This window comes from Chanos chanos, chromosome 1 (genome assembly GCF_902362185.1).
Source record: "Chanos chanos chromosome 1, fChaCha1.1, whole genome shotgun sequence".
NCBI classification, from domain to species: domain Eukaryota; kingdom Metazoa; phylum Chordata; class Actinopteri; order Gonorynchiformes; family Chanidae; genus Chanos; species Chanos chanos.
The window spans coordinates 49752884-49897062 of NC_044495.1; the positions used below are offsets into that span (position 1 = coordinate 49752884).

A 144179-nucleotide genomic window follows, 5' to 3' on the forward strand; every position below is an offset into this window, starting at 1 on the left:
CTGAGCTGGAGGCATCAGACCAAACTCCTGAACACAAAAGGTCAGGAAAGCCCCAACACACACAAACACACAAACAGAGGGAAAAAAACCCCCCAACATTTCCTCTGAATTTCACTGGTACACATATGCTCTTTTCAAAAACAAATTTAAAATGGATTTCTATGTGTTTGTAGCAGCAAATATTTAGAGAATTAGGACAGAGAAAGTTAAGAAGAGTTGATGTATGACATGGTTCCTCTGATGGGCAGCCAAACACCTGTGTCATCTGAGCCACTGTTTAGGGAACTGGATTCTTGGTAAGCAATCAGTTCTTATAGCAGCTGCTTTCTGTTTGTATTACCAAGGCCTCTGCCTTGAAGTGGGGCCACACAAGGAAAGCTCATTCAAATGAGATCACTTGGATTCAGTTTAATGAGACAGGACATTTTGCTTTCAAAGTCCCTTCTCTGGTGTTATTATTGATGTTATAAAAACTTGCAGTGGACACAAAAAGAAATGGTGTAATTCTACTCCCCCATCAGTCAGATCAGAATGCATGTCATATACGCTATCGAGTGGGATCGTTTTCATTGTGAGTTTAAGCATTGGATACACTTTAATTTGATAGAAAAATGGCCTTCAATCAAATATTAGGAGATCTGGATGTGAGTGGAAGTTACACTGACATTTTAACCTTCAAATAAATCATGGTAAGTTCTCAAACTCTCATATTCCTTGTTTTGGTATATATGCACAAAAACTTAAATGCATTTTTCTGCTGATTATTTTTGCGAGAATGAAACAACACATCCTCAGAAATGTTCTTAAAGAATCTGTTGAGACTTGTTAAAGATTAATCTCCCTCAATCTTGAATATAATTTAGGCTAATCCTTTTCTTGTACAGCACTCATGCTAAGAGGTCCCAGAACAGCGTACTGGGTGGGCACTTCAGTTACCCTAGTCTGTTTATTTTGGACTAGTCCCGGACTGTTTACTTTAACAATAAACAAGTGGACATGAGACCATCACGGTCCCACAGCGTGCATCTTAAAGAGAAAAGAAGTTCTGTTGCGTGTCCACTGGCTTTGGCCACCCATTCTGCAAATCTCAAGCCTGACCCGACCGCAGAGCGCGAGAGAAAAAAATAGCGAGGAAATTGACCCAACTTCAACAAAATGACTTAAAACAGATACCCTCTAGGGATTTAAACTGAAAAGGCGAAGTGGTCAGTGATAGCGAATATCAATCATTATTGTGAATTTATCTGGTAGTGTATACCTTCTGATATGAGGTTGAATTAAGCCGTTCTAAAGCCTTAAACCATATTTCATTGCAAGGATATGTTATGACAAGATTATTTCAAGAAGAATTAAGTACCGAAGCTTAATTTCCTGCAAATGACTTGGTGGAAAATAAATGGTGAATAATTCGTTGGCAGTACTAACAGCGTTATAAATGATCTGTGGAAAATACCTGTAGTTAAACCCCTCTAATTTTGTTGAGACCGATATTTATCTTGTCGGCTAATAATATAGAGACAGAGCATTCAAAGTTGAACGACTCTGTCAGTGTAGACTGGTGTTCTGGAAATCCCCACCATCATTTTACACCCGTCTGGGTCTTCTGTCGTCTCGATATCATTATGACGGCTTTGATGTCTCACTGCACTTCAAGCAAGATTAATTTCAGGTGCAGTAGTTTCCCCATGATGCAGAAGCATCTCCGACAGTTTGAAAAAGCATAAACGCGCCCTCTAGTGGTCGCAAAGAGAATTCAAATTCAGTCCAAGGGGTTAGACTCACCATGGAGATATGGAGAGTTATTTTTCTGAACTACAGCTAAGGAACTTGTGCTGACTAATCACTGAAGGGCCTATGGTACTACTGCTGCTGCTGGTTTCAGAGTGGCACTTAATCCTTGAATGGTATAGCATAACAGATTTATTTTCCTCAGACAAAAAGAAGAAGAGGAGTAAGAAGAAGAAGAAAGATTAAGATTACATCCCCGTGATCGCGCCCGCACACACACACACACACACACACACACACACACACTGTGAGCAGTGAATCTGACCTCTGCATTTAACCCATTCTTACACACCAGTAGAGAGCACAGACAACCACTGGGCAGCACACATGCTTTTCTGCCGGTCCTGGGAATCGAACCAGCGTCAGAAGCCCGCTTCTCTAACCCTTAGGTCACGGGCTTCCCCCAGAGGAAGAAGAAGAAGAAGAGGAGGAAGAAGAAGAAAACAAAATGCCCTATCGTGGTGAAAGAGGCATTTAAAATATGCACCGTTTAGTCATCAAAGTACAACATATGCTTTACGCTTAAAAATGTTATAGTTATTCTTTTAATCGCCTATCCAGGTTTATTTTGCTGTTAAATCAAGATAATCCGTATAGTTGGCAGTGGCAAATATAAAACACGTTACAGATCTTTTACCAGTTCATTCAGTAGCTAATTCATCGTTAAGCTGTTATAATACAACCCTTTTGAAATCCATGCTGACTTTACTCTCGGAGCACTATGCAGTATACCGGTAGATTACCTGTATTTTTTCAATTAATTTGGGATGCCACTAGGAGGAGCTACAGCATCATGGTCTTAAACTTTTAGTAACCAGTAACCAATAGCCTGTAGCCTACTCTCAACGTTACTTTGCGAGCAAAAAACGATCGTTGAAAAGCTCAGCGGAAAAAATTATTTACCTCCTGGTATATAGTCAACTGCCACTGAATTACTGTTTCCCATTTGCAATTTTTAAATGTTTTGTCATCCATGAGCTGAGTGATGACGGTTGACTTATTGACTTGAGATACACACTGTCTCTCACTCTCTCTTTCGTTTTCTTTCTTTCCCCTTCTTCCTCCCTTTCTTCAGAGGACAGAGTTAGAGCGTTTTGGGTACTGTCTGTCTCACCCCTCCTCCTCAGCTGTTCCTTCTCACTAGGGAAATGATGTTTATGAGTGACCGCTGTAAGAGAACACGGTGGACATCGTCTGCTCTCGGTCAGTCTGACCTTCATTCCCTCCCACTGAGGAAACAACCGTCTACATCTCCACCCAGTGCTAAATGGTCAGTGCTGGCATTAATTTATTCACGAGAGAATACAAAAAATAGAGAGAGAAAAACAAAACAAAAGACAAACAGAAGCAGACCTGCTGATAGTAGTGCCGTAATAGTAATCCTTACCGTTAAAGCTTCAAAACGTTTCCCTTCTTTTGTGGAATTAGCATGAGATCCGTTTAATTCATTTTAACCTATTTTCATCCCTTTAATGAGAGAGGCTCCCCCTTGGTCTTAAAGTCCTAAGCAGACGTGCTCTTCCCATAGGGATGAAAGAGAGAGAGAGAGCAGAGTCCAAGCCGCATTATTAAACTGCGTCTTCATTTGCCAATAGGCTAACTGTATGTTAAAACATTAGATACTACCCATAGAGAGACATGACTGGTGAATAAGACTGGTTATGCATGAAAAGCACAGTAGGCTACATTGTTTGAGCAGCCTCAGGGGTCAACTTTTTGTTTCACGAACTCCATAAAGTTACACTGGAAAGCTTCCGTTTGAAGAACCCAGGTTGGGATGGCTTGTACAATCCAACCCTGCAGAACAGAGGAGAGGCTGTTAATCACACAAAAATAGGTCATAGGAGACATAGTACGTTCATATCCAGCATTTAAAAGTGTTAATTTGGCTACTTTCACTTTTACCCTCACAATTTGGAATGTCCAGTTATTCACGATCTCCCAAATCTCTCGATCGCACGACAGTCAGTTCACTTGATGTGAGTGAGACAAACGCAACCTTCCATCGACATGTGTGAAGTCAGTTAATCAATTTTTGCCACTACTGGTTGCGTAGTATTTTCCAGCGACATTGAGCGCTTGGAGGAGAGTGTTATTTTCTTGATTTAGATTAACATCTCGCTGCAGGTGGTGCATCAGCAGTGAACACCAGTTCCGAATGAACGACATACCTGAATAAGCACTGAGCTGTTCCTGATTCATTTCGATTACATTTATGACTTTGCTATGCGGACTTCACATTAAAATAATATGAAACCTTATCGGTGGCTCTTGCAGACAACAACATTTATTCGCTACAATAAAAAGTTGCTATTTATAATTTTACCAGGATTGTATGGGAAATGGTCCCGTGCGATAGGTCTCCAGCCTTGACATACATTAAAGACGTTCTCACAAACTCCTTTGGTGACAGAGTGACCATGTCTGGTTTCTGGTAGCCCGTCATAGCTGTAGATACGCCAAAGGGAGCCACTGACTTCGGGAACAGAAATTAACAGAGAAACTTCTGATTGGGGGCGTAGAAAGCTGTGAGCTACTGGAACATTCCAATTAAAGCTTAATTCTTTTGGGTTTCCTTGCCTTTGCAAATCAGCAACCAGCTATTTAATGATTAAAGCTCTTGGGTACAGATAGTATTGTACAGATAGATTTATTCAGATGTGCCCACCTCCAGCCCCAACATTATATGAGCATTTCTCTGATAGGCCTACTAATATGTTTGGTTTTAGAGAGTCATGAATTATCACCAATTTCATATTTCATACATATATTCCACTATGAAAATATGTACGTTATATCGATGATATCTCGTCCTCTGATTTACCAAAAGTAACATATTTTGACTGTTGCCTTTAAATGGCTGAAATAATCAATCGTCATATGCCTCACACTGATACATGGGAACCTTATCTGAAAAGCAGAAAGTGTTTTGGTGGCAGAAAATAACACTGACAACATGTGTGTTTCAGACTGTACCTGGACAATAATGCCTTTTGATCTGTACTCAGCTTGAAGACCTTGTGAGAGCATCTCTACAAACACCTAGATGTGATAAAGTCAGAGAACTCTATTTCAGAACAAGTAAAAAAAACAAAAACAAAAAAATTCACTATACATTTTGAATTAGAATTCTCGTGTTTGACCGTAGGTTTCATATTTCTATCTCCACGGTTCATGTACTTGTTGGATCTGATGCAAATCACCTATGTCTCATGAAAAAGTAAATATTCTTTTTTTTTTTATAAATGAGAGATAGAGAAGATGATTAGGTCAACTTTCTGAAAAAATGAAAAATGGGGGAAAAAACAGATGACTGGATACTGGCCTTTGATGCTGCATACAGGGTGTAAGTGGGACATGGTATTTTTGCAATGCCAGAAGAAATATTCAGGATGCAACCACGCCCCCTAAAGAAACATACAGTTATTTATCGCCAATAGTGATAAAATAATCTGTTTTTCCCTAGGATTCGAGGGAAATCTGTATTTGTTTATTCGCTAAGACAGAACACTGTACAGTAGGCTCTACCTTTTCTCCATCCCAGGAAGGACGATACTACACATCTGGACATGGGAAATCAGAAGTAATCAATTAGTATAAGCAACAGGTCCTTGAGATATTACAGCAACAGAGGTTTCAAGGCGTTTAATGTTAATTTATCCTCTGACATACATGCTATAGCAAGTGCATGATTATAATATGATTATTGATAGTTACCTTCACCATGGCTTTTACATTGCAGTTTATCACTTGTTGGATTCTCTGTGGGGGAAATGCCCAAGAATGGCAGTACTATATCAGTCATTATCATTAACTGGCTTCATATCATTAATATAAAACAGAGTGGCTACACATTATGTGAATTGAGAGAAAAAAAATTTGATCTCACCTGCTCTAGATGAGTTGTCTCCAGTAGCTTACAGGGTGTAGGAGTAGGTAGAATACCAACATTGTTAACTGTATTATAGAGACATTTGATAACATCACTCGTGGTTTTCAATGAAAACATATTATTTACAATGAAACAGATTATTTCCGTCAGCTGACCTAAAATGCCTATGTCCAAGCTTGAGAGAGTCTTTTCTATACGCTGATAAATGTCATCTTCTGTGAAGTCCGCAACTACGACCTTGACCTTTCTCCCGTGAGTAATCTCTGCAGAGACAAAACCGAAAAGAGCAGGTCATGCCTGTGGAACTCAAAGATACAGTGGTTAGTTGTGTGTGCCAAACTCCTCTGTACTTTATTGTACCTATATCCTTTGCTGCTCTGTCCAGTTTCTCCTGATTTCTGCTAATGATGACCACATTCATCCCTTTCTTTGATAACTACAGAAAAAAGAAAAAGAAAAGTTTGGGATTAATGAATTAGGACTATGTTTTTTTGTTGTTGTTTTTATTATGTTACTTTGATTTGTTGTTGTATAGCTGTTTGCATTGTTAGCAATTGCTCTGTCTTTTTCAAACTATAAAAAATATGACAAGCACGAACATGAATTTAAAGCGAAAGTTTTGAATAATAATTCACAATGTACTTGGTATATTCAAGAATATTTAGTTTCACAGTTTAGATTTATAAAACAAAGACAAAGACTGTCTCTCTAGATTACCTGATACATCCCTCCATATTTGAAACACATGGTAATTTCAGGCACCATTCACCCTGCAGCCGTTTTTGTTTTGACTGCATTCATCACTGAGTCCATGCTCCACTAAGCCAACCAGAAAGAGTGAGGCTCTGAACTGACTAAACAAAAAGCCTCACGCACAGCAAATTGTTTTGTGTTACCTCCAATGCAAAGGCTCTTCCTATTCCGTCCGAACCTCCCGTGATCACTGAAAGAGGGGACACATTCGATACCTCAGTCATCTGTGTTACATCGAACTCTTTGGTCAACGTTTGATTCACTAAAACGAGAATGAAATAGGCTCATTTAATGCTTTACTGCACTGAATTGGATCCTTTGCCATTGGAAAAGAGCCTAACTTCCACATCATCCAGTGATAATGAAAGTCGGGTGTTACCGCACACAGTTTTTAGCTCCACAGAATATGACAAATCACTGGACTGAACAAGTTTGTCATACTGTTTTGAGGACTTGTTGTGCTGTTTTGGTAGAACCGCTCTGAAGTGCACAGCATGTAGTGTGGAGCTTATAATTCAGAGAAAGAAGAAGAATATTTTAAATTCTTGTTTTAGGCTGTTGGCTTAAGCAATGTTATTAAAATGAAGACAGCAGAAAATAAGATCACATTAAGTCAAATGTGGCTTAAATTTGTGTGCCACCCCTGCAGTTTCAGTCAAAAAGAACATTTTGTTTGTTGTTCAGTTTTTGATTACTTTTTGTTCAACAAAGACCAAACCCTTCATTTTGTTATGTGTGAGCTATGCTATGCCTCGATACACAACATCATCATTACTAGCCCATATTAATTATGGAATAATACTCTTCATGATGCATTTTAATTCTAATCATTTTATGATATTTAAACTGTAAGTGAAATGTAAGAATGAATGAATGAATGAATGAATGAATGAAACTGCAATTATTCAAATGATTCACACATTTAGCAATTGGCCTTTTTCTACTTGCTTGTTGCTTGAAAATAATTGACCACGGTGGCCAAGAGATTTAAATCTACATCTGACTGCACAACATGAAGTGAATGGAGAGTTCATTCACTCACTGTGTTGTTTTGACCCCGTGTCCTCAAACTGGCTATAAGTATCCAACTGAGTAATAAAGGAACAGTGTGCACTGTGAAAAGGAGCAATTTGTTTCTGAGACCAAAATGCCCCCCCTCCTTAAAAGGGTGTCAGAACCTTCTGGAACTAAATCTCTCCAGTGAGTGTAATGTCGCATTGAGATCTATAAACACAAACCCTCAAGCCCCACACCCAGGCGCACGCACACATACACACACACACACACACACACACACACACACACACACACAAACACACACACACACACACACACACACAAACACACACACACAGAAAAAAATACTCTCAGGAGTTGGAATGTTCCTAACATCTTATTCTCAAACGATTAGAGATTGCTAACTCTTATTTAGCTGTTAAAGAAATGAACTGGAATTAAAACTGCCTCTAAGGCTTGGTGCAGAATAACAGTCCAAGCCTGTGTTTACCTGATTCAGCTGTGAATACTCTGATAGTTGGCAATGACTGTCCGGGGAATTGTATACAAAAAATTCTTACAAAAAAAATGACAATGCCAAAATGTCAGCAGCACATCTCTCTCTAAATCTCAAAAGTGTCATCATTTTCTGTTTTTCTTGACTTTCCTCTCTTTCTCTCTCTCTCTTTCTCTCTCTCTCTCTCTCTCTCTCTCTCTCTCTGCCTGTTGGTGTTGTATAGTAGGGTGGAAGTAAAAACAGATGTGTGCAATCAGTTGGAGACAAGGAAGAAAAAAATAGACTCGTAAAAGACAGTCAAATGGTTTGAGGCTTGCAAACAGAAAACAGAACACCCTCTTCCTCTCTCTCTTTCAGATCATCTCTGTCTCTCTTTCTCTTTCTTTTACACACAAACACACACACACACGCACACACACACACGCATTTACCCATAATCTCTCACTCTCTCTTTATCCATCAGTCTCTCACTCTCTGTCTCCCTCTCTTTCTCATACAGACACACACGCACACAGGCGCACGCACGCGCGCACACATACACACACCAAACACTTTCTAAACGCTTGTGAAGTGAAAGGAAACATTGAAAGGAAACATTCAGATTAAGAGGGACAAAGTCATGTTAATTTTATTTCAAATGAGCTTGAAAAACCATTGAGAATGAAGGCAAAGGCAAGCAATAATGTGTCCTAGAACATACTGTTCTAATTGCTTCCCCTTCCACCCCACCCCAATGCTGGAATGAGATGGTAGCAAAGCTTGGGAAAAAGGAGGCCAGCATTGTTTGTTCCGACTACAGAAACCCAATACACCAGTTTTAGCGTTGTGGGAGACCAGCAGGTGGGGTAAAGGGAGGTATCTGAGATGGAAATGGAACACTGTGAATGCATAGTTTTAATTTCATTAATTCTGGAATGTACGAGTTGTGCTGTTAAAAGTGTGTCACGTGAATATTGGTGTCGCGACGTAAAGTTTCAAGTGAAATTTTTGCTAACTAACATGACAGTGGCATCACCTCTCGTATGTCACAAATTCGAAAACGCTCCAATAAAAATGATTCATGAAGGCTTTAAACTTCTGAACCAGTTAAAGGACTTTTCAATGAAAAAGTCATTTCCAAGGTGTTATTGGTATCATTTTCTAATCCCACTGAAGAGATTCTCATGTCTTGTGACTTTTTTTTTTTTTAACCATTGTGACTCATGCTCCATGTGATTTATATCCTGTCATTGACTTAATTTGGAGTATGATCTCCATTCTTCCAAATAGATGCCAAAATTGGTCACATGTTATTATGAAGTATCTGCTCATTTTTAAAGCAATACTAAAACATGGAGACATGGCCACAGTGAAGTTTATGGTTCTCCTCTCTAACCTGTATAGTTTTCACTCACATGATTTACAGAAGAGCTGCTTTTATCGCTCGCTACAAAACCATAACATGAAGACAAAAACAAAGTTTTACTGTTCACTTTTTCTTTTAATGGCATGACAAGAATTTCTAAAACATTTGTAAGGCATTCTGCTCACCTGCCCATTGCCCCACGGAGGTGAAAAAGGACCCAGGCAGAGGGTACCAAATGCTTGGCCAAAGCATCATCACCAAGCCCACTATTTTCCCTCCATAGAACAGGACTGCAAACAGCCCAGCTGAGACGAAGAGCAGTTCCAAAAACTCCATTCTCAGATCTGGTGTCTGACAGCTGAACTCTCAGTGTGTCCAATCAGCTCGGCCAGTCCTCTCTCTCTCTCTCTCTCTCTCTCTCTCTCTCTCTCTGTCTCTCTCTGTCTCTCTCTCTCTGCTGAGGCTTATGCTGTCTGCAGACCAACACTCTGTTATGCAATGACACCCTGGGGAATAACTGCAGCCAGAACCAATCAGATGTCTCCATGCTTGCCCTGTCTGACTAAACTGGTTTACCTCTGCTCATGCCTGCCCTGTCTGGTGAAACAAATTAATTTCCCTACCTCAATTTTTTTAAATCTTATTTATTTATTTTTAATGTGGTACTTTCTGTATTAATGAGTTGCTCTATTGTACTAACTTAGGTTAAGTACCTACTCCCCTACTATGGGATGCAAATTTAGAGATTTTGCAAGTGCATGAAGTCAAAACGAGCATCCTTTACTGGACTGTAACCATAACTTTTAACCATAACAACATGCAAAACTGTTCACTAAATAAAGCTTGGGGCAGGACTTTTTTTCATTACACTGCACTGGAAATGGTTGTCTTGATCCTTAGCTTTCTACAAAATGAATCATTTATCTCTGTGACAAATTACCTCAGTTGAGATGAATTTTTGAAATAGTCTTGTTCAGTCTGAAACAGAACACAAAGTCATCACAATTTCTTTGATGCTGGTGTGGGAGTGAGGTAAGCTACAGGTTTTTTTTTCAACTTTAACAATTTAAAAGTCTTATAATTGCATTTGTGAACTGAGAAGTGCTTTGGAAAATGATAAGAGATTTATAACTGGCTACATTTACCAGAACTACCAATTTGATGGGAACTTACACTTCTTGACTAGATATGGAATCTATAGTCAGTGAGAGCAAGTTATTGAGTGTGTGTATGCCCACAGTAAAAGCATACATAACCTTACACAAAGTACTACCACTGAGACTATATCAGTAACTGTTACTGCAATTAAGACATATGGAAAGAGGGACAAAGGGGAAGCCCCCAACCTGGGAAAATATCAATAGCTTGGTGTACATCAGTAATGGTTCTTAAAAGAAGAGACAGGACACCCTCAGTTGCATCTTAAAGGACAATGGCAACATTGAACTTCTGGTAAATATATAATAATGACCCCTCCAGCAATCTATAAATTCTCTGTGTTAATGTTGTTCTGTCACTCTCATGAAGACAAGACATTAATATCACACTTGTACTGGCTCCCTCCCTGTGTTCTCAGTCACCTGTCTGTTATTCACTGTTTGCCAATCACAACTGTACTTGGAGCATACACAAAGCTCCCAGACAAGACAATATCCCAGGACGTGTTCTCAAGGTGTGTGCAGACCAGCTGGCGGGTGTGTTCACTGACATCTTTAACCTTACCCTGCTACAGTCTCTTGTCCCCACATATTTTAAGAAGACCATCAGTGTACCAGTACCAGAGAAACCCAGAGTTCTCTACCCAAATGGCTGTTGCACTTACATCTCTCATCATGAAGTGCTTTGAGCAGTTAGTCAAATCACACATCACTGCCTCTCTGCCAGCCGCACTAGACCTGCTCCGGTTCGCCTACAGACCAAACGGGTCTACTAAGGACACTATTGCCCTCATCCTCCACACTGCCCTCTCCCACCTGCTTCACACATACATGAAAAAAACTGCTTTTCATCAGTTACAGCTCGGCGTTCAACACCATTGTGCCCTCTAAGTTCGTTGCCAAGCTGAGGAACCTGGGACTCAGTTCCGCCCTGTGCAGCTGGATCCTGGACTTCTTGATGGGCAGAGCCCAGGTGGTGAGGCTGGGAAACATCACCTCCTCAACACTGACTCTCAGCACTGGGGTCCCCCAGGGCCGCGTGTTCGACTGCGTGGCCTCGCACGGCTCCAACACCATCGTCAAGTTTGCTGACGACACCACCGTCATCGGCCTGATGTGCAACAGTTATAAGAGGGCCTACAGAGAAGAAGAGAGAATCCTGACATCATGGTGTCAGGACAATGACCTCCAGCTCAACGTCAGCAAAACGAAGGAGCTGATCGTTGACTTCAGGAGACAGCAGAGGAGAGGCCACACACCCATCCACATACCCAGCGCAGAGAGGGAGCAGCCTCAGGTTCCTCGGAGTAAACATCACTGAGGGCCTGTCATGGTCATGGCACACCAGCAGCATCGTCAAGGCAGCAACACAACGCCTCTTCTTCCTCCGCTGGCTAAGAAGGTTTGGCATGGACAACAGGATACTTGTTAACTTCTACAGATGTACCATTGAAAGTATCCTGACTGGCTGGATCACAGCCTGGTTTGGCAGCTGCAATGCCTCAGACCGCAAAGCTCTACAGAGAGTGGTCAAGACAGCATAGCACATCACAAGGACTGATCTGCCAGACCTGCAGGACTTTTACACCCAGCGGTGTAAGAGGAAGGCCCACAACATCTTAAAGGACCACAGTCACCCCAGTCACAATTTTTTCTCTCCGCTCCCGTCCGGAAGACGCTTCAGAGGCAACCAAATGAGAACAAGCAGACTCTGAAACATTCAATCACTCTATTGGAAGTGCACTGGCCACTTTTTTACTTTACAGAGTATTTATCTCACTTGTTTTTATTATCTCACTGGTTATATTGTTTAATTTAATTCCTTGTATTTTTTTTTTTATTGCATATTTATTATTATTACCTACTTATAGTTATATATTTTTACTTTTTCCCTTACTATTTTTTTAGCTGAGGATGCCTGGACCCAATGCATTTCGTTGTCATAATACTGCTCTGCTGCTATTATTGCTCATATAACAAATAATCTTGAAAAATAAACTTGAAACTTGAAACTTGAATAGGGGTGCCAGTACAGGTGTGGGATGGGCAGTGGGCAAGTCATAGGGGTAGACGGTTAACTGTCTTTATTAGTTTTTTCCCTCTCTCTATTCTGGGTATTGACAGTTACTGTCCTGTTTCATTTATTCCTCACCAATTTAAGGGTTCACAACTGTTTTCTTCTTTCAGGGGCTTCGGCCGAGCAGTGGTGTGACGTGAGAGAACTACAGACTACAGCACACGTCTAAACTTCTCTCGCTCGTTTGAGTGATGTCATATCCAAGCGACATTACCTCATGTGGATGGCGCCATCCTTGCAGCGCGTGTGTTGTGTTAGGAGCGAACAACCACAGTTTTGATATATCAGGGTGTTACCATATTTACTAAAGGTAAGGGTACGGGAATATTGTTTTTGTATGGTAGGGGACTGGTCGGAGCTTCGACTCTCAGAAAGATCAGCACAGAGAGTTAAATGATAGATTTAGGCCAGAAGCAGTGTTGAGGCAGGCGCTGGCTAATCACTAGTTTTAGCTTTGTTAGCAAAGTAGCAAACACGTTCCTGACGAGTTGACAGTACCATATAACTGAATGCATTCTACGTAAAATGTCAACATGACATATGTGTTGCAGATGACTTAGTAGACATCTGATGGCGCTACTTTCGAAATGTCTAATTATTATTATATAACTGCCTAACATTGGTCTGCAGACGTTATCGCTCTAAATTTCGCTACTTTGTTGGCCAAACAGAAGTTAGCTAACTAGTTAGTTCATTGCTGTATCCGCGCTGATCGGTTTCCATTGTGTAACTTAGCGAAGTTCTAAGGAGTTAGAATTCTATATCACGCCGTCATGCATTATTGACATTTTATTGTGCCCCATTCTGTCCATCGTGAGTTAGGTTTGCTAGCATATACCTATCGAGCAAGCTCGTGTAATTTATCTTAGCAAAACTTCTCTCTGCAGTTTAGAGTTATTGACTATGTGTAGCTTATATTTAGGTGGCGCATTTGCTCGGTGACGTTGTGAGCTAGTAGGTCATTTATTTATTTGTCTTTGTGTGTTTGGCCCCTTGAACGATATACTGTAACACTGGATGACGTTGTGATACTGTTTACATCGTTAGGAGCACTTAGTTAATCTTTTCCAACTGAACCCCGGTGAACTCCGCTTGCTGTGGGATAAACGCAGCTTAGTGATGTGTCGTGTGGTTATCATTTAAATTCCCACTTCTCATTTCTTGTGTAGAAAGTAACTCCCTCAGCTGTTGACTTCCTAACCGGTATCATCTTAGGTCCTTGGCACAGCAGAATGAATCGAAATAACTTGTATTTTATTGCAAATATGAGACTAGGAGATGATATGTTTCTCCACGTGACATCTGTAACTGTAACCAACACAAAACGAAAGAAATATTAACGTGAAGTGCGCAGCTATATAGCTACTGGCCTACATGCATCTTTATTACTGTACAGAGTCAAACTCAGTTAAGTCTGTGCTTAATGAGAATCTTGGCCATGGGTCTTCACTGCTCAAGGACTTACTGGAACTTTTTAATGGATAAAACCAGGAGCTTCGATAGGATCTGAGACACTTTCACCCCCCCCCCCCCCCCCCCACCCATCCACCCAAACGTACTTATTGTGAAGAAACCAAAACTCAGACTTCCACATGGATGAGTCAGCACAATTATCCACCTCAGAAGGCATCTGAACAATTTTCATTTGTTGATGTGTTTTGTCTTATGCTTAGGGGGGTATTCCAGAAAGCGGGTTTAGTGAGAACTCGGAGTTAGTTAACTCAGAGTAAGTGGTAAAGGTCTTAATAGAAGAGCCCCATGGCTTAGTTTTGTTAGGAGAATGAAGCCATAGGACTCTGCTATTAGGAGGTTTACTACTTACTCTGAGTTAACTAACTCCGAGTTTTCACTAAACCCGCTTTCTGGAATACCCCCCAGGTCACAGATTGTGTCTCAAACTTGGTTTAAGTTTATTTAAAGTGAGGAATTTCGAGCTTGATGAACAGTGACTGACAGATGAATAGGAGTCTTATATCCTTCAGAGCAAAATCTAACTGTAGCAGTACTTCCTTTTGGACCCTATGTCACATTGCTTTTAGACTACAACTAGTTGCTACATCTGTCAGCTGTTCGTCGAGAACTTCTCAACAGTTACAGAAATTAAAATATAACAGAACTGTAACAAATGGATGAGTCATTGAGCTTCACACTTCAGATAGAATAAAAATGCCAATAAATGACCCATTTTGCTTGTTTGTTTCAGTGCTGTTTGTTTTTTGCCCACGATATTTATATGTAATATTACATTTCTGTGGTTGGCCACTAGACGGCAGAATTACACCCATTTTCTCTCTGTCTGTTCTCATTCACATCAGTACCTACACCCATCTACCTTTGTGTTTCAGAACTTAGATACTGTGATTTAGGATTTGACAGTGTGCATGTTTAGTCATATTTGCATCCTGGCCTAAAAAAACCCACCCAAAACAGTGCACTTGGATTTAGGATCAGTTTTGCAAAACAGTCTTCTAAAGGGAGATGTACTAAAATATATATATATATATATATATATATATATATATTTTTTTTTTTGCAGTAGTTTTACATGCAAGTGAAGAGAGATGGCAGGAGATTTTTGCTCCTTTACCTTAACTTATGATCACCGGAGACATAGTGTATTAAGTGCTCTGCATATTTTGATTGCCTGTGACCGACTTAATCTGTTTTAATTTGCTTTGAGTTTTACCTTGAATCCAGCCTGACTCTTGAGGCTGGATATGAAATATATGTACTGTGTGCACTGTATTCTTTGTACTTGAAAAAAAAAAAGACAAACTTTGTCCTCCAAACTTCTGTTGTTTGTCTGTCCTTTTCTCTGCCATGTCAAAGAAAAGTGCAAGACTGATTCAGACACATTCTGGTCTCTAAGGGAGTTCATGTCGTCATTGCAGCGAATTTCAAAATCGCATTCAGTCTCTTGTCGTTTTTTGAGGAATAAAAAGAAGGACAGGCATGGACGGAAGATTTTTTTTTTTCCCCTTTATTTTTCACAAACATCAAACCTACATCAAATTCAAGTAGTTTTTCAAAAGTCACTCCCAGATAATCGTAATTGCTTCCTTTGAGTGTTTCTTTGAAGATTAAATTTGCTTTAATTTGTGTTCTCAACAGTTAAAAAGCATAATTCCCCTTCATGATCTTTCATATTCATAAAAATATTGCCTGGATGTTTGTGTTCTGGGGTGCCCAAAGACACTAACCAAATTAATTTCATATCAGTGTTTAGTCATAATATATAAATATAAAGATATATATATATATATATATATATAATCACTGTCTGTTAAGCGATGTGGATGAGTGACATGTTTTGTTTTGTTTTGTTTTGTTTTTTTAAATCCAGGCTCACCCATGGACATTCAGAGTGCCAGCTCGGTGGTCCTGCAGGCCCTGACCCAAGCTACCAGCCAGGACACAGCCCTGCTGAAGCCGGCTGAAGAACAGCTGAGACAGTGGGAGACACAGCCTGGCTTTTACTCCGTGCTTCTGGTAAGAGTCGCATTAGCAAGCTGGCCGGCCAGCGAGCAAACAAGCAAGCAGTGCGAGGCATGAGGGGGTTTAACTTTCCTTATTGTCGTCTTTCTCACACCAGCCAGATAACCTGTGCTTCCTCTGAGAGCTGAATGTACTTTCCAGTTTCAGATACTGGCCCTCTGCTGAAAGCAATTAAAGTGCTCAGCGACTTGGAGAAACTTGTTGTTTTGGTACTCTTTGGAACTGCCCTGAGTAACCTTGGTTACCTGCACACCAACTGAAGCATACTGATCCGGCTTACAAAACTATTAAGTTTGACATTTCCCCCCCCCCTAAAAATAATAACCTGGCCTTGATGGCACATCCCCTCACATCCGTACCCACTCTCCCACTACTTCTTCATATTCTTTTATTTAACAACAGCACAGCTGAACACTCTTCTTCTAGAAAGTTTATAGTGGATACCCATTGAAAAGGGGGAAAAAAAAGTGTTTTATGTATTCCACAACTTTGAGGTGTTTGGGAGCTGTAGTGAGTAGAGCACCACCTGAGTTGAGTGCTGATTGGATACCAGATGGCTGAAGCTATTACCCATCATCACAGGCTTTGCATTTCCTGCCCGCCTCACGAATTATTCATGAGCGGAACAGCTTCGGCGCCCAAGAACACGGCCCGGATAAAAAATGGGGGTATGTTCCATTTTTCCAGTGAGAAAGTTCTAGCATCTGTACGAATAAAGCGCTCCAGTCGGGCTTTATTAGCGTTCTGTTTCTGTATGATTTTGATGAATAGATCATGTATTTTTTTCCATGTACACTCACAGTCTAACCTGTTTCTTCTAGCGTTTGAATATGTGTGACTCCCAGTATACATAGTTGCATGCACCTCACATGAATAATTAATTAAGAACCAGAAGCTTTCAGATATTGTATGTATGAACAATTAATCATTAATACAGTGGTTTTAGATGTCCTCTGAGTGGTAGTTATCTTTACATAACAAAACTCTTCATTTTCATTCTTTTCTTTTTTTTTCCCCTTCAGAACTGAAAAAAATGAAGCCCAAACCGTGTTTTGCGATTCTAAATAATCTGGATTTATGCAAACCCGGGGTGATTTGGTTGTCAGACAAATGTCAGCTAAAGGCAGACGAACACTTGTTTGGATCAGTTTGTGTTTGTGTACACTGGGGATGGAGGGGGGGTGGGGAGGGCCCTCTTTGGTCCTGTCTCTGGATTAAACCAAACTGGGACCAGTGACGAGGACAAGTCACTCACTGCCATAAGTCACTGTTTGCATGCAGAGAGAAAACAGTCGTCTGTAGAGAAATGTCGGCCTGCAGCTCATCCCCCTGTTACTGATATGGAGGTGACAGACTCACAGTCCACCCCCCGCCCCGCCCCCCCAGCCCCTGCATGGCAGACAGAGGCTTATACCACAGCCTGGCCGTTATGGTCCTCACATTAATTACTGAATACATAATACATGTTATGACAACACAGCCACTTATTGGCAGAGTGTGTATGACAGCTATCCCTCTTTTCATACACAAGCCTGCGCGCTTACACCCCCCCCCCCCCCCCCCCCCCCCCCCCATATTTCTTACTGATGTTATTTCAGAAAACGGCAGGTGTGTGGCACTGTTCCTAACCTTGATGTTAATACTGTTTGATGCACTAAGAGATGGGCCTTTGACAATCTTATCGACCGGTCTGTTTAAGTAGCACACACTCCATAAAGGTTTGGAGTCGGAGACTCAGTCAGTTTGTTTGTTTCCAAGCAGCGCATAGGTTGTCACCGTGCGCGAGCTTTTAAAATCCCTTAAATCCCCAGAAGAGGTAGAGTTTGTACCATTTTAAAGGTTTTTCCATAAAAATAGGATTTTCAACTGACTCATCTCAGCGCTTCGTGCCAGCAGGGCAGGAGTTCATTTCTGAAAGCATCACCACCTCACTTTAAAAAAAAAAAAAAAAAGAAAAAGAAAGAAAAAACCTAGCGTGGCATTGAACGGGCACATTGAATATATCTCTCCCACTCCGTTAATCCTCCTTTTTTTCTGTCATTCAGACGCTCACTAGTTCTCTGCCAGCCACACTGAACACATTTCAGATCGGGCCAATTTAACTTAATGCCGATTGAAAGCACTGAGTATAAATTCAAGATGAGTGGGCACAGTTATTCATGCAGGTTTGTTTTTTTTTTTGGTGACAAAGTTGTGTTTCCCATAAAGTTGGAGAAATAAAGAGCTGTCATGTTTGCTGGAAACTTTAAGCCTGTGGGAAGGCTGAGCGGAAGGACCGGCGATTTTAAGGAGCGCTCTCCATGTTTGGCATTCATTACACGCATCCTCGTTTTGTGGGAGAATTAGAATTTCACTCCAATACGAGGAGGCCATCAGCGTTGTCGCCCCCCCCCCCCCCCCCCCCCCCAGTGATGTGACTATGACTGCTCCTGCTCCTGCTCCTGCTCCTGCTGTGGGGTATTGGCACAGCTTCAGGCTCCTGGTGCCAGTGGGGCTCCCGCACTACTCCCCACGCTCCCTTCCCGTCTCTATCTCCTCTACCATCTCCTCTCTCTGTGTGCCAGCACCGCCTCTGAATCCATCTCAGACAGCTGCTATTCCATATTTATTAATGAACCTCAGCCCCCCCCCCTCTCGCTCAGCCGCGCCCCCCCCCGCCCCCGCCTCGCAGTTTCACCCACTCAGATCATCAGTGTGCTAATAGCTTAATTAAATATTACGCAATTCTTATCAAAGCAGTTCCGCCGTCTTTTAACGTTTAAATTGTGCGTGTGTTTGTTTGTTTTTATGTGTACGTGTTTAATGTTTTCTCTTCCTTCTTTCTTTCTTTCTTTCTTTCTTTCTTTCTTTCTTTCTTTCTTTCTTTCTCTCTTTCTTTCTCTCTTTTTCTCTTCAACAGAATATCTTCAACAATCATATGTTGGATGTTAATGTGAGATGGCTGGCTGTTTTGTATTTCAAAAACGGCATCGACCGATACTGGAGGAGAGTGGCACCACAGTGAGTCTAAGATCTCTCGGCAGTCCCCCACCAGGCCTGTCCACTCTCATTTCTGGAAGAGCCGGTGTATGCAGGGGCTGCTGTTACAGTTCAGTGGTTTAATGAGTCATTAAAGGAAATGATTGGTTAAAAAAAAAAAGAGAAAAGAAAAAAAAAAAAAAAAAAAAACTCTCTCCTGGATTTCCGGGCCGTAATTAGTCGCCTATTGAAAGGTTAACCCAAATACCCACTGGCCTTTCAGTAATAAGATTGGATTGCCCTGTTCTAAATGTTTCTGTCCTTACTCACACTATCCTCATAAAGATATTCGTTTGTGACTTTTTCCATAATATTTTCCTTTGACTGTTAAGCATCTCTTACGTCACTGTAGATTTTGTTTTTATTATTTTACCTGAACGTGGCAAGTTAAAGACTAACAGACAAACCTTAGACTTAAATTGTGCTGTACTGTGACCTGGTGGTTTTGGGAGGCTTTGAAATAAAGGACAATTGATAGTTACAAACAGAGATGTAACAGTTCACCCTTATTCATGGTTTGATATGTACCAAGGTTGTTGGGCCATGGTTCAGTTTGTCTTGAAAGATTATCAAAACAGCTCAGAAGTGAAGTTTTCATTTTTGTTTGATTTAAACATACAGATTTACCACACGAAGTACACATTAAATGCAAAGCAGCTCTTCAGGAAATGAGAATGAAAGAGAACTGATCTTCAGTGCCATTTACTGCCTTGGGACGGTCACTGTCAGTGTCATTTCAGTAGAAAAAGAAACACACGAAGACTGCAAAACAGTGACTGACTGCATTGACCTTTCTCAGATCAGTGTGCTGCAACTTTGATACAAGAAAAATGAAGTCCTGCTCAGAGAAGCCTAGCGATTAGATTTTTCTTTATTTATTTATGTGGATTTACATATTCCAAACATAATGTGCATTATTTATGGTCTGAGGAATGATGCAATGGCTTTTGTTGTTATTTAAAATCGTTGCGTAGTCAAAACTGTCATTAAAGCTGTCATGAGTGTCTTTAAGCTGTTTTACTAACATTAAAGTTGTTAGTAGTGTCTGTTGAGTCAAAGCGCACGTGCACTGCATGATAAGCAAGGTGCATATACGCTCTTGCAAGAAAAAGAAAAGGTGTACTGTCCTCAAATAATGACTAAAGTTTTTCTTTATGATCAAAGCACAAACACTGTGGAATGTACTCTTCTACTAGGAATATGAATTTGCATCTGGCTTCACTTTCTGGAAGAAAAATATATATACGAAAAAAACCCAAAACAAGACAAAACAAAATTTCTTTCACAAGTGCTGAGGTGAAAAAAAAAATCTGCAGTTCACCATGTACTGACTTTCAGTGAGAAATTACTAGAAAAAGAAAGGGCACACTGGCCTCAAATTATGATTAACGTTATTTCCAGTGATCAAAAGCACAAACAGTCTGGAGTCTCTGATGATGAATATACATATTCTGTGTGATTTAAGTTAAAAAAAAAAAAAAAAACTACTTTATGGTGACTACTTTATGAGACCCCCCCCCCCGCCATTTGTGAAAGGGGGATCATGCCGATAGACATTGAGTCATGTTGGTGGGGCCTGCCACATAAAGCAGGCAGACAGACATTGAGAGGTCTAATTATTGCTTGTCTGAACATTCAGATGGGCCAGACAAACAAGTGACTTCAGCATTTTTTTTTTTTTACTGTGGTTTGACCTTCTGTACCAGGCATCCTGATTTCTTAGAAAAAATTGCTTTCCAGGGCTTTTCACTGACCACATGATGTAGAGTTTTCAGAGAATGGTGCAACAAAACAACAACATCTTGTTAGTGGAAGTCCCGTTGATTAAGACAGCTCTTTGACGACTTGAGGTCAAAGGAGAATGTCAGGAACTGTGCAAGCTGTACTCGTCTCGCTATAGCAGTAGGTGACCACACCCAATTTCGCTGCTCTCTCCTAAAAAGTGATTTAATCAGCGAGTCATTTCAGAGGGTGTGCGATCACCAATGCTGGGCAGTTATTTATGGGACGGACATTACCTGGACGGATGCATCCAGGTTCCCGTTGTGCTGTTCTGATGTCAGATTCTGGATTTAGTGTTAGCAGCATAGATCCATTAACCTGTCATGCCTGGTTTTAACTGTAGAGGCTGGTGGCAGTGATGTAATGGTGTGGGGAAAGCTTACCTGACACATATTAGGTCCCTTGATACCAACGGAGCAGGGTTCGAAAACCACAGTGTATCCGAACATTGCTGTTGACCAGGTGTGCCCCTTCATTGTTAAAGTTCACCCTTTATTATTGCATTAATCTGTTATGTCATGAAGCATGTAAGCTCTCAGAGTAATCCCAGGAACACGACAGTGAGTTTACTTTACTTAAGTGACCCGGGCAGTCCCAAGACTAAACGGGGCTGTTCACAGCACAAGTCTACCGCCGTCCAGCCTGTAGCAAAATGTGATGATATTGTGTGAACATGGACCAACCTTCATGTGCAGTGTTTCAGACATAATCTGTTCCCTGAATAATACAGGCCACTCCGGAGCCATAGAGGGGTCAGACCAGATGCTAGATGAGTATATCTAATAAACCGACCATATGAGGTATGCCGTTGGCCTACGAGTGAGTCGTATGAGGTTAATTCGGGTCACGTTTTTAGTCATTCTGAGGAGAACAATAGCTACCATTTAAAAATATGCCTAATTTCTTTGCTGAAAGTGTTTCTTGACGTTCCCATTATGTGTGGCCATTTTGCTCGCGCCGTTGACACTTCCCTTCACATTTAAACTATTCATTCCATTTAGTTCAGCTCCAAATGAGTTTGGTGACTAATTTCTGGCCTGTAGCCTGCAGTAAGCACAAAGCGTTTCATTAAATGGCCACAGTGTATCTGCTTGTGTTCTGCCTGCCTATCGCTCTTGGACTGTTCTGTTTCCTGTTTCATTCTTAACTCTCTCTCTCCCTCCTGCACTTTTTCCCTCCCGCTGTGATTACTGCCCTTCTGACAGAATTAGAGCGACCTCGCAATTAGGCCCCTTTTGTCAGTCTTGAGACGCCTGCGCCGGTTGCTTTTAATTTCCATTCAGAGGTCGTTCCATTTGCAGACCTATTCGACTTGGATGGAAATGTGTCTGGGACTTGGGATGGTCGGAGTTGACCTAGGATTCGTTATTTGCTCCATTTGCTGTTGCCTTGAATCGGAGGGTCTCCTCCTGGTTAGACATTCACACTTACAAACTTTTCACAGATTTACCACAGCCGAGAACAAACAGATCCCGCCACATTCAGATGTAGCAACCAGAAATCCAATATTATCTCTGTATCATGTCAGCGGAAAGTGCTCTTTCATGCTATTTGCGTTCAGACACGGACTCACAAGAAAAGCATGAAGTGAGTGGTTGGATGGCCGAGGTGTAAAAAAGGTAGAGGGAAAAACTCATCGCGCCTTATGACTAAGAAAACACAGTGTCCTAAAGTGGGCTTCATAGAATAGATACAATTAAAATAGAATAGATTCCTTTTATTGTTCTAAAGTTCAGTCGCCTTAGACAAAAGATTATTTCTCCCCTGGGTTGGGCGAGGTGAAAGTGGAAGTTGATGTCATGCTGTGCTTATAATATTAGTTTTGACATATCTTGGACACTGTGACACAGCAAATTTCACAATATTTTCACAGTTTGATGTCAGTTACATTAACTACATGACCCCGTTTACTTGAAAAACTCGTAGGGATCTAGAGATAGTTGAGAAGTAAAAAATGGGGGAAAATAGGAACTTCCATGATGCAGATGTGACACATAAATGTGTAAATGTGTATCACTTTTACACAAGCTAGCTTCGGTGGCTATTTTAGCCGTGTTTACATCTGAAGGTAAACCTCAGATAGGAAGAGAGAGAACTGTGTAATCGGCAGAGCAAAAAATATGGAAGTGAGAGTGCAGCTGGAACTGAAGAGGAGTTTGTTCATAGTTATCCGGACCTGTCATTTAGAACCGGTTTGTTTTGCCAGCTCTGTTGGCAAAATATGGCTGTTATGGGAGGAATTAGAGAAAATTGTTCAGCGGTTGAAATGAGCCCACCAGTATGGTCCTCCTGCACATTTTAAACCCTTTCCAAAGCTCTTTTGGTCTAACTGATAATTCTTTTCACCACATTTTTTTTTCCTGGCTGTCAGCCTGGTTCAGAAACATATATAAAGATCGTGATGCTATGCCGTTATCATCCCATAGATTCTTTTACCGTAAGCAGCTAGAAGTTGGTTACATTTACATTTGTTCATTTAGCAGATGCGACTTTCAAGAGAGGCAGAATACAAAGCGAGTCTGGAGCCATTTAGGAGCTATCTGTAGCATAAGTACCTCTGCTAAGTTCAGTGTTAGACCATATATAAGTGCAGATACAAGTTTGATTCAGTGCGGTGCCTGTGTCTTTCTGCCTGCAGCGCTCTCTCTGAAGAGGAGAAGACATCTCTCCGAGCCGGACTCATCACTAACTTCAACGAACCGGTCAACCAGGTTAGTGACTTGACGGGGCTTAACCGCAAGACCGCCTTTGATAAAAGCGTGCCGCTCTCCATCCCAAATGAAGAGAAATGGCACCCATTCACTCGCCATATGTTCCGCATGTCCTTCTTTTGTATAATTACCCTCTATAGAATTAAATAGGATCCATCATCTATCATCAGGCAGATTTGAGCTTTATTAGTCCCAGCAATTTGTAGGCGATGTGACCGATATGGTGGATGGGGGCACCAGCAGAAGATCTAATCATTAAGAGTGGGTTTGGAGGGGAGGCTGAGTGGTATAATGTAATTTTGATCAGTGGAACGGAGATTGATTTAATAGAATCTGATCCTTCTGTTTTACCCTTGGGAGGCTTAATGAATCCACCCCCTTCATCAAAGTAAAACGAAAGGGTTAAAGCTCAGGGGAAAAAAAAAAAAGACGACAGACGTTTGCTCAGGAACATGCCCGACCAGATGTTTCAATAGTTTTAGCTCTCAGTCAATAGATTCTACATTACAGTTATGTAACTGGTGATTGATATCTGTTTGTACTGATTAGTATTGATTTTTGATGGATGCCGTCGTCTCTAAGATGCATTGCCTTGGATCTGACTGTGTTATAGCCAGAGGCAATAAGCATGGGGGAGAGTCCGGGATCTGGCCTCGAGAGCTCAAGTGAATACTAAAGCTGAAGGGATTGTTATGGTGGTCATGCGTATGAGTAAAACTCCTCTGCTGTACTGCCCTCTTGCTCGTTTTGACTGCTGACTGATATGTGTTGCAGATAGCCACACAGATAGCGGTGCTGATCGCCAAGGTCGCGCGGCTGGACTGCCCTCGGCAGTGGCCCGAACTCATACCCATCCTGCTGGAGTCGGTCAAGGTACAAGATGGGCTTCAGCAGCACCGGGCCCTGCTCACCTTTTACCACGTCACCAAGACCCTGGCCTCCAAACGCCTGGCGCCCGACAAGAAGCTTTTTCAGGATGTGAGTACAGCTGTCAGGCCACTCACAAGTCAATCTCTCTCTCTCTCTCTCTCTCTCGTAGTCTAAATGACAGCAGCATTTTAAATCTCAAGAACGAAAGTCGTGGCGAAAAATTGCTTCTCAAATTGACTGTTGCTTTTTTCCTCGTTTTCTGGTTTTCTTCGTGTTTCCCTGCTGTTGTTTGTTTTGTTTTCAGTGCAATATTACACTCTCTTTGTCTGATTTCATTTCCTTTTTTCCTTTTTTTTTTTGTTTGCAGCGTTTTCTCACTGTGGGGTCTAATTTGAGGAACGATATCAAGGGTTAGATTTGAATCACAAGAGGGGGTGGAGTGGAAGTTGGATGGATGTGTGAATACGGTAGAGCAACCGATAAGAATTCGATTATACCGAATGAAACATCACAAATAGTTGCAGATTTTCAAGTGGCCATCACAGGACTATTGTATTCGCAAAGTTAAACCTCTGTTCCCCAAGAAATGACGGAGGAAAAAGAACAGTCTCTCCACTTCTGTTAAATTTAATAAATAGTGAAAGACGCTTTTTTTTCCTCTACAGCCAGCTTTAGCACAAACAGTCGACTTATTAATCCGTGACTTTTAAAATGAACAATGAACAAATGCTGCATCATATGGATTTCCATATAAATCTACTCGAGTAACATTAACAATGATAACTAATTAATAATAGTAACTAGTGAAGCGGAGGTGTATCAGTCGTGATTGGTATGGGTTTTATTCAGCAGGCTTTTATCAGTGCGCAGTTGCCTTTGCTATTGACCGGTGGCATCGGCCACGGTGAGGTGTTCAGAGCAGTGCGTCTGCCGGGGCGAGTCGATGGCAAATCGGTTGTTTTGTCTGAAACTCCACATCCACACGTTTTCAGTAGCCTCTAGCGTCACGTCTCGTGCCTGCCGCCGTTTTTAGACGTGCCGCTTGCGAAGTGCAAAGCATTGGCTGAGAGACGCTACAAGTCAGTATCACCTCTGAGTCACCCAGCCAGTCGAATTGAGGATGAGTCCGGCTTCACCACGTCCCTGCCTCTGGACTTTGGTAGTACAGTTTGAGTTGTTCCAGGCAGCAGTGGGGCACGTGCTACACGAGCGCGTCAGTAACCCACGGCATGTAGTGTGATCACATCCCTAGGCTTTCTCAAATCGGATAACTGCGTTGTCTTTGCGTCACGTTTGGACCAGTCCCTGGGTCAGCTTGCAACATTCTTCCCCGTGTCTGCTGGTTAGAAAAGAACCGTTTCACGTTCAATGACCTGCACACGTATGACTGGCTGAAGTCGAACAAAGCAGTCCTTTCATTTTTAATGTCACACGTTCGATTCAAAGAAATATTCAAATACACGATAATTGACTGAATTAATATCACCCCTCTAGCCTACCCTTTCCCGTCCGTTGATTGAAAAGTGACAAAAAGAACAATGCTGACTTTCAGCTGTCCTCCTGAAAAGAGTTCACTTTTTCCACTTTCCCCTCTTCTGTTGTGTAGCACCACTCTTAGTCTCTAGGGGGTACTGTGTGGCTGCAGACATCTGCCCCGTGTACACGTTTAGAGATGTGTGTGCACGCCCGTGTGAAATACCAAACAGATGTTTTGACACTGAGTATCAAATCATTTTTCTTCTATATTTCAGTGACACTCTGTGCTGGTGTTAAAAAAAAAAAAAAAAAAGAATGATAAGCCCGCTCCCTGTCACTCTCCATTTTCTGAAGAAGTGACAGATAAGGAGAGGGAAGCATGGATACGCGTGGTATACATATATATTCACCAGTGATTTATAATTAGGATTTAAATTGCAGCAATTCCAAATCTTTTTGTCCAACCATGTATTGAGTCGGTGAAATGACAAGGAAATGCAGTAATGTTTCTTTGTGGTCTGCTATAAATGTGTTTGTTTTTTTTGTGGCTCGTTGCGAAATTATAAAAATCCGTCCGATAAAAAGCAATTTACGCTATTCGTCTCCCCATGTTACTTTTGAATTCACTAACAGTTAGCATCCAGATTCTCCTCTGGATGCCAGATCGATAAATAATTAAGCTTACCGCATTTCCATGATCATGCTTTTAATGCGGAATCTCGCGGGGACTACAATTACTTCTGAATAATTTGAAAGTTTCAGGTAAACATGGATTATGTCTCGGAGAAGATAAGTGCTTATTTATGCCATTCCAACGTCCTCTTTTGACCCTTTTGTCGCTGGATTTTTGAGTTTGCACTGACAAGACTGTCATTTTTTTTTAACTGCCGCAGAGACGGCGTGTGGATGTGTTGTAAGAAAAGATGATTGACGTGATGTTATTATGCAGAGGGGCTCTCTCTTTTCACATATGTTACATTTTTCACGTAGAGTTCACCTAAGACTCACTGATATAGGATTCGTACAGTTTTCTAGCATTGTCGTGTGCGTGCTTGCATGTTTGAGTGTGTGTGTGTGTGTGCAAGAGAGAGAGAGAAAAAAGAGAGAATGAAAATGAGAAAGGAGGGAGATGTGTATGTATATGTGTGTGCGGAGACACAGAGTAAACGATCTTTTACCTGAGGGCACCTTTGAGTTGCTAATCATTGGACGGGGGGAAAAAATAATACTTTGTGTTTCCCAGATGCCAGTGTGCCTCGTTCCAATTTTCCTTGAATGGCCCATTACAGTGAAGTTAGCCCAAAGTGCACATCAGCCATTACTTAGATTGGAGAAGTGAGTAACTGAACTGTTCTACTGATTTATATGAGTTTAATATAGTTTGACCTCCTGCCCGAGGCTCTTTCCTCCGTCTCTATTTGGGTAATGTTGTGTCGAGTAACTTCTATTACACATAGAGTGTATAGCCAAAGTACCCTTTTCAAAGAGACCCCATATGTTCTAGTATTTGCGGTTGAATATATTTTCTGGTTGTCCTCCTTCTTCTTGGTCGTGTTTAATTTCACAAAACCTTCGATTGATAACCTTTCCGGACTGTTCCGTTCCAGTCTGAGCGCTGCTGGAGTGAAACAGGGTGTCTCTAGAGGTGCTGTCGTAATAAGACACACCAGGTGCGGTGCTGTCGATAAGTCTCTAGCCCCGAAGCTCCAGAGCGGAGAAGCCTTCATTCTGTCACCCGGTTTCCACACAGAAGTGTCTAAGAATGTATTTTATTCAGGCTGAGATTTTACATTATTTAAAGAGCAAGGATCAAGGGTAGAATGTACCTTTATAGAATGTACCCTTATAGACGCTTATATAACGCAAAGTGGGGAAAACACAGCGTCCTTATGCGTTCCCATGAAGCTGGCGGCCTTGCGCAACGCAAGGAACTGACAGTTACTTTTCTTAATGGTTCTATACAAACACCTACCGCGGGCTCCCTCTCTCAGTGTCTGGTAGGAAGACGATGTAATGCAAGTCTCTCCTGTTGTTTTCTCTGAAGAGATGAATGTCCTGCTGCCTTGTAGGTTCGGTGCTGTAAAAGAAATGCATAGTTGTTGTTTCTAGGATAAGAGGGAAAAAAAGAGAGAGTTATGTCATATCTCAAGACATATCTCATATCTCATATCTCAAGAGTCTCTGATTCGGTTGGGTGGACTGTGCCATTGTCCTGCTATCCCCACGGTAACCCACAGTCACTTTGTTTATGTGCCGTCGATTGTAATGGACAGCCTTGCGGAGTCTGCCTGATGAAGATGATGTATTTCTGTCTCTTTCCTGTAATTTGTGTATCCTCGTTGGAAAAGATTTGAAATGCTAAGCGTTGTATGTGGCCGTTGCGTTGGATCCTGAAAGTGAGGTGCCTGAATGCGTGAAGTGAAGCAGTTAGCTTCGAAAAACACGTCAAAAACAAAATACGGCGGCGTTAAAAAAATGTTAATTGCCGTTTTTGTGTTCATCTCAGAATGAATAATGAAACACCAAAACAGAGGGTTTTTTCTCTTTTTTTTTTGACAGTTTAGCAGGTTGTTGTTGTTACAAATCATACAATTACTAGACCATAGCCAAATGCTGCCAAAGTGATATTTTTTTTTTTTTCGCAGGGTTAATGAAAGAAGGAAAATGCGGCGACTTAATGACGTCTTCAGAAGTTTTTCTTCGGCTTCTCTCTCCCTCTCTTAAAGAACAGACTGCTTATTATCACACGCTTTGCAATCAGTCAGAGGCTTGTGGCTGTTTTCCCATCGTTATGTTGTAATTACATTGTCATGCAAAAGATGTTTGATGACTAGGGTTAGCACTAATGACTCTGTGTAGGAATGTTTTCACCAACACCATGGTTCTGCTCCACCACACTTTTTTTCACTTTTTTTCCCCACTTTTTTCTATCTTTCGTTCGTTCTTTCTTTCTTTCTTTCTTTCTTTGCTTATTATTATTTTGTTTAAGCTCTGGATGGTTGGAGCGCTAGATTTCGAGGTAGTGCTGAAACTAGGGGAGTTGAATTGTTTGGAGGAGGGGGCTGGTCTGTGGGGCAGGGATACTTGGTTGTGGTGGTAGAGGAGGGGTTACATTGATTCTTTAACCGTTTTAAAGTCATCTCCGTGTTTTTCAAGTTTAGCTTGTTGTTTTCCTTTACGTTGCTGAAGACAGGGAATGTGAGTCAGTTTTGTCTCTAGTTCATTTTTCCTGCACCTTAAGAGCATTTTGTCCTTGTCTGGTATTGTGTTGAAACCATACCCTCTACATACAAACATACATACATACATATATACATAAGTACTCTACATGCCACTATGTACAGTGCAATTATACTATATAAATTGTACATAATGTAACAATAGTATAATTATAGCGTGGTCATTTATTTATGGCTGTCCAGACTGTAGATATACCCATTGCATAGTGTTTTTATAAATGTATGCTTGAGGAAAAACTACTTAATCTTTAGTCAAGTGACTGGAAAACAGTAAGATATTACTGTTCCACCAGATCGCTCTGAGCTGTTCAGCTATGTGTTGTGTTCTTTGACAATCTCGGAAAGAAAAATGAAGAAAATCCAAGCTGGATTTGATAGAATAAGGACGCTTTGATAACTAAGCCACAGATCTGCTGTTTTAGTTTGTTTTGTCATAATGTTTTTCAAAGCAAAGTATATTAAAGCAGAGAGACATTTTTCTGAAACAGTTTGAAAACAGCCAGGGAAAAAAAAAACCCCAAAAAAACAAATCCCAACCTTGGCACGCCGGCATCAGCTCTCAAGTGTTTATTGGTGTTTTCATCACTGGAGTTTTAAATGCTTCTTACCATATTGTCAGGTTGCATTTTTGGTCAAGATATTTCTGTAATTCGACTGTTTTTTTTTCCTTTTTTTTTGCTGCTGTCTAGGTCGCTGCCATATTGATAAAATCTAGTCCAGTTTGGTAATGATGGGAACGGTTTCTCTTTTGCCCATCGATTGACAGCTGTGTTTTTTGTTTCTCTTTCCTTGCTTAAGGATGATAGGTGTGGGAGTCCTCAGGCGTGTGAATGCCACCTCACACACAAGGCACTCACACACACCTATAGGATTTGAACGAGGTCGGCAAATGCTTTTTGGAGCGATTTATCTCCCCTGGGCAGTCTACCTAGTTGTTTAATTAATTGCAAGGGAAACTGATTACTCCAAATTGCACTCATCAAGCAGCAAGTGCAAAAAACAAAAACAAACAAACAAACAACAAAGAAAAAGCATTTGATTCCAATTAGCACAAGACTAGAAGACTTAAGAATGTTGTTTCTTCAGGGCTTGTGCCCTGAACATCTCAACAGTTTGTCATTATAACTTTGGCTAAGACGATCAAGCCATGTGATTTTAACTTTTAAATGACATCTTTCAGAGAAGGGCGGAAAGAAAGAAACTTGTATATATATATATGTATATGCATATATACACATATATGTGTGTGTGTGTATATACACACACACACACACACACATATATATATATATATATATACACACACACACACATACATTTGTATGTATATTTATGTGTGTGTATAAATGTTACGTGCTTTTGAAGCCATAGCATTTCCGGTTTATTTTGAATCGTCTCCTTTCAGGAATTGAGCATCCTGTTAATAGAAGGCTGCCATGCACAGAGTGAGTGTCATCCTTCCTCTCAACAAGGGCGGCTCTGACATTGTTTGTGTGCGCTACCTTGTGAGGGAACGTGTGGATATTTATTCTGCTATTGCTGTAAGGGCCTTATAAAGTATTTAAATGGTTCTTTCATCTGGGTCTGAGTCATTTGAATAATGGTGGCGGTGGAAGACTTCTTACCTTCACAGCAGTGGAGAGAGAGAGAGAGCTCTCTCAGATCAGCCTCATTTCTGTTTAACTGATTTAGAATTCATTAGAATTTTGGTGATACAGAAAACAGAACACCCCCCCCCCCACACACACACACCACTACCACCCCGGTTCCTCTTCATCACTTGCATGTCTCTATCTTTCTCTCTTCCACTTCTTCTTATCCTGCCTCTCTTTTGAGACTGTAATTTTTGTGAGAGCCAAAGCGGTATAGATTCTGACTAGAATGAGAGGAGGTATGGATTAAGTTTTTTTTTTTTTTTTTTCCTTCAGGTGGATCCCTTTCATGGCTGTGGATAGCTTCAAGCTTTTATGAGTACCATAAGATGAAATGATGACTGGTTCAAAGATAGCTTTTTTTAAAGTAATAACAAGAATACTGACTGCTTTATGTTTGATGCCCTGTATGTTTTATGTTTTGATCTTAAGAATGTCCTGAAGATGAATTGACGGGTTTCATCAAACAAACATGCATGCAGTTACGTAACAGCAAAATCAAGTGCTACAACCAAGAGCTTACTCAATTTAATGTTCCCTTTTTGTTTATTTATTTATTTTTTTTTAAAGCAGCAGTCTAGAACATACGGACTCTTCACATGTCAGTGTTTTTCTCTCGAGAACCGAGCGTCCCTCTGTGTCACCTCAGGTCCGGTGTGGTAATTTTACACACTTGAGATGACATATGCTTCCTGCTTTTCAGAGACCACTTCCATTTTCATGTCTCATTTTTCTTATTTTTTTCTTTTTGTAAGTCCAACACCACTGAGTTGGTACTGTAGCCATGGTGACAAAGAGGGCAAGCATCAGCTTGTGGAGCGATGTGTGGCCAAGCTTTTTTAGGGACCTGTGAAAATTACATTCCCTCACTGTTTTGCAGAGAGACGATAAGGTCGCCCCACCCCCACCCCCACCCCCACCCTCACCCCCACCACTTCCAAATATATGACTGACTCTTCCATGAACACTGATGTACATTTCCTATGTATGCATTGGAATTCTGTATTCAAACACGTCACCAGTATATATTTATTCGCTTGGGTCTTCTACTCTCATTGGCATAATTGAAACATTAGACTTAAATATTCAGAATTAGCCGGCGTTTGTAAGACAGGAAAATGTATTGGATTCACCAATTTCACTGTCAATATTGCATTGTGTTTATTCTCCGTATCCCAGTGGCAACGTGAGGAATGGGTTTGTGTCATCTTTTCTGATGATTTGTCGTGTCGGGGAAAAAGGGAAGCGTTTACGGCAGACAAGGGAGAGAAAAAATGGCCGCATCCAACCCACACTTTTGCTTCGGGGATCATTTGCTTGGCACTGCATTTGTCTCTACCGCCGGCTTCGTTCAGCTCCATCATTTAGAGTTCATTACGCACTCCCCTTTGTTCCTCTTGAAAGAGATTTATATATATATATATATATTTGTATATATATTTGCACCATGACTAGAGGAATCATTTGGGGCACAGAAATGGTTACCTCCGGGGATGGTTAAAAAAGGACGCCCTACCCACGGTGATTTAAGTGCTCAGCAAAAAATCGAATTAAAAAATAAATATGTAAACAAATAAAGAACTGTTGGTGATAACACACAAATCTATTAAAGTTCATTTTTCACCAAAGTTTATTTTCGGAGAAAACTAAGCACAAAACTTTAGTACCTGTTCATTTCTCTTACCCTTGTGTTGCTTGTGGCGTCGGATGAAGTTATAAATATTCCTGACAATCAGCTGGGGGTTTTCTGAATTTCGTTTTTTTTTTTTGTGTGTCAAGAGCTTTAGAGAAGCCAGGGTCTGCATACCTTACTCTCACTATTGTTTCTCAGCATTAATCAACCTAAGGCCAAACATTTGATATTCACGCTCCCTCACTGTTCGCTTTCCTTTTTGTTTTTTTTTTCCTTCTCAGCTGGCGTCCAGCATCTACAGTTTTGCGTGTTCTCTGTGGAACCACCACACAGACACGTTCCTGCAGCAGGTGTACGCCCGGGATGAAGAGGCCGCTCTTAGCTCGCTAGAACGCACGCTGCTGTCTCTGAAAGGTACCTTCCACGAACACCTATAAGTTTCACAAATATCTGTCTTAGCTTGTATATACATATGTGGTTTCCTAAGATCAGTATCTGCTGGGGGGGGGGAAAGGTTTCTGTATATGTGCAAGCTACAGTTTGGTTCACCTAGTGCTGTATGTCCTCCCAGAGATAGTTGGCACAACCTGTAGTGCATCAAAGGTGCCATAGAACGGAAATCATGACTTTCCTTGCCCTTTCGAATTCGCTGAGATGAATGTGCAATGGAAACATTGTCAGAGTATGAAAACATGCATTCTCATCATACAGCCATACGATCTATGTGATGAAAACAAGCCTTTCTACTGCCCGTTCTGAATTCCATGTGTTTGTGACGTCACAACAGTGCGTGGCCGCCTACAGCAGCGCGCAGCCAATCGCGGGCTGTTGACAGCCAGCATTGCCATCTATTATTCATGCAGTTTACCTCTTACTACAATGTACCGGTAAACAAGGACATAAGGTCCTTGAAAACTTATGTTGTCATATGTTTGCGCCACAATCAGATCCCAAATCTTAGAGAGAAGAGAACAAACCAACTATGACAGAGTGAAATGAAAGACTCGCGCTTGTGAAATTTGGTTCCGCATTACGTTCACACGCACTGTATTGTATGTACTCTCTGTACAACTGCACATCTGTACCGTGACGGTTCAGGACGAATACACAAACTATTACATCCCCAATACATGTATATACACACACAGACACACACACATATACATATATATTACTTCTTTTGTTGTTACATGGCAACAGGTTGCAAGTGAAAGGAATCTGGTATTGAAAAAAATAAGAATGATTCAATCTGTGGAGAGGATTTAGACAAGCACACAGAGCCTAGAACAAACACATTCCTGTTCCAACACACACACACACAAACAATTCAGGTCCGTACAACATGATCACCAGCCTTAGAAGGACATGCAGTACAGTTCTTATGTACACACAGCCGTCAATAAACTGGGTCAGGAAAGCTTGCTCTAATTTATTGAGCCGAGCACCAAGTGTACATGGATGCTTTCCCTTACCCAAAAGCAGAGGGAGGCACCTCATAGATTTTCAGTGACCTCTTGCAGGATAATACTGCGGGTGAACATAGAGATCGATGTGATGAAGATTGAGAAAGTGCCTGGTTGAATTAGAGCTCAGTAGTAACAGATGAAAGCTTTTCTAGGGATGAAATCAACTCAACTTTTTTTTTTTTTTGGCATTCGATAACGAGAACTGTATTTTCCTGAGCTTCCGGAAACCTACATGTTGTGCGATAGCAGTCATAATCATTTCCTTATAATGCAAATAAATTATTCTGTTAGTCTGTTTTTTTAATTTATATAGTAAAAGACAGAGGCTTATAAGAAACTGTACTACTGATAAGTCGTTTCTTTCTGCAGTTCTTCGCAAGCTGACGGTCCATGGATTTATTGAACCACATAAAAATATGGAGGTCATGGTAAGTATGAACTTGTTTTTTTTTTATGGAGCTTTTCAGAAGCAAGAAGGACCAGTTGGCTGTATCCTTAACGTTGGAAGGTTCAATGTGGTAAAAGTTGATGTAATTAAATGTCTGATGTCCGTTGGCAGCCTCTCAATTCGATTTGCCAAGAAAGTTCTCTCTCGTCATTTCTAAATGACCATTTCGGCTTGGCCTGATGGCGCAGTTGGCCTTCGGACTGGTACGCTGACAGCCGCTCTGCAGTCATTGTGTAGTGATACCTCAGCACTCTCGTTTCAGCTGAAACCAATGGGCGCTCGAGACAAAACGTGGAAATTTGCGCTAGTTCGAGTCTTTTTATCTGAAGAATGCTCCGTTTACTCTCTCGTTGCTCTCTGGGTAACAGAATCATTTTGGTCATTTAGCTGATGCTCTTATAGCTACTTACTTACAATTACTAGAGACCTCAGTAGCTGCCCCTCTGAGGTTAACTGCATTGGCCATGGGCATATTGGCAATGAGGTCAATGATGTTACCACGGTGCCATTACCATGACGACGGGACCATACTGCTTCACCGCCGTGATCTTAACTGTTCGGGTGAAAAGCTTTTAATCGGATGTTTCATAAAAATTTCAGTGTCGGCAGACTCTGTGAGGGTTGACATATTCTGTAGACGTTGAAGATGCTAACCAAATGGCTAATTAACTACCAAGATAGAAGAAGAGGTACTGTCAGTCATTGAAGAAATCACCTATTAGGGTGATGGATTATCAGTCTGAGGTTTAACAAGCTGCTTTTGGACAGGGTCTTAAGTTGACGTTTTTTTTTTGTTGCCGTTGTTGTTGTTTTTTTCTTTTTTTCGCCAACAGTTGTAATCTTGGAGAGCGTGCTTCCACTCAATTTCACTACTTGATGTTATTTATCGCTCAGCAGTGTGAGGACTGCAACACTTAGATGTAGTGGCAAATGAAATCTTGGCTGCTTGGATCTCTCTTGGTCACGTGAAACTCTACACAAATGTGTCTCTCACACAGTTACTGATATATCCATTAACGATCTTGCCGGCTTGTTGACCAATTCGGTTGCGTTTCATAGAAAAGAATGTAATGCTTTGAACTAATCAAACCCTATTAGACCAATATGTAGCTTTAAATATAAAAACAATGAAAATACCAAAGTACAGTTGCTGGACCATACGATTTTTTTTTTTTGTAGGTTTAATATTTTTTGACGATACACCTGTCCTTCACCTGCCGTAAATTATGATTAGATAACATTTTAAAATTTGTAACCAAAATCCGTTTTTGTCCACACCGTTCTAATTTTGAATTCATGATTCTGTTTTTTTTTTTTTTTTGGCCGTGGGGAAACTTCTGCCTCTAAGTATGTAGGTTATGATTTTGGCATGGAGACATTAAAAAGTCATTAGCAGTAAATGAGATGCTTATTTGAGCTGTGAGGTAGAGATGAGTGAGAGGGAAAGACGGGGGGAAAAAAAATAGGTCACTGAATATTTAATGCACCGTACATATGTACAATCAGTTATACATGGTACACTCCCGTCTGTATTTCTCAGAATGGAACCCTAGTGTGACCTGAAAGAAGTCAATCTGATTGGATGTGGGATTTGATTGCATTTAAATTGGTCAAATGAGACTCATTTCATTAGCGTTAATGATTCAGTTAGGGATTCAGGACCTGTAAGGATCAGGCTTGTGGAGGGTTTTTTTTTTTCTTTTTTTGAAGCCACAGATATACTGAAAGCAGCTTGACTCTTTCCCTACCTCAGCAAGATACCTCACCGACATTCCCCTTTACTGACAGTGCTGGAGGCGAAGACATATCAGAGTTTAGATTCATATTATCTCCTCTGTAAATCTTCTCTGGTCTTTGTGAGCTTTCAAACCTCAAAACGCTCATGAGGCAGCAATGGGGGAAAAATGTCTGTTTCACGCGCGTCGCGCATCGTCACAATTTTAATATGTACAAAAAAAAAAGATTGTAAAAAGGCGATCTCGATTCAGTCAGTTTTTTTGCCATGTTTTGTTTTCTGTGATTGTATTTATTTGAAATTAATTTACTGTGACAGTTATATGTACATACATACATACATACATACATACATATATATATATATGTATATATATATATATATATATATATATATATATATATATGCATTGCTAGAAATATTTCAGCTTACGCTGAATGCAGCACAACTGATGAAAGGAGAATGGGGTAATATTCAAGCCGTGTGTCTGGGATTGTTGGATAATTTATACAAATGGCGGAGGGTAGACAGCACAGGAGCCCAGACTCTGCATGGAATGACAGATAAAGCTTTTAACTGCCTGGATGGCCCTCTTATCAGGAAATTTTGACTTATATTTTTGCAGATGCCTTTGTCTCTAGCATAAAAGAGTACATTCATTTGATTTAAATGAAGATAAAAACCAAAGAATCTAACCAGTCAAAGAATCGGCTTTGGGATGTTAAATCATCACTTGGAACGATGAATGTCATGTACCAGCACTCAATCCCAACGTGTTACGCACACGACATAAAATATTCAAATTCTGCTCTTGTATGGGGGGGCTCCACACTCATAGCTGTGGTTCTGTATTGATTCCCATGGATAACGTTCCATTTGGCTATAGTTACCTAAAAATAGATAAATGAAAAGAAAGATAATCACCTTCAAAATTAATACCTCAGTTTGCATTGTCCTCTTGTCACATTCATTACTGTTGTTGTTATCCAAAAACAAAACAAAACAAAACAAAAAAAACCCCACCCCGTAAAACTGTAACAGAATATGCACAATAACATAACCTCAGCACAACGGATGAAATTCTTTCTATAGTGTCAGTGGTTTGGAAGCCTTGTCTTAGTTAGTGTAGATGGTGACATATTAGCCTGCAGACAGCACCATGTCTGGACGTGCGATTCACTTAAGCTGGTTTAGGCTGTACATTAATAACCAGACACAGTAACAGACACTAATCCCCTGAGCCCATAGCATTCATGTTCAACTGGAGAGTCAGGAGCCATTAAAGCAGCTGCTTATCTGGTGTCCAGGCACGGACCCGACGGGAGAATACACCAGCCGAGACCCCCCCCCACCCCCCACTCTTCATCCTCAACCCCTTGTTATGGCCGCCCTTATCAAACAAAGCTTGTCCTCACAAGCTACAGCGGTTTGCCTTTGATTTAACAGTTTCGCTCCCTCTGTCGTATATCTCCGACCGGACGATTCTTTTTCCTCCCCTCATCAGTCAGAGAGTGGTTATACCACTGAAGCATGCAAAGATGGGCGACGCTAAAGTCTGCCCCTGGCCTAAAGCGTGCCATGATTTCTGAAATAACATTGTGTCGTCTTATTAATCCTGTCTCAGGCAGAACAGCATAATGGGTTATTTGTGCCAAGTCATGATAGTCATTTACAATTTTGCATTAAAGAACGCTCAGCTAAACTTCCCGTTGCATTCTCTCCCTTAGGGCTTCTTGAATTCAGTGTTTGAGAGACTAAAGCAGTTTTTGGAGTGCTGTAAGTATATATTTTGTTCTTTGACTGGAAAAAAAAATATTTTAAAAGGCTTGTCATCTCTTTGATTCAGTAAAATGTTTTCTTAGTATTTTGGAAAAATGTGTTAGAGACCCAAAAGTACGCGAATGCCTTAAATTCTTTTCAAACAACTGTAATAATATTGACCAGTATTTTCTCGTTGTCTTGATTACTTTGCACATGAGATGTTCAGTGAGCGGGAAATTATGTAATCAAAAGAATGTTTCTTGTTCCCTTGTTACACACAACTAATTAAAAGTTTTAGACATGTCTTTCCCATGTTTCATACTTTGTACTTACTGTGTAAAAACATGAGTGCTCATCTCGTATTGAAGGTAATGTCACCCTGAGTCACATAGCCAAATCTAATCTTAAAATTATGTAGTTATACAACTGTGAAATTACCAAAGACACGTGTTGCCAAATACTCTTCTTTGGATGCTGTGTTTTGCCTCTGAGCTGATTCCTTGATCATCTACGTCTAATCCATCACGGAAACTTTAGTAAAAAGTGTTATGTCAATTTCTTATGACTTTTCTTGCAAGTCAAAAGCTACAAACCCTTCCCGACCGAAACTGACATAAGTAACGTCATATTTTCATCATATTTCCCCAAGCAGGTCTCCCTCATACTCATCCAAATGCCATTTCACAGTAATGTGGTGGCTGTGTCAGCGAAGGGAAAGAGAGTGAGATATAGTTATCTAGACCTGACATCAACAGACAGTAGGTTCTTCCGCTCAGGGCGGGTCAGGTTTTTATACAACCCGGTGGTATTTCGGTCAGGACGCGAAGCAGAGAGCTTATGAGCAGATGGCGTGTGGAAATATCAGCTCTCTGCCAGATAACACCCCCTCCCTCTGCCCCCACCCACGTCCAAATAAGCCTCAGCTCTTAGACTCTGCTCATCTCTTTATTTCTCTCCAAGCCGAGAGATGTTTAATCCCCCCGGAAAGGTTACCTGTCTGTGGCACATATCATCACTCACCGGTTTCAGGTGACAGGAGCAACAGTCTTTGTTGCCGTCGAGATGAGCCATCGTGTATTTACACCTTGTCCTATCACCTTTTTTTTTTTTTTTTTTCATTAATTCTGTTTTTTTCTGGAAAAATACGTGTGTTTGTGTAGAAAAATGACGCCGGCAATCTTGTCAGTGTCTCATCCTGTTTCTTTTTTAAAGAAAGTTATCAGCACATGTGTCTTTATGAAAGAATGGTGAAAACTTAGCTTCTTTGGGTTGTCTTTTTTTTTTTTTTGATCTGCCTCCCCTGTAATCCTTGGTTGTGTGCTGATGTGTTTTGAAGGTCGTCATGTTGGCCAGGGAAGCGTCTGTAGGGAAAAGTTGGAGAAGACCATCATTCTGTACACTAAAGTCGTAAGTCAAAATGTCAAAAAGTCAAAAAAAAAAATGAAAATAGAATGGCTTGGAGGAGCCCTCTGCCTTATTACTTAAGTAATGGAAGTTTCTGGAACCAAGTCTGATGGCTAAATTGCACTCCACGAGTTTATCACCCTGATGGCTTTCACTACACATTTCATCGACAACTTAAATGGTAATTGACTGTTGGTGAGTGGTGCAGCAGAGCGATGTGATTTCTAGACTTTTCTCTCCTCTCTCAGTTACTGGACTTCCTAGAGTACCACCCGTTCCCGTTCATTCCCCTCATTCAACGCTCTCTGGAATTTGCCGTGAGCTACGTATTTACCGAGGTGGGAGAGGGAGTGGTGTTTGAGCGTTTCATCGTACAGTGCATGAACCTCATAAAGAAGATCGTCAAAAACGATTCCTACAAACCTGCCAAAAATATTGAAGGTGAGTGGTTCAGCCACCTCGGCAAAATGCTTTAGGTTGTAGGTACTGATGAAAAGTTTGAATGCTCTATTTTTTTTTTATTTTTAAAGACCGGAGCAAATTACTGTTTCTATTGGCTTTTTCTGTTTGGGTTGGCTAAATTTGTCTTCCCACTCCACTGTAAATACTGAGAAGTCAAACAGTCGATGAGGTTAATGTTCCGCCGACTCTTACACTTTTCACCAGTTTCTTGCTTGATTGGCATGTTCGGCTCTGTCTTGTGTTTTTGTACCTAACGGATGCTGTTTTTGGACATTGTAGACAAATTGAAATTTGTCTACCTGCTGAAGACAAAAAAGCCTAGGCAAAGTAACGCTAAAAGAGAGTTCCTCTGAAACCTGAAAAGACAAAATCACAGTTAAACCCAGTGACTAGTTTACTGGAGACATTTGTCCATGTGTGTCTGGGTTTCTGTATGTGTAGTGTGGGGCGAAACATATAACTTCGTGAATTTCTTCATACTCATTGTGTCAAGAATGCTTGCAGTTTATTGAGTTCCTCAGAAACTACTGCAGGCAGTTAGTTTCTGTTAGGTTGCCATGACTGACCTAACCAATGAAAACACCCAACAATGGGAACTGGCGTTAAGAACTTAATGCTTGCCATATTGGTGAAGTTTGAACCATGTTTCAGGCCGTTTGGGGTCAAGTTCTAGGCGATACTCTGAAAATGCCTGCCAGGCCATGGACCAGTTAAAAGACAGTGCTAGCAGAGTCAAGGCTGTAGACATGGATGTGTCAGATGACAACTCTACTGCAGCAATACTGGATATGTATTTAAATATCCTGTTTATATCCCCTGATATACTTCAGATAGATCGAGCTCTCGGCGGATTTCCCGCTCACGCGACAGCCGTTTGGCATAATTCACCTTCAATCATACCAGACAAAACGACCGTCGAACTCTTCTTTCTGTTACAGTTTTACACTAGCAAGACCGTTGACTTCATATTGCGGAGATGGAACAACACATTCCCAGTCCCAGCTATGCACACCCCTCGTAGAAAGATCTCATAGAGAGATATTATTGGCGTGGTTGATTATGCATAAGTGGTTTATAATGCGATTGAGGACTTTGATATGTTGTGTTTTTCAGACAGCAAACCGGAGAGCCTGGAGGCACATAAGATTAAGACTGCCTTCTTCACCCACCCGACCCTGGCCGAGATCGGGAGGAGGCTCGTCTCACACTATTTCCTGCTGACGGAGGAAGAGCTGGCTATGTGGGAGGAGGATCCAGAAAGTTTTGGTAAAAAAATATCTGAAATTACAGTTTTCAGACAGAACATAAAAATAAAACCTTGAACTTTTTTTTTTTTTTTTTTTTATGGTGCAAGTGGTGCGAATGTTGACGGTATAAGGTGTTCTTTAGGTTTCAAATTCTTTTATTTTTTTTTTTTCAAAACTATGCAAAATTTGAAGTCTCTCAGGTAATGTAAATGTTAATTTTGTGAAAAGTTCTGTTGAGGATGGAAAAAAAATGTCAGTCACGACTAAAATGTTCCCAAAAATACCACTTTATGACTCTTGATACTTAATTGGGTCTTTCAGTAAGACAGTTCCTGTCAAGGGAATGAGAAGAATTTCTTTTTTCAGAGGTAGCAAATGACTTCATCCTTAAGCATATGGTGTCTGTGCTAATTCAGTAAAACACATCATCAGGAGAAACATATGATGCTAACAACTGAGTTATGTCCCTGTATTTATGACACTTCTTCTAAAAAGAATATTTATTTTAACCTGTGTTTTTAACTTTAAAAAGTGAGGTTCTTTTCTCATTGACACAACCTTGCCTTCTCTGTTAGCCACTAGCTATCTTCTCGTTATTTTCAACCAGAAAGCCAGCTTGCAACTAAACCAGCAGTTTAGTGAGAAAACTACTGGTTAGCTAAATTTGTAGTGCATTGTGGTTTGTTATGTAGGTAGAGGTCTGCATTGTCACCGTCAACACACATCATTATTGTCTTTTTTCTCCCAACGTTAGAATCCACATATACGCATCAGCCCTCTGTACATTAATCTGGTCACATGACAGTGATTCACAACATGACAGGCTAGGTGAGAGAGAGAGAGAATTAGCACACTCCTCTTCTCGTATGTCTGACTGATCTTTTCCCTTTCCCATGCTACTTAGCATTGTTTAACCCGGTATTGTTGACCCAGCACGCTCCATTTAGGAGACTGTTTCTGAAGATACTTGCAACTACTTAGGTGCCTGCTTTTCAGTGAACAATGACAGGCACCAAAAATAAGAGCGCTAATGCTCTCGCCCAAGGGAGCCTTACACGCCATGTTCTCCTTACTCCCCTCAGGGCACAGTCTCACTGGGATTTGAGCCGCAAATCAGTGAGTTTAGGTTAGTCATGTAAGTTTTATAAACGCATGAAAATGACACTCGGTACATCGCATTGTTACTCACTACTCAGATACATAAGCGTACGCGAGGGAAGCACGCCGTGTTATGAGCGATGGAAATGTATGCTTATAGCCGACAAAAAGAAGGCTTTTGCTCAGCTTGCCTTGTGGTTTTAGACCCCTTAATGATGACTAACAGTTGTGTACATGGAGCCTCTGCAAACCTGCAGACATTTGCCTGTCCCATGCCACCTGTTGACGTTCAGGGCCAGCGTGCCCCTGTGCCCAGCACCAGCTGCGAGGATGTGCCGCATTTGTGTGTTTTGCGTCTGGCGAAGCGCAAGGCGGCACGGTCAACAGATGGACCGGTCATAAACAGGAAGCTGACCCAACCTGTCAATTAATTTCCCTCTTCCCTCTCTCCCTGTCCTGGGATCTGAGTGTCCCGACCTTTATTTATCACCGTAATTTAACAGCGGTTGAGGCTGCTGATGTTTTTTCTTTTCTTTTCTTTTTTTTTCTTTCTCTCATTTGTTTTCTCTCTTTAGGGAGACCTATATGAAAACTCATCAAAGACAGACTGCAAGTGCATAAAGCTACGTTTGTTTTCATTGTTGTCGTCTGTGACGTAACTTCGCCTTTGGTACTTAGGACAAGTAATTTATTCGAAGAACAAGAGGGTGTCGACCTTCTAAACGTCTCTCGATGGCGGTGTCAGAGCAGAATAATTGCAGTGTACATATACAGTGAGTCAGCGTCAGGTAGTTTTTCACAGGCCTATTCATCTCCAGTTCTCTGCTGGATAATAACTTCAATGGGAAAGGGTGCAGTAGGAGACATTACCACATTTAGGGTTGTCTCTAATTGGTTTATTAGTACAGATGGTGCTGGAAAAAAATCCACAGGTAATTTGTCTTTGGGGCTTTTAGGACCACTGTGCTAAGACCTTAATTGGGGAAGGAAAAAAAAAACCTGTCTCGAGGACGGGTTGTGGGGTTGATTGCAGAAAAGGACTTTTAGGGACACTGCGGTTTTTGTCACGTCTGTTTCTGTTGAAATGTTTGACTTTGGTATCGAAGATACCCAGAGCTCTATGACTCTCTGTTAATTATCTAGTAATAATGTGTGCGCTCTCTCATTCTCTCTCTCTCTCTCTTTCTCTCCCTCTTGCTCTCACTCCTTCTCTGTCTCTCTCATGTAGCTGTTGAAGAAACAGGGGGTGATTCATGGAAGTACAGTTTACGGGTGAGTAGAGTCAGACTTCTCCTATCGCAAGCTTTCACACGTACGCACGCACCGTTGGGTGGGCGAGCCTTAAATGAAAAAGAAGGGATGGTTAATGAGCCATTGTAAAATGATTCTGTTCTTTTTCCTCCCACCCCCCCAGCTCTGATTTCGCTACGGGACGGCATACGTGGAGCACGGTTAGCGGTAGCAATTATCGGCGTTCTCCCGAAATAACAGCCATACTCTAGCACAGTATGTTTATTCCGTGGTTAATGAGCTCCTTAATGACTACATTAATGACACTGTCCAGCTTATATTTTGTCATAGTCATTTAGGTTATAATCGCCCCGCTTTTTTTTTTTTCCCTCTTCTTTCCATAAATAATACAACAAACTTGTACCATGTTTGAGTAAATGTTTCTAATGGTACACTTTGAAGGTGGTGTTAGAACGCTCTGAACAGTTTAGCTGATTGCTGTTTTTCAGCGGGGGCAAACCGGAGCATAATTTGCTTGAGACAGTTTTGGGTTATTTTCTCTGACAGAGATAGAGTATTATGCTGAAAAGGTGTTTTTTTTTTTTCCAGTATTCCGTCTTATCACGGCATCTCCAGTAAGCACTTCAATTTCCCTGTCTGTCAGTAAACATCCTAAAAGAGAATCACATTTTGTTTTGTGTCTTGGGGAATTCTGGAATCTAAAGATGCACATTGAATTGACTAAGGTCCTTGTTACACAACGCGCAGTATTTGATTTTTTTTTAACTGGCGACCATTAAAAACGGCTTTTGAACTCTTTGGATAGAAGACTAACTTTGCCCCTCCTAGTTGACGTTTCCGGTCAGTTGTCAGTAGCTTTTCCCTCGCGTACAAATCGATACGCGGCCTCACTAATTATCCTGCTCCTGCTGGTATCGATTATGTTGGTATTCCAAAGGGATGGGGGATTGACATGTTATTTGACGTGTCATGAGTCATCATACACGTGGGCAGCTGCTGTAAAGGTAACAGCTGACTTGTTCTCATTGTCGCCGATGGTTCACGTCCCTTTGACCTGTGCAACCTCCCCAAGGCTTTAACGGTCCACCTGGATCATGGTGTTACCGCGGCTCCTCTGTCAATACAGTATTGATTATTCCAATAGAGGTGACAAGGGCCTGACCGGTGTCTCTGGCAGTTCTCCTTTCGTTTTAAACGGTGTCACGCGTTTGAATGTCTATTATTCCGTATTTGACTGGTCTCTTGACTTTTTTCCTTATTTCTCTCACTCTGTCTACAGCCGTGCACAGAGGTGTTATTTTTGGATATTTTCCACAACTACAGCCAAACTCTGACGCCTGTACTTCTAGAAATGGTGCAGAACTTGCAGGGTGAGTCAAGGTTTTTTTGTCTTGTGCCGGTGCGGCCTCAAAAGCACCGCGTTCTCCACCGAAGGCCGGGCCTCCTGACTTTCAGATTCTGTTGCATTAAAGCTGATTGTGTCAACCCAACAGCACGTATCGAGCTCCTGAAATGCTTTCTTGCTTTTATTGTCTTTGAAAAAAGGTCTACAAAAGTAAAAAAAAAAAAAGAAAAAAAAAAAGAAATTTCAGTCGAAGTAATTAATTGCACCTTGAGAGAAGCCTCACGCTGTAACTGAGGACTGAGTTGGCTGATAAGGGAAGTTGCGTCTTTTAACGTGCTGATTTAAATCTCTCTTCCCCTGTGAAAGCTAATGTTGACATAAAACATTTGTGGCTGGGAAGAAAGAGATGTCACATCACAAATGGAAAAGGCTGAGCTTAAGATGGTTGTGACAGAAGCTTCAAATCCAATTTACCCACATGAATGGAGCCTATTTGAATCCATCAGTATATATTCAAAAAGAAAAAAAAATAGAGGGGAGTCATATTAATAATGGTTTTCTTAAGGTTCTGCCTCAGAGGCTTGCAGAGTCAAACGGTAGCGAGATTCAACCCCAATTTGGCTTTGTTTGCTTTACGAAATACTACGCTCAATCTGTGATTTATTGCCAATTTAAAACTCTGAACTGAACTTTCTTTCTCTTTAACACAGAGCCTCCCACTAACTTTGGCCTACGCCAACTGAGTTAGATCTAAATTTGCCGCCTTTCCCAACATTATTTAATTATGTCGTCACTTGGGTAAAACCTGCGACAGGTGTACAAAGTGTGTGTTGGGTAGCCTGAAACTGACTTTCTTTTTTACTGCCGGTTTGGCAGTAAAGTGTTTTCTTTTCTGCCCAGAAGGGGCTGAAATTGTTGGTCTCAGAGGCGAAATATTCTTTGAGACCCTGACCACAAAGAACAGATGTCATCTTTTTTCGCCGGACGACCCACAGAGAGTATAAAGGGAGAACAAGGGACACCATGGAGAGCAGCATGCGGCGATTAACCAGCCGGCAAGGGGATACAAACTTGCCTCTCGTTTTATCTCTTTGATGCATTGCAAACGAGTTCCTTAATTACAACATGGTATTGATCAAATGAGATTTTCAGGGTTATAAATTAGTTAATTAACGCGGAAAGAAAAATCGTATCTGCGCGTCTTTCCAGGAAGCGTGAATGCATTGAGGAACCTCACGTGACAGACAGTTGTTATTGTAACTTGTAGCTTGCTCTGGAATTAAGAGGAATAAACAGGCAGGGTAATTCAGAGTTGGTGAAGGTATTTTCATCATTAATGCAGGGTGTTCTCTCCCAAGAGTACAAGGGAGCTTTGGTCTTTGTTATGCTCATGCGTGCTCATGGTCAGGCTAATGATGATAATTCTCCAAATGCCTGTTTTATGTTGTTTGTTTACATGCTACCCGATTCCGCAAATTATTATTCATAAATGATTTTGTATTCATGCTGTCACTTAGGTGGGCTAGCTTAATTATTGTTGCCTGTGGGGAAATACGCAAATGCTCGCCACACACCCCCCTCCCCACCTTTTTTGTATTTTTTTTTTAATGCTGACAGCCTTTGTCGGCAACCTGCGTGTAAAAGAAATGACAGCAATTACGGAATTCCTAGATTATGCTCTTTGTTCAGTTAGTAATTACTGTGTACTGTGTATGTGTCTGTGTGTGGGGTTTTTTTTTTGTGTTTGTTTCACTTTTGTCAAATTGTGTTTGACTATCAATGAAATGCTAAAAAACACAGATTTCTATAGAATCTCTTGTGTTTGGTTTTGAAAAATAATGACCTGAATCTTTTTACGTGCTTGTGCGTGTACGCGTGTACCTGTATAAAAATCTTTCCTTATTCTCTAGGTCCCACTAATGTAGAGGAACCAGTGCAGCTGCTGATGAAGGATGCAGGTAAAGTGCCCACCTCACTTTCCAGCTGAGAGCTTTCCCCTCTTATATTCTCTGTTTCCTTCCTCTTCCTGACATGTACAGACTCCATATCAGGCAACAGGTGTCCACTTCTGTGTCTCTGTGATGGGTCTCAAGCACAACTTCTCTCATGTTGTCATGAAAACGTACAAACTCCAGTGCCTACAGAACAGTGTGTTGTAGAGCTACGTCTTTTTATTCCCGTTTCCTTCTTTTTAAACACCTGTCTTTTTTTTATTGTTTACTTTTACCTACCTACCTCGAGAAAACCAGACTCTTCAAAAACAAGAATTGGATTCCATACAGAAAATGTAGCTATCGCTCACTAGACAGTGGCCCTTGAAGATGCATTTCAGTTTGGGTCTATTGATGAATCATTAATGAAGCATCTTTTCTTCTGGCAGTTTACAATGCGGTGGGACTGGCCGCCTACGAGCTTTTTGATAACGTCGACTTTGACCAGTGGTTCAAGAACCAACTCCTGGCCGAGCTACAAGTCAGTCACAACAGGTACCATTCATTTAGACAACTTTCTCAGCTTTATTCGCCAAACACACAATCACAGCACTTTAGTACCTGTCAGTGCATCAGCAAAGAGCGTTTGCAGTTAGTCATTAAGTTAGTTTATGCGGCAGTGTAGGAAAATGTCTCCAGTGATGGTTTTAGTTAATGGCATGAGACTTGTTCCTTTAGATACAGAGAAGGAGCTTTTACAAGCGCATCAGAGACGAGGCCGTAGAGAGAAATATTTTAATGATGCGAATTTTCATTACTTTTGAGATCAATGTATTTGGCAAAGTGCCTCAAAAATACAGCCTAATACAGTTTTTGTAAATAATAATACCAGCAGCAAACCGATTAATAAAAATGGTCGTGCAGCATTTCAAAACTACGAGTTAAAAAATAACACATACATCACGCATCGAAAAACTTGAGGTGTGCTTGGAACCTGAAATGTAACTGTTTCATCTCAGACAGTGGCAGGAAGTGATGTCACATCACAGGTGTGCTGAGAGTAGTGTCTGTGTTCTGAGGTCGCTGCCTGGTGGGTCTCGCTCTCGTGTAGATGAAAGCGCAGGCCCTACCTTTGAGAAGTGTTTTTATTTTCATCACCTTCGTTCAAACGTGGGCGGTCTCCTTTAATCAAAGGGAATTTTGTATGAACTTGTGCACCCAAGAAACTTATTTTTCCCTTTGTTATAGAGTTATAGAGGAGTAGGAAATCTAGATTGGTTCCATGAAATTCTGATAAACCTTTTCAACTTTTTTTTTTTTTTTTCCCTCTCCTCTGTGTGGGATTTTTGAAGTGATGACTACGTATTTTGTATCCGGACAGACGAGAGAGAGAGAGAGAGAGAGAGAGAGCAGATAAATGGTTTTTTTTTTCCTGTCTTGCAAAAGAGTCGAGCACAAGAGATATCATGATACAGATAGACTTGTCTGCCGGGGACCAGGAATAATCTTTACAGTGTGTTTCGGTGACATTTGGACCGTGACAATATCAGTGTAATATCTCTCATGTTTCAGATAAGCTTTAGGCTGATGCTCCTCTCACAGAAATATCACACATTGTCTGGAAAGTGTTTCCCAGATCCTTTTGGTCTATTGAGATATTAAATATACCACACAGTGGTACTTGTGTTTTGTCATAATTTAATCCTGTCATAGGAATCAAAGAATATACAGTAAAATTTGAATTTAAAGGAGTCGTGTATTTGTACTGCTAAAATCAACAAAATTCAATGGCGTTTGCTAAAAATATGTGATATAAAGAGTCCTTTTCTCATGAAGTTAAGAGGAAAATAATCATTTTAATTCATACAAAAGTCACACAAGTGGATGATGCTAAAGCCCTGTATTTGAGGTACTTTGAGGTGATCCATGATATGGATTAGTCAAACTAAAAGTCATAGATCGTATTTTATCTGAGGTCAAGGGGTTTTTACATTCTTTTTCAGCAGAATGTGGGAGGTTACATCAGTGCCTTAATGATAACCATGGCTCTTCCCTGTTTTGTGCCTCCATGTTTTCCCCCCTATAGCTTCCGTGAGCCTTTTGTTTATGGCACGTATCCACCCTATGTCCTTTCATCCCTCTTCGGTATGTTGGTATGCTGCTCTGATTGCCTCCCTTGCCTCTAATTCTGAATGTGGGAGGAGAACAGGATTTAAATCTCTATCCTTGTTTTATATAACCCCCCCCACAAAAAACCCAGGCTTTTCAGTATGCAGGCATGTTTAGGAGGAAACCAGTCCATTTCATTTGGAGTCCAAAGGGACGTGGGATAGAGCTGCCAAACCCGTTGGCCTGTGCATGATGGAGATGGGAATATAAAGGCAGAGGAGGTGACGGGAGGGGATCTGTGGGCAGGGCTGCCGGCACGTCGAGCCACCCGGCGCGCGGCTGCTTTCTAAATCAGCCCCGGCACCTTCAATGTCAGACTCAATTGTCGCGGAATGGCTCAGAGGAATTTGGGAGAGGGGCAGGTAACCTTGAGGTTGTTCTCTGCGCGGGCTGCCGCGGGCCACGCCCACAAGCCAAATGTCCTGGGCTTTCGAAGCACCGGCGTTCTGAACGATGAGAGTTACGCAGCAATGCGTCCGGCAAAAAGGGGGGCCACCGTGTGTGCTTTGCGTGTGCAAAGCGTAAAACCTTCCTCCCAGTGAAAAAAAAAAAAAAAAAAATAGGAGAACGGAGGGGTTTGGTTTGGAGTGTCAGTCTTGAAGCAAGACAGCTTTCCGAAATGTCAACCTGTCTCTCTGTATTTGACCTGCGTTGACAGGTCATGGCACTAACTCAAGGCAAACGATGTTAGTTATCCGTTTCTCTGTCCTAACTTTGACTCAGACTTTTTTTTTTTTGGTTTTTTTTTTTTTTTTTTAGAGGATAAAGACAAGAACTGGACCAAGGCCGGTGCCTAGGAACAACTTCTGTCTACATTAATTAGGATTCCTCTGTTAAAGACTGCACAAATAGGTGCAGTCCAAGCCCTCTAGTACTTCAGTGCTTCTCTCTAAGGCCGACTTTTTGGCAGGGGATGGATAATAAACAGGAGATATCGATGAGGCTTTTGGGGGCCATCTGTAACGGACCCCTCGTGACAGTAACCTTGTTTTGCGTCCTCTCTCTCTCGCCATTTCTCCTTTCGTGGTCTCTGAGCTGCCAGATCAGGACTGACGTCCTCGGAGATCAGTGTCCTTGCTTCATCCTACCCAGACCCATCCTGCTGTGTCCTATCCCTGTTGGGACTCGGGTCAGCGCTCACCAGATCTGACTCTACGTGCCGGAAGGATTCGTTGCTTTTCAAACGTTGTGCCCTAAGGCTGGCTGCGAAGTGCTTTTTGTTCGCTATGACTGAGCTTTTAATGCATCCCAGCTCTAAATGACCTTTTAAGGCCGCGAGTGGCAGCCGCGGTGTTATTTCAGCTGAAGGGAAAAACAGAAGCCAGCGATTCAGGGGGACGAAACGCTCGGGCCACATTATCTTGTTTTTCCCCCTGAGCAAACCATTTTCATTGCTGTTTCCTCAGCTGTCAAACTCATGTTTAAGCAATGAATTTATTTGCATGCAAATGAGACAAGTTAACGTTAGGTGCCCTCCAAGATGACGACCCCGGAGCAGAAGTTGCTCTGTTGTTGACAAAGGTACTCCAGTCTCAAACCGACGTCGTTTATTTATTTATGAACTTGTTTGCTTGGATTTTCCTGTTGCTCTGAGATTTTGTTTGCCTGCGATTATTAAAATGAACATATTTCAAAAGACACCTCATGATTAATTTCCCAATTGGATTGATGTGGATTTTGGGTTTCAACTTATTAGTTACAGCTAATTAATTATGGTGAATGGAGTGCTGGTAGTCTGCGTCAGCTCCAGGTGACTCTTTGAGAAGCTGCCAAGGTGCTGCAGTTGAACTGCTCGTCCCTTTATGTAATCGCCTTCCCCATGTGATTTGCACCTACCGTAAATCATACACCAGGAGTCCCTTGCAAATCTTCATTGCAAATACAGTAATTAATAAATATAATGAGTGAAAATATAGAAGCTGTTTCACTTCGTCCACCCACGTTTCAGGAGCTTGCCTGTCACGGCAGTAGCGCAGCAAGCAGCTTTGTGTCGACCGGACGACAGGTTGTCACGCTTTGAAATGTCACCCGACTTTGTCCTCCAGCGTTTCACGTGTTGGACTGTGCGTTCCACGTCCATTGAACAGATGTGTCCTTAGCGTGCATCCATCATGTTCTCATACCGCTTTCTTGGAGAGCTGAAGACAGGGGAGCTTTTCTGTTCAACCTGCAATCCATCAGGTTTTTTTTTTTTTTTTTTTCTGACTTTCTTTCTTTCTTTCTTTTCCTCTGCCACCGGCAAGCTCAAGGCTCTCAGGGTTGACTGAGTGACATTGTCTGTCAAGGCTTCATGTTTGACATCCTGAAAGTTCCCTGTTGACTGGTCTCTCGCTCATCTTTTTTCTTTTTTTTTTTTTTTTTCCCTCTCTTGAATTAAAGCCATGATTCATACGAGGCTGGAGCCCATCTCTGAACCAGCTATTATGATCAGTGACGGCGAGGGAGTCCTATGAATTTTTCATGTGGTCCAAACAATAAAGGCAACCCATCAACTTTATCCTTAAATTTGAAAAAGGGTATGATGATTTTTTAAATTGGGTACGCTTTTTCTTTTTCCCCCATTTTTAGCACTGTTTCCCAAGCTATTTTGGATCTGGGCAGACACAGCTGCTTTGGTGGATAAACTGCATATCATCTGAAACAGGAAATCACTCATGAGTGGTGACGAACAGAATTTTAGGGAGAAAATTAGCTTCAAGTGGTTTTTAAAATTGGTAGTGAAATTGGTTGAAATGGTAGGCGTATGATTAAAAAAAAAAAAAGTCATATTAACACAAACTTTGAGTCTTAATTACCTGCTGTTAAAACAAATGTGTGAAGTAACGCAAATAATTAAAATCTCTTTTACTATTTAATTTTGAATCAACAGGAACCTATTGGCAGACTGTAGTAGTCAATTCAGCTAAGCAGTGTGTGCAGTCAGTTTTGACCTTCTTTGTCTCCCTCTCTTAATTACCTTAAAGCCTACCGAATTATGTTTAATTAAAAACGATGAATTGAGAAAAGCAAATCTGTAAAGCAGTGACAATAATGAGAATGATTTTTATATTGCTCTCCTCTCAGGAGGAGAACGAGGGACCCAACAGGTGAGGAGAAGTGAACTGGAATGGGGCCCTTGTTTGATTGCCGGCTCAGTTTAATTCACTCAAGCACTCACAAACTCTTTTAAATAATGACTTCGTTGCCTTCTAACTGTTTTCCCTCAAAAGTTATATTCAGTAATTGTGTAATTAACACATCACATTGTGGTGTTATCTCCTTTCTCACTGAAGGGCGGAATCATTATGACTTTCAGTTTTATATTTGCCGTCCGGGTCTTGTGACCTTTTTATTTTATGTAATTAGGTGTCTGGAATGTTTTGGTAATAGAAGCAGGGGTTGTACTGACAGAGTTGTTATCTTCCCAAACCTTAATTATCCTGTCAGTCACTGGAAAGTGACCGAGAACAGCGGGCTTAAACCTTGACTTGGACGTTAGCAGTTTGCCTCGGATGAAGACCAGGTGGTTTCTCTCTTGGCCTCTCTTGACTTCCCTCCTCAAAATTTGCCACTCAGAGTCCTCCGGGTCGCTAACATTTTGTAGTGATCGAGTTTGCGCTTGAACCACATTTATCACGCCACATGATTTGAAACTCCCATTTGGTACCGATTCTCTACCCCCAACCCCCATCTCCTGTTCCAGCTTGGATAAGGAAAACAAAAAAAAAAAAAACCCTCTACTGTGTTCTGTAGAGGATACCCCATGATATATACTGCCTTGTGGTTGATTTCCTCTCTAGAGAGAGCATGACTAACACACCGAAAAGACTTTGTCTTTAACTCAGCAATGACCGATAAGGTTCAGGTAGGGGACAAAAAAAAAAAAAGAAAGTGAGTGTTGGAGAGAGAGCTCAGAGATAACTGACTACTTTGACAATCCACGTCTCACGACCCCATCTGGACGGTCATGCTGCTGTGAAGATCGTCAGTCATTGTGCTAAGTCAGTGAAAACACGTGCTGCTAAAGTGATGAAGAGCACGTGTTAGTCTTTTGAACAAAGTTTTAAGAAGTCAGAAGTTCAGACCGTCGCTCTATATGTTACACTGTATGTAATACTGGGCTTTTTTCTTTTTTGATCAGAATAGTGCATTCCTCTTGAGTTTCCTGAAATGTAATCTGAAGTACTGTTAATGTTAGATTTGTCTGATCCCTTTCAGTGTGAGAAAGTGGGTTTTTTTTTTCAGTGCCTGAAGCTGCATGAGTAGCTGATCAAAGACAGATGCACTTCATTACCTTATTGTAACCTGGAACAATTTGACACTCAGTTGTATGGTCTCTGCCAGTTTTTGCAGCTAATGAAATAGTATGTCTTCTCGAAATGCTGGAGCGCATTTCTAGTGCATGAATAATTGTCGTTGAATTGAAGTGATCTTTGGCAGCAAGTCCTCTGGTTTATCTGTTGGTAATCTGACACTTCTTTGCAGGTATAAGCTGATCAGAAGAAGGGTGATCTGGCTGATCGGACAGTGGATATCCGTGAAATTCAAATCTGACCTTCGACCTTTGCTCTACGAGGTCATCCTCAGCCTCATGCAGGATCCAGATCTTGTGGTAAGTGTGTATATTAGTGTGATCTATTAAGAAAAAGATAGAGAGATTTAAACGCACATTCATTGTATTTATTGCTTATGTGAAGCTTGTCATAATTAACGTGACTTCTTGTGTGTGTGTGTTTTTTTTTTGGTCTAGTCATGCGCATGCATTTAACTCATTAGCATATAAAGACTAATCACTTATTTGCATTCAGTGTCGTGTTATGTGTTAATTAAACTGATCAGTGAAAGTGTAATTAAATCATTCTTAGCTACAATTGTTCCTTTAGTCCTTGTACGTGATTATAATTTCCTCTCCAGAGTGTTGTGATAATCTATGAGGAAAGATAACATTCATGAATTATCAAGAGAAATACAGCTTATCGATCAGGTGTCCTATTGATGAACGACTTGACAAATGTTTCATTGGCTCAGATCAATACTGTCTCCTCCAATTAGGGAACCCTGAGGGACATATCTGGTCACATGGAGGTCTTTGTTTATGTAACAAAAGATGGCCGGTCTCTATCGTATAACATGCGCCTTTTGTTTATCGGTCAAACCTGGGTATGGTTTTTTTTGTGAGTTTGATCAAAGTGATGCATAGATTTGTTTTTCTGTAGCGGTTGGAAGAGCATTTTCAAATGTTGTCTAGAATACAAGTTACATGGAACATGGAGCAGTTTTAGTTCTTAACAAATAACATAAGATTAAAATGGACTGGACAGGCTTGAAATTAGTCATGGTGATCAAGAGGGCTAATTAACATTTGTGCAAGTCCTTGCCCAATAAAAAGTTTCTCGTTCGCTTATACAAGGCATCCACAATTCAACGCGGTCTTATGAACTAATCTAATGAAGTACGGATGAAAGCAAAACAAATCATTAAAACTGAAGTTACCCCGCAGTTTGATGCACACAGTTATTATTACATGAAAATTACAGAGAGCAAGATCTGTAAATTTTGTCTTATGCATCAGTCAGACAGAAATGTTTAGCGCAGGTCTAAATGGAGGACAGGTCGGCGATTACAGGCCTAATCAATTGAGTGAGAAGTTGTACTTGAAATGAGAAAACTCAAGGAAGATAATAAAGGCCCGTGTAATCTCTGAGACAAAGGTTAGCAGTGAAGCACAATGATTTTGAATTTTTTTTCCCTCTTTTTTTTTTTGAGCAGAGAGGAGTGGAAAATGCTTAATATGTCCTTCTCTTACACGTCCGCACTGATTGAAGCCTTGATTACACTTGCCTTGCCTTCTGGGTGGGTGTTTGTACAATAATGAAATCTTTCACGCTGTCAGGGCAACTGTATCAGGTTTGTTTTGTTTTTAGGGGTTTTGGATTTTTCCTTGCAGTTTTTTTTTATTTTTTTTTATTTTGCATGTCCTTGCAGCAATCAGCTCTCTTGATTACAGTTGAAAACCATCCATTTGTTGCTGATGTTACTGGACATAAGGATTGTTTGTACTGCCACCGTAACAGGAAAACTCACCTTACAGAGGCAAGGGCTCCAGCTCTTCATTACGGCTTCCCGTTTAAAGTATTAAGGAGTAAGGGAAGAAGGTAGGCTTTTAACCCGTTGTTGAGAAATTTGAGGCAGACAGTTTGTTGTGGGTTGAGCCCCTGTTGAGGGAACCGGAACCGTCTGGGAGACGGACAATTCGGACCTGGCTCCAAACACCATTATCCCTCTCTCCAAGCCTGCAGCTGCTTTCTGCTAGAAGAAGAAAATAAAGTTTGCATGTTCAGTATTAACTTAGTGCAGCAGATCCAAAGCAGGCCTCCCATTTATTTGCAGGCTGTGCAGACTACTATACAGAGAGCACCAGATGTTCCTAAAGCCCTGGAAATTGAAGTAGACTGTAAACTCGAATAAGGCATTTGCGCATTACATTTCAACACTTAGAAGATGATGCAGCGGCACATGGAAGATTGGGTGACATGAATGTCTAAACAGTCATTTGCACACATTTTTTGTGTTGTGTGTGTGTGTGTGTGTGTGTGTGTGTGTGTGTGTGTGTGTGTGTGTGTGTGTGTGTATGTGCTTACGTGTGTGTTTACGTGTGTTTGTGTCTGTGTTGCGTTTGCGTTTGTGTGTGTGTGTGTGTGTTTGTGTGTGCGCCTGCGCATGTGCATGTGTGTGCGTTTGTGTGTGTGTGTTTGCATGTGTTTGTGTGTGTGCGTGTGTGTGTGTGTGTACGTTTGTCCTCGTGAACACAACGAGGCCAGAGCAGGAGAGGTGCTGTCATGTCGATTGGGGTACGTGTGTGTGTGTGTGTGTGTGTGTTGACAGAATAGACTTTGAGTTGACCTGGCAGGCACAGCAGGGTAAGAGTCCTCTGAAGAGAAAGATGGATTTCCTCAAACACCCCACCAGCTGTTTATTCACTACAAATACCACCTCCACCCTGCGTGTCACACTCCAGCATTCAGAGAACAGAGTGCAGATGGATGGAGAGAGAGGACGGATACAGATTCCTCTTGGCTGTTGAGACCTGGTTATTGACAGAAGGGGGGAAAGGCATGACGTTTAGCCCGTGTGTTCATCTCCTCTCGTTTCGTCTGATGAAGCCGCAACACGGCAACTTCACAGCTGGGGTTAGCACCACGTTCCAGAGCTGAACTCTTTATGTTCCTGTAAGATTGCTTTCTCCCCCCACCCGCTATCCCAACTTCAGAAAATCATTTGTTTGATGAAGTCGACTTCAGCTTCATCAGTGTTGCCAAGGATTCCATTACATGGAGGAAATTAGATTGTCTGGGTTCAAGGTGTTTTATTAGTTGTCGTCAAACACCCGGTTGACTAATTGCACATGTTGCGCCGACACACATCATTCATGCATGCTCCCAAGCAGGAACATGATCAAGTTTCCTGAAGAATAACCAAAACTCTGTACCTGTCCTCTTTATAATTGTTTAGGCGTTTCATTTCTCTGGCTTTCACCACCCACTTTTGGGTTCTCTCCCGTTATTTGGTCTGGAATGGGCGTGTGGGTGGCGGGTGTGTGAGACGGGAAGGGTTTTTTTGGGGGGGTGGGGGGGGGGGGTGAGGGATTATTCACCCATTCACTCTCAGAGGTGCCGACAACGATGAGAGTCGAGCCCCCCCCCCCCCCCCCCAAATTATTCTCCCCCGTCTCCATTCTCATGGGTCGCACGCACTCAAGGAAAGGATAGCAGGATTAGGAAAAGCTCATATCCATAACACAAAGGCAAAGCTGAGGAAGCAGATAACAATGATGCATTCAGTGTCTGGAGCGGGGGAGGGAAAGACCTTCTTGCGAATTGGCCAGGTACCATGCGGAGTCATTAAGAGCCAGGGCAGGTCCCAGCCAGCGGTGGTCCTATTATACCGCTTTAGTTGCCTTGGAGGGAATATTTCGTCACATTTCATTGTTTGTGAGCGTTATTCAGACGTAAATTCTCTCAGATTTACTCTGCGGAGCTTCCAGTGTGCCGTTAGCGAGTGACACTTTATTCCCCCCCAGCAAACGTTTGATGTGCCAGGCCGCTGCAGATTCTGCCAGCCACAAGAAGCTCCTCTAATCTTCTCTGTGATAGTTATTTCTCAGAAAATTGGGAGATATTAGTGGAATTCAGTAAAAAAAAAAAAAGCAAGCAAAAAAAAAACAAACAAAACAAACAAACAAAAAAAACTTAAAAGTAAAACATTTGTATTTTTTTAAGATTGTTAGTGTTGGTTTGTAAATATTCAGTTCACCACACTCAGCTTATTTTCTTTATGCATATAATTAGGCCTCAGTGTTTTTTGTTTTCTTTTCGGGAATCCATTATGTGGAATATGTTTTTTGTTTTCTTTTAGCGAATCCAATATGTGGAATATGTATTTTTGTATCTATTCTGTCACTGGATATGATCTTAGAAAGCTCTTAGAAGTTAATATTTAAAGACTTGCTCCTGAGTAAACCCCCCCCACCCCCCCACCCCCATCATTCTTGCCTTAATGTTGCCTTAACAGTGCCAAACCTCCTGGTGCGATCTGTTCAACCCATCACACTTCTGCACGCCTGTCAAAGGCAGGCACGAACCGGCCTTTCTCGCAGTGCCTTTTTACACGTTCATTTCCAATATTTTCCAATCTTTCTTTTTTTTGATTGTTGTTGTTCTTTCTTACTCTTGCTTTTTTGTGTGAAAGAAGTAGTTCCCAGCCTCTGCGTCACGCTTCATCGGGGAAAGTAGCCATGCGGAAAGGTGTTTTTCTGAAGGGCTTCTCAGCTCTGCCTCATTCCTCCACTGCACTCGCTCTCAGCCCACACTCAGTACATAATAATGATGATAATAATGATACGTCTAGCCAAAGGGCATTCCGCATTAGCAGGATCCTACCACATACGGATTGTTTTTGCGTGGTGTGGGCTGTTATGGGTTTGAAAAATAGGATAACTTCAGCGCAAGATGTTGCTGGATGGATATGAAATCAGTCAGACCCTATTTTAGAACTTATAAATATGTTCTAAGACCCGTTGGCGACGAGATAAGTGTTACTCATAACATTGCAGATCAGTTAAAGATCTTAAACTGACCTGTAATGGGCTTTGAAACCAAAGCCTGGTTTCATAGCATCACGTTGCTATGTGCTACACTGTGAGTCTCAGGTGCACAGAGACCAAATGGAGTCACATTAGTGTGCATTGAGTTTTATGGCTGGGCTTTGCCACCCTTTTTTTTTTCATTTTTTTTATTTCTTTGTCAGACTTCACAGGCAATTGTGTTATGAGTTTCGTTTCTGTCTTACAGAGGCCGTTTTATCTTGGCAAATTTGAATTCCCAATCCGTTATGATCAGCTGTTTCGACCTACATTCCTTCTTTATGGGCCCCCGTGAAGCAACTTATAAAACTTTATGGTTTTTATAATCAATCTCAACAGCTTCATGATCTGATATGGGCATCAAAGTCAGAAATCTTTGGTAAACAGAAAATTTTATTAGGGACTGTAAATGTTCAGGTCTTTATGTTGCGAATCAACCTAAACACTTATAAAATATGGAGTGTGTTAATACTGTTGGTATTTTCTGGCATTTTCCTCCTTTGGCTAATGATTGCTATGGTATGGCAAGTTGCTATGGTTACCTGAGGCTGTGGAGAATGTCCCAATGGGAGATACGAAGCACATCACGACTTTCTGAGTCGATCTGAGGGCTCCAGGTGCAAAAGCTTGAGAATCTATTCTAACTGTAAACTCATTTTGAATTCTGCTATGAATCATAACGATGGTTTTGTTGTGATTTAAAATGTAATCGTTTCTTTCTTTTCTTTTCTTTTTTTTTTTTGTGTGTTTTTTTGCAGGTCCGCATTGAAACGGCCACAACGCTGAAGCTTGATATCCTGTCTCACAGCCGGGATAATCATCATGTTTTAGCCGTCATTAGTTACGATCATGTTTAACTGTTATATTTATAAGAGCATGAAGAGTGCCAAAATTCATAGCTCTGTGTGTGTGTGTGGTATCTCTGAATAGTTCCTGTTAAACGAACAAAACACCTGTTGGTCCCATTAATCTTGATCTATGAAAAATTAGATTGAATGTAGTTACAGAAAGGCTGAGTTTCATCTGGAGTCATTCACCTTAACTTCATTTTCACCAGTGGATGACTTTGAATTCAGGACCGAGCAATTCCTGCCGGTGAGACTTCTCACTCCTCAAGTTCAATTTCATTAACTGGAAGAATCGCATAAGAAACATTTTAATGATTTAATGCTTTGATATTCTCTCTCTCCCTCTCTCTCACACTTCTACCCTTCTCTCTTGTCTTTCTCTGTATTTTGCCTTTCCCCCCCGTCCTCCAGTACTTGGAGTCTATCTTCGGCCTGCTTTTCCAGCTCCTGCAGCAGGTCACGGAGTGTGACACGAAGATGCAGGTGCTGCATGTCATCTCGTGCGTCATAGAGAGGGTCAGCATTCAGGTGAGCTTTGAGGTCAGACCCACACTTTTCCTGGGGTTTTCGCATCTCACTTATCGTCCACCCATCGCCACGGTAACGGAACCTCGGGCTTCCCGTCCAGATTAACTGCGTGGGTTTGATGATGTCATTGCTTTACGGTGGCACAGATATCGCCCGATCAAAAAAAAAAAAAAAAAACAAAAACAAAAAACAGACAAAAAAAAAAAAAAACCCAGCAACGGCACAACAGCAGTAACGAATACAGTAATGAATTTTTATCAGTTTCTCCCTGAATTTATTCTGGCATAGCGCACACGTTAAAGCGTTTCAGACACTCAGGAACGACTGTGAAATGAAAGCTTACAGAGGAACAATCCTCATACTGGAAGCTTTGACTGCACTTCCCTACTAGGTTTTCATGTATTATTCTCTTTGTAAACGCTGAATACAAAAAAAAAGAAAAAAGTATGCATGGTAGGTTAGATAGGGACATGGGAATGACAGTTTAGAGTTATGTTTTGAATATTTACCCCTGAGTTGAAACATATTATATTAAATGTGGATTTTGAAGCCTGTTTAATTGAGTTTAAACTGACCTCAGCACAGCTTAATTAATCTCTCCTTGGGATCTTACCCTGTCTTTAATCTGCAGAAGTCTACATTATTGTGCATACTTTATGTAACCTCACAGAGAATATTTTAAAATTGGTAAAACGTGGAAGTCAACCCTTTAATCGGTGGCTTCATAGCGAATGCTTTCTCCCCCCCCCCCTTTTTTTTTTTTAATTCAAAAGTGATGACATGGTCCCCCACACACGCTGGTCAGATTCCCTTTCATGGTGTTTAACGGCATTGTGAAGAGTCCTCTTTTTGAGTGATGCTTGCCTTATTCCACAGTCTTTGTGAAAAAGCCAGACCATCAGCCACATGAAAGTGAATAAGTAGTCTCATTTCGGCTTTGGCAGAAAGGAACAGAAGCCTGCTTTTTGGGAGATAGGCATACATTAGCCCAGGGTAAAAATGTTAAATTGAAGCCCTTTGAAATCTATAGCTCGCAGTTGCGGTCTTTTCGCAAATGTAAGTGTGAACAGAGGCTGGGGCTGCTCATTACTTTCTGGGGAGGAAAAAAAAAAAAATCTCTCAATGGAATTGGCCAAAGATTTAATCTGTCCTTATTTAACATCTTCTTTTTGAACAAAGAATCAAACCAATATTTCTCTTTCCGCAGAGGACTCCAAATGGCTTTGCCTCTCATCCTTACAGAGCAAATTTGTTTACTTGCAAAAACAATCACCTTTTCATGTCTTGCAGACCAGACAAAAAAAAAAGAAAAAAAAAAGGGACAGATTGTAGAGTTCCTGGTCCGCGATACGCACATTTGAACGGTCGCTTTGATTTGAAGTGAACACCGCGCTCACGGCTTACGTTGCTCTCCCCTCAGATTCGGCCGTATGTGGGCTGCCTGGTTCAGTACCTGCCTCTTCTGTGGAAGCAGTCGGAGGAACACAACATGCTGCGCTGTGCTATCCTCACCACCCTCATCCACCTGGTACAGGTACGACAAGCCCGAGGGCTCTGGAAAGCCCGTACAAGGGAAAAAAAACCAACAAAAAAACCAGCTGCTTTGATATTCTAGTGTATTCTACACACACACACACACACACCATTCTGCTACTTTCCTTTCAGTCATCTCGCAGTTCTGACGTTATGTTTGCTTCTCAGCGTGAGCGCAGTGTTCACTGTTGGGGTCTCGTCCACTCTGAGGGCGAAAAAAGAAGAAAAAAAAAAAGAGTAAAATCCTCGCGTTCTTTAAACGGTTCTCTGATCCACGCTGCAAGCGTTCGCTGTGAGAGCAGCAGTCTCTCCGCTGTCAGGGTGGATTTTCCTGCTTGGGTAACTTTTGAACAGTCTGTACGGAGCTCTCGGATGGCAGGCTATTCTGATCGTGCGTCCTCTGCTCATGATAGGGCTGAGTCACGCCGGCTGGTTTATTTCTTTATTTATTTATTTGTTTGTTTGTTTGTTCCTCATTTTGGGTTCTTCTTTATGGAGGATTCATTGTGCAGCCCCACACTGAGAACTGATGCTGTGTGAAGGACCCCATGCCCCTCTCAACCCCCACCACCATCAACAACAACAACAACAATAAAAAGAACAGTAAACTAGAGTTGAGAACCACAGATAGTTTTTATGGCAATACAAATATGAAGCCAAGATCAAACATTACTCAAAAAATCCTCATCCCAATAACCTCCACTAAGACCAAGCCTGAAACTGGAGCGATCCAAGCACGGGTTCTGGACAGGGACGGGTCTGGGACGTCTCAGGTGAAAGAGAAGCCTGAGTCAGACACAGACTGCACCCTGGGATACGACACAGATGTGTCCTCTCCCTGTGTCTGGAGATAGTATACAGACATATAGGTATGCCAGAAACTCTTGCCATGGTTCACACATTCAGTACAGTACAATGGACAGAGAGCACAGCTTATCTCACAGAGCACAAGCTTGGATATTGGGAATTTTTTCGGTCTCTTTTTCCCCCATCTGTCCTTAGTTGCTTTCTGGATTGCTTTTCTGGACAAAAAAGATTGTTGGGGTCCAAGCCGACTTTATTGTCATATGTCCCGTCATTAACCTTGTTTGTGCTTGAAACTCACTGTTGTCGAAATATTTTTTTTATTACTTTTTTTTTTTTTTTTTTATCATCCAACCCTCTGCGCACGTCGCTTTGCCCACTGAGTCGGCCATATGGTTTCGCATCTGGCTTCACAAAATGTTTTGGGCGCAAGAGGAGAGGAAATCTCAGGACAAGGAATCATCCAAAGTCAGTCGTCAAATGTCCCCATTCCCCCAAACTGTGTTTTAAAATGAGTAGCACAAATGAGTCCCCGCCCTTCACCACTTTCTCACTCAGCCCATACAGGATTCATCATCTCCTTATGGTGACTTTCCCTACAAATGAAGCTTTACCTCTTCCAAATAAACTATGTCTCCCTTTTCTCTCTCTCTCTCTCTCTTTTTTTTTTTTTTTTTTGAAATTGAATGACAAAAATGTGTTTACATCGGGGCACAGACATCGATTATTTTGCAAGGCTGGACAGCACTGGTTAGAGTGCTGCTTCGTTCTTAGAGTGTTTGTTTATTTTTTTTTATCATTATTATTATTATCATTATTACATCATCGGCGTACTACTCGTCTCGATATTCGTGTCAGACCGATCATTATCGTGCTTTTTATACGAGACATTATCGCCGAATAGCTTGACATTGATGAAAGCGGGAATAGAAGTGTCCCTGACAAGAGCAGAGACGAAGAGAAGTGTCTGACTCACAGAGGAAAGAGAGAGAGAGAGAGAGAAGGAGAAGGAGAGAGAGAGAGAGAGACTGCTCATTGTCTACAGAGCATTATTTGGCTAATAAGTAAGACTCGGCATGTACCAACCCCAGCACACACAGAATAGTCTCTCTTTTTATTACCGTCATACCTGTCAACATCAAGGCCCCAATATTCTGATGTCTCATGTTGAAATGATGATGTAACAATCTGTCATGTCAGGTGTTCGCACCTGCTTTGAATAACCTATGCAGACAAAGGACTCTTTAGTAGTTTGTTCTGGCAGTTATCGCCGTCTTGTCCTGAATCTTCGGATGCAGGGCAGCGCTGGGACTGCCTGTGGTGTCTTCACCAAAGTCTTGAGCTTGTTAGTTGGTCTAGGGCTCAGATTTGGCGAGTGGCAGACCTGGGTTACGGGTTTCGGGCTGTCCCCCCCCTAACCTGGATCTTTCGCTCCGCTGTGACAAGAGATCACAGTCTCGTCTGTTCTGACTGACAGCTCCAGTGAAGAATAACTTTGAGGGCTGTCGTTTTTACGGGAGCCAAGAGCACCCAGAGAGCACGCGCCGATCCGACGGGGCGCATTAAAAAAAAATAAAAAAATAAAGTAGCTTGCTCCTGGGAGCAGGACTCTTCTCTCCAACTACTACTTTCTCCCTGGCCTTAATATGAACTCCCCAGAAACACGACCAGGACACTGAATTGATTTAACATCGCTCCGTACCTCGCAGTGCGGCGGCATGGTCATCTCGGCGCATTTGTAATGTCATCATTTCTCTTTAGCCGTGACAGGAGGCTACACTCAATAACTGAGGCGCCAGAATGCACAAAAAAAAGAAAAAAAAAGAAAAAAGAAGTTGAGACTTCATCAGTGGAGTTTATTATCCTCTGTAGCACACTGAAGCTTGTATTTCACCATATTCTTTTGCTTTGTTTTTCCAAAGGTTTACAATGATGTTGAATAATTAAAGAGAAACATCGTTACCTGTTTTCCCATGTCCTTGGCCAACAGTTTTATTTTCACAAATATGCCCATAATGGATAGATGATTTCCCACCTGCCATGAAGACCTGCACCTTTTCTTTTGTTTGTTTGTTTGTTTGTCATCACCTACTAAATACGGCAGTTACCTGTTATGGGAAACTATGCCTGGGCCATTTGGGTCACAGTTCTGCCAGTAAACACTGTGCATGTATTGCTATTTTTTTTTGCCAAACCTCAGGCAATTAAACTCCCGAAGTCACTGGGACTGAAAATTATGCCTCCCACTAGTTTTTTGAGACTTTCTCGCCACAAATTGGTGCTTCCCTCCAGAATGTTCTCCCCCTGGGATATTTTGGGGACTCCGTGGGATGCAGGTGGTACCGGTGTAGACATCAAATCAAATGGTGAATTATGTTCCTGGAAAAAAAAACCCAAAACAAAACAAAAAAGGAGCTGATGGCCTGCTTATCTCTGCTGAAGTCATGACTGTGCTGAGCGGTGTAGCTCTTTCCGTTAGGTTGGCCAGCCGTGGAGACGGGTGTCAGAGTCATTCCTGTGAGTGGAGAGAGAGAGAGAGAGAGAGGGAATAGCTGTAGTCAGCTGTGAACAAACAGGCTGAGAGACTGTGTAGTTCAGTCACTGACATAGGTCTCATAACATCCGAATGATGGCCCAAGTATTTTTTAACATCTATCTGTCTGTATGTGTCTGTCTGTCTGTCTGTCTATCTATCTATCTATCTATCTATCTATCTATCTATCTATCTATCTATCTATCTGTCTATCTGTCTATCTATCTATCTGTCTATCTATCTGTTATTCAATCATCCATTCATTCATTGTTCCTCTGCAGTCCAACCCGTACTCAACAATAAGATACCACGGTATTCTCAAAAGAAAATTCAATTTTCCTACAGCTTAGATTTCTCAGATCCTACATTTAGTCCACGTCAATTACACAGTGAGCAAGGAGTCACAGAGAAAGTGTGGGAGATGGGAGCAGATTGATCACAGACAGGTGCTGTGATTAGACCTGTGATTGGACCTGACAGTTAAAACAGGAGTGAAGCTGTGATCATGTTGAGGCTCATACAGAGATCACGGCGAACCAGTCTCTTCTCCTGTCCCAGCCTCACAGACTAAACCAGACTGGAGCGTCCGCATGAGAAATACTACACGTAAAACGATCTTAAAAACGAAGTTTATCTATTTTTATGATTTTAATCACGTGTGCCGTTAACTTTTTTTTAATGTATTTTTTTACTGTTTAATTAATGGATTTATTGATTGATTTTAGTCTGGTGTGCAGAAGAAATTATTTTCATTTTCAATATCTTCCTGCATGAAGGTTTTTTTTCGTTCAGTTGTTCAGTTCTATCTGCCATGACAAATGTTTCTCTTTTTCTTTTTTTTTTTCTTTTCTTATTTTTTTTCTAAACGAAACGATCCGCCTTCGTGTACCTTGCCATTGACATTGGCTTTTTGTGTGTTTCATGTCTCAGGGACTTGGTGCGGAAAGTAAGAACCTGTATCCTTTCCTGCTGCCTGTAATCCAACTCAGCACGGACGTCTCACAGCCCCCACACGTCTACCTGCTGGAGGACGGCCTGGAACTCTGGTACGCGCGCACACAGACACACACACACACACACACACACACACAAAGGGGATCTGAACTCCTCCTGACCTTTATGATGGTGTATACTCTCATAGGCATACAGAACACACACGTCTCCACGCGCTCTCCTCAGTCTGCTGGTTCTTTATGAATTATTTATCTTCATCGTAGTTCTTGACTTATTCGTTCGATGAGGTTGAGCTTGTATTATTTCCTATCTGCAATAGGTTTGTACAACCCGGGGGGATGCTGGAAAGGCATGCCTTTAGGTTGTACAAACCCCCCCCCCCCAGTTACACACGAACAGACACACACACACACGCACACACTTGAATCAAACTTTCAAACCTGCACTTGGTCTCGGCACCTGGAAAAAGTCAAACGTCAAAACCTCTGCGTCAGACCGTGGTAAGCCGCGTCGGTATAACACTATCCATAAAGATTGTCGCGGAGCAGACATGCTCTCTGTTTTACTCTTTTTCTCTTTCCCTCTCTTTCTCTCTCCCTCTCTCTGTACCTTTCTTGTGCTCCCCACCCTTCTCATTTCTCCCTCTAAGTCATTTGAATTTGTGAAGATTATGCCGTGCCCGCGAGTTCAGCATGTCTAATTAGCTGTCAAAGACAAAACATAGGATAGCATTAATTACTGAAGTCTGCTTTACTGTGAACTGTATTGGGGAATTGCTTCCACAAAGCACGTTCGACCATGTCGTCGGGAGATGAGAACAGAGATCTCTCGTCAAGAATGTAAAGCGTGGTAATTACTCGCTGTCTGCCTCTCAAGTCATACGCCTTTCTTATATATCCTTTCACATTCGTCGACAGTGAAACCTCTCTCTTCCACTCAGGCAGTATGGAGCTGGCACATATAGACACACCTTATGTACCGTTTCCACTCCACCATGTATCCACACTGAATTCTGAAAGTCCTCGACAACATGCCTCAATTTCTCTCCCTGTCCTCTCTTTTTCCAGCCCTTTCTTTCTTTCTTTCTTTCTTTTTTTTTTCTTTTTGTCTTCCTCCTTTATTCTGCTCTCCACTTCGACACTCCCATGATCTCCAGTCCTGTCTCTCCTCTGCTCACTGCTCTTTCCTTCACACTGAACAGTCTTGTTTTTTTTCCCCTCGTCCTCTGCACTCATACGTTTAGCATTTAGGAGTCAGACTGTAGAGCTGAGGCGAGTCGCTAGAAGCAGTGCAAATAGACATTTAAAAGGAGAAGAGTGTCTGTTTAACCTACTCAGTGTCACCACTGCATCTAACTGAATGTTTTCTCTCACACACACACTCACACACTCAAAATCACTCACACATACATGCATATGGGTATGTACTCAGGCAGAAACCGTTTTTTTTTGTGTGTGTGTGTGTGTTGTTGTTGCTTGAATTGATGCTAGTTTAGCGTTTCCATGGTCACTAAAAGCTGAGCTCTGTGCTCGGATATTACTGTTGTCTTTCTTTTTTTTTTTTTTTTTTTGCCCGTTCTTTCTGTGCCGTGATGACCCAGTAGCGTGTGTCGGTCAGCGATAACAGGGCCCGAGTTTGAATGTGGCAGGTTTTAGCCTTTGCATTGAAACCGGATCGCAAAATACCAAGAGCGTTTTGAGTGCATTTCTGAAAGATAGCCGGGGGCATGGATGAATTTCAGTCGCTTTGCCAAATAGCGGCTGAGGAAATTAAAATCTAAAAAAAAAGAAAGAAAGAAAGAAAGAAAAGCATGATAAATGTGTTGACTGTAAGCATGTCTCTTCGCTCAGGTTGGTAACACTGGAAAACAGCCCTGCCATCACACCTGAACTGCTGAGAATCTTCCAGAACATGTCTGCTCTGCTAGGTAAGTATTGTCGTCCTGCATTTGGATAAAGATATTTTAGCCAAAGTTTGTGTTGCGAAAATAGAGGAAGCATCCAGTGTCTGATCTGTATTCCTATCAAGGGTTTTGAAGCATTTTTCTTTTTTTTTTTTTCTGAGGATGAAAGTTTCTAATTTTCATGTTTCTTCCTTCCAAGTTTCATTCTCTTTGATCATGCCGATTTCTCTTTCTTAAATCTCTTTTTGGACATCAGGATCATGGGTGCCTCTTTTTAGACATTTCAAGATTTTCCCAAGAATGCAAAGGTTATGATGATTCACTTAATTGTTATAATAATAAGGCTGGACATTAGAATATGAGAATAAGAGTTGCCATGGCTGGCAGTCTGTCCCCTTGCCCAATGTGAAATTGATTCACCAACAAGTGATTTCCTGTGGTATTGAGATTTACTTCATAGTCTGTGAGTGCATACACATAACCATAGCAACCGCTTCTGATGCAGTATAAAAAAAAAAAAAATATGTGCACAGAAACTTAACGAGAGCACTGGAAAAAAAGAAAAAAAAAGAAAGATTTCTATTAAAGCTCTTTGAAAATGCATTGAAATGTAAAGTGGAAAGTATGATTGAAGCGCATTGCATTTGCATGCTCATTTCTTCCTGATTCTCTCTGTCTCAGGTGCCGATAGCAATATTAGCCCAGTGGCCTGAGGCTCCCGCTGCCTTCTCCCCCAGAGAGAGAGAAAGAGAGAGAGAGCTCATAAAAAACTATTTCATTCAGACATGAGGGAAAAGATTACACTCCCTGGCCAAAGCAAAGAGAGAGAATATACACAAGTCAAGACTCAGGGACTGTTTTTTGAAAAAAAAAAAAAGGCTATTCTGCTTCATAACCTTACCTGGTTTAGCGATATTGCACTCTCACTTTTGATCCAAGAAGAACAACTGCAAGAGAACCCCTCATGAAGTTTTGATGGTTTCAAAAAAGTTTTGCTCCTCTATTTCATAGTAGCCTGGCAGCTAAACTGCACGCAGATGCTTTGCTCCGTGGCGGTGCCCAGAACAGACTGATTTGTTGGGTGATGGGGCCAAGCCAATGGTCCCACCCCTCGTCCCACCAGCACACAGCAGCTGCAACAGAACAAGTCCTTCTGTCGCCTGAAAGCGCACTGTCTGTCTCTCAGCACACAGTGTGTGTCATACCTGTTGGATATAGAAACACTAGGGGTTAATGTACCACCCCAGAACTGGGTTAATAAAATGCCTTGACTGGTTGGTGAAGTGAAGAGAGAATGGTGGGGATAGGGGCATTTTTCCACGTAAAAAAACCCCAAAAACGACAAACTGTTTTGTGCCCCTGCTTTTGTTACCGTCAAGGCGGTTATCAAAATTAGTTTGGCACACCAAGCAAAATCTAATCTGATTCTTGTTTGAGTGCAGAGACCTATGAAAGAACATTTTGGTTAAAAAAAAAAAAAACAAAAGAAAGAAAGAAAAAAAAGCATTCTCAGCTACAGTTACTATCAGAGTCACTGCGCAGACTTGCCCTGCATTTTAACACATGACAAAACTCCCCCTGTCTGAGTGTGGTACTGTAGCACTAAGACGAGGATGTGTTTTAGGGCTCCCCCAAAGGAGGTCGTTGTGTCTAATGGAAATAGTGACACTTAATTAGGTGCTCAAGAACATGAAGAACTTCAGTGTTTGCGACAGCCGGGTTTAATTAGCAGTATACAAATAAACCCGCCCCCCCCCCCCCCCCCCCCCCCCCCATGGGACTTTTAGGTCATTCGGCTTTGTGGTGGGTAACCCTCGTTTGATGTACGCAAGAAATCCCAGAGTAAACACAGAGGAAGGCCACTTGTTTTTTTTAATATGCTTTCAAATGTCAGCTGTTAATATGGCTGCCTCAGTAACAGCTGGAGTTAATGATGGTCCCTTGGCAGCGCGTGGCTATTTCTGTAATGTGGATAAATAAATAAAACGCTCTGGGTTTGTTGCACTTGTTGGTTCGTCACTGCTGTTACGATAAATAGAGTAGTCGACAAAATAAAGTAGTAGACAACTTTGCAGACCTTGAAAAACTTAACAAGACACTTTTTTTCCCTTGTGTATTTTTGCCAAAATTCAAACTCTAGCACTGAAGGGCTAAACAGATTATAACACTCTATGGACCACATAAGTCCAAAACTGCTATTCTCCTCAGTGAATAACCTGCCTCCATTGAGTGAAAGTTGGTGCGCACAAACACCTCGTGTATTATTGGATGAGGAAGAGAAAACTTGGTTTTGGGTTCACCTGAAGGCGTTAGCTAGCGCATGTCCTCATACTTTTCTCCTACTTTTTCAACTGCTGACGGTGCAGTGGGTTTTTGTAAGTGTCCTCACGGATTTTTTGCGGCTTCGTAGAAGATAAGGAGCTTCCCTGCCGCGTACGTTTGTTCCCAATGCGTGGAGCGTTTCTTTTTGATCCAGTAAGTTTGTCTGGATTTCGGCTCTTCTGTGAGATCCTAGATAACTTGGATTGGTGATTTTCCTTAGGCACCCCCCACCCCCCCCACACACTTTTTCTTGCTTTTTTTTTGCAGTTGTGAGAATGCCATAAGCCTGTAGCAAGGCTGCATACTCAAGGGGTACGTACTTAAACAGAGTAAAGCTCCAAGCATAAAACTTCAAAGACTGTAGACTTCCTGTTCCCTTTTTTCCCCCACCACCAACTCAAGACAAGCACAGAGAGACAGTCCATTAACAGCAACCACGACAAGAATTGTACTGTAATGTACTACCCAGAATGAGTAGGATAGCACAAAATTTGTTGCCATTCATGTAAGGCTTTCCTCTGTCTACGCATTGTTCATATAACATTGATTGGTCCTTTCAAACTTATGTCTCTCGCTTTCTCTCTCTCATTCGTTCTTTCTCTCTCTCTCTCCCTTGCTCATTCACTCCCTCTCTCTCGCTCTCCCTTGCTCATTCACTCTCTCTCTCTCTCTCTCTCTCTCTCTCTCGCGCGCAGGCTCTCGCTCTCTTCCTCTGTTTCTCTCAAAGATTTTTTGTGTTGAAGGACACAGATTCTTTTTTTAATTCTTTTTATTTACTTTTTTTTTCTCTTTGACCACCCCTTGCTTTTAAAGAACTCAGTGAGTAAAGGAGAGAAATGGGTTTGTAGGGAGGGTTACTTTTTTTCTGAGACGTGTTCTTCCATGATCTTGATAAACTTCTGGTGTAATTATTCCTCCTCCACACAGATAGGAATTTTAATGGAAGCCTGATTTTAATCTGAAGCTGTCACTTGTTTATATTCTTTCAGGTACTACATTTTGTAAATTTATCACTGTTTCCTTTTCACTTTTGTTTTATCTCATAGAATGCATTTGCGAAACGCATAGTTCTGTGCCGAGAGAGAGAAGAATTTTTGCGTTTGAATGAGAGGGCATTTTGACACAAATCCCAACATTGCTCGAACATTTCCTGGTAAAACTGTACAAATAGCACTTCTAGGAAAACAACAAATAAATATCACCGAACTGCATGATCCACACTGAAAACATGCTCAGTTATTTGTCGTGAATTGTTCCTACTCCTCTTCTTGCAGCGTTTGAGTTTGATTCAGTGATTAGGCTAATTTAACATTGATGGATTGTATAGGGAATTTAACGTCATTAGCACGCACATAAAATGACAATTTATAGCCTCAGCCTGTCTCTGTATGCAGGAATTTTCTTCCACCATTTGATGTAAACATCCGGTCTCAGGGGGTTTTTATGATTACGTTTGCCTGTCTTCTCAAGAAAACTCTCTGCAGGTGAGAGTTTTCCGAGTTCAGTCCCTCCCGTGGCTTTGTGCCATAACCCTGTGTTCAAACTGAGCTGAGGGCTGTACCCTTTGCCACCCGTCTGTCTGACTCCCAGTACGCTGCACACACTGACAAACGCCATGTAGGTCCTCTTAACCTGTCTGTCTGGCCTTTTTGACCATGGGCACTGTTTGATCAGACCGCGCTGTTGATATTTCAACACACATTTAAGTCTTTTGACTTTAAGATTTCATTTGTTTTGACTGACAGACAGCTGACGCAGCACATGGAATCAGTCTGTCTGTACAATAGAAAAACTAAAGGACTTATAAGATCTGTGTTGCACACAAAAGGATACTAGAATAAAATAGAATATTAAGTTCTAAAAAAACAGGAATGGGTTTTATTATATGCTGGTTCTTGTTCATCCTATTTTAGGTCCTTTTTATGTACCTCTCAGCGTTTTAGCAGTTCTCTACTTCCATTAAAATTACACATTCTTTTATAGTGCAGTTTTAATTATTATGGATTTAGAACCAAAAAGCAATGCATAAAGAAAAGAGATTTTTTTGAGTGTTCTCAGAGCTAGAGGAGAAAAAAACGAAAAACAAAACAGGATTGCAGAGTGGTAGAATGTTCTGTTTTTAACGACTCTCCTCAGTTGAAGACTCTCCATATGCTCCCATCACTTCTCAGCATGTCCTGTCAGAGGCTGATGTAATGATACTAGCATGTCGAACTGACAAACAGTTTTGTACTTTCATCATCCATCAGAGTTCAGCCTAAAAATTACCCTCTGTGTTGTCTTTATGCTGTTCGCCGCTTCAGCAAAGGCCCTTTTATCATTCACAGTTGTGCTCCACTGCATACATCTCTCAGGTTTCCTGTGTAGGTCCTCACATTCCTTCTGGTTTTCTTCTCTTTACAAGCTGCGTTGGCCCTCAGAACAGGACAGATTACTGCCAAAATAAAAGAAACACCAACATAAACTGTCTTATGCTGGTGTTTGGCCACCTCTAGTTGGGAAGATTCTGAAAGTGTTTTGAACTTTTGGTTCGGAAGGATGTAACACTGGTCTTTTACAAGCCATTTCGTCAGTGTTTGGGGTTATGTTCATTCGTGGTAGAAAACAGTCTGTTTAGTACTGCTCCAGAATGTTCTAAATGTTCTTTTGGGTTCAGAGGTTGGGACGTAGAGGGCCATGGAATATGGTGTGCATGGTTTTCATCCTCATTAAATAATCCAATGACCACCTGTACCCTGTCATTGTGGAGGAAGTCATTTCTATCAGGATCGCACTGTTCCGGCATAGGATGAAGCTGATCACTGATTGTCAGTTCTTTGGACCATTTTGGTGGCAAATGTGCGTTTTGACATGTCGTACGTTGTTTATGCTTTCCTACCAGCCCTTATTGTTCCTCTTTGTGAGAGGATTTCAGTGGAGTGTTCTTGATGAAATTGCTTTGTCAGCCCCTAGCTTGATGTTTGCAGTCAACAGAGATTCAAAGTCGGTTGTCCGTTTGGCCTTGTGTCAATTGGGCAATGCATGGGCATCGTGGTTAAGCAGTATAGGCCTTTGACCTGATTTGACCCCCACCAGTGACGTCCCTCCCTTAAGTAGCCATGTCATCATGGATTCAATCACTCTCACTCTTGAAATGTCAGAAGGTTTAGAAGCCTTTGTCACTCAAGGTACTTCCAAGAATGCCCCAAAAGGTCATCTCTCTTTAAAAGTCACTGAGAGCTCTGCCTCTGGCCATGCTATCTGACAGAATAAGTGACTGGACCTGCCCAGCATTTTCATACATGATACCTCAGTGTGATTGGATATTAATCACCTTAATAACTCCTGGTACCACCAGTGAAGCACCTGCTTTTAGTGTACTATGTGTCCTGTCTTCACTTAAATGTGTCCTTTATTTTGGCAGCTATCTGTGTTTGTCAAATTTCAGCCTTGTGTAGGTTGATTCCAGTTAAAATGGATTATTGAGTTTTGCTTCAGTGATTTCATGCAAGTTGAAACACATTTTCTGGTAGCAAACAGATGATTAAAGGCTTGTTGTTGTTTTCCTGTAACTTTTCATTTTATTTATGCTTATTGTGTTTGCAAAACACTTTTAAAATATGAAAAATAATTACTGAAGGCCTGAAAAGAACTTTGGGAAAACAGTGAATCATTTCTGTTCAACCAACTACCATGTAAAAGAGATATTGACTCTGCTTTGAATTTGAATTAATAATGAGGTTCTTCTATGTAAAAACATTTAGTAGTGGATAGTATTGAATAACATGACATTGAATAACCTGTATTCTCAATTTTCGGCCACATATATACATAAATATATAGATATACAGTATATGTGTAGATACACACACACACACATACATACATACATATATATATATATATATATATATATATATATATATATATAAACACACATCTGAAAAAGAAAAGGAAAGCTTAAAATCAGATATCCTTGTAAAACTTGCTAGAATTCAGAGTATTTCTAAGAATTCAAAGATGCTTTTAGTCCAAACACTCCGTCTGCACAGTGGATTGGATCGGTGTTTTTTGGCTCATGGTGCTTCAGGCTTGGCCCTGGGCGGTTCTGAAGGTTTTCAACTGTTGTATGTTTAAATAGATAATAAACTTCGAAATATTGAAGGTTGTTTTTTTTTTTTTTTTACTTTAGGTCTGAAATTATATTCATTCAGTTCATTACCTCTCTAAATGTTTCCATGTCTTTGAAGTTAACTTTAAAAAAAAAAAACATTCACTGCTCATTCAAATTACTTGCAATTAAATGTGTTTATCCTAAAGATGAAAAACAAGAGTTTTTTTTATGCAAAAATAGATTTCTCTTAACTTCATTTTTATTTCATATCCTACTACATGCAAAGACACTCATTAACAGTGTGGTAATGAACAGTAATATACAATAGGAATCAAACATGAATCAAATTGTCAGACCAACAACATAATGTCCAGTTTCAGTATTGGAAAAAGATTTTAGGCGTTAGAATGTCAAATTTGATTACTACTCAGATAAAAAAAAGAAGAAGAAGAAGACTGAGGGAGCTGTATACCTGAAAATTATATTATGAAAAATTTAATCCTAAAAATATAACTCATTATAAAAGCAACATTTCTGCAGTGGCCTTGACATAAGCGGAGAAGGATTTGGACTGTTAACTGAAAGCTCATGTAGCCTATTAATGCATCAACTCTGAACAGATTGATTTCACACATTTTTCACACACTGTAAACCTCATATCTATAAACATGTTTTCCCTCCTGTGTGATGTAATTAGAAGCAAAATTTGTGCCCCCGACAAACCAGCCTCCATTCAGACCCTGTACATGGAAAAATCAGTAAGGAAGTTATGGCCGTGTCTAATCTGTACCAAATCACCTTCATATTTTGCTGTTTGGGTATGGATTAAGCTGTGAAAACATCACAATTGTGATACATCGTGCTGCCAAACATCCCATTAATACCACCGTGTCACGCAGAGCATGAATGCACATGTGTGTCATAAGTTACTGAGCATGCCTACAAAAAGGCAAAAAAGATTCATTGAAACTCTTGATGACAGAATTGGCCACTTAGAGCAGGCACTGGAGTGGAGACATAAATATCTTTTTTTTTTTTTTAAAGGTTGCTCTCTGCTCTCTCTTTCTACTTTACCCCTTTCATGCTGTTTAGTTTTCATATTACCTGCTGGGAAATCGAACATATTTAATGCAGCTTTACCATATCAGAGTTCAGGCTTTTTGTGTGCCACTTGTGAACCTGTGTGTCACTGATGAGATAAATATTCATGAAACAGGCGAGTGGTACAAATGAAATTGTCCCGTGGCATATCTTATCATCATTAGCTATCTATGCAAAGATAGGTCGAGTAGGAACACCTCAAGTACCTTGAGTCAAGTTCCGACTTTCCTGTGTAATGCAAATTTTGCCCTTTCCCCCCCCCCCTTTTTTTTTTCTTTTTAATTCAAACAATGAATACTGTCAAGAGGAAATGGTAGAGTACTATTTAGTCTTTGTTTCTGATTTATTTTATAAAGCAAAGGCTTGCCTGGAATGAACTGAAAGAGAAGAAAAGAAAAAAAAAAAACCCATTGCTGTACTGCAGAGGGAATGAAGAGTTATGTCCATTGCTCTTTCACAGTCACCGTCGGGCAGAGAGAGGTCAGTCTTAGGTCACCTGGCGTATTTAAAGACCTGTGACAAAGTGCCGTCTCAAACCTCTGAAGGAGATTACTGACATCGAGAGCAATGTACTGTCTTCTGAACAATCTAATGCTCATTTGTCTTATCAAGCCACAGAGACATAGAGGAAACAGCTTAAATTTCTGCTAGACTGGCTAGTTAATGGCTGAGTGTAACAGAGAGAAGGTTTATGGTGTGTGTGTGTGTGTGTGTGCGCGTGCGTAAAGCAGGGAGATAAAGAGGTATCCCTTTTGGCTTGTGTAGAGAGCAGAAATCACTATTCTGGGGATGGGGAGCAGCCACTCTGCCATCTCTCATTACTGTTAAGAGTTTGTGAAAATGACCCCTGACCCTTCCAAACCTCCCCTAGTGCTGTTCATGCGTTTGAACACGTTGTGCCATTTTGTGAACAGAGGTCAGAGGAGCTGGTTGCAGTGTCGTTTCTACATGGAACGTGAAGAGAGATAACCTCCCCCATGTCCTCTGCCGACCTTATTCTGCCCATGTAGGAATAACTTCAACCAAAGGCTGGATGTTTGGATGTGGAGAATGCAAGTGAAAAAAAAACATACTGGTCATTTTGAATTCCAATTTTGAGAAACGCTTGGAGTGGAAAAGCTGTAGAAAAATGCAGATGTTTTATTTTGAAAAGGGTTGCTAGGCAGTGAATGAGGAAACATTGAAAAGAGAAGTAAAATGGTAAAATGATTGTTCGAGCTGTAAATCAGTATTAGTACCGTGACTATTCACATGACTGTGCTGAACTTTACACCATACCTTCTCTACACTGGACCTTTTCTTTTTTCTTCCCTTCTCCCCACTGCAGCTAATGTTCAGACAAATCTGAAGTATTTCTTCATCTTCTTCTTCTTCTTTTTTTAAAGAATTTGCTAAAACAAACATCTTCCTTACTTTGCTTACATCACAGGCATGCTTTGTAAATAAAACAGAGTGGAAATGTCAAGTCGACAAAGGATGTTTTTTTTTTTTTTTTTTTTAAAAGGCCAAGGCCGCTGCCCGGCTGACTTTGCTGTCTAGTGCTGAGTCATGTGACATCATAACGATCATAAACGACTAAAGACTGTTTTCGAGTTAGTCACCAGACCTATGCATCCAATTAAATCAGTAGGAGGTCTATTTTACAGAATTGTTGTTATATATATGTATGTATTTATGCATGTGTGTGTATATATATATATATATATATATGCACACGCACACACACACACACACATATATATATATATATGTATTTGAATATATATAAAATACTGTGTGTGTGTGTACATACGTGCCATATAGTGAGAAAGATATGGATATATGGTCTATAACAATATCGTATATTTGGAGCTGCCTACATTACTGGGGCTGTCTTAGTCTCAGCCTGAGAGTGGACATTTCAGGTGTTCAGATTACTGACAGTAACCTGCAAGGTTATACAGGATGATTCATAGTGCTGAGACCTGAGCAGCCCTCGGTGGAATAACCCCAACTATACAGAAGAGCCACTTCCACCGCAGTGTGTCTCCCTCCCCAAGTTTAGCGCCGTCATCAGGAGAATTTCTCCATTTTTCAGTGACTCATAGTCTCTGTGCTGTATGGATCTCGTTGTCAAAAGAGGTTTGGTCTTTGGATCCTTCAGGTTTTTCAAGGTCATGAAAGATTACATCTGTCTCCTCTCTACAAGGCTTCTCTTCTTTCCTTGGCTTTTCCATTTAGTCTTCCTCTTGCGTCTCCTCCATCTCTTATTCTGTCTTTCGCCCTCCCAGGACTCAGTTTGTATTTATTTTTTTGCACTTTTTTTTCCCCCCGTTACAGAGATGAGCTCAGAAAACCTCAAGACGTGCTTCCAAATTATCAACGCCTACACCTACTTATCAGCCACAGAGTTTTTACAGGTAAGTAAAAAAAAAACAACAACAACGACAACAAAAAAACACAGAAAATTCACTGATAGCGAAGGAAGCATAGTAGAACATGAAAAAGAGTCAGACATCGTAGATGTTGTTTTTATATTAATATTTGAAAAGGGCTGGCTAACAGCTATTTCAACAAACGGAACTGTGCCCGTGCGAATTTGAAAAGCAGTGAAGCGGACGGCCTTTATCGCGTATAACAGAAAGAGGAGAAGGCAACTCTGTCTCCGAGTGAAACATCATCTCAGTTGTTTGTACTAAGTTAGTAAAATATACATTCCAGTGGTGTTTTGTTATTTCATACAAATGATATCTCTTAATAACCAGCGTCTTTGCCAGCGCGAATGGCATAACTGCCGTGTTCTCACTCTCTTTTGTAAGCCTTGGTTGTTAGGACAAATCTTTGTTCCCTGTTCCCTGAATGAGATGAGCTGCAGAGAATACAGATTATAAAGATCTGTCAGGTGTTAGCTTTTAGCTTTTTGTGTCTGTGGTTGCCATGGAATTGAATGACTGGTTTGGCAGTGACAGGACTATTGAATATTTTTTGGATTTCTTTTTTTTTTTTTCTTTTCTCTTATTTTGTTAAAGCCGTGAGATTAACAGTACTACTCTTCCACAGAAGAGTCAAACAGTGAAAACTTTGCTCAGGAGCTTTCGTAGTAGCAGAGTGGCTGAGCCATTCTTTGTCCTGTTAAAGTACCATTGCGTCTTAGCATCTGCAAGAGAACAGGTTGGAAACTCACAAAGCTTATGGTGTAATAGCTGCCAGTTCTCTTGCACTGTTTCTGCGGCCCCTGTCCAATTAACCTTAATGACTAGATTATAATACGGTAAAGAGCATCCTGAATCTGATTTTGTTTGTATTTTAGACTAGCTTCTAACAGAATGAAAATGATAGGCTTGCGTTGTTTTCTCTCTCTCTCTCTCTCTCTCTCTCTCTCTCCCCCTTGTAACAAAAAAGAAAAGAAAACTATAGCAGGCTCATTTACATATTAAACAAGTAAAAATCATTGGGCTGTTTGAAACTATTAAACAGGCAAATGGCGGGTGTGTGATAAATGCTTTGAATTTGGAACACTCTAGATAGTGTTGTAAATGAGTGTCCATTCCTTTGGTTGAGTACAAATGTATAATTCAGTAAAAATAACTCTTTCCATAAATTTGACATAATGTACACACGTGTTCATGTATTTCATCAGAAGCTGTGGGGTTGAAGCAGCTTGTAATGAACTAAAGGATATGTCATGGTCAAAGAGAATTAATAATCCTCTTTCTCTCTCTCTCTCCCCCTCTCCCCCTCTCTCCCTCTCTCCCTCTTCTCTGTCTCTCTGTTTCTCTCTTGCTCTTTCATCCTCTCCTATTCTCTGTCTCTCTCTTTCTCTCTCTCTGCTTCTTTCCATCTTTCCTCTGTAAACTCTAAACTCTCAGAACTATGCTGAAGGCCTGTGCAGATCCTTTTGTGAGCTGATGACAGACATCACCACTGAGGGACAAGTCCAAGTTCTGAAGGTACATCTCAACTCTGGGACATCCCAGTCTGTTCCCCTTACACTCCAAAAAAAAAAAAACAAAAAAAAAACCAACCAAACAAAGAAGAAGAAAAAAAAAAAAAACCCAAGCCATTCTTTCGCGCACGGCACCATTGTACCTAATGGCTTCACGTCCGTCTTCTGTCGAGAGGAGCTCGGTGACACTTTGAAGACAACACAAAGACCAGAAGTGCCCTTTGCTCTCCCATCTCTTTTTTTTCTCAGCAGGGATCTCTGAGATTTCATAAGTCAGGCTCTTCTGACACTGCTCCTTGCTTTTTTTTTTTCTTTCTTTTTTTTTTAAACACCCCATTTCCATAGGCGTCAGCTTGAAAGGTACCTCACCAAGAGAATTTTCCTTTCCCCTCCATTACCCACCTCTGCTGGCTACAAGACAAAAAAAGAATGGTGTCATGCAGCACTTCAGTCATGTTTTTTTTCTACATCATGTTCTTGTTTTTTTCTTTTTCTTCTTCTTATTTTTTTTTTCCCTTCCTCTGTTAAATTGTCTGCCAACTCATCACTAATGGAGCATGTTTTTTCTTTGTCCTGCTTATTTTTTATTTCGTGGAACATCTTGTTTTTCGAAGAAGCGACTGACGTAAACTTCAAGGTCAGGCTCTTCCCCGCGCTGTAGTGTTGGAGCCCGTCTTTTTAGGAGCAGCAGTAGCAGGGGGGCTTGTGGGTTGTGGGGTGGGTGTGTGTGTGTGTGTGTGTGTGTTTGGGGGGGGGGGGGCGGGTGTCTCAGTATAAAAGCCAGCATGCCACCATGTTGGGTTGCTGCTGGCGTTCAGAGACTGTGCTTTGAGCTTGGACCTCCTGCCAGCCAAGCTGTACTATACAGACCCTCTGGATACCCTGCTGCCCATTTTCAGGATTAAAAAAAAAAAAAAAACATGCACTCTCCCTGGGGAGCACAGCTAGGCCACTGTAGTTATTCACTCTCGTTCTTAATTTCAAAGAAACAAAGTAACTCATCCATAAGCTCAAGAATTTGATCAAGGTTATCTTACGTTTGCCTGCGTCTCATTTTGGCTTTGTCTCCGCATAGTTTCACAGAAATTTTTACCAATGATTCTTTCTCAGCCTTAGTGTTCGACGGGATATTAGGGGTGTGTGTGTGTGTGTGTGTGTGTGTGTTTGCGTGTGTTTTGTCCTCAGTGCTTTGGTTGAATAATAAAGGGAACATAATTTAGAGGACAGGCCCAAGGTTATCTGAGACATACTGTTTGAAGGAATGCCTTGCACTTTTCTGTAATGATGTGTGAATCAGCAATGGAAGGCCATTCTGTTACCATGTGCACCAAGACGGAAGGCGGTATACCATTAGAATTTACCAAAGCTAAAGGCAGAATACCCTTCGAGTTCACTAATACCGAAGGCAGAATTCCACCTTGAACTCAAGAGTGAAGGCAAAATACTGTTTGAATTCGGCAAGACCGGAGGCAGAATACCATTTGAATCGAATTTACTAAAGCCGTTTGAAGAGCAGTACACCTGTCTGGTTTGAGTCCAGTTTTCTGCTCTGTACAATTATCCCATCATAGAACATGCACGGACAAGCAGATGCTACACATAAGTAGTGTTTTCTTTTGTCTAGTGCCCTTGTACGCACACTTGCAATATGATAAAAGATTTTTGGCAAGTCTGTCCGTCTTTCGGATATGCGAACTGAAGAGTGGCCCACGTCAGAGGATGAAACGACACGGTCAGCTTTTGACAGTGCACGTCATGTTCGGAGTGATAATGCATACTGACAGTGAATCATGCTGTCTTGACTTTGTTTGGTGATCACCTCTCTGGGTTTGTGTCATTTCCTTTGCGGTTTGGCTTTTAAAACGGAGAAAGAGGAGTGCTTGGCAAAAAAGGACTGAACATAGGTTAACCTTGAGCCACAGTCTGCACCCTAAGGAACGAAAGATTAGAATTTGCTTTTACATATTTGGAACGTTTGTTCAAATCCAGTTAATACATTAGCTATAGATCTTCCACATTTAAGCTTTTTTTTTTCATCCTGTAGGAGCTCAAACCTGTCCTCTGTTGAATTCTGCAGTTAAATGCAAACAGCAATGATTTTGCACTCAAAACTATTTATCAGAAGGATTGAAAGTGGAAAAAAAAAGGATTTTCTGCACATGACATTTGGTCTTATTTCTCCACATCCTTCACACGGTACCCGCGATACGCCGTGTAAACAGCTAATCACCGTGATCAGAGGTCCCCATGAATGCTAATGTCCTGTGGCTATTACTATACACACAGTATATTACCTTAAACACGCGAAAGAGGCAGGAAGTCCTTTTTCCAGTGTCATGTACGTCCTCTTTCATCACAGCTCGAGAGTCGCGGTTTCATTAAATAACCTGTGTAGGTAGTATGGCTTTTGAATGTGTGGGCAGCTACTCCATTAACCTTGAGTTCTTTCCCCTGTCACTCTGCTATAAAACTGCCATGTTTCTGATTCTCTCTCTCTCTCTCTCTCTCTCTCTCTCAGGCTGGGAGACAGGAGGTTTGTTACTTGCTAATTAACTTGTAATTCAAGTCAGGCGTATCTAAGCGGAAAAATTGTTTGGCACAGCCGGTCTCCTCTTAATTGACACAATATTTAATTAACACTGAAGCTGGGGTAGCCTCCCCACTAAATTCCTTTTGAGAGATGTCTCTTACACCAAAGACACGGGAACGATGAACATTGGCAGGACGCTTTTCCGCTTTTCTTCTCTTACCTTAGACGTGATTCAGGGACGCCGTAGTTATTGTGTTTTGACAGGAATTATCATTTTACCGTCAGATATTAAGTACGCGCAGAATCTTTAAGAAGTATTATGGCAGTATGAAAGTCAGAGATGTGTTAGATTTGAGCGGTGTGTGACAGTTCAATATCGCTGTTCGGAGCTACGATGAAACCTTGGAACCTTCAAACTCAAAAATGTCAAATGGTTAAAATGTCTCTTCCCCTGCCTTCCTTAAACTCCTTTGTTGTTACACAACTCAGTGTGCTCACAGAACCTGATTCCTTTATTTCTCTCTCTCTTTCTCTCTCTCTCTCTCTCTCTCTCTCTCTCTCTCTCTCTCTCTCTCTCTCTCTCTCTGCTTGCTTTTCTCTCACTGTGTGGGTGTTCATTTTCTCTGTAATTTTGCCTCTTAATCTCTCCGTATTAAATTTTGACGCATTTGCATTTCTTTGTTTCACCCCTAAACAAACTTGAGTTGTTTCGTTTCTTTTAGTTATTTCTGATCCAATTTGAATTCTGTTGCCACAGGGTTGAGTATCAGACTCATTAAGCTCGTAAAGACCTGAGTGCAGCTGGATATCTGTACTAAATGCACCTGTTGGGGCCGGATTATAAAAACAAATCACTAAAAATGTCATATCCCAGTGCCTTGTTTACCCTGTTCCTTCAACCTGCCACTGTCACCATCCGGTGTGTTTGGATAAGGTGATGACTAACAGTTTGGGGGGGGCGTTTATTTTGGAATCCTCATAGCTTTTAAAGGGGTCACAGCAGTAACATCAAAATCGCCTAGTTGAGGATACAGAATAAGCTCTGGGGGTTTACGTGTTCCAATCCAGCACCCTGCACCCTCATTCTCCTTGGCCAGATATGTTTGGAGCTGCAATTTCCACATCATGCTCCCATCTCATCCTCCCTCTCTCCCTGTGGCCTAGTTCTGCTTTATATACCAGGCCACTTTATAGTGTCAACAAACAGGTTTTCCTGTCACAAGTCTGAGGGCTTGTGTTTTTTTTTTTTTGTTTTTTTTTTTTAACATCAGTCAGGATTAGAGCTAAATGGATGTGTGAGGGTTCTGTGATGGCAAGAGGCATACTCTAGCCTCTTTAGGATGCCTCTTCACTTGATTGACATTGATTATATTTTAGAGGAATGAGGGCAGTCACCTGTGAGTCACATATTTCAGGCAGAACAACGCAGCTGAATTATAGCTATTGTCACTAGAAAAATATAATGCCTTTTTTCATCAACAAGAACTTATCAGCCTATTTCCAAAATAACTGAAATTTACGGCACTGCAATGGAGTAAACCCGTTGATAAACTGACTAATTGATCTCTTTATGTAATTTAAGGCTTAGTTAGATCTAAGGGCCAAATCAGTAAAATTTTTTTCATTTTTGTTAATTGATGTGTAAATAATACGCCTTTTAATTAAAACTTCGTTAAATAAATAATTTTAGGTATAAACATCCTACAACAGTACCTTTGCTGTTCTGCATGCCTAAAAGAGTTTATCTAAATATCTGTCAGACAACAAACTGGGAAACATTCAGCAAAAAGTGTATGTGTGTCACAGTGTGCTATTTATTTTATGCAGGTAATCTTATCCATTAGGTTTGAGGACATTCATTTAAATTCAATTGAAATTCAAACAGTCATTATCTTTGTGTTTGATGGATTAGGTTAAGTACTAGCTTACCCAAAAGATTTAGATAGGAATGAACTTCAGCGTTCCTGTTGATCGCGACTTTATCTTTTTCTCAGACATTCTTATCTTTCATTCATCACTCACCACAAACACAGTTATGTAGAAACTTCCAGACCTTTCTCACTGCTTCACTGTATTGGCCCTGTCTCAGCTTTCTGCGGCTGCTGCGTTTCACCAACGCTCATAAAAAAAAAACGTCTTGTTGTCTGTTTAGTTAAGGAGACTTATCTCAGTGCAAGGTTGAATTAAATGACCAAGAAATAATCTTTCATTAGCATATTATTGCTATTCCCATGCTATGCCTGTCTGCTTGTTTCCCTCTTTACTGTCTCCCCAGGCTAGTCTTCAGATTACTCTTGTCTGCAGCCTTTTGTCTTTTTCTCTTTTTTCTTTTTCTTTTTTTGTTTTTATAAGTCTTCTCTTTTTGCGTCTCAGTGTCTTTTAAGACCTCCTTTTATTCGACTTTCTCTTTCTCTCCCCATTTTAGAATTCTCAGACAGATTTTTTATTGTCTAAAATTATGGCCACCACCGTCCACATTATATATCACTGGGTTGTAAAAGTGTGTTATAAATGGGGTCAGATGTTCTGTGTTCATTGCCTATATCAAACTCTCCTTTCTCTCTCTCTCTCTCTCTCCCTCTCTCTCTCTCTCCCTCCCTCCCTCCCTCCCTCCCTCCCTCTCTCTCTCTCTCCCCCCTACAGGTTGTGGAAATTGTAATAAAAGTAAGTCCAGTCTTGGGATCTCACATGTTCCAGCCTCTGCTTCCAGCAGTATTCCGTGGGATTGTGGACGGAGAGGTGAGTCATAATGGACAGATGAAATGAAAAAAAAAAAAAAAAACTCATCTTGAACTGTTGACCGCCTGTTCTGGTTCTGATTTCATCTGCTCCCTATCTCAACGCCACCTCCATCTGTTTGTTTTGCCTCAGAGATACCCAGTGGTCATGTCCACGTACCTGGGCGTGATTGGTCGAGTTCTGCTGCAGAACTCCAGCTTCTTCTCCTCGCTCCTCACACAGATGGCTGCGGAGTTTAATCAGGAGGTGAGCGTCGCAAACACGGATTCGGAAGTCTTCAGGTGCATCTTTTGGCACGAGAGCAAGTGGCTTTATGCAAGCTCAACAACAAAGGGGCAGAGTGTTTGGCTTCTGCCTCGCCTGTGTGCGCTACAGGCGGTTGAGATGAAGATAAATGTTCCACTCTGTCGTATCTCAGTCAGTTGTATCTGTTGAAGTTTTTTTCTGCTCTGTTTCTTATTTAGAAAGGAAAACAGCATTCAAACAAAAGTTAGGAAACTAACCCTTTTTGGTCTTTTTTAACAAGTGGGGCAGCTCCCTGTGCAAAAAAAAAAAAGGGTTTTTTCTTCTTCTTTTGCATCCACAACAAGACCATCATTTGTTTGTTTCTGGGTGGTATTGTTAGCGCAGTGCAGTATAGAGACTAATCAAGAACTCCTGCGAACTTCTGCTCTCTCTCCCTCTGCCTCTCTCTCTCTCTCTTTTTTATATTCTCCCTCTCTCTCTCGCTCTCTCTCTCTGTTAGTCTCTGTTGTGGCTGCTGATGAGCTAACTACCTCTGTAATTTGGTCCCTGTGGAGCCCCCCCCCCAAGTCTTGTTTGTGCCGCCCACAACCCTGCTCAGCCTCTCAACCCCCGGCTAGATTTCCATAGGACCATCTCTCTGTTGAATAATTGAAGTCATTTGCACTTTGTATATGACTCTGGCCCCATTAATTACTGAAGCATCTAGCCTGAGGTGACTGAGTCTGCCATCTCTGAATCAGCAGGATTAGCTGTGGTCCAAAGGGGGTAACATCTCTCACAATTTGTTTTGACGGACAGCGAAAACAGATGATGGCTATTAGACTTTGATGTTGCTCTCAGATTCATGCATATAACATAACGTAACCCTATGCGGGCTTACTACTAAACAAGGCTTTTGAATAAGTCAGAATGAAGTGTGATTTGGAAAAAAAAAAAAAAAGAGAGAGAGAAAACCGAGTGTGTGATTTGCTTGGCTCTCACAGATGGACCAGCTTTTGGGCAGTGTCATCGAGATGTGGGTGGACCGTATGGACAACATCACACAGCCAGAGAGGAGAAAACTCTCATCTTTGGCTCTGCTTTCATTGTTACCCTCAGATAACAGGTACGTCCATGGTTAGAACGTCACTCTCAACAATAAAACGACCCCCTAATAAGATCAGTGCCCCCTCCCTAGTCACCAAAACATTAGACAGAATCCTGAAGTGGTTTATTCATTTATTTTTTTGTAATGTAACTGTTCAAGATTTCTTTTTTGAGATGAATGAATGCAATCTGCCCGGCATCTGAAAACTCACACTCCTTCGCACTGTTCAGAGTCTATCGAAAAAACAACAGGATGCTCCTCTCCTGAAATACCAGGAACAGAGAAACAAGAATTTCACGGAAATGAAATGTATAACTGCAGCGAGCATCTCGTAGGGCGACTTAGTTAGTGTTCTACTAAAGAATTCTACACCTCGCGCGGAAACTTCCTGTCCCAAACAGGTACTAAGGATAAAGAATGTGATTATTGAGCACTTTATGCGTCATGGATCTCCGCGGATTCTTGGGTGGAGCTGAGAGAGATTTTTAGAAATGGGAGTTTTTTTTGCCACAGCAGTGTATATTTATATTGTATTACAAGTCTGAGTAATGGGTTTTTTTGGAGGGGCGGGCACTGTTTGCTTAGTACCATATAGTCCTCAGACTGTCCTCAAACAGTTATTCTCATTTAATTCAAGAGAAACAACACAGAAATGTTCCCTGTGTTTGTTTAACAAGTCAGGGTTTGATGAAATCTAGGGCAGCTTTTTTGCTTGTTTATTTATTCATTTAATGGGATCCCTCATTCCCCCATTAGTTCTCCCGCCTCTTTCTTCAGGATTCAAGCTCAGTTCCTCGACGGTTGTCCTCGCAGCGTGAAAAATGGAGAACTTGTCACGCAGACTGTCAATGCGGTACCCCTCTTTAGATATCACAACCTCCAGAGCACAGAAACACACCACAAACATTTCGTTAATAATAAACGGAGGCAGTGCAATACAGCGAAGTCCAGTCATTACGACCGCACCATATAGCATGTTAGTGATATATAGTAACTCGCCCGTATGTGGTTCATATTTCAAGCTAATGCGTTTTTTTTTTTTTTAAGACATGCTTTGAACGACACCTCCATTGGCATGCAGTGACGTTCTTCCTGAAGCTGAAAGCATCTGGTTCGGTGTGCTTATGATGGAGTTGATTTGAAAGTCTGGAGTTTCTTAGACTGTAGCATTGCTGTGCAAATGGCAGCAGACTGTCGCAGATGGAGAATTTTTGGATCATTTGGGGAGGAAAAAAAAAAACAACAACAAAAAAACACAACACGAGGTCGTTTCAGCAGTCCCATTTCTCATTACAATCAGCCCCCGATGCTAAATCTGAGCCATCTGTAGAGAAAGACCCCGTACATGCCCCCCGGACTTTTTAGGTTTATGTCTCCACAGAAAACATTCCGATTCCTCCTGTTTTTGACAGGTGTTGGTCGTCGATTTTGTTTTTACCTTGCGGATTTGTCTTTATTTATGCTACGTCTCCAAAAATGAACGTTATGTCAGGGGGGCGCAGGGAAGTGATTTGAATCCAAAGCCCAGGGTCTTACCACCTCATAAAATTTTATTGATTTCTAGAGCTTTCCGTCTCAGGTAGATCAATAAAGATCTCTGTCGCTACCCCCTTTCTCTGTGGTTTCTAAGCTGCACCTCACCGGAAAAAGATGCCAGAGACAGTCCCTACATGTTTGTTTGTTTGTTCGTTTGTTTGTTTGTACCTTTCAGCGTAGCTTTTTATTAAAAACAAAGGGAGGAAAAAGAGAGGGGAGGGAAAGCTCCAGCGACGCGAACAAATCACACGACATCACACTTTTTAGACAGATGTAACCCGTGGTGTTAAGCTCTTTCCGTTTGTTTTGCTCTGAGGCACAGAACTCGTTTTCACGGTCGTGCTTTATAGTCTTTGGCATGCTGTTCAGGTATTCAATGCGGTTGAGTTTTTTTGTCTCTTGCATCCAGCAAATTCCACAGTAATGTGTCAGTGTGCGAACGTGATTTACTGAATTCTTTTCTTTTTTTTTTTCTTTTTTTGCGCTAGTGATAGACAGCAACCGTTTCCTTCCTGGCTTTTCTTGTTTGCGAGTATATGACTCAAACGATTCAGACCAAATGATGAAACCTGTATCGGAGAGGATTTGTAAGGGAATAGTAGAATTGGATGGTATGAGGTGCAACACCTCAATTTCTCTGGGCATTGCGTTAACTTCGTTTGGTATTTTACACAGCTCTTACCTTTCACCCGAGTGAAGATTTCCAGTGAATGAAAGGCAGAGGACTTACAGAGGTCAGGGTAGAGAGACTGACCTCTCAGAATCACCTCAGATTCCTGAAACCTACGACAACTGTGGCAGTTAACTCAGCCACACAGTTTGATATCAGTAACACATTCATTCATTTCCTTTTTTTATTTTTTCTTCTTAACTCAATCAGAACAAAATTTTGATGCAAAAAAAAAAAAAAAAGGGAAAATTAAATTGAGCTTATCAAATGTGCACATGCAAGCGCAAACACGCACACATGCACACACACACACATGCACACACACGCACACACACACACACACACACATATATATATATATATATATATATATATATATATATATATATTGAGAGAGGGTTTATTACTGAGGAGGTTTGTGATGACGTCAAAACTATTTCTACTCACCGCATTTTCATGCATTGTTAGAGAATGCTACATGTTTTCCTTTGAAAGGAGGGGGCCAGTATTACTCAATACAAAATAAACTGATAAATTATTGAGGAGGAAGTCTGATATAACGTAAATCAAAGATAGTGCACGTCAGGTAAGAAAATCTCTACGGTGTTTCATTTTATGCAAATAGACCTTCTGGATAACGACGGCCTCTGATAAGGATTACCTCAGTGCCTGGTGCTTTTTTTTTTTTTCTTTCTTTTTTTTTCCTCCTCTTCTCCTCTTCACTTACATGGCATTTTGCATGCAGAATTTTAATGTTGTTCGTTAGTTTCTTGTGCAGTGAGGGTCATGTGATGGATTTTATTTACACTAAGAAATCTATATCGCCGCACTCCCGTAGAGGACCTTGAATAACGCGTGTGCATCTCGGCTCAGAACTCCACTGTGACTTTGGAGAAAGTTCTGCAAGTTGAAAATGACTTGCTTATCAAGTATAGCAGAAAGTGATGAAAGTGTGTCACAATGACAGGCGTTTTGTGAGTGATAGCACCGCTTATCTGTTGTAGGTTAATTGTGTAATTATTGCTCTTTAATGTGAAGTTTTATTATGTCGTTTGGGTCAAATGTGCTTTTGTTTTTTGTTTTTTTTCTTTTTGTTATGTGTATGTGTCTGTCTTTATGAGTCAGAGAATTGCTGACCTGATTCTGTCATTCTTAAAAGCATCCTTTCATCTGTTCTTGTCCTAAAACTAAATGCAGAGGAAGTATTATGATATGTGGTATTTAAACTCCCATTCTATCCGTATGCACTTTCTAGAAGAAGCCACAGAACAAAACTTGATTATATACCAATCTTTCAAATATGTCTTTGACCAGGCTGTGTATTTTTGGTGGACTGTTAAGTAGTGATTTAAATGTAAGGTTTTTTTTTTTTTTTTCATTTAGTAGTTCATCGTTTGGTTTTCCACAGATGTTCTTTTGGCTGAATTTTATAACTGAATGGCTCAGTTGGGCTTGTCAGTCATTGATTGACTCTTATGTAACAGTACATAACCTGGACTATTTCCTTTTTCCACTGTCCTTCAAAGTCTGAACCCGAGATCTCCTTGTGTGCAAAGGCATCGAGCATTTGGTGTGTTTTCATCATATGGCCTCTGGTTTGTGTGTGTGTGTGTCTGGGTCTGTGTGCATGTGTGTGTGTGCGCTTAGAAATTATATAATCTTCTCTCGCGTCTCATTCAAATGATAAGAAATCTTTAATATGATGCCTCGATGATCGGTTGCCATGGCAGCGGTGGCGGTTCTAATATCTCGAGACTGTGATAACGCTGCTCCCTGACTTTATTATGCGACAAAAAATGTTATTAAAGTAGTAAATGTTATTGAACACATGACAGAGAGAGAGAGAGAGAGAGAGATGTACGGCTGGTGTGAAGCACTGTTTACCTATAAAGGTTTCATAGTGGCAGGCTGCATTATGTTGAACTTTTCATATTGAGAAGAGTAGAGAGACTCTGGTGTATGTTCAGGCAACCACTCAATAGCCTCTAACTCAGTCTTGTATGTAAATTTATTTAGTCATTAATTACTCTCTTAAATTGTATATGTATGTTTACTTGTACTTGGATTGCTTTTTACTGTTTGGAAAGAAGGGTAAACTGCCGTATGTGTGTGTGTGTCTGTGTTTCTGTGTGTGTGTATATGACATGGGTAATGCAATTCATTATCTAAAATTTGTCTAGAAATCTATTTAGCTCTTGATTGGCAAAAACTAGTTAATGTAACATACTAGTTAATGTAACACGGGTGTTCTATCTTGCTTGATCTCTTGGGCTCTGAAAAAGTGCGAACTTTATGTAACTGCCCTTTCATTGCAGTTCGATTTAATGTTATGTGTAGGTCTTGGACCATTCTCCATTTCATTGTGACCGTTTCATCTTTCCCATTCGATCGGGTCACATTACATGTTCAGATGTGGCATCTATATTGCTATTGACTGCATCATTCCTCACCGCAATTTTCGGCGATTGAAGCCCAACCTTAAATCTGTCCATTACACTGGCCGCAATAAGGCTGACTGTCGACCGTGACCGTGGACAGCCTTGCGACGGCTCCGTGGTAAAGAGAACTGACAGCAGGCGTTATACGTGAGAACTGACCTTTGCTCCTCTTACTAGATCAGTTGCGGGTCGTGTCGGTTGTCATTTATCGATTTAACGTTGAAAATGTTAACTCGTCGGAAAAAAAAAAAAAAAAGCTGCTGTGTTTCATCACAGAGACGTAAAGCGGCTTTAATTACGCTGTCGACAAGCAAGACGCACTAGAAGCAGACGCAGTGAGAGATGTAATTCTGAATCTCAGGTCTTTCTTGTGTCTTTCTCTCAATCTTTCATGTCTTATCCTAGCAAGTCTTTCATTCTGAGTCCAACTTTACTGGGGTGACTTCTACCACTGTGTGGACAGATGGCACAGGGAATTCTTTTGATTTTGTGTAAGCTCTGCGTGCCCATGACTCCTGTCTTGTTTATTTACTGGTTATAGTTCCTTCATTGGTGTCAGTGTCTTGCCACTGTTTTCAGAATGATGCTATGGACTTGTTAACGCACAGTGCATACGTACATCTCCCGTAATCTCTGTATCTCCTTATGATCCAGACTGCTTTGATTTTCATTGGCTTTGATATGTCCAATATAACGTTATAGATAAATGATGAGTTTATAGATAGAAAAATGAGAGGAGAATCTGGAAAGATAATGAGAAAATGATGAGAGGAGAATATAAAAAGATAATGACATAGTTCTGAGGTAGGAAGACAGAAATACTCAAGCTCTCCTGCCTTTGCCTCACATGCAAATCTATTTAATTTGAACATCTGCAACCGAATCAGAACATATACGTCTTCAAGTGATGCGGTCTTCTCATGCTATGTCCTAACGAGGTCTTTCTTATTAAAAAAAGAAAAAGTCTGGTCCTAATGGTGGGGTTCGTTTCTCAGTGTCATTCAGGACAAGTTCTGTGGGATTATTAACATCTGCGTGGAGGCACTGCATGACGTCATGACGGAAGATCCAGAAACAGGAACCTTCAAAGAGTGAGTCTGTTTTTTTGGGGTTTTTTCTCCCCCCTCCTTTCTTTTTTTTTTTTTTTTCTTTCGTTTTTTCAGTCCCATGACATTCTTCCTTGGCAGAGCAATACGTCTGTCTAATAGTGTGTAAAATAGAAAAACAAAAAAAAAACCCTACGTACAGTCATAAAGAACAGTCATAAAGAACAGTCATAAAGAACAGTCATAAAGAATGTTTGTCTGCATGTGAAATGGCATGAAGAAAGTGACCGTGTCAGTGGAATTCGGCCTGTAAAAGTGTGTTTTTCTTGAACCTTCAACGGAGTCTGGTATTCAGCCTTGTTGCTGCTTGAATTCTTTAGCATCCTCTGACGTTTTGAAGAGAGGACCTAAAAGTGTTGTTTTGTTTAGTTTTTTCAGTAAATTGACTAATGTAACAGTTATAAGTGGCTCGTTTCTGAATGGCTTCATATTGATCTTTCATCTTTTAATTAAAAGTTAGTTGAAGTTTCGTAATGTAAAAGTTATAGGTGAGCTGTCTTGTCCTCACGCGTCTCCCTCTGTCAAAACATCTCACAGTTAATTGACTGTTTCACATTGCCTTAAGGCACTGACACACAACAACCTTAGTAGTACTCAAATTCATATAAAATGAGCATGTGTTTCCTCTATTTACATTTATCAGTAACCCAAGACACATAAGCTCACTTTGCCCTTTGTGTGTGTTTAGCTGCATGTTGGTGAGTAATTTAGAAGAGCCCAAACTGACGGACGATGAGGAACCACCCACAGAACAGGACAAGAGGAGGAAGCTGGTGAGTACTGACCCGAGCCCCTTACTGCACAAACACACAGGTCGCTGAGGTCGCCCTTGCTCTACGACAAAGTCGTATGGGCCACCAATACAGCACGTTGGCAAGGTCGTGAACTACCAGCACACCACAACGGTGAGGTTGAACTCCTTTCCAAACGGGAGGCTTCAAAACAGTGTTTTACATTCCCGGATCTGTGAGGTCATACAAGCTCTTACTTAGCAGAAGAATTTAAAATCATGAAAATTAAATATCGGCGGAGAGATGCCGGAATAAATTGTAACTTGAGGTGACTGGGGGAGCGCACAACTGATTATTTTAGAGAGGGTTTAAGAATCAGATCTTTTTTAACAAGCGTAATTTAATAAAATGTGACTAGGCAGACTAGAAGTACTTGTCAGTACAATTTTGAAATAATCTGTTATGCCCGCTGCCTGTCAGCAACTGTGGCTGAATGTGTCATTGCTTGAGCGAGTAAAAATGATTTAATGTCTTTAGATAGGGGTGGGCAAATCCAGTCCTGGAGGGCCGGTGTCCTGCCGGTTTTTGTTTTCACCTCTTAGCTACCTGTTGATTTTCACTTTGAAAACAGGTGTGCATGCTCTTCAGCCAATCAGAGACTGTATTTAGTTGGTCGACAAGAAAAACAGTAGGACCATGGCCCTCCAGGACCGGATTTGCCCACCCCTGCTTTAGATGATTTGATGGTCCATGAATGTTCGCACTTTCCCATTATGATACATGTTTGTTTTATAACACAGCCAGTTTTATTTAATCATACCACTGGTTGGTAATCATACCACTAATTAATGCTAAGAAGTGGTCTCTTAAAATGTAAATATTCCCCTTTTTACTAGGTCGTATTTTAAGATTTTAACATGTTTTTTATTCGTCCCCAAAACAAATAAAAGAAAACAGAAATAAAGGGAAGAAAAATGTATCACACACTTTGCGGAAGTATTTTTCATTATTATATCGGTCTAATGGCGTGTTCTTTGTTCATGGTAGAAGCAGTTGGAGGATTTTAGCCATTGTTCTCAGCTCTCACACACCAGGAAACATACCACTGAGGGCTAATTAAAACCAAGGCCTCGACTAGCAATCATAACCCTCTTTTTAAGGCTCAAAGTACAACCGAGTTACTTAATTTTTATGAATAAAAAATCTTTCCTACTGACATTATAAACTGTTCCTGTCAGCATTTGACACTTAGAATGGCTGGCCTCTGTGAATGAATACGTTTCCACTGTCTCAAACCCTGTCGATGGTGACCTTTTGCTCATGAAAGCAAGTGCTTTACATAGCAGCCAAATAGTCAGACACATTTTTTTTTTCTTTCTTTTTTTTTTACAATAACAACTTCTACAATCTGAGCTTTGTAGAGCTTAGAAAATGTAAACTGTTGTTGATGACTTTGTTTTTTTGCTTTAATTTTCTCTAAGGCTTTATTGAATTTGTCTTGTAGGTGTCATATGTAACATATTCAATCAAGCGACATTATGAGGAAACACGGACATTGTCAGTATATTTGGAAGAGTGAGAGAAAAATTTTTGATGAGACTACCTCGTTGAGTTCTTTCTTGGAAAACAAAAGACTTTTTCCAAATCTTTCTTTTTTCCAAAAAAAGATTATTTCTTCTGGTTTTGTTGGAAAGCTATTCCCCAGGCGTGTGGTGTGTGTGTGTGTGTGTGTGTGTCTAGAGACCATGCTGTGCTCATTGGTGGGTCTTCAGGGAGCGTAACACTGCAGAAAAGAACGATAAGAGATCTCCCTCTCGTGACAGCTTATTATCTAGTGAAAATGAGGCAAATGACAGATACGCCTACCCATCACACACACACACACACACACACATTCATAGACATACTCTCACACAGTTGGTGCACAGCACAGAAATCCTGCTTTGTGAGGGGAAAAAGAAACTCAGAAAACCCCAGTATGCAGCGTAAGATTTGAAAAAGTGAACACTGATATGTTTTCTGAGAGAATATTGGAATATTAACAGACTTTTTTCCCTGAGGACAAGGCAGACCCGTGATGAACAAACTGGGAATTCTGTTTCTGTGCTTTTTTTTTAAAGCTACAAATGACAAAGAATCTCAATGGTAGGGGGGGGGGGGGGGGGGGACAGCAAGTAGAGCACAGAGACGAGAGCACAAATAGTCTCTTTGTGAATCCATGGAGCAGTCAATAAACAATGTTTTGAGAGATGAATTATATAACTAGTCCCAAATGACGCATAAAAGATCAGAAATCTTAATTATCAAACGTTTTGTCTGAACGCAAAGTCTTGCTGCCAACAAATACCCTGTGAAACACTGTGATTGACTTCGGTACTTTTAACAGAAGTGTATGGTTTGTATTGTTTAACTGCTTCTTAATGTTGTGCTAAGATATGCTATCTAGAAAAAAAAAGAAAAAAAAAGGTTCCTGCTCTCTCCGGTATATCTAAAAGCTGTTGATATTTTATCTCTCATTTTGCAGAGTCATTCAAGGCTGTTCTACTGAAGTTAAGCGGAATGCATTGATGGGGACTCCCAATAGATGAATTAATTTGTGCAATGTGTGAATTTTTAAGCTAATAGAGTGTCTTGTATTGATTTGAAACCCATGATATTTGTACTAGATTGATTTAAGATCTAACTTTTATCTTAAAACCATATCCAAGGGGATCTCACTGGGTGTGTGTATTTGTGTGTGTGTGTGTGTGTGTGTGTGTGTGTGTGTGTGTGTGTATGATAGAGACTGTAAAGTGTGTGTCCGTGTGTGTTTTAGGGCTCTGTTTTTGGCCCAGAGAAATGTGATTTACTGGGTTACATTTTTTTTCCCTATCCACTACTGTTAACCTCAACATGCAGGATATTTTCTTGCGAGTGTGAGTTTTGTTTGTTGCCGTCCATCAAAAAATTACGAGGGAAGAACTGCTCACGCTAAGTATATAAATCATTTTCAGGGATGCCCTTTTCATGAACTGTTGACCTTTTTAAGGTCTCCATTTGTCTGTTAATCCTCTTCAATACCGCTAAATTGGGATTTTACGAAGCTAGCGTTTTATTACAGCATGACATTTTCATAGATTATCCTTCGCCTCTCCTGCTGACATGTGAAAACGGTTTCATACTACAGCTGTCGGATTTCAGTCTGTTCTTTCTGCCCTCGTGTTGCTAATAATTATTTTCATCAATGCCTTCTCTGTTCAGTTCACAGTTTGCGCCATCACACCTTGATTCGTATGCACACTGGTCCTTTCATTGGATAAAGCAAGAAGAGATTTCTGTTCATTAAGTTTCTTCCCGTCGATAATATAGGGTCTATATATAGCCCTGAGTCTTTGACCTTTTCCACATCCAAATGAAGAGCTCTCAGCGTGTCTCAGACAACTTAACCTTCAGCTCCTGCTGGTATGATGCCATCGAGCATGCTCTTGAGCATGAGCTTCAGAATTCGCGTTTCCATGGAGGATGGAACGCGTCTCGAGAGCTTCTCGCAGTCCAACATCAAAGCTCGCGACCGCTTTTTGACTCGTTTTGAGCAAGTGCTACGTGTTCCTTAAGTGATTTTTAAAGTGTCGTCAGAAGCGAGGAGAGAGATCTCAATCATTCTTTGGCTATCCCTTGTTTATTGAGAAGAGCCATTTGGCAAATCAATTTGAGACGCTAATCAGAAAACTTGGGATAGGGGCTAGCAGCTTCAAAGCTGAGATTAGCATTTGTGAAAGAACTCGCTCGTGCTTCTACGGGAGGAAAGTGTTTGCTCCCAGCATGGCAGAGCCTCCAAAAACGCAAATTTTGACCTTTTATAATCTGCTGTTTCAGTATTAAAGCTGTCTGAAAATCAACTAACAGTGTGACATCTTGAATATCAAGTCCAGTTTATGCCTTCTGTAATAAGGTTGAAGCACCTTTCTCACAAGGCACAGCTGTGTGCTGGGCAGAGTAGAAAGCTCCCGAGTTACTGTTGTGTATCCCTAATGTCGCAGGAAAAGCCTCATTGAATTTCTTAGGGGAAAAAAATAACATGTGTATAACCAGTTGTGCGTCAATTGAAAATGACTAGTTCAAGGGATAAAAGCAACGATTTTCGTTGCAGGCCCACTCGAACAATGTTGATTGGGGTGCGTCAATGAGCGTCTTTTCAAATGAGTCTATAGCTGGGTCGTTAACAGAATTCCTGGAAAGAGATAGACAAAACACAACAGCCTTGTCTACTGTTTTAGTGTTCAGAGCTTTTCCTCCGTCTCTTTTCTTTGACTTCCGAGACAGACGATGGCACAAGCTTCTTTTTCTGTTCTAATACAGCGCCTTTGTATGGTGCTGGGGTCCGGAAGAGAAAGGTGAAAAATAGGGAAGGATGGTATTATGCATCTTTTCATTTCCAATCCCTCGTTTGAATGGCTTAATGTCTCATTTGTAACACTTAATGACTTATTCATATGACCAAGTGGCATCGCTCAGAAGGCCTTGGTAATTTGTTCAGACCGCTGAACATCTTTTGTGGGACTTTGTAACCCATTTCAATGAACTAGAAAGCTTCTTAGACTTGATGATAAGTCTAGAACACGGTATCTGGCTTCCACAGTAAAGTATATAAATTTTATTGCAATTATGTAGTTATTTCGTGTGGTGCACGCTGAGGTGTCCGTGCATTTCCTAGTAGTTTTTCCCTCCGCTACATGTCATCCTAATGTGTCAAAAGCAAGGATGCAGTCATGCTGAGATAAATCCAAATCATTTGTTTCCTTTAGAATACCATGCCTGTCGATTTTTAACTACCAGTAAGCATTTCAGGGGCCTCTGTCGCAAGAAGTTACAAGGAACGTTAGTTTGACCACATGGAGCCCAGGCAAGCTGACCGTTAACCCCTGTACACCTTTAGGACCTTGACCGGTGTGGAGTATGTTTCGTATTGATAAGAGTCAGTCTTTATAATGACCTCATGCTGTTCATTCTCCTCGTTACACAACATTCAGGTCTCTAAAGCTAAGGGGGGGACCGCGCCATAAAAAAAAAAGCTGGTGGACTGTGCGGTTAGCCTATATAATCGTGTCTCCTCTTGCCAAGTTTCGCTAAAGAAAAAAAAAAAACGACTTTTCACAAGTGGATGGTAATGAGGAGTGTCTAGGCGACACAATTTGAATATCAACAATCATTAAGCATTCATTTTGCCGTTTCCTCCAGTTGCCAGCGGATGTTTATATGTGTCTCTTGGCCTATAGAAAACTGTTGGGACGTGCAAGCGTCTGAGGTAAAGAATGAAGTTCTTCCAACTGCTTTAGGCATTTAAATACATATTACCCATCACCAGTATTTTTCACCTTGCTCATTGAGCTTCCATTTGTTAGTATATAAAACGTGATTTAAGCTTCTGTTGAATAAGCTTATATTTTCTTATTGAAGACACAGTCTGTGCCCAGTGAGTTATGAATTTTGAAAGAGTACTTTGGCACAGTGCCTCTGTATTGGTCATAGGCTAAGCTCCACTCAGTTTTCCTCCTCCTTTGTTGAAGTACTTCTTCACTGAAGTACCCCGTTCCACTTTCCGCAGGTCCGGTCCTACAAAAAGATGAGAGGTCTGGACACAGTTATGTGCCCGCATTGCTCATTTTGACATGAAGATGTTTATTCCATCAGCCAAAACACCCATCTGAGTCCTCAGTTTGTCTGCATATATTCAGTCAAGACAAATGGCTGCTTCTTTGACTAGTTTTATTTCAATGCTAGAAAAAGCATGAATAGAAACACATACACACACACACACACACTCTCAGATGTTATACAGAGTCGACGGTGACTTTTTGTTTGTGTATTTTTCTCTGTCTTTGGTTGTCGTGCTTAGTTTGAGGCATCAGCACATAAAGATCTAATTAATATTATCAGTGATGATGGGTGAGCCCAAAGCTAATTGGATCACAGATAATGAACACTGCTGGAATACTTCAGAGGTTAAAGTCATTAATCCCATTTAGCATTTAATGAACTTACACAGTTCATGGATCTTTCCACCTGAAGCTATATTACAGTACGTGTCATTCTGATGTAATATTATAAATGATCTGTTACGCTGTATGTTGTTAATAGAAATATACAAGTTAATCTGCATCTGACAATGTGTTGGAGGAAAGTCATTCACATTATAAATGTCTAGTCTGAGAGGACTTTTTCCCCCTTCTCCAGAGGTCAACCTGTAAGTCAGATTGTGGTTAAATGACACTGGAGAGTTAAACAGACACTTTTTCTTGAAAACAAAAATGGTACAAATGACATTATATTAAGGTTTGTATATATGCTTTCCAGACTGAGTTTAAACTGTGAAAGGAAATCCATGCACTGCTATGCCCTCTGGGTATTTTAGTCAATGTGTTTATGCCGGCGTACAGTGTGGACTTGTGGGTAAATTGGCAGCTAACTTCAGATAAGCTCTCAATTGATTTGGGGTTAAGTGTGCTTTGTTCTCTCAGCCTGAAAAGATTCTCTTAAAGACGGTCCCACAGATCAGCCATTGATTTTAAGGAGTGGTTCACTTAATCACCTCTGGTATTTTGGAATTTTTGAGTAGTTATTTGTTATCACAAAAGCTGTTCGAACTGGCTCCTGAGGAACAGGAAGTTTGACTTTACTGCTCTCACATTAAGAATGTATAAAACTAAACATGCTGACTTCCAAAAATTCTAAAGGACTTTTTGTCTTTCTCGAGTACCACTAACATACAACTCAGGCTGACACCAAAATATTTAAAAACGAGAGAGAGAGAGAGAGAGAGAGAGAGAGATGAAGACACATCACATTTGCAGTTGACTGGGTTTATTTTCCGGAAAGCTAATACTTACTGAGGATTACTTTACTTCAGTTCTTAACTGTCTCAGACATAAGATATGCCATTTAATATTGGTATTCCCCAATACATGTATATCACCGCTGGACTAAATTGTCATTAGAGATTAATCTAGCATACCTCTGTTATCATTACTCTGATGGACTGTCGTTCTGTCTCCACAAGGACACTGTCACTGGCTGTGGATCACCAGCGGTAGCTCTTTGTTCCCAATGCAGTCAGCGCATTGACGATAGTCCTGCAATCACTTCCCGAGACTCATCCAGCCTTGAGTGGCGGGACGTGAACTTTGATGCTGATCGAGTCTGATCGAGTCCGTCGACCCCCGACGACTTCTTTAAGGGTTTCCTTCACGATTTCTTTAAGGGATATGTGTTCAATCTATCCATATAAAATAAAGTTTAAAACAGTGTCCAGAACTTTTGAAGGCTTTTGCTTAGAAGCCTTAGAACTCTGGCAAGCGATTCGCGATGCATTGCTCTCCTTTGATCTGCTACCCACGGCCGCACTGCCATTAATACCCAGGCGAAATGTATGCAAACTGCGCCATTAGCATCATTTAGATTCTATATTAAGAGGTAAGGGAATTAGCAGAGGAAGTGCTGAGTAAGCTAACTCTCATTTAACCTTCCCGAAGAACTTTACGAGGCACAGCGGAGTTTGTTGGCAGGAATTACTTCTGTTATGAAGCGAGAGAAATTACGATGGCTCCGTTTTCTTGCGCTCGGAGGCGTTTTATACACACATTAACTTACGAGGTTTATTTTTTGTTTTGGAATAATAGATTGAGATAACTCTTCACGTTTTGTCAGATATAGAACGCAATGGGCCATTCAATGACACACTGTTCCCAGGGCGGCTTTGAAAGTTGTAAATAGTTCATTATGGTTGTGCTGACAGTTTAGGCCGTGCGCAGGTACGCACATGGGGAGGGTAAGGAAAGTGCCCCGTATTTCAGCCGTTAGCCTTCAAAGGTTGGCTAAATCCAAAAAAAAGAGAGGGAGAAAGGAAGAAAGAAATCTTCTGTACCATTCTCTCATACATTAATTTAATACTGTGAAAAATAATAGTTTGATTAGACACAAATACGTACATTTATAGGTATGATGCAAATAGCTGGTTATGAATGTCTTGTTTTCTGCGTTGAACAGAGGGTTTTATGCTATTTGCTAATTTTTTGGTGTCATTCCAAGTATTACTTAAGGATAAAAATGAAACCCCATCACCCTTAAGAATTCTTCATTTCATACATCTTCACATTAACTTCATTTTGAGAACTGAAACTTCAAAAATTACTTATTCACTCCCAGCAATGATTTAATTGTCTGAAATCCAGTCTTAAAGCTTTAAGCGTAACCCAGAAGGCTTTTCTATATTATGCATGCAAAGGGAGCATTATGCATTTTTAAATGTGAAAGAGAACGCCTTGGCTCTTCTCACTTTCCTATTCCATCACGCCAGCCCAGTTTAACATGCAAGCAGCACTCGAAAAGGTCTTTGGCGGATTAAATGACGGCAAACAAAATATCGATTAATTGCCCAGCGAGGCTGCGCTGTGGGTTTACTTGGTAGTCCATCGCGGCACCTTTTGGCCTGCTCAAACGTGCGGAATTCAGGAGTCTCAAACTTGGAAGTGATATTGATTTCCTAAAACAGAGTCAATTAAAGAAACACTGACTTAGGCCTTTACTTTTTTGGAATTTCTAAGTTTTTATAGCCAGTCCTTTTACATATCAGCTTACATTTTAAAGTCAATACAGAGTAATGTGTGGTTCATTTGAGAAGTTCAAGAAGTTAATCATGCTGCTGTACTCATGATCTGAAGCTGTGGTATTTCAGCTGTGCTTTATTTGAGCTGGGCAGTGAAGGTGACACTTTTAACAGTATGTCAGGGACTCACTACACACACTGGAACAAACTTTTAATTCATGTTGTATGTCAGGTACAGGACCCTTGGCACTGGGCTTTATACATGCCTTCATTTTTCAAAATGTGCGTTTTTCTCAGTGTGCAGTTTTTTTTTTTTTTTTGCGTGTGGTCCTCTGACTCTTTCAAGACACTATATCACCGGGCTGAACAGTCTACCGCCACCACCCCCCCCCCTTTCAAACTTCTCTCCAATCAATACCTTGGATTGCTCATTTTTGAGCAAAAAGTCCAGGCTACATCAGATTAGCGAGATGTCTCTTTTGAGGTGTTTAGCTGAGGTGTAACTCCTTGTTCTGGGACACTCAAGGCTAACCTCAGTATAACTCACATGGAGTCAGGAGTCATCCGTGTGTTGCTTCCCCGTCACTCGTCACTCGTTTGAACATGTCTGCAAGCAGCCCATCTTATACATCCAGCTTTGTATTGGCATTTGCCATGTTCCTGCCCTAGGGGAAACTGATATATGTTAGACATGAGAGAAAAACGTTAAGTACCTCATGTTTTATGGTGTCACAACATGACAGAAAACATTCATCACTGTCATGGAATAAGATTTTGGGCTGCCATTGCCACCTTAAAATGGATGCAGTATCTCCAACTCCAAAAAAAAAAAAAACAAAACCCAGTTTGAAACAGGTAGGATGTTTTTCTCTCTTAGGTCCTTTCTATGTTCTATACTTTGAGCTGTTTAAATAACAAGTGGCAATTAACAAATACCTCAGCGTTTTTACCAGCCATACTGCTGGTGGAGTCAGTGCGTCCTCCTCTCAGGGACAGAGCGCCCATCATCTCACTTGCCTACAGTGCTTCTTCTTTTTTTTTTTCTTTTTTACATTTTCTCTTCACTTGAAAATGTTAAAAGAGTTGAAGGCTCATTTAGCTGTAAACATCCACTTTTGCTCAGCTCAAATGAAAGAAAGAATAGGTGTGACATTGAAACCTTGGATGTTTCTAGCTTAGGACTTAACCGTTTACTTATTTTGTTGTGAACTTAAGTGTGTGTGTGTGTGTGTGTGTCTGAGACAGCGAGAGAAAGATTTTGTGTGGTTATGAGATTTTGTTCAGTGAGAAAGCTACGTTGTAGGAGTTGGCCTACTGTAATGCCCAGCCTATTGTAATGCTCATCTTCCCAATAACTTTGTCCTGTGCGTGTGTGCATGCGTACATACAGACTCCGTGTTTGTCTCCGCGTGGTGTTTTGTTTTAAGCTGGTTTAGTTTTAAACCTAAACAGCAAATTAGTCTCATTTTTGCTATTCCCTGTTGTATTGTCCAGCTTTTAATTATAATATAAATTGTGTTCTCCGTGGCCTTGTTAAAAAGTCAAGTTGTTGCTAAGGAATACCTTCTCTTGCTGTGTAGACAGACATGGGAAGTGGTGTTGGCTAAGACACTATATGCACATTGCATCTAAAAATTGAAGCATGGTTTTTGAACAGAATTTGAGTGTTGTAAAAATTTTAATATTGATCAAGCAGATCTGGTTGGGGAGTGGGCATCGTTCCACAGATAGCAAGCTCTCTCTCGCTCTCTCTCTCTTGCTCTCTCTCTCTCTCTCTCCGTTTCCGTGTTGTACTGTCAAATTTTGTAAAAGCTTGTTGACTGCTGCCTAACAGTCATTTCATAGTCGAATCATTCCACACTTCTCAACTCCTTATTTGAGAGTTTTAAAGAGAACAGACCAGTGCAGTCAGCACCAAGGTTTTGCCTTCTATTTGTTCCAGTTGAGACAGACAGTTCCTCAGGGCACAGTATGTGTTTAGGGACTCATTAGCACATGTATTATTGTTAATGGCCATGAGGTTAGCAGCCGTACTGCTGACCTGTTAAGATACGCAAGCTCAAGTGATGCACCAGGTTGGCATTAGCTGCACTGCATTTTGGCTCCTCAACAAATATCTTGGGGTAGATGTGTCCAACCCGGCCAACAGAAACTTTCTCTCTCACTCTCTCTCTCTCTCTCTCTCAAGGGAAATCTACCATGCTGCTCTTTAGATTGAAGAAGCTATGGGATGCTATCCAAAACTAAAAACTAATGGCTGTTCTTCGTGTTACTTTTCTCCCCATACAAAACTAAGTTTGGTAGCAAGTTATAGAACACCACACTTCAGCACATTGGACAACAACCTCCAAAACAAAAGAAAGAGACATGCGACTTGCGTTTTGTCAGTGACTTTTTCACAGCTCTGTCCCCAATGTATAATTATTAATATTCTCTGCTGCTTTAGAGATATATTTTTCTCGTGTGTTTTTGGTTGAAGATATTTAAGCCCATTAAGAGACTCCTAAACACAGATATTTCTAAGAGACAGAAATCGATTGTAACATGCAGCAGCTCATCCGTTATGTTTTATCTTACATTGTATCACTTTATTGTTTTGTATCATAGGTAATTTGAACATCGATTTAGTCTAGACATGACATTGTGTTTGAAGATCTAAGTAGATTGTTCCCTCAGGCAGTATTAGAGCAATTTTATGGCTTTTCTAAAGAGCAGCTGTTTATTCCAAAAAGTAACCTGTCCTGGAATCCTTCGTGAATAGACACCAAATGGGAACTAGTTCAAACTTTATGAGAGATTTTAGGAATACACTGTTTGTCTCCCTCTCAAAGTCCTGTCAATTACAAACGGGATTTTTGCTGCTGCATTCTATGTACTTATTTGAAATGGGTAAGGGATCTTATTAACTAATCTACAGATAGTGAACAGATATTTTTTGTGTCCAAAATATTTTAACCTTGACAGAGCAGTTTTTTTTTATCCTCCTCAGATAATGCACAGTCAGTTTTTCAAATAAGAGAGATGCTATGCAAAGTTGGGTGGATCTTTAGTACTAACAGTAGAATTAAAGTAATTGACATTTGAATACTTTTGTTCATTTAAATCATCCTGATTGGGCGCTTTTGTCTGTGACAGTGTTACTAATTGGACCCTCAGTCCCCGTTAACTTATCTTTCTCTACACGCAGTGAGCAAGGCTGTCTATGGAAGAGAGTTCCCCGTATAACTAGTGTATCAGGACAGTCAGTTCACTCAGAACCATGCCGCCCGTGACATTTCGTCATGGTAACCGCTACACATAATATCAGACATTCGTCCCCTAATTCTTACTGCAGCGCAGCAACCTTGAAAAAGAACAAGTCGCATTTTCAAAGATTCAGTGGCCTCACCAGGATTAGACAAATGTGTAAAAGTATATATACAGTGTATGTATGTATATATGTGTGCGTGTGTACATGTATATGTATGTATATATACACACACACACACACATACATACATATATACCTATATATATATATATATATATATATATATATATACACACACAAGATGAGGTTATTTATTTCGTGGTTGCAGTACCCGCTCGGCCGCAGCACTTGGCCATCACAATTTTGGTTACAAAAATATGTTTCTCAGCTCTGACTCAACAGAGACCAAAGCAGTACTCCAGACACGTAATGTTCCTACTGTATGTGCACTGACTCTGTGCTTTTTCTCTCTCTGTATCAGTGTCTGTCTGCCCCTCTTCTGGGCGTTTACCATAACTGCTTTCAAATGACATTTACTATTCGGTTTAATCTGATTTCTTGCTCGCTTCAAGCCCTGTGAGACTGTGGCCTGCTTTTTCGCAATGTTGATTTTTGCGGTCGATTCCTAAGAACTGATTTAGATTGGTCTGCACAGAAAGAACCCACAGTATTGACAGTCAAACATGAAACTGTTCTATACATGCAGTCTTGTGCTAAATCCATTCAAATTGGTGACGGATCAACAAAACTACTCCTTCAGGGGAGAGCATATTCTTTTACAGACTTTCAGTTTGGACTTTTTAGTTTGAGTTTCAGTGGCTTTACGGGATCAATTCCACCATTTACATGCTATCTTTCTTTCTTTTCTTTCTTTTTTGATATCCCTTTGGTTTTGTACCCTCATCATCATGCCCCTGTGAGCAAGTTAAATCATTTCTTCTCTCTTTTTTTTTATGCAGCTATTTAAGTTGTCAGTCACAGTATTTTTGCGTGTGTGTGTGAGAGAGAGAGAGTGTGTGTGTGTGTGTGTGTGTGTGCATACGTGTGTGTGTCCATGTGTCCATGTCTATGTCTGTGTACATTTCCGTGTCACCTTTGCCTGTGCCCTGTTCCTGACGGTGTGTGATTGCTGTCTCCCTGCTCTAGCTGGCTCTGGAGGACCCGGTGCACAGCGTCTCTCTGCAGCAGTTTGTCTACGAGAAGCTCAAGGCCCAGCAGATGCTGATGGGAGACCAGGGCTTCCAGACGCTCATGGAAACGGTTGACACGGAGATCGTCAGGCAGCTGAAAGAGTTCCTACAGGGGATGTGAGTAGGTCAAAAGGACTATAGCTAAGGGCAAAAAACCCATCACTTACCCACAAGCCAACTTTAAATAAAACATAAATTGAGCTTCCATTTTAACGGCTTTGTCTGTGGCCTCATACACATTTGTGGAAATGAGATGGGCTAGCAAAGTATACACAAGGAGGAAGGGAAAAGGAGACTATATCATAAATTTACTCAGTGGGGCCCCTAATGTCGGGGCCTTTGATTTTTGTTTTGTATCAGAAGAAAAAAGACTCTGTGATGGAATTTTGGAGTCTCGTGTTGAAGGACCCAAGCAGTGTTTACATTTATGCTTCACACAGAACCAGAAAATGTCTTTTTTTTTTTTTTTTTTTTTTTGTATTTATGTAAAGTACGGTAGACTGCATGATAAGATGGTGGATTCTCTTCCTAATTGTCTTTTGTTCACGCTTTCTTTCTTTTTTTTTTTTTTTTTTTTTTAAATTCCCGCCCCTCCTACAAATGAAATGTTGTAATGACAAAACTACTGAATCGAACATTCACAATTTTTTCTTGGTGAAAATATTTTGTTAAAGGATTCTGAAGTGCATTGCTACAAAACTGAGAGGATGTACAGACTGTGTGTGTGTGTGTGTGCTTAGGGATAAATATATATATATATATCTATACTCTGCTGCTACTTTTCTCCCATGCTGCACCTCTCACATATTAGGTGTGCTGGAGTTGACAGAAACCAAAAATTCTATGTTTGAGGGTTTTTTTGTTTTGTTTTGTTTTTGTTTTTTTTTCACCCTTTTTTTGGTAAACGACATGGTACACCAAGTGACATAGGTGATGAATGAATGGTGTTTTAATACTACAGTAGCAAAGTTTCACAACATGACATCTAAATGTAAACCTTATGTTTTGTTGATCTATATCTGTGTATGTATTTGAAAGCTGGAATGCCGTGCTGTAGGAGTCATGGCAGAAGAGTTGTATACTAGATCAGTTTGTCACTGTGATTGGTTTTCTGAAGGAGGAATTTAAAAAGAAAAAGAAAAAAAAGGCCTTATGATAATATCCGCCTTATTTACCCATGCAAAAAAACTCTAATCCCTTGTCTTTGACTTATCCTTAGTTAAAATAACCGTTGTCACAGCAAAAACACATTTAATTTCTTTGTTTATTTTTTTTCCCATTGTAAAACCCCTGTTTTTTTCCCACCCATTGTGACAGCTTCAATAAAAATTCAGCACTTGAAGCCATGTTTTATTAAATGATCTTAGTGCTAAAGGCTGTGTGTGTGTGTGTGTGTGTGTGAGACAGAGAAAGAGAGAGATGGTGGCCTTTCGTGACTGCTTACAGTATTTGTCATCTAAATTTGTATTTTCACAGTCCATTTTAACAATTTCAAGTGAAGTATTGCTTGAGCTCATAGGACTCACTTATCTTTAAAAAAACAAAAACAAATAAACAAAAAAAAACAAATGTCAGCGTATCCCTAAATGAAACCACGCTTTCTAAACTAGTCTTATAGTATTAAGTATTTATTTTATAAGACCATGAATCTGAATAATGTTATTTTCATTACTGAACACACAAAATCAAAACTGTAACATTTCACACTGCTGAAGTCAACTTTATCTTTCGGCATGTTCTACCATTTTGATGTGGTGTCATTTTTCTGTGTTCGTTAATATTTTAGAATGCCACACACATAATCTTATCATTTTGATATTGTGTCTTGTGAGAATCCTTCATCTCTCTCTCTTTTTTTTTTTTTTTTTTTTTAAATGAACGTTTCTCCTACATTATGCATAAACCCAAACACCTCAGGGGTTGTATCTTCTGCTGTTTCTTTTTTTTGACTGGCGTACTTGCTAAAGGTTTTACAAGATTACTTTCCACTATAAATATTCATCGTCTCTCGAACATCAAGTTATGTCCAGAGTGTGTGTGTGTGTGCGCGCGCATGTTTGTGTGTTTGTTGTTCATTTTTTTAAACGAAGAAAAGCCATAATGTGGAGTGCGTCTTTTGGCTGAGCAGCGGGACTTGAAGTATCACAGTTTCTTTAGTATATACGCAGTACATCACGACACTGACACACGAGGTTATAATGCTCTCATTTTACCTAACAAACTTTTCATTTCTGACACAAATAGTGTAATCATGCAGAATAGCTACGCTGTTTGTGTCTCATTAAGAACTGGAATGCGTACGGATCATGCGAAATGGTTACGAGTATTCTCACTGCATGTACGTCGTTCTAGGTTCAACTTTTTTTACTTTCAGCTGTTAACTATTACTGTTAACCATTCAGCTATAAACATGTGTATCTATTTTTAGCCATACTTTTGATAGAGCTGTGATTTTAATTGAGTGAAAGGGATATAAAGGTCATATGAAGGGCATTAGCTATAATCAGCTTCTGTAGTGCAATGTGAAATTTCACCGTCCTATGTCAAAACACTCCTCTCTTTCTTTGATGGTGTCTTTTCTGTGGAATTACTTTGGGAAGCACCTGGAGCCTAAAGCCAGCAAGCAGTTCTTACTGTTTCTCTACGTTCACTAAATCGCTTGGCTTACCAAGTGTATCTTATTTATCCCTGCAATGTGAGGATAGTTTCCCTGTCTTGGATAGATGGGAAAATACTTTTTCTTTCTTTTTGTTTTTTGTTCTTTTAAAGGAAGATCTTGCCGGTCCTGGGAGAGATGGGGATTTTCGTTCAAATCCCTGTTTAATATGTTTCACCAGAAAACCCCCAGCACCATCATGTTCAACAATTTTTTTTTTCTCAGCAATTCTCTACCTCTATTTCATTTTATCCATGTTACACTGTAGTTTCAGTCACGGTGTTGTCGAGAAAACAGATTCCCTTGTGTTTAATGTTTCCATTTCTCTACCCCAGTGTCGTTCACAAGATGTATAGAAACAGCAGACAGAGGCTTCTCACCTCTGGCAAGTTTTCCAAGGACCTCGGGCAAGTTTTCTTGGGCAATTACCCTGGGTGATCTTCCCAGACAGACCTGGATATTTTAGAGTTCAGGTCTATGTGTTCAAAATCTCCGGGTATGAAATTTTTTCATAAACATCACTTATAAATCTCCACCACTAGGGAGGTACCCATCCGTCCTCCTCAAGCTAGAGACTAGAGACTAAGAATCAGGGTGCGTCGGTTCTCGAACCAGACAGTGAATGAGAGTTTGCGAAGTCTGCTGGGTTACCTAAGGTGATAACTTGAGAATTGCGCGAACAGCAGCATCCATCAAATGGACATTGACTTGTGTGGTAGATCAGAGGAAAGACACGTAGTCTTAAATAAACTTTAGTTTTTGGCCCAGAGAGTCCACCTGGCTTAGACCCAACACTCTGATATTTGATCCATAAAAATAAATGTGTGCTCCAAGCTGTGGGTACACTCTTGATGTTTTTAATGTGTGTAACCCAACAGCATAATTTAGAGCTGATTCCATATCAGCCTGCCTCCTCTTGGTGTTTTATTATTTAGTTATTTTTAAAGTACAGAAACTCTCAGAAGAAATTCTATTGTGCTGTAAAGTTTGTTCTTTTAATTTGTCTCTAAATTATAAATAGAAACTGTTCCTTTCATAATGCTGTTTAATCATACAATATTTACATAATGAATAAGTTATTTAGACACACTAGATGCCATGTTAAGAGAAAGCCTTTGGAACAGTTCCTTTGCAAGAGACGTCATAGTTATAGTTTGTGAACCCCTCATACTCTGAATTTCTGCATAACTTTGACTCAAAATTGATCAGATAAGGAGCACCCAATAAAGCAAATAACATACGAAAATGTTCTACTTTTTTCCTTCATATATTGAACAAAAGAAACCAGCATGAACTATCTTTGTCAGAAAAAAAGTATGTGAATCTTTAGGATTATCAGCTAAGAGAAGGGGATAATTAACAGTCTAAGGAGTATACGCCACTGGGTTGACAGGTGAGAGTTTCATTGGCCCTGTCCTATTTAAAAAACATCAACCTCAGGGGTAAAATATGTTTGTCATCTGATAATTTACTCCTGCCCCCTGGCATCCACCTCTTTCAGAGCAGTAGGGAACAGATTATTAGCACCTGTTTTTTTTTCTTTTTGACTCACCTCTTGTGCCGTTATGTTGCCTTTTTTTGATTTAAAGTGATTAAAATGTCAAACATGTTCTGAGGTAATAACTTTGGGGTGCAGGCTGGGCACTGTGCCGGTGGAAAGGCAAGATGCCTCTGGATAATTCCAGTTTCAAGTAATTCATATCGGATGTGGTCTTCGGGTAAGGTGAGTATCCAGCCAATTAACTGAATAATATAGCGTGTGTGTGTGTGTGTGATTAAAGAAGTACTAAAGATAACTTCATTTTTCCCCCTCATGTTTTTCACATTGTGCTCTGCGGAGGACTGCTCCAGTTTACTTTGGACATGTGGATGGGTTTAATGTCTCACAGAAGGCATTTAACAGATTTGACTGTTTAGAGCAGTACTCTTAATGGACTGCCACATTAATCAGAGCTGTAAATGATGAAAAACAAACAAACAAACATATACACTTTAAAGACTGTAGTTACGCATAGATATATGAAATAAAAAGCAGACAATAAAGATCATCCTAGATCAAACTACAGAGTTTTACAGTGAATCTTATTCGCATTGATGAACGTACTACTTTTACTTCATTTTTTAATATTATATATACTCTATGTATTACTCTCCTATCAAAGTAGATATTACTCTTAGTGCTCTTTTTAAAGTGATAATTAATTTATAATGACAAACATTGAGACATTATCATTGGAGATACTTTTCAGATGCTCAAACTAAATAATGTAGCAGTGTACTATGAATGGCTTGATGTAACAGTTCTGAGTCCTTGAGGTCAAATTAAGGATTAAACACAGATTATATAAATCCCCCTTGACTGAGGGTAAGGGACACGACTTTACAGATGTCAGATGGTCCTCAGAGAGTTCCCAGCAGGCCTCGTGGATCCCAGTGCTACGCACAGGTTTGGCAGTTTAAAAGTCCACTGAGCACTGTGTAAGATCATAGTGCCCCTGCGTTGCATTGATACATTTTCCTACCATGAATTGAAGGATTTAACACAAATGACACCAATCTGTTTTATTTCTTTTGTCATCAAAAAACTCTTACTGCTTTACTTTCTGTCATACTGCACTTCAGCCTCTCAGGGTAAGCTACTGAATTTCAGCATCAGAAGAAAAAAAACAAACAAACAAATGAAAAGAATTCAAATGAATAAAGCAAGTTTTCTGTAGAATATAAGATTGCGAAGACAACGTAAACTTGTACAACCAGAAAACTTGGTTTAATGTCCAAACTAATGCGGAAGTGTCTCGAGGTCGGATTTTCAAGTGAAGAAGTCCTCTCTTCTCCAGTTTCTCACGCAGCGCGTATGTGGCCTTAACCAGACATCTGGTCGGATACCTCGCCACGAATGAGAGCAGGTGGTTAAAGTACAGACCGTGAGGGAGAGGATAATTGCTCATTATCTTAGGGTACAGTCCCATATGCTCCCACCTCCTCATTATAACAGAGGCCTGCATCACCAATTAAAAAAAAAAAAAAAAGAAAGAAAACCTTTTTTTTTTTTTTTTTTAGAGCTGTTTTATAGCTCTTTTATAACGAGTAAATGTCACTCAACTTATCTAATGTTACATTTTTGCAAACTTTTGCTGACTTAGCAAGATTTATGTGGTTTAGTATGACTTGTGTAACATTTCCAATCAAAGCTAGTGGATTCGACTGTAAAGTGTTCATGAAAAGCGTGTTTTAGGAGCGGCATATCCAGATTGAATTCATTCGATAATTATGTGACTCCAAAGAGCAGGGTTGATTGATGGATGTGTTTTAGATCATCTGTTTTTTCATCCCAGATATTAGCTGTCTGCATACTTTAATATTGACTACCACCACATCAACAACATTTTGAACATTTTGAAACCGTTGCTCATTGTACATCAAGTGATCGACAAATTAATCAAGAAAAGATACCCTTATTTGAATGACATGTCTCCATATCAAAGAGAGGGAACAAAACAATGGATTTATTCATTCATTTATTTATTTATCTTTCCAGAGAGATGTGATTGAGACCTGTCGAGCAGATGGGAAGCTTTTTTCTTTTTTTTTCATCAGTGTTTGTGGCAAAAAAAAAGACAAACTCTCTCTGCAGTGTATACCACCTGACCTGAAATCTCTCTGAATATAAATAGCCTTATACATCAAAGTGCATTGTGGGGGGAGGGGGGGAGCGTAATATGCCTGTAGCAGTTTCTAAGCAAATATAGAGAACTAATATATCAAAATCTTTCCAAAGCAGAGAACAATTACATTGCCTCAAGCTGGAGAGAATGGACGAAAAGTGCTTATAATCCATTGGCGAAGTCCTTCACCTGAAGTGAGACTTATAGGAACTTTTCTCTCACCCCCCAAAAAATGCAGCCAGCCCAACAGTGCCTTGAGTCAGTGCTTAATATGAAGCCTCAGATTTATCACCATGCTGTGGCTGCCTTGGCTAGCATGCTGATACCGTTACTATAGTTACTGAGTTAACTGTTGATGACCTACCCAGTTCATTCACATTACATGCCTGCTCAGAGGGATTCCTTTGTAGTATGTAGCATGACTTTTGAACCACAGAAGTTCTTTTGAACAACCTTTATTGAGACCTCCTTTGACAACGCACACCTAATTCATAGTGTCATATCTATGCAGGTGTGACTGAGTCATACAGCTAAGGAGGGAATGGTAAAATTGTTGAGCATTTAAATGGCATTGATTATGACTGTAGAGGATCTCTTTATGTAAATCTAGGAAAGGGGTCCAGTGAAAAAAATCACACACACACACACACACACATATCAGCTTTTCCTAGCCAAAAGGTGGATAATTTTGGCTAATTTACACTGTGGTGACTCCATCTGGCTGACCAGAGCTAGACTGATAGCCTAAGTAGCTGGAGGCATAAGGATTGCTCTAGCCAAGTTTTGTAGCTCTACAATGTGTGATTTTTGTAGTGTTTGAGAAGAAAAAGAAATGTGGTAAATGAAGCAGGGTTCCAGCATCATTTTGTCCTGGAGACAGACAAATACACCTCAGTGACTTCTGGCTTTGAGGAGGGGCCTTGGGTTTCAGTCTGTGTATGCGACTGGGTTGGGTCATTTTGTCTCTGATGGTGGAGACATGATTAATGAGTAACTACAATTTTCATGATATGGTAATAGTTTTTTGAAGACCACCTCTAAAGTTGCTTGTATTGGTGAAAACTGTGACTTTTTTGCTTTAGCTGACATTAATGTATCATATATGCTTGCTAGATGACAGCTAATTACATTATCTGAATGATGAGCCTTTGTGATCAAACCTGACTATAGACAGAAAATCACTCACATTTCTGTTGACACGATTAAACAACGAGGCCTCTTCCTCAGTGGCCTGAAGAACCAAGCATGTGCTAACAAACATATACACACTTTCCATGACTTTGCTCTTAATTCTCCAGTTTCACTGATAGTTTCATTGACACTGCACTCCACTGCAGTTTGGTGCATTTTGTTCTGAGTTCTCAGCAGCCTTATGAAATGAAACCACATGTAGTGATACTTCATAAAAGGGACTCTTACACCTCTGCAACAAGGTTTTTTTTTGTTTTCTTTTCTCTTCTCTTATTTTCCTTTCTTCTCTTTTTCTTTTCTTTTTTTTTTTGCTATTCACAGTTTTCCTCTCTTTTCTCTCTCTGATTTCCTCACATACAAAATAACGTTGCTTAATTGCAGCAGCTTTTTCTGATCATACAGCCTGACAGGTAATACCAAGTACATAACACATTTAGTTATGAAATATATAACAGATTTACTCCTTTTAGTTCGTATACAGTGCATTCAGACAGTTTTCAGACCCTTTCAAGTTTTTCACATTTTGTTATGTTTCAGACTCATCTTAAAATGGATTCAATTAATTTTTTTTTTCTCATCAATCCACACACAATACTCCACAATGACAAAGCACAAACAGGTTTTTGGAGTGTTTTGTTAATTTATTAAAAATAAAAGACTGATGTATTCCATTTACATAAGTATGCAGACCCTTTGATATGACACTTGCAATTGAGCTCTGGTGCACCCTGTTTCTATCAGTGGTCTTTGAGATGCTTCTACAACTTGATTGGAGTTCACCTGTGCCTAAATGAACTCATTGGACATAATTGGGAAAGGCGCACACCTGTCTATATAAAGTCTCGCAGTTGATGGCGTATGTCAGAGTGAAGACCAAGCAACAAGGTTGAGAAAATTGTCTGTAGACCTGCGAGACAGGATTGTGTCAAGGCACAGATCTGGGGAAGGGTACAAGAAAATTTCTGCAGCATTGAAAGTGCTCAAGAGCACAGTAGCCTCCATCATTCTCAAATGAAAGAGATTTGGAACCACCAACAGTCTTCCTAGATCTGGCCGCCCGGACAAACTGAGTAATCGGAGACGGTGGGCCTTGGTCGGACAGGTAACCAAGAACCCGGTGGTCAACATGAATCAGATCCAGAGTTCCTTTGTGGAGATGGGAGAACCTTACAGAGGGACAACCATCAGTACAGCGCTCCACCAATCAGGCCTTTATGGTAAAGTGGCCAGACGGAAGCCATTCCTCACTAAAAAGGCACATGACAACCTGCTGGGAATCATTCAGATGCTTTTTTGACAAACTCCCAGTAGATGCACTGTATATATATATATATATATATGTATATATATATATATATATATATATACACACACACACACACACACACACACACACACACACACACACATATATATATATATATATATATATATATATATATATATATATATATATATGGACTGCTATCTGCAGCCACATTATTTGACTCTCTCCCTTAATGTGTACAGGTTTACTGAATGAGCCTTAGAAATTACATCACGATGGATAAAGGAGTTATTTAGAAATATGGTTTTCCTCCATGAGTAGTCTGATTACTCATAGGGTATTATCAGAAGAGGAAAAAACAACTAGGCCTATTAATTTGGATGATAATGGTTTGAGAACACTTTGCAAGCAACAGCGACAAAAACAAGAAAAGCTTTCCCAGAAATACCCACTTATGCTTTTAGAAGCTCAGCAACTGATGACTCAAACATTGTCGACAGACTGTAGTCTAAAGTACATTCCAGAAGGTAGAGTGTTTTTTTCTTTCAAGTGGTCCAATAAAAGCCTCTTTTTTACCGGACTGAAATGTTGTGAGTTCAGAATGTAGAGGTTGTGATGTACTTCCTTTAAAAACTAAAAATACTCCTTTTGTGGATATTCTACCTATGGAAAAAAAAACCCCACACAACTGTAAAGTGAAAAAGTGGCTTCTGAGGATTATTTATGCTTTGAAGTTGTACCTTTCGGGAGAAGAAAGTTTGAGGGCACTGCATCTCATTAAGTTCAAGGAAAGTAAATGATGCAAGCCTCTCACACTCATACTCCCCCAGTGTTGGGAACTAGTCAATGCCATGTCATTTAAAATAAATAAATAAATGAATAAAACATCACTGTGTTAGAACACAACAGTCAATACCAAGTGAAGATGTATATTGAATTTCAAATGTAAGCTTTTTCTTCTCAAAAGCTCAATTCTGTGTGTGCATTTGTGTGCGTATTTATGTGTGTGTGTGTGTGATGTGCATTTGTGTGTGTATTTATGTGTGTGTGTCTGTGTGTGTGTGTGTGTGTGTGTGTGTGTGTGTGTGTGTGTGATGTTCTGTGTGATACATGCTCAACAGTATTGATAATTAAAGATCATTTCAAATCAGCTGCATGAGCAGCTGTGTATAAACATAATGCAGCATGGTGAAAAATTATTGTGTATTCTAATCAGACATCCCAGATCATTGATTATTTCATTTTGTGATTCCTCCCATCTGCTACCATTTCACAAAGATTTTTTTATTCCATCCATTTAAACTGTTCATTAATCTCTGTTTCAGAGACTTGCCTGTGGTAACTTTTAAACTGACATTTCATACATAATTGTGTCTCTTTGGTCTGATAAATAATTAAGAATAGTGTATTTATCTAAGTTATAAATTGACCTCATTATTTTTTAACTTGGAACACTTTTTTTTTTTTAACCCTATTGGGTCGTTCCCAAGTGCTATTCCCAGATGTTTTTCTTTTTTTCTTTCTTTCTTTCTTTTTTATTTTAGTAAAAGGAATGCTTGATAACTTTCACTTTTGACATTTAAAATCGCTGAGGTATTCATAAAATTTCTAAAAGTTTCCTTCACGTCGAAACCCCTTTATCTAAACTTTTTGGTTTGCACTCGTCGAGTTCAGCTGGTGTTTTTTCTGTTCACCTCTTCTGGTCCTATCAGCATTCACTTGATGCCTTTTGAAATAACAAAAAATTTTAATTCCGTTCTTGACACACACCCACTTGAAGATTTCTTCTGACTTTTCAATCATTTGACTTGATTTCCTTTGGGGAATGATGTAACCCCCCTGTAGAGAGCAGACAAGGAGACAACTAAAAACAGTCTCACCTCTGCGCCTTGCCCTCTTCAATTATCAGCTGGAATCCCTGTTCTTGATTAATATTTTGTTTTGGAGAGAATTCATTACATCTCCCTTCCTATGAGTGTCGGAGATCCTTCCTTTCCCTCCCCCGGGGACAGACAGCACAAGTTGAGAAACATGTTAATTGACAAGTCATTTCTGATTCTGTGCAAGCACGGCGGCGGGAGTAAACTAAGAGGAGAGACGATTATCAAAAGTCTCAGCGCTTCAGGCCGCTAACATTATCCTCCATCTAAAAATGTACTTGCAATTTTTGGTATCATTGTAGGTGATCGGTTAAATTTCAGATTCAGGAAATTAATGACACGTCAAATAAATTCCAAAACTGCAGATCAACCAAACTGTTGTCTCCGAAGTATAGGCATACTGTGTTATGAGTACATTCTAAGTTCAACTGACATAAAGCATGTATTTAATTAATTGCCATTTAAATAGACTGTCTGTTGATAAATGTGTTGTCTTGAGCTAATGGTTTTGCTTTGTATACTTAGCGCAATATGTCAATATGTCTTACTGTTAATAATAGAGCAATTTATTTACTGTGCAGGACAGGCTCATCACAAACTGGGAGAGTAAAACGCTCTCGTACATTTTTAAATTTCCTGGGTTAAGCCTATGTCTGGTGAAAGAGTTAAATAGTTCGGATTTCGTGTTCTGTGGGATTTGATTCTAATGGGACTTGATGAAACAAAGCAGGATTTTTTTTAAATTAAAGTACACGATCTCTTAACTGGTTTGGGTTGTTTTCTGTTGCTCACCTTCTCTTTGATCTGTGCTCCTCCGCCTTCATACACGCTCATACAAAACGTGCACTATGATTGCTACGGTTCTTTTTTTCCCTGAAAGCAAACTCAGAGTAACGAACTGTTGTAAACTGTAAGTTATTTCTACGCTATAACAAAAACTGGGTTTATGCGCGTCATTTGTTTATCAGGAACCAGGTATCACTCAAGTCTCGGTATCGGATTAGCTGTCCATGGCAAATATCAGCTATCTTGGACGTATCTGTCTTGTGGCGTTTCCACCAATTAAAGCGACATGCAGCAAGGGGATTAAACGGTGAGGACTTGGCAGCACTTTGACATTTATACAAAAAGACACTGAAAACAATCACTAGACTCTGTTGTAACAGATTTCTGCCTTTCACTGGCATGTAATTCAGGGTGTCTCAAGCAGCTGTGTTTAATTTAGCTGATATTGATGTGTAAACTGTCGTGTGCTTCAACCCAGTAACAGAATTGGTGTTTCTCAGAGCTGACTCTAAAGCCCTGAGTTTCTTTGTCCTTAGTCACACACACACACACACACACACACACACACACACAAAGCAATCTCTCTCTTTGAGGGACACAACACGAAGTCCCTAAACCCTTAATCGCCTTGTGCCACCATCATCCCAACATCTCCCCATTCCACCCACTGAGTCACAGGCTGAGAATTCTCACTCATGTTCCTGGCAGAGACCCATTTTATCTCTGTGGACCAGGGTCACGTCCCCCATCCCAGCTGAACAGAGACAGCACCGTCACCCTCCTAGCCCTGACTAGCCTTCGACAGGAATTTTCCACAATGACACACGTTAAGTTTGCAGCTATTTGACAGAGGTTGTTACCGGGGTGGGGGCGTGACTGAGGGCAGAGAAAACAGGAGGTGACACACTCTATCAGGCTGGGGGATGATGTGGTCAAGGATGATGCGCAGTACTCACGTGGATGAAGGTGAGTGCGAATGGAGGACACATTTTGTCTGAAGTGGCATTGCCTTGTGCTATTGTAGCTTTTGATAGTTTCATCGTGGATGGTCCTCCATTTATAACATGCGTGCAAAATGCATTGCTGTATTTATTTCAGGGCAGTGACTTCTGAGATTTGACTGTTAGTTAAGTTTAGTCTAGTTTAGTTTAGTTTAGTCTAGTCTAGTCTAGTCTAGTTTAGTTTACTTTAGTTTAGGGGAGGGGGTTACACAGACAAAGCAGTGAGATTTTTCTGTCAGTGCTGTCATAGCACTAACATTTTATCTGTTTGAGTGAGAGTTCGCACAAGACAAATTGCACTGTGAGGGGAAAAAAAAAAAAGAAAACAGATACTCTGACAGTTCTTGGTATACTTCAAGACTGTGAGAAAATGCAAACCTGAGTAGTGTGTCTGAGTAAAATCCTCTACCATCACAGGCTAATAACACATATATACATCTGTATATGTATAGAGTTAGAACATTATCGCTGTCCATTGGCAACGCAAGCACAGAATTGTTCTTATGGGTAGAGTTGTGATGGGCTTGTATGAAGTATTGAATTTGGACACTGGTGTCAGTCATGGTACTTTGACCACTGAACATCAAAGGAGTTCTGCCGACAGGTGTGTAACCAAATGAGATAGAGTGAATTGAGTTCCTCTTTTCAGGCCAGTGAAGTGGCATAGGTGCTTGACAGATTGCAACATAATAAAAAAGATCCTCTTTGTGATCAGTTCAGTCCCTTAATTTCCTGTTACTAGGGTATATGAGCTTCTGCAGAAGTGATGTAGGAGGTTGTTGAAACGCAAATATTAATTGAGAACTTCTGCTCTTTTTCAAGTGAAGTGAAGTTGTGTCATGTCAAGTCAAAACTTTATTTTCATTTCCCTCCCCACAGCCAAGTGTTGAGTGAAGAGTGGAATATAATTTTCCCAGAACCACTGTGCTACATTTAACCCAGAGCAGCTGCCAAGAGAAGGATAAAATGACAACAGCACAAAAACTCAATAAATACAATGTGTAGACAGCAATGAAGACAATCAACAAATTCAGTATAGCAGACAGCAATCCAAAAAGTCAATAAATTCAATACAATTCAATCAATTGTGAAACAATAGACAGTTATTCCTGTCGGACAACAGACATAAAGTACGGAACAATAAACAAGAAGTATGGAGCAAGACAGTAAGTACCGAATAGAAATTGTGTACAAAATGCACAGCAGGTATAATGTAGAAGGCAGTCCTTAGCAGCCAATGTACAGATCTTACCAGCAGATAACTGTGTAAACAGTGTAGACAGCGTGTGGACAATGAAAAGCAAAAATGGCTTGTGCATATGAAGTGAAATGTAACATCTCTCATATAAAGTGACTAAAGTACTCCACTAATAATTTCACGGAACAGGTATGTCTTCATTCAGGATAATAATTATAAGAGGATAAGTAATTCAAGTTTCATAAATTGATTCTAAAAAACAAAACAAAACAAAAACAGCCAACCGCACACACATATCTTGTATCTTGAGGCGATATATAATCTTGAAGCATACGGGAGGTGTTAAACCATTTAGAGCTGCTGGAAACTTCTTAGTGACACAGTTGGACTCTGCAGAACTGTCTGAGTTGATCTGCAGCAACAGAAATGAATGGAAAATCACCAAAAATTTGTAAATCAGGAGGTGCTCTTAAACGGATGACACAGCGCTGACTGATCATCTCTTCAAGGTCTCTGGTTTTGCCCTGGTCCTCGGCTCCGTGCAAGTCTCCCCTGTCATTGTCTGGTGACCAAAACTAATTTTCAGCTAAAAATATTATTCTCACTAGACCGGACCATGAAATGTTACACACGCTAACCCCCCTCCCCTCCCCCCATTCAGCACAAATTTTAAGCCTCAATTACACACACCAGTGATTAATGAGAGAAGTCAGTGAAATTCATTTCATGAGAAGGCTGGCTTCGATCGCTGATGTTAAATCAGCAAACTCGTTCCAAGGTTAGAGTGTCTGGGTGGACCTTACTTTATAAAGATTTAAGACCTGGCCACTTTTAGGTGTTAGGGAGGTGATAACGACAATAGTTTGATGGGGCTGCACATCAGTCACTCATTTTTTCTCATCCGTTTGCTTTTATTTCTCAGGTTGACCGCAAGCATGATTATATGACATTTTCTGCATTTTGTAATTCATAACAATCACTCAACATCCCCAACAAGCCTCAGTATCTGTGTACATTCTGTGTGGCATTTATCGATTCTCCGTTTCTTGACGTGGAGACTGAGACAGTCTTGGTGTAATATTCTGTCGGTGAGGACACAGTGCTGTGTATCGCTGTACTGTCCACTGTGTTTATCCCTTTGTTCATTGCTGGAATAAATGCATTCCTCAATCAATATTTCCAAATTACTTTTCTAATAGGACTGCTGTCATTTAAGACAGTTTGTGGAAAATACTGTGTTCAAAGATGAATACACATCCGCCCATCAGAAAAGACAACACAATCGGGACTTCATCTCTGATCTGAATTCAGTGAGTTTTTTTCTAGCTGTGGTTAATATTTAGAAAATGGTTGGCCAAGCTGATTCTTGCTCTGATAACTGTAAGAGTGAGGGTTTTCTTTACACACTGGCTTTGCCGTGCATAAAATGTTACAAGATTGCTGCAAGTTCCAAAAGAGAATCTTTGGATTAAAATATGTGCCAGATAGACAGAAATGTTTGCCTTCCAAAACATCATTCCGGTTCCATATTATTAGTGTAGTTATCAATGACAGGTGATGTCACAGATCAGTCAGTGTTAGCGGATGTTTTACCACATCAGACGAGTCTCATTCAGAGTCTGTGAAGCATTGCTAATGATATGCCATGTCTTATTAGAACACTTAGGATTGAATGTGACAATGTTCTTTTTCCGCTAGATCCCCAAATTAACCAAGTAATCTTTCTTTCGGATGGAGTTAGTTCCACTCTCTTACATGCTTTATACCAAGTATCGTGCACTCTTTCTGGATAAGAAATACCACGTGTTTTCTGCCAAAACGTTAAGGCAGTTCTTTTTTTTTCCCTCCTTGAGCGTTTATCCAAACTTGCGCTCACTTAAGCAGTGTTCTGAAAATAAAAAGAAAATGTGTGAAATACAGTTATTTTCTCTCTAGGTTTTTCATTCTATTCATTTTCAACATCAAACAAAATGGCAAAGTCAAGAAGAGTGGAAATCTGCTTAGGGTTTGTGAGCAAAAACCAGCCCTGTATTTTTTTGAAGGTACCATTGATCTACTGTTTACTTTCAGTGCCTGCAAACACCTCTCCTAAGCATTGACTGTTTTTTCTTCCACCAGAAGCTCAAATAACGGCGGGTACAGACGTTGTGTGCCGTCATAGGTGGTGTGAGAGGCTGCAGTTTTGTTCCTTGTACTTTGTCTCCAACTTGTTTGTCTCTCTGAGTCTCCTTTTCTGTTCATGTTTTAGAAAAAGATCTTTCAGTGAGAAAGAGAGAGCCCACACACAAGCTCTCACTGTAGTGACATGAAGAACTCAACGTAAGAACTCAAGCAGGTGCTTGTCTCTGTCACAAATTTACTAGAGGATAGAGAAAACTAATCACGGAAATATCAATGATCCATGTTAAGGTGCGTATAGTCATTAAAACTGTTACAAGTTATTCAATCCGTAGAGGGCTGACTTCATAAAATGGAGTTTCGAATCTTTTTTTTTTTCGGTGGCACATTTTTAGGGAAATATACCATACAGTCCCATTGGTTCTGAGGATTTTCACACCGGTTTGTAAATAAGACCATAGGCAGCTAAGCCTGCAGTCAGTCATAGTGTCCAAATATCAATACAAGACCATAAAAGTGCTTGGATGGCTTTGGCTGAAAGCTGAAGGACTTTCCACCGGTAACGTCTGACCTTACCTTGTTATTGGGTGCAACACTTGTGTCTGTTGTACCATCACCAAATGACAATTCATGTTTGCTGTCAGCGGGGAAAGTTAAAACAGTCTGTCACGAGGGGATTATAATTACATGCCAGAGAGACTGAGAGAGTTTTATTGAAGCCTCAAAGTGAATTACTGTGGAGCTCTGGAGCTCAGTGTGAAACTTAAAGTAGCCTAACTGTTCTCCCACCCGTAAAAACAATGACATCAGTATCCATAGTTATTAATGATAAAGCGTTTTCAAGTCAACAGTCACCTTTGATCTATAGACTTTTGGTGATACGAATTTAAAGCAGTAAATAAACATAGATTTTTAAATTTATTTATTTATCTTTGCAGGCCACACTGGAGAAAGCCAAGTGGGTTTTAACACCTCAGATGAGTTACACTTGAGGTGAGATACGGAAAAAAAACACCTGTGGGTGTTGTCAGTTCAAGGGGAGCTGTGATAGAGTGACATAGGAACGGTGTTTAGTCACGCTGGTCAACAAGTGTCACTGATATGACACCGGAAAAAATAACGAAAAAACTTGTGTTCACAGTTCAAGTTGCATGCAGCTCACCAAACATCAAAACAAAGCATGATTCTTCTAGTGAACCTTGGCTTTCTTTGGGCACTTATTCATCATTGACACAATGGGTAACAGGTGATTCATTCTAAGTTTTTCGAAAGAATCCTTAAACGACTCGGCCTCCCAGCCTCTCTGTCAACTTCTAAAACTTTATCCTAGGAACTTGTTCTTTTTGTCACAGAGTATTCCTACAAAATGGAAACGGAAATGGAAAAGGAAATATTTTATATGGATTTGTGTTGTTTATTATGAAGACACTGTTTGTTTCATTCCTCACACCATGGTGAGACTGTACTGCTGAACAAAGCAATGAGAATCAAATGAAAGACAGAGAAAGAAAGGTACTTACTGGAAACAGAGGAGCAAGTCCCTTAGAAGTCTGTGTTTAAAACCTAGATTAAGGACCCAAATACCAATTTAAACTCAAGGGTTTGTGCCTTGACTGTAGTCATGCCCATGACAAAAAATTTTGCCAGTAATAACTTATTAAATAATGTTTTGAAAGAGTGAATACAGATTGTCGCTAACACTCTGTTGAATATCAAATGAGCAATGTGTCTGTTTTTTTTTCCCTTCTTTTTTGCAGTCTGCTCAGGGGTGGCCTGTGCAATTGTGGCATTTTTAAATTAAAATAATATGACACATGATATGAAATTATACCAGAACAAAACAGTAATTACAGCTCAAATGAATACATGAAAGGTGAGCAAGATATAGTTTATGTGCTGCTTTTTGCCCCCCCCCCCCCCTTTTAAGTCTAATTCACTCACCAGTCCTTAGTTTTCAGGCTAACCTATATTCCTACTTTTGTTAGTTTGAAGTAAAACTGTTCATTTCTGTTCTCTCTCTCTCTCTCTCTCTCTCTCTCTCTCTGCGTGTCTATCTATCTATCTATCTATCTATCTACCCTATATGAGCTCAGGATTTAGACAGAGAGAGAGAGAGAGAGTGTCTGAAGAGAAGAAATTGTAAGGGATTGAATCAATCCAGATGCTCAGACATGAGCTAATGTTAGCCATCTCTCAGGCCTTCAGGGGTTCTTTTTCAAAGTGCCTGAATATTAGTTTCTTCCACAAGATAGAGGAAAAAAGAAGAACAGAAAAGAAAAAGAAAGCTCCAATATTACTGCCCTTTTAGTACAATAAAATATGTAAGAGAAGAAGTCATCAGAAAAGACTTGTGACTTGTTTCTCCTGTGCTACTTACTTTGCGAATTAGTAAATTGCAAAATTAAAAAAAAAATTGTTTTGGAATCAATTAAAAACTCGTTGGTTGAGAGGGAGGAGAAATCATCATCACTCTCTATCACATTATCAATCACAAATCACTCTCTAAAAATGAAATCTCACTGGGTCCCGTGTGTAGACGGTACTGTTTGGATTCACACTTTTTGCAGCATGTTGGTGTATCTTCTCTGAGAATGTGAGGTTCTTTTCAGAGGAGGCACTGTTTGCAATTGGTTAGATTTAAACCCCCATACAGAGAATCTGTCACATCAAAAGAAAAAGTTGAGAATCACCAGAGCCTCCATCTCTACAAATGGGATCTGAGTGAATGGAGTGTAAAGGAGTGATACAGCCGAGGGTCTTTAGCAGAATGACTAGGGATAAATGAGTTTGAATGTAGTCCAAAATGGCACGAGTCCATCATTACAATGAATGGGGTTTGGATGTGGCGAGCACAAAAGGGGAAAAGTAAGCGACAGAGGTTACGGTCAGGGAAGGACGAGGAAAAGTAAAATTAATGTTAAGCAGAGAACAGAGAAAAGTAATGACAACGTTCAGGTGAGAATAGGGAAAAGCTGAGATTGCGTTAAGGTGAGAATAGAGAAAAGTAAAGGTAACGATAAGGGAAGGGTAGAGGGAAAGTAAATACGTCCTGAGACTTGAAGAAATCGTTTGGTAAGGTGAAATAAAGAGCTTTTTTTTTATTGGTCGGGACAGTGATGATGATGGGTGGGTAATAGTCAGTACTGACAAATGAGCTTTGTGTGACTGGAGAACTCCTCACTTCTCTTCTCTCTCTCTGAAGTTCAGACATCACCAGACTTTCCTCTGAACTACTGGCTGACTCATAAGAAACTAGTCTTATGTTCACCCACATTTTCAAATGACAGCGAAGACACACTGTTGTGAGTACGTTTCACACATGAATGATGAATTGTGTTTTTAAGGAATGCAAATATCTCGAGAGACTCTGATTTTTGAGACCGTGTCTTTTTGTGAGTCATATATTTAGCCTGAGGCAGTTTTAAGTCCCAGGCTGAACTGTCCCAAGGTCAGAGAAAACATCAAAATAGTGTTACAAAATAGCGTTATATCAAAGCTCTGAGCTAAATCCCCCAAAGCAGTGCTAACTTCAGTCTGCATCAAAGCTACGGTCGATATTCAGAAGAAAAATCTTAGACTTGGCCAGAGAGAAAGACAGAGACAGAGACAGAGACAGAAACAGGGACAGAGATAGAGAAATGTGCACTGAAATGAAATGAAAAATTGAAATGTTATAAATTTTTATGTTCAGCTTGTTACGAGGTAACCTGCTTTAATGAGACTTATCTTATTCCCTTAAGTGGATGCACTGGATTTAATAACAGTGGTATGAAAATGATAATTAAACATCCAGCAGAAGAACCAGGGATCTAAATAGGAGGATATGTGATTCAAATAACAACAAACAAATAGCTTTATTACCCAACTGACTGTCTTGAATGTTTTTGTAAAAATTTCACTGCACATAGAATGTCAAATTTGGACTCAGTGAACATTGAATATTCACCCCAGAAATCCCTCATCAAGACAGATATTGTTTAAAAACTTATGACTGCTTGAACATATTTCTTTTTTAATTGAAAACGATCAGTTAGATGTTGGTTTCCATTTCTGGACATAGGAAATAGGACAGAAACATTTATGGTATATGATATTTGCATTTAGCCATGGGAGTTGAAAAAGTGTTGACATTGTCAGTGATCTAAATGATGTGGTCTTTAATTTGAGTCATGGGTGCTAGCTCATGTCTTGTTTGTTTTTAATGTCGGCGTAAATGTAATATTAATGCGGTCTTTCAGACAGGCATGTTCTTTACAGTGTTCTGAAAAACATGAAAAATATGAAGGGTTGCACAACGCTTACAGAGTGCATGTATGAAGCCTCTTATCAGAATACTAAATAAGAATCAAGAGCAAACTCACTTATAAAATATATATGTCTATATGCATATGAATATTTCTGAATATTTTACCTGAATCTTTTATACAGTTGCTTATGCAGTATACAGGCATTCTTAGCCGTTTCATTTTTTTTCTCACGGGGAGTTATTATGTTTATATGTATATTTTTTCTTTATTAGCGATAAGAGATTATAGGATTTATCATGCTGCAGATCCCTATGGAACTTTTTCAACCACACAGCAGCAATCAAAGGAATACTCAGCCTATGTGCGCTGAATTAGCACATCTATCACTTTATGTTCTGTATATCTTCATCGTGGGTAGCGGTTTGTTCCTCAGCCTCTAATCTGCTTGTTAAAAGGTTACAGTAACTTCATAATCAGCGCCTCTAGTACCTCCACGTGGAAAAGGAGTTATCTCCTCCCAGCAGATTTGAACAGAGACGAAAAGGAGCAGCTGTAAATGAACATTGAGTCTTTTGTGTTTTAACACAGGGAATGGTCGGTATCTGCGTCTAACGCCGCGGACAGTCGTTTGAAGAAAAGGGATTAAGTTCAGTTTGTGGTTTAGTGATATCACATTGTAATGGATCACAGCAGGGAGGTAAATAGAGATGTTATGGAGAGAACAGGTGGCGTGGCGATCAGGCTGTATGCTGTGTGACGTGTGCTGTAAACCGTAGTATTAAAATGTTAATCCATGAACAGGATTAATCCATAGACTGCAACTCATCCACGACTGTCAAACACAGTGTGAGCCAAACTGGCAGGAATGACATCTCTCTATACACTGCGTTGAATAACAATTAAAATAAAAAATATTTGAATCCAGTTTTTTGGCTTGATGGAACAAAAGATGAGTTGAAAATATTTATATTTAGGTAGAATCAGTAACCTGTTTGACGGACATAGCCGGCATAATTCCTTTCTTGTATGATACAATTTCTCAGAACTCATTGGGTAGACTTCCCACGAACATATGAAATATTTTTATTGTTCCATTCCCAGTTTGTGACTCTGAACATCAAAGAAGAAAAAAAATGCTGTTTGAACATGTTCGAACATAACAGATGTTCTGTCAGTAATTGTTTTTTCAAGTTTGAATCTCAAAGTGAATATCATTTAAGCAGAAAGAGAGAGCGAGAGAGAGAGAGACAGAGAGAGAGAGAGAGAGCTGACACTTGAGTTTCACTTTTCAATTGCCCCTCTAATCTAAGCAGACAGCCCTGTTTTGTTACAGCATCATCACTGTGCTTAATTGAATAAACAAGTTAGTAAATGGATGACTAAATTATGTGACCTAATGGCTATTCAGCTTGTGTTTCACAGTTCCGTTTGGCTTTAATATACCCACCAAAAGCACTGCACTCCATTCCACCACTCTTTGTCTTCTCCAGAGCATCTTTTCTTTTAGTCTGTGTGTGTGTTTTCCTCCCCAACCACTTAAGGATGGATAGTATGCAGTGTTTTCTTATCATGAGTGGCATGACTTGATGAAAGAAAACAATTGATTTGTGCTCCAGAGTGCCACGAGGGATCAACGTCCTCCTGTTTACTTTTCTTTTCTTTCCGCCACGACCATGTTTTTAAAATAAACCCTGTACGTAGCTTCCTTTGTCTTTCTAATGAGGCTCTGACAATATTCTGTCTTTCAGACAACAAGGGAATACCCAACTGAAAGCGCCCCCGTGTATCGAATTATCGTAACGAAGGGTGAAAACGGTAGCTGTTGTTCTTGTCACTTTGGAAACGTCAGTGTACTGATCAGGAAGAACGGATCGGCGTGTGATCTTCAGCTCAGTGCCGCTGAAGACAGTGTCACTGAGGTGTGTTTTGGCTGGGGATGGTTAAATGTGATTCAAACAGTACAGTCAACAGAAAGGTTCAACATGAGTCCTCTTTTAGAGCCTTCAGATAACAAGGGCCATTTTCTGCATGTCGTATTCATCTGTAAATATCAGAATATGTGCGGTTTGTGAAAACCATTGAAGGATGCTTCGCTGATGCAAAAAGAATTACAGGCTCATTTTGTCTTTTTCCCTGGATTTCATAGAAAATGTGAATCTGACAGTCGCAGGCGGGATTGCTTGTCAATCTTAAATCTGAAGGGGAAAAGATTCATTTGACAACTTATGATAGAAAATTCATGAGGGAGTTGCTGAGAATACATTATGTCTGCATCTGACTTCAAACAAGACTTTTTTTCCTTTTCTTTTTTTACTCCCCCGACACAAAAGCTTTACAAATAGACAATGCTCTCCATTTTGGATGTTGTATCACATCTCATCTACTCAAGTACAGTCTGTGACTCAAGTCGCATAATTTGTCCTCTGTGAATGAACTTTTGACCTTTTAGACTCGTCCTCCTTCTGTTTTTCTAATACAATTGTACAATATGTCTCAAAACAATGTTAAAACAATTTTTCTTGTTATGGAGAGGCAGTTTTGATCTCTCACGCAAAACTTTGTATTTGTTAACTATACATTTGAGAAGTGGCAGCCTTGTCGGTTAGGTTCTGCTTCCAGCCCGAGGACGAGATTTTATGCAAATGAGGCAAATCTTCATACTAATGTGTTTGAAGCCTGTCTGTCCTACATGCTCCTATTGTGTTTCTGTAGGTCTTTGATGTCACTGGGTAATTACTCCTTTAGAACTTCCTCAAAGTATCTCCATGGCGACTGGCTCTGCTTAATTCTCCAGAAGATTGTCCAGGATAGGCTCACTTTTACCCACAGAAACCTCAATTTGCAGAGAGATCTTTTATAAATGAATCGGTTGTTTAAAAAAACAAAAACAAAAACAAAAAAACTTATGAATCCTCCCTGGAGTTGCAGTAAGTGAAAATGGCTAAAGTTGTTAGCGTGATCCCAGTGCTGTCTGTTTTCAATGTTTTTGCTCTCTAATGTTTCTAATCTTGGTTTACAGGACTTGGTCCGAGCCTGGTCTTGAATGTGAATGAACTCCAAATGGAGACTCTTCATGCAAAACTCAGTTAGGCCAGGACTAGTCTTCATTTTTGTCTGGTAAAACAGCCCAGAATGCCAGGAATCTAAATACATTATTGTGGCATCAGAGAAAAAAAAAATTGCTGAATTGTTATGTGGAAATATCTCATTACATATAAACACTGCAATATAATATTTGCTTGCTGATGTATAACTGGAAAAGACAGCTGAATCTGTGGAACTGTGAGTGTGTGTGTGTGTGTGTGCGTGTGTGTGTGTGTGTGCGTGCACACATGTGTGTATGTGTGCATGTTTGCTGTGCAAAGCCAGGTCCGCACGATCATTTGTAATAAGCTGGTTTGTACGCTGCTGTGCTGGGCCATTCATTTTGAATTCAGAATGATGATCTGTGCAAACCACGGCCGCTCGCTCGAAAGCGACCCCCGCCCGATGTACTGCAGCCCACTGGCTTAAGTTAGGATCCTGAGTGGAATCTTAATGTCGGCCAGATATGTGATGGAGATGCAGTGACAAAATCACCTGTTTGATCTCCTTGGCTAGAGAGTGAAGGGTTGCGTCCCCTAATACGGATTAGGCAGATGACACGTCCTCCGAAGCATCTGGTTTAGAGATGAGAGTTATTGAGAAAATAGAGCAAAAGTGTTCCGTATCACGTTCTGTTCCTTCTCATCCTCTGTAAACATTCTTTAGAACACAGTCCGTGTACATTCAGAGAATTTTCATGAGAAAGTCAGTGGAGGGCCCAAGCTATACGTTTTACGTGACCGGGGCTTATTCAAAAGGTGTCGCAGTGAAGAAACGAACAAGGAAATCGTTGTTTTCCTGCTCCTGAACCAATCAACGCGTGAAATTGTTCAGAAGTATTTCAATCGTCTTTGCTTCGTTTTTGGAGTTTCATTGTTGGTAAATTTACTTTGGCCGCAAGCCTATCTCAGATGCTGTTAAGGACCATCTCAGACTCTACAGATACTGTTTTCTCTGAATAGTGCCAAAGAAGGCAGAAGGCAGATTTGTCACTGAAATTTCCCATCTCCAACTTCCAAAGTGCCTGCCTACATTGATAGAATCACTCCCCTGAAGGCATCAGGAACACGGAGTCCTTCAGTTAACCTGTCTGGTCTGAGAAGAGGAACTACCCTTTGCTTATAAACATTGCAGTACCCAGACGATGGATCTGTGACTGAGGCCGAATACTCACGTCGGCCCCTTAGACGAACACATAAGATGAGTTGCATTCTAAAAATGTCACATTGCCTCATCGTTGGTGAAAAGGTGAGTCTACTGTCAATCCAATCATTTCAAACATGATAAAAAAAAAAAAGCCAGGGGGACGGGGACAGGTGAAAAGAGTGGAAGGGAAGGTGGCAGCAAGGTCAGTGTGGTTTATTTGAAGGAAAAATGGTTTTAGGTAATGGAAAAAAGCAATGTGGAGTCCTGTAGAACTTCCTGTAGAACCTTCCTGTTGTGCTAATTTCTTATAACAAAAGATACGTTGGATGTTAGATCTCAAAATTTCAAAATATTGTATATATATATATACATATATTTAGATAGATAGATAGATAGATAGATAGAGGGGTTTTTTTCACCAAAGAAAATGTTGAACTTTACATCTTGCTGTACTTTTCACTGGCAAACTGTTGCTGCTAAAACAGTTTATTCAGCAAAATCCTGACTGTGCACTGGGCCTTTGTGATTTCAATATGGCAATATCCTTTAATGTACAGAGGACAAATGAGGTGAAAACAACATATGGTGGAGCTTCTGTTTTTCAATGCATTTTTTAAAGGTAAAATCAGTGCATAAAAAAATTCAATTTCAGACAAGAAAGCACAGGTTCTCTGCCAAGAAATACAATTGAGAAGTAAATGAATAAGAAAAATGTCTACACATTCCCTTAGTGCCAAAAATGATACCCATGAGACCAGATGAAACTTTCATTGTGTGTTTTCACAAAGATTGTCAATTGATTTTAGATGCTCATCCAACTGTGAATGTTTCTGCCGAATAATAAAACATCTGGTCTTTTAAAAAAGTTCTATAAAATTCTGCCTCTGAAATTGGTCCTGAAGAATCAGGCTTTTTTCCCAGTTGTGTCTTCATTTTACTGTGCTGTGCATTTAACAACGCATGATTTTGGAGAAGATCCTTAAAGCTGAAAGATTTTTCTATTTCAAACTTGATTTTGTTTTAAAATGCCTGGTAGGGTTTGATGAAAGTTGAACTGACTCACAAAAGTTATCATTATCTAAGCCGCTTATCCTAATTAGGGGGGTGCTGGAGCCTATCCCAACGCTCATAGGGTGAAAGGTGGGAAAACACCCTGGACAGGACGCCAGTCCATCGCAGGGCAGACACACAGACAAACACACTCACACACCCAGTCATACCTAGGGGCAATTTAGCGTCTCCAATTTGCCTAACCTGCAAGTCTTTGGACTGTGGGAGGAAACCGGAGCTCCCGGAGGAAGCCCATGCAGACATGGAGAGAACATGCAAACTCCACACAGACAGGACCAGAGACCCTCTTGCTGTGAGGCGACAGAGCTACCCACTGCGCCACTGTGCCGCCCCTCAGAGAGTATTAAGCTTCTCAAAATGCAGAAAACATCCAAAATCCATATAAAATACATTCTTACACAATCCATACAAAATTCTGATGCCCCCCCCCCCCCCCAAAAAAGCCTCAAACAGGTATCATTGAACAAAAATAAATAAATAAATGAATTTAAAACACACACACACACACAGGAAGAAAGAGCAGATTTGAACTTGGCAGTGTAATCTGTCCTAAGCCACACCCTTATCTTGCCATCTTATTAGCCTTCTCAGGAACATTTGTTCGAATGATTAACTTTTACCCAGAGCTTATCCTTTAGATCCACAGATCTGAGCCGTCTCTCTGACAGGGACTAATGGGAAGACAGGGGAACAGAAGCCATAGGGCTTTTCTCAGTCTCTGCCATTCTAGATTAATCTCTCACCAGCACAAACATTATGTCCTCTCTCTCTCTCTCTCTCTCTCTCTCTCACTCTCTCTCTTTTTAGTTTTGTTGTGCCCACAAACTCTTACATGGCAAACCACTGTTAGAAACTATTGTAAATCCAATATAGACTTGCCCCTCAAACTCATCTGGATTTCTATGAGTAATGCATTCCATGCTGTCTATCACTGAGGGAAAAATGGAAACGAGTGTGTGTGTGTGTGTGTATGTGTGTGCGTGTGTGTGTGTGTGTGTGTGTGTGTGTGTTAGGGGGGTTGGTGGTGTTGGTTGGTCAGAAACCCTCCTACTTAGTCTCTGGACTTGAAAAGAATTTGTAAAGATCCACCATTGATGTCGAATCTCCATAGCATGTCATGGGTTTAATTCTGTTGAATAAAATACTTTGACAAGCTGGTGTCTGGCAACTGATCAAAGTTTTATGGAATAAATCTGTGGTGTTGAGGAAAAGGGAATTATAGAGTATGTAAATTTATGCCATGTTTTATATTTTATGAAAATGCATAATTGTGCTTTTTTTGTGTGTTTTATAGCAGATTTGGATTAAATGGAATCATTTTGATTCTTTGAACAGTAATCTCTCTCTCAATCCCGATGAAAAGCAATGTTTGTTTGTTTGTTTGTTTTTTTAATTTGCTGAATTTTGTTAAACGACATAAACAAATTAAACTTTATAATCAAATTAAAAAAAAAATCACATCTGTTTTCAACTGTAACACTAACCATATCTACTTTAACCTCAGCAGCTTTATCTGCCCGTTAAATAACAAAATGTTACTGAAGCCACTGAAAAGATCTTAAGATACAGAATGAGCTGCTGGTTTTCGCTGGCACTAGCAGAATAGCTCTATCTTTGGCTAGACCTCATTCGAAGCCAAACTCTACCTCCTAAATGCATCTGCCAGATCTCAGGTGCTGTTGGATCCACTCTCTGCGTATTACTGTTGACTCAGGAATATACTGAGCTGTAACGTCATGTGGAGACATTAATATTATCCCTGTTTAGCTGGCGGAGATGAGACACACCATCAGATTCAGACAGCTTCTGTTTAACCCATAGCATTCACGATAGCAGCTTGACTCAGCCTAGCCTGACAGATTAGAAAAAAAATCGCTTTTGGGTTTAAGAATCATTGTGAATCGCAGTCATCCATTCAAGTATTTTCTCAGCTAAGGGGGACAATTATGGCCAAATTGCCCCAACTTCATCATCCTTGTCCAAGTAATGGTGCCCTCTTTCATATTAAGGGTGACATTTTGAGAGTGGTACTAGCTTTGAGTTTTCAAGACTAAATTCATCTTTATTGCCAAGAGACAACAGAAGACTTTCCAATGACAAGTGCTTTAATGTAGTCACTTTGCATTTCTTTTGATATCTGTATCCCCACCCATACTCCATAGTGCTCTCAATCTCAAGCATTGAAATTTTAGGCTCACAAATTTGCTCACTTTCTCTTCTGCGAATGAATACAGTTAAAGAGAAAGTCAAAAAACCATGTGCTGTATTGTACTTCTAAGCAATATCACCATCTCAGTATCTTATTTTTATCCCTCATAGCAAACCATATGTTGTAATGAAAAAGATTGTACGAGGAAACAAGAGTTAGCGCCCATCAGTTTCGATTTTATGACTAAAACAAAAAAACCAATTTCCAATTTCTTCTAATTGACTTGTAAGAGAAAAAACAAAATCCGTGACTAACTGCTCCCCTGAATACATATCACTGCCAAAGCGCAATCTTTAAGATATAGACCGCTTTGGCTTCAGTCCATCTGTTTTCTCCATCAATCTACTTTCCCACCGCTGCTGAGAGACACATTCAATACACGACCAAGGTTGGCATTCTATCTCTTAAGGACACACTAGGCAAAGGAAATGCTTGTCTTTTTACGTGACTGAGGGATTTTGTCAGATCTTTCTGTGGAGTCATGTTTCCACCGAGCCCATGATCCCCTCTTTGTAAAGATGCTATTTTCGGTTCGGATTTTTGATTCGCCTTGTGAAAGGACAGGCAATGATCCACTAAAACCTAAAAAAACAAGCTTTCAGGTCTTTGATCTGAAATACTGTGAATTGTTTGTTTGTTGGTTTGCTTATGTAAAGATGAAAAATATTCTTCCAAACTGTCTCTGGAAGATAAGGTCAGGTAAGCAGTTCTCCATGTAAACAAATGGCTTTTTTTGAAATAGTCCTGTATTTTACATCCCATAAAGCCCTTATACTGTCTGTTTTATTTTTAAACTTCCTCTGCCATTGTCTCTGCTGATAGCGAATGAGAAAAAGCAGAAACAGTTTTAATAAGATTTATCTGACTTATCTGTCATTTTATGTCATCTCTAGGGTGCAAAAAAAAAAAAAATACAAAGATTCCTGAAATTCCCCAGATACATCAGAACAGTTATTGAAACAGTTTAAGTTTCTTTTAGTTCCATTACTTTTTCATCCACCTCACCTACTTCTTTTTATAATATTTTGGACTGATTTTTCTCCCCCGCTAGCTCGATTACATTTTCCTATTTCATAGCCACCTTTTCTTTCACTAAGTGTAAATGGAGGATAAGCAAAGACTATTATAAAAAAAATCTGAGAGAAAGAACAGTCAAGCAAGGAAAGTGAACCTGCCTATTATCAGTTAATTAAGTATTATTTTAGCTGACAAGAGATTTGTACCATGGAAACTCAGACAGTGGACAATTGGCAAAGAATTTTTAATGTAATTTTGTTCTTGTGTGCCTTGCTGTTCAACGTTCTCTTTGTGTGTGTGTGTGTGTGTGTGTGAAAAGAGAGTGCGTGTGCACTTCTTATGAGGTGTCTGCGGTGAATGCATTTGTACAATGTCTTAGGAGATGAGTGCACCTCTTTCTGCTTGTGTGTGTGTAAGTGTGTGTGTGTGTGTGTGTGTGTGTGTGTGAGTGCGTGTGTGTATTTGTGTGTTTGAGCATTTTTGAGAGATTCTGGCAAGATGGGAGCCTGCATGACAGCAGTTCTGAGACGCAAGAGAAATCCTGAGGGGTTTGGGATGAGAGAGACTGGTGAGGCAAATGAATCATTTCACACAATCACCAACTTTCCCCACAGCCTCAGCACAGGGAAACAGATTTCTTCTCTTCTCACAAAATCTTCAAATAAACTAAAAAAAAAAAAAAAAAAAATCAAGTAGTCCCTCTACTGCTTTTCCATCTCTCTGTTTCTTTTTTTTTTTTTAAGAGAGAAAGACAGTGAATGACAAGCCTTCGTATGCCAGTCATTTCAGAGGCCCATTATGCATGCGGAGTGCCTAATACTGGAACAGTTAGAGAATGATCACAAGCTGAATGTGAACGATTTTGCTGTTTCCAAGCTTTGATGCCTTAGGGTCTAATGAACAATTCTCCACAAATTGCCAATTGCTCTCCCTGTAAAGTTAAGGTTTTTGTTATTCATTTATTTATTTACTTATTATTTTACACTCTCTCTCTCTCTCTCTCTCTCTCTCTCTCTTCCCTCTTTCTTTGTGCTTATTTCCAATTTCCCTCTCTCCAGTAGGAAAACTTTTGGAGAATGTTAAATTATCTCTGAATGACATGAACAGAGAACATGCAAACAATACCTGCCCATGCGTATATGACCCACCGTTAAATATATTAGAATTACGTATGACCCACCGTTAAATATATTAGAATTACGCCCAGAATATTTCTGTAATTCCACATATTTTCCGTCTTTCATTTTTACCCACTGTGCGCGCCATAGTAGCTAATTTGGATCTAATCCATCTGTAGAATAATGATCAACATAGACATATCTGGCTCTGTGGAATGATGGATTTCTACCCCGGGGATGAATTTGTTAAGACTTGGCTCTCCAGTTCTGGGTGCACTGCGTTGTTCTGGAGATTATCATTGGTTCTCAGGACCCATGAAATGGCTCGTGTAACAGGAAGTTTCTGCTCATTTGAGATAGAACAACTAACATTAATCAACCTGGAAGCTATCGACAATAATTGATTTAAACTTTACCCAGGCCTTAAGTGAATTTTTTAAACCCTCGGGTAATATCAGTGACTAATGCTTCTTTGATATTGGTTCATTACAATCTCAGATATGCAGAACATACTGTTTTTAAGTCCCACATTTACTTAAATACCATTACTTCAATGTCACATAAGTTTAATATGGATACCAATACTATAATGTTACTGCTTGTTGTTATCACTATGACATTAATGTTATGTTATTTCCTGGAGAAATATTTACATTTCATATTAATCACTGTATCAAAATTTCAGCCAAGTGTTTTGCAAGTAAATGGATCTCATCTGAATATTGAATATAAACTATGACTGAATATGACCTGATATCAGTCAGTACTTCTTGTTGTATGCTGAGAACCAAGCAGGAGAGCAAACATTAAAGATACGTCAAGAGATGCGTGCTCCTGCACACTAACGTAAGTCAAGATTGTGTAACTCTAACATGAGGAAATATGTTGCTGGTCTTAAGGGAATTGCGTGTAGCGTGTTTGGTTTAAGGGCGCGCGTCAACCGTGCCTAATCTCCATAAGGATTGTTGTGTGCTATCAGGACCATAGACAGTACAGTAGACACATACTGCGTGTGGCCAAGTGGTAAAAGGCCATGTGAAACATCCTGTGTCTTAGCTCATAGCCAGTAGAAGTGTCACATAAGTCGCGGCCTCAGACGTCTCTAATACTCTGCTGCTGTAAAGCCGCGTGCAAAGTACATATACCGCATGAGTCGGTCACGTGGTGTCTTGAAGGTACAATCGCTATACATTCTCCTAAGTGCCCTCTAGTAGACTGTGTCTGTGCGTGCGTGCGTGTGTGTGTGTGTGTGCGCGCGCGCGTTTGCGGCTAGAAAGCTCTGTATTTCATGTCAGCAACTCTACAATTTAATTTGTTCTTTGGATCGTTAAGTTAGTTCACACAGTTTAGCTAAAATAACGTCATAGAAATTATTTCTTTTTTAAGGTTTCAACAGGTTTTATATGTATATATATATATATATATATATATATCATTACCAATCATAAGTACCCCCCCCCCCCAAAAAAAGCAAAAAAAGAAATTATTATATTCTTCGTGTTTGTGTTTTCAAGAATGTGTACTGTCAAGCCACAATTAGGTGTGACAGAATATTGCTGTGATCAACGTTAAAATGGGGAAAATATATCTTAACTTGATTCTAACAGTGGCAATATACTACACAGCCATTACAAATCCTTCCTCTCCCAGTATTTCATGAAAATGCACCATTAAGATTTGTGTTCTCGTTGTTTGTAGTTAACATTATTGAGGTAAAAAAAAAAACAGATCATAGGTGATATAAATGTGTGGGTGTTGTTTTTTGTTTTGTTTTTTGTAATGGAAGCAAGCGACTGTTGCTGATTATCAACAAATACATGCACGAGTTGCATCCTACTTTACGTACTTTTCTAAAACCATATTTACGTTTTTATTTTTCTTTCCACTCGCTCTTATTCACGTGTGCCATTGAAGTGACTGTAAAGTTGCTATCTACCGGTAAGGACACTTTGACCTTTTTGAGCGACCTTACTAAACGACATTTCTGAGGCTTCATTCCGATGCCGTTACTGCAGAACATTCATGTATAATTTGCAAGAACCAGACTACCCGGAGATATTTTAGGAGTAGGATTTATTGTTGAGTGCGACAAAGCGAACGTTTATCATGACACTTAATCAGAGACCCTTTGTCTAATTATCTGAATTCCGTGCATGAAATAATATACAGCTTTTTTGCAGTGGAGGCAAATGATTGTTGCAGATTATCAACAAATACACACGAGTTTCATCCTACTTCATGTAGGCTACTTTGTATGGCTGCCGTCCAAATTACTATACTTAGTTCTCTCTTTCCCAAATCAATCAAAAGCAGGTCCATAAACTGTCCACTGACAGATCCCCCGAATATTCCTAGAATTACGTTATCCAAAATGACCAACTTCGCCTCTCTTAGACTTTTACTGTCTGAAGAATTTACATTTCGCGATTTTCTTGAACGCACTTTGGAAGTCTTTGTTGAAGTATGCGTATATGACTGGATTCAACAGAGAGTTTGAATAGCCCAGCCAGTTGATGACAGCATGAAGCCAGTCCGGCATGTAGCAGCTGTTTTTACAGAATGGCAAAACAAGAGCAACGATGAAAAACGGTAACCAGCAGAGAATAAATGTGCCCATGATGATTCCGAGCGTCTTCACCGTTTTGCGCTCTCTCGCCAAAGCCATTTTCCTCTTTGCTTCCGTGTTCTTTTCGTTCCTGTTCTCGAAGCACGGCAAAGGATGTGGGTTATTAGGGAGCGAGAGGTGGTTTTTGGAGAGGCTGTGAACTTCTATAATCTCCAGCGACTCGCCATCGTCTGCTTGTTTCACCGCTCCGTTTACGCATGGGCTCGGCTGCGGCTCCACACTTCGCCTCCAGTTTTTATTCGCCTCTCCGTTGGCTTTCTTGTGGAAAAGAGCCGGCGACACAGTTATGCACTTGTCCGAGATTTTCGCTTTCTCGGTTTTCTTGACGGTCTTCCGAATTCGAAATCTGGCAGCTTTGAATATCCTCCCGTAGAGTACCAGCATAAGAATAAGTGGGATGTAGAAAGCGCCGAAGGTGGAGTATATGGTGTACGCGGGATCTTGACTTATTGTGCAGGCATTTTCGTTCGCCCGGTCTTCTGCAGTCCTCCAGCCCAACATCGGGGGAATTGAAATCGAAAAACCTATTAGCCAAGTGAGGCTGATCAAGACAGCTGCTCGCCTCGGAGTCCTCTTATTCACATAGTCAATTGGATCTGTGATAGCCCAGTACCTATCCAAGGCAATTGCGCACAGGTGTAGAATAGATGATGTGCAGCACAGCACATCTAGAGAGATAAAGATATCGCAGATCTCCTGTCCGAGAGTCCATTTATTCAAAACCTGATAAAGGGCCGCCATGGGCAGCACCAGAACCGATACCATGAGGTCCGTGACGGCCAAAGAGCCGATGAGATAGTTCGCCACATTCTGAAGGGACCTCTCCAAGGCGATGGCCGCGATCACACATGCATTCCCTAATATGGCGAACAAAATAAGCGCACCAAGAAACAACGAAGTGACGACCTGGTAACTTAGAGCAACTTCGCCTGGTCCCGTTTCATTCCAGTTTAGGATGTCTGTGGTATTATTTGTGCCCTCCATGTCGAGAGCGCAGGCTACGTGGTACAAACTCAAGTCTTTGCGCCAGCTCTGTTGTCCGGCGTATTTTCATCAACTTGAGGACACATGGTGTATGGTCTCAGCAGCTGCAGTGCACTCGAGCTGCGAAATATTGGTGTCCTGTGACGAAGTGAATTCATTTATACCAGCCGTCGTTGGTACGTCAGAAAGCTGTGAGGGCGCAGTGCACTTTTTTTCATCCCTTCAACTGCCTTAGAAGTCACACATTTTGTTGAGAAGACCCGAAGCATTGGCAGGGATATATTTGTCGTGTGCAAGAAATATATCGCTTCTGTGAAGATATGTTGGTCTTTTTTTTTTCTTTCTTTCTTTTTTTTTAAGTCGATTTGTTTTTAGGCAATAAAATTTTTTTTTTGGTCACTAGACATTGCCTTTTTAGAGGACAGCTTTTCATGCCATTGTAAAAAAATATATGATCTTTCTTTAATGTTTTCGCAACAACATTGTAACTGGAACCATTTATACACAATATAAAAACAGGAATAACAACAGCAGGCGAATAACATTATTAATAATAGTAAGTATATTGATGATGATGATGATGATGATGATGATGATGATTTTCCGAAGATGTGACAATTTTATTAGTAGCCTATAGTTTCAGAACCATGGACAGCACTCTGTATGATAGGCTAAGGAAAAATGCTGCCACCTGGCGCCTAATTCCTATGTCGGACTCATGAACAGCGCAACAAGGCGGAGTTCCTGCACTGGTTACTGTAAAACGAAAATTCCACCAGAAATTTAATCAGCTTTGCCATTAGGCTCGTCAGATTTTAGCTCACACGAACTCTACGTCTTTGCATTGTACTATATCACATGATCATCCATTTGGGAGACAGAATAGTTGAAGGGAAGATGTTCTAAGATTAATTGTCCTCGAAAGCAGTCAAAGTTATTTGTTCATTTTCCTACCACAGTTTTCCCCTAAGAAGCTGAGGTAGTGATTATACATACAACCACGTACATTTTTAACACCTCTACATTAGGTACAGCTCTGAAAGTGATCGTTCGAAACGTTGTAAACTCTGAAAATACAGATAAAAATAGCTGTAGACCCTCATGATTCTTGATCAAAGCATGTTTTGTATGACTGATGACATATAATTTAAAGGCTCGTAGAGTTCATATTTTCCAAGGCAGTTTGGTTTCTGCATTGCGTCCGTATAAAAACATGTTCCAAGGCAGCAGTTTTCACAGGAACCACGAGCTGTAGCGAGGCCAGTCATATTCATAATGAAGAATATACATCTCATAATGAGCGTGTCTTCTGGGAAATCGAAGACGATTCAAACGTCTGTGTAAACGGCTCAGTTACTCTAGTCTTGTGTGTGTGTGATCATTAGATTATTAGATACAAGATGCATTAAAATGCTGTTCAAATTCTCGTTTTTGTAGGCTATTTGGCTCCCAAGGCTAGTTAATGTGATACGACGACGCAAGTATATTTTCATATTTATGAGCGTGTGTGTGTGTGTGTGCGCGGGCTCGTGCGCGCATAAGCCACATATGTTAACACAACTCTTAAAAGCAAAATAATCTAGTGAAATGCGGAAGAGTCTGACCACACATAATACGTAAATATTGCGTTAATTTCCCCAGCATTTTGTTTTCGTCAGCGTTGTTCTATCATGCACAGTCCCTGCTGATCATCCAGAACGTGAAAGAGCTGACCATGTGTGTTGGGGGAAAAAAGAGGAGGATGCTCTAGTTATTTCATCTAATTTTTTTTCCCTTTTTTCTTTTTCTTTTTTTTTTTCTACAAAGACTGCATTGTTGCGAGTTTGGATTCTATAGGCTCTGGGGGACAATTAGGGTGCTGAAACGGCTATTATTGTGGGACGGGTGTTAGGGGTTTTAACTTTGTCAACAGTGCAGAATATCCCAGGGGGGCCCATGGCAGTCCTGTTCACCTCTGTGTTCACCGGGCTGCACAATGAGCGCAAATGCTCCCTGATCTCTGACTGAGTGAGAGAGAGAGAGAGAGAGAGAGAGAGCTGCCCGTACAATCTGGGGGGTGGGCGGTGCTGGAGATGGGCTCTTGTGGGGAAACGGGTTTGGTCAGGGGTGTGGACCGGACGGTGGAGGCCCTGTGCCTGGAGGTGAGGCCTCTGAATGGGAACATGGCTGAGAACAGTTCACCACTGGGGCGCCTGACAAGGCCTGCCACACACAGGAAAACCCACAGTTTGGACTACAGGCACAGGGAACCAGGATCCTCTCTCGGTGTTTCCAATCTCCCCCAGAGGGAAAGGGACCCGAATCCAGGATACGTGCAGGGCACAGGGGCTCCCCCTGTTCACCCGCTTTCTGGAATCTACCAGCAGGGATCCACCTCTTCGTCCCCAGGACTGGCTTCAGGGTTAATCACCTCCTCCCTTGTTACTCAGGACTCTAGCTCCTCAACGAACCCTCTTGTGTGGAGAGTCTCAGATCATACCAGGACTTCCATAGGGGAACAGAGCCCGGTAAACTCCCAGGCTTCAAGAGCCCGTCTGGTGTCTCTTAGTAGCTCTGAGCTGGGAGAGGAGGAAGAGGAGGAGGAGGAGGAGGGGGTAGAGGTACAGATACTTAGAACTCCAGCAGCCCCGGTGTCAGCTCCCACGGCAACAGGGGAACGTAGACTCAGCAAGAGGGAGAAGAACCGGCTAAAGAGCCTGAGAAGAAGACAGAGGCGGAGAGAGCGCTGGAGACAGAACCAGCTGCAGGAGAACATACAGGTGATTCACATGTACAGTGCTTTAGTTAAAACAAAAAAAGGAAAGAAAGAAAAAAAACAGAAGACCAGCAGGAGAATCAAACGTTATTCATACCATTGCAGCCATAAGAATGCCATATTATATAACTTTCCTTTCATAGTGGTGAAAAGTTGATGTCTGTTTATGCGTTATTGAAATAAACCATTCAGAATATGTTGTGTGTTCTGCAGACTCTAACTGTGGGGCGCTTGAGAATTGCTTGAATTATGCACCGTTTCTGCTGCTTTGAACAGAACACCGCTGCCTGAACAAAACACAAACTGCTCATTGTGTAACACAAACAGAGCCCAGCCTCCCAGCGTTTAGGCTCATTGAATAGTGTGAAGTCCTCTTTGAAGCCCTTAGAGAAACAGTTGTTTTCTGTTCTTGTCTTAAATGGATGCGTTCTCCGAGTAAAGCCGCTTCCTGCCAGGGTTTGAACTCAGAGAAGAGTAGCACTTCTGCGGTCCTTTAGTATCTGTCTGAGTGACTGTATAAGAGTATTCTAAAAAGCCTCAGATTGCGCGATAAGCTTATTTAAATCCCATTTACAATTACCGAGAGCATCTTAGTGTCACAGTATGGATTTGAACTGATTATATGCATGCAGACAGCATCCACTGCTCAAGCGTCACAATGTGATTATAATGTCAGAGTACTATCTGCAGTGGTTAGCATAATTGTGTGTGTGTGTGTGTGTGAGAGAGAGAGAGAGAGAGAGAGAGAGAGAGAGAGAGAGATTATTAAGTTTAGTTCTGATCTTCTGTTGGAGTGCAGCCATCACATCCTTGTGTATTTACTTTAACAATTACCCTCATAATAGCTTGTTGATATGAAGTCATGGTGCAGACCTGGACTGAACCATAGCTAGGGTCTGTCATTAGAGCACGGACGTATCATTCCTGCCAGAAGAGGGCGCCAACTATCCTGAAGAACCTAAGCTCTTTTGCCATTAAGCCTTTAAAGCAAATTTAGATAAAGTCACATTTAACGTTCTGGCATTTTCAGCTGTGAATTTTTCCATCTGTTGATTTGTGTCAGCATTATTAAGAAATCCAAGTGATATTAACTCATCTTTCAGATACTGTGCATTGTGCATTGTTGCTGTCTCCATGCTGGAGTGTTCCAAGTGCAGTTCCATGACATGCTCCAGATTGATGCTAAATAATCAAGGCATGTTTTTATATCTGCAGGGACACTTGACTTATATCAGGACTAGAACTGCATGGCTTTCGTGCTGTCTAAAGTAATACTGCGGGGTGATTACTGATTATCATGCTGTCAGAAACTGTTCTTTCATTCGTCATTGTCTGTTTCAGCATAAATGGGACAAAATATGAATTGGTTGCTTTGATGAAGCCCGATGGAGTAAAGAGCTCTTAAACATGGGAGAAGGCAAAATGATTTGTTGATGATGGTGATGATGATGATGATGATGATGATGATGATGGTTTTGTTCTGGACAGCGCCGTCTTCAATTTCCATTAGACGTAGAATGACTAGATGCTCTAGATATTATCAGTTCACCATGAGTAAAGCATTCCTCGAATCAAAAGCAGTTTAACTTAGAATTAAGATTGTGTACAGCTGCAGACGCATGAGCTGCACTTCACAAGACGAATATTTTAATTAAAATGTGAAATAGGTGTCATTCCAGGGCATTTTGGTTGCAAATGACCTCTATGTTTTGGATTGTCATTTTTCTTTCATGACTATTTCAGTGAAAACTATGACTATGAGGATTGTGCAGCCAGTTTATAATGAAGCAATTAAGTGCGTAACGGCAGTGCCCGTGTATGCAATATAGATATGACTTCTACGATGAAACTTACTTGGGTTTCTCAGGCAAAACCTTTCTCAAATACAATCTTTCTCAAACACATGTCGGCATCGAAGCACAGTCAGATGATCGGGATCTATCCGTCTTCTTCCGTCCTCACGTATGGTGAGCTTTATGTTATTGTGTTGGCGCGATGCAAGCCTGTGTCGTTGAGGGAGTGGTTTCTGTAGCTCTTTTTTTATGAGAGGTATGTTGTTGGTGATAATGGCACGCTTTGGGAAGAACTGGTGAGTTCCCAGGTGCCCAGTATGAGTCTGAGTGGTAATTAGATAGGGACGTCCCTGTCATTTGGGGTCACATACGGAGTCTAACGTTAGCGTGCATGTGCCTCTAGGGATGACCTCAGCACACGTCTTATGATATAATAAGAACCTTTGTTAGAGACACAACACTTATCAACAGCAGAGACAACCATTTCAATGTGGTGCTCTGCTGTTTTGATAAGCTGAGGTAAGGGGCTTGGGAAGTGTGATGTCTTACAAAATCACAGAGGAAGGTATGAGGATACAAGGATAAACAATGCAATGGATTTTTGTTGTTGTAGACAGATGGAAAAAAGCCTTTGTAAAAGTCATTGTAAATGCTTTTGTTCTGAACAAAAATGTAAATGTATTGCAGACTTGCATCCTCTAACTCTAGTCTTCAGTTGGTTTTCACGACAGACCGTAATCCACCAGGACTTCTAAGCATACATGCCTCAAACCACAAGTAGTACAATATACGTCCTCTAATTTGAATAATGTCTAATTTCCATTGGTAGGAATGTTAAAAAAAAAAGAAAGAAATTGCTCTTTATCATCACATTGCAGGGAACAAAAAATATCAATTCAGGCCCATTGTTATTTTTTAATCACGTGTCATTATATTCGCTTCAAACTCCCTGCTTTATGAATGCTTTTGGAAACGGAACAAAAAGTTAAAAGTATCATCAGCCTTTATTTATTATTTACATCACATTTCTAAGACTTTTAGAAAATGAGAGGAAACTATAACCATACACAAAATGACAAATACGGTACGGTACAATCAACTGTGCAGAACTAAAGTCTGTGCTGTACGTATGGTGTGACACATTCTTATTTTCAAAGTCAACAAATTAGCTCTGGCCAGTTCACAACTCATACACGTGATAATTGAGAGAGAAGCGAGGGGTTTCCCTGCAGTCCGCAGGGAGGACGACGGCAGATAGGTGTTGAGAGTTTCGACAGAAACCTGCAGAGTCTTAAAGTCCTACAGGACTGTGGGGGGAACTGATGTTCCTGGCAGCTGTCAGTGCGTCTATGAGTGGAGAGAGAGATTGCTCAGAGAACACTGATTGGGCACAAGTGGCTTGTGGGAGAGGCAGCCTGTGATGGAGGAAAGCTGCCTTTGTGTTTTGCAAATGCTGTAAATATCGAGAATAAACGTTTATGGAATCATATGAGTAAGAGATTACATAATGAGAAATGGTCACTGTGAAATAGCAGAATAAGGAATTATTCAGTTTTGTACTGATTATCTGGAAACTCGGAGCCCCTGTTCCATCTTGTAACATCCAGATTGCTCGTGGCTTTTATTTAAGGCTGTTATTCCGAGAACTGAACTGACAAGCTCTTTCGGACTGTAGGGAGTGAGAAGTTTGGATAAAACACAGAAAAACAGATGAAGACTGTCATGCATTCTGTTCATGCTACAGAAAAACTGGGCTTGTAACCACTGAGTGGCCAGCATCACTTAGGCTGTTCTCGCATCATCTGAAGTAATACTTATTTTATTACATTATTAATCATAACCGTGTTGGTTATTCGTCATTTCTGGAATTGTAACCCATC

At 40.5% G+C, this 144179-nt stretch overlaps 4 protein-coding genes across 4 annotated transcripts in view; 2 read left to right on the forward strand and 2 right to left on the reverse strand.

Moving 5' to 3' along the window:
* Positions 1-3489: 3489 nt before the first annotated feature.
* Positions 3490-9627, reverse strand: hsd17b3 (hydroxysteroid (17-beta) dehydrogenase 3). The gene is made up of 11 exons (XM_030764884.1): positions 9477-9627; positions 6577-6623; positions 6041-6116; positions 5836-5943; positions 5678-5745; positions 5506-5550; positions 5317-5351; positions 5114-5195; positions 4765-4830; positions 4115-4264; positions 3490-3585 (listed from the first exon to the last, which is right to left on the reverse strand). Exons 1-11 carry the CDS (start codon positions 9625-9627, stop codon positions 3490-3492), a joined length of 924 nt encoding a protein of 307 aa, XP_030620744.1.
* Positions 9628-12752: 3125 nt separating this feature from the next.
* On the forward strand, positions 12753-104944 carry ipo11 (importin 11). Its single transcript, XM_030774504.1, has 30 exons — positions 12753-12835; positions 15869-16014; positions 18920-19020; positions 23459-23531; positions 24306-24509; positions 32683-32815; positions 34237-34295; positions 37778-37826; positions 39148-39218; positions 39464-39656; positions 40791-40943; positions 43251-43294; positions 44553-44643; positions 46529-46576; positions 46999-47104; positions 53183-53309; positions 58598-58631; positions 58894-58934; positions 59099-59215; positions 60636-60749; positions 65016-65131; positions 66890-66966; positions 76778-76857; positions 78307-78387; positions 83557-83652; positions 83785-83898; positions 84882-85003; positions 90625-90720; positions 91424-91508; positions 104444-104944. Exons 2-30 carry the CDS (start codon positions 15877-15879, stop codon positions 104606-104608), a joined length of 2928 nt encoding a protein of 975 aa, XP_030630364.1. The 5' UTR covers positions 12753-12835; positions 15869-15876; the 3' UTR covers positions 104609-104944.
* A 31595-nt stretch (positions 104945-136539) lies between these two features.
* htr1aa (5-hydroxytryptamine (serotonin) receptor 1A a) lies at positions 136540-137751 on the reverse strand. Its single transcript, XM_030781798.1, has one exon. It carries the CDS (start codon positions 137749-137751, stop codon positions 136540-136542), a length of 1212 nt encoding a protein of 403 aa, XP_030637658.1.
* A 2072-nt stretch (positions 137752-139823) lies between these two features.
* Positions 139824-144179, forward strand: part of rnf180a (ring finger protein 180a) — a 6728-nt gene continuing 2372 nt past the window's right edge. Inside the window, exon 1 of the mRNA XM_030764897.1 lies at positions 139824-140510. Coding sequence (XP_030620757.1) covers positions 139824-140510 — 687 coding nt within the window. The remainder of the gene's footprint in view (positions 140511-144179) is intronic.

Coding starts and splice junctions, on each gene's coding strand:
- htr1aa (XM_030781798.1), bottom strand. CDS start 137,751: ATGGAGGGCACAAATAATACCACAGACATCCTAAACTGGAATGAAACG.
- ipo11 (XM_030774504.1), top strand. CDS start 15,877: ATGGACATTCAGAGTGCCAGCTCGGTGGTCCTGCAGGCCCTGACCCAA. Junction 53,310..58,597: donor TGCAGGATCCAGATCTTGTG/GTAAGTGTGTAT, acceptor GTTTTTTTGCAG/GTCCGCATTGAAACGGCCAC. Junction 58,632..58,893: donor GGCCACAACGCTGAAGCTTG/ATATCCTGTCTC, acceptor CTTCATTTTCAC/CAGTGGATGACTTTGAATTC.
- hsd17b3 (XM_030764884.1), bottom strand. CDS start 9,627: ATGGAGTTTTTGGAACTGCTCTTCGTCTCAGCTGGGCTGTTTGCAGTC. Junction 5,944..6,040: donor CAGAGCAGCAAAGGATATAG/GTACAATAAAGT, acceptor TTGTCTCTGCAG/AGATTACTCACGGGAGAAAG. Junction 5,746..5,835: donor CTTGGACATAGGCATTTTAG/GTCAGCTGACGG, acceptor TCTATAATACAG/TTAACAATGTTGGTATTCTA.